The sequence below is a fragment of the Pimephales promelas genome, chromosome 5 (assembly GCF_988280905.1).
Source record: "Pimephales promelas chromosome 5, fPimPro1.hap1.1, whole genome shotgun sequence".
Classification (NCBI taxonomy): domain Eukaryota; kingdom Metazoa; phylum Chordata; class Actinopteri; order Cypriniformes; family Leuciscidae; genus Pimephales; species Pimephales promelas.
Genome location: NC_142773.1, coordinates 19,141,036 through 19,285,214, shown reverse-complemented (window position 1 = coordinate 19,285,214; position 144,179 = coordinate 19,141,036). Strand labels below are relative to the sequence as shown.

The window sequence follows — 144,179 nt, the reverse complement described above, 5'->3', positions numbered from 1 at the left end:
TATCTCAGCTCTGGAAGGGGCTAGAGCCTCCATTTTTGCACTCAGGTCTAAGTCTCATGGCCCTCTATCAGAATCCAGAGTTTTGGGAAGACTGGAGGAACTTAATTTTTCGCCCAAAAAAAAAAACATAAGGGGTACCACTGTCGTTTTTTTTTCGGGCCCAATTTTTGAGTTTCGATATCTCAGCTCTGGAAGGGGCTAGAGCCTCCATTTTTGCACTCAGGTCTAAGTCTCATGGCCCTCTATCAGAATCCAGAGTTTTGGGAAGATTGGAGAAACTTAATTTTTCGCCCCCCCAAAAAAAAAACGTAAGGGGTACCACTGTCGTTTTTTTTCTGGCCCAATTTTTGAGTTTCGATATCTCAGCTCTGGAAGGGGCTAGAGCCTCCATTTTTGCACTCAGGTCTAAGTCTCATGGCCCTCTATCAGAATCCAGAGTTTTGGGAAGATTGGAGAAACTTAATTTTTCGCCCAAAAAAAAAAACGTAAGGGGTACCACTGTCGTTTTTTTTTCGGGCCCAATTTTTGAGTTTCGATATCTCAGCTCTGGAAGGGGCTAGAGCCTCCATTTTTGCACTCAGGTCTAAGTCTCATGGCCCTCTATCAGAATCCAGAGTTTTGGGAAGATTGGAGAAACTTAATTTTTCGCCCAAAAAAAAAAAACGTAAGGGGTACCACTGTCGTTTTTTTTTCGGGCCCAATTTTTGAGTTTCGATATCTCAGCTCTGGAAGGGGCTAGAGCCTCCATTTTTGCACTCAGGTCTAAGTCTCATGGCCCTCTATCAGAATCCAGAGTTTTGGGAAGACTGGAGGAACTTAATTTTTCGCCCAAAAAAAAAAAACATAAGGGGTACCACTGTCGTTTTTTTTTCGGGCCCAATTTTTGAGTTTCGATATCTCAGCTCTGGAAGGGGCTAGAGCCTCCATTTTTGCACTCAGGTCTAAGTCTCATGGCCCTCTATCAGAATCCAGAGTTTTGGGAAGATTGGAGAAACTTAATTTTTCGCCCAAAAAAAAAAACGTAAGGGGTACCACTGTCGTTTTTTTTCTGGCCCAATTTTTGAGTTTCGATATCTCAGCTCTGGAAGGGGCTAGAGCCTCCATTTTTGCACTCAGGTCTAAGTCTCATGGCCCTCTATCAGAATCCAGAGTTTTGGGAAGATTGGAGAAACTTAATTTTTCGCCCAAAAAAAAAAACGTAAGGGGTACCACTGTCGTTTTTTTTTCGGGCCCAATTTTTGAGTTTCGATATCTCAGCTCTGGAAGGGGCTAGAGCCTCCATTTTTGCACTCAGGTCTAAGTCTCATGGCCCTCTATCAGAATCCAGAGTTTTGGGAAGATTGGAGAAACTTAATTTTTCGCCCAAAAAAAAAAACGTAAGGGGTACCACTGTCGTTTTTTTTTCGGGCCCAATTTTTGAGTTTCGATATCTCAGCTCTGGAAGGGGCTAGAGCCTCCATTTTTGCACTCAGGTCTAAGTCTCATGGCCCTCTATCAGAATCCAGAGTTTTGGGAAGATTGGAGAAACTTAATTTTTCGGCCAAAAAAAAAAACGTAAGGGGTACCACTGTCGTTTTTTTTTTCGGGCCCAATTTTTGAGTTTCGATATCTCAGCTCTGGAAGGGGCTAGAGCCTCCATTTTTGCACTCAGGTCTAAGTCTCATGGCCCTCTATCAGAATCCAGAGTTTTGGGAAGATTGGAGAAACTTAATTTTTCGCCCAAAAAAAAAAACGTAAGGGGTACCACTGTCGTTTTTTTTTCGGGCCCAATTTTTGAGTTTCGATATCTCAGCTCTGGAAGGGGCTAGAGCCTCCATTTTTGCACTCAGGTCTAAGTCTCATGGCCCTCTATCAGAATCCAGAGTTTTGGGAAGACTGGAGAAACTTAATTTTTCGCCCAAAAAAAAAAAACATAAGGGGTACCACTGTCGTTTTTTTTTTCGGGCCCAATTTTTGAGTTTCGATATCTCAGCTCTGGAAGGGGCTAGAGCCTCCATTTTTGCACTCAGGTCTAAGTCTCATGGCCCTCTATCAGAATCCAGAGTTTTGGGAAGATTGGAGAAACTTAATTTTTCGCCCAAAAAAAAAAAAACCTAAGGGGTACCACTGTCGTTTTTTTTTTCGGGCTGATTTTTTGAGTTTCAATATCTCAGCTCTGGAAGGGGCTAGAGCCTCCATTTTTGCACTCAGGTCTAAGTCTCATGGCCCTCTATCAGAATCCAGAGTTTTGGGAAGATTGGAGAAACTTAATTTTTCGCCCAAAAAAAAAAAAACGTAAGGGGTACCACTGTCGTTTTTTTTTTCGGGCCGAATTTTTGAGTTTCGATATCTCAGCTCTGGAAGGGGCTAGAGCCTCCATTTTTGCACTCAGGTCTAAGTCTCATGGCCCTCTATCAGAATCCAGAGTTTTGGGAAGATTGGAGAAACTTAATTTTTCGCCCAAAAAAAAAAAACGTAAGGGGTACCACTGTCGTTTTTTTTCGGGCCCAATTTTTGAGTTTCGATATCTCAGCTCTGGAAGGGGCTAGAGCCTCCATTTTTGCACTCAGGTCTAAGTCTCATGGCCCTCTATCAGAATCCAGAGTTTTGGGAAGATTGGAGAAACTTAATTTTTCGCCCCCCCAAAAAAAAACGTAAGGGGTACCACTGTCGTTTTTTTTTCGGGCTGATTTTTTGAGTTTCAATATCTCAGCTCTGGAAGGGGCTAGAGCCTCCATTTTTGCACTCAGGTCTAAGTCTCATGGCCCTCTATCAGAATCCAGAGTTTTGGGAAGATTGGAGAAACTTAATTTTTCGCCCAAAAAAAAAAAACCTAAGGGGTACCACTGTCGTTTTTTTTTCGGGCCGAATTTTTGAGTTTCGATATCTCAGCTCTGGAAGGGGCTAGAGCCTCCATTTTTGCACTCAGGTCTAAGTCTCATGGCCCTCTATCAGAATCCAGAGTTTTGGGAAGATTGGAGAAACTTAATTTTTCGCCCAAAAAAAAAAAACGTAAGGGGTACCACTGTCGTTTTTTTTTCGGGCCCAATTTTTGAGTTTCGATATCTCAGCTCTGGAAGGGGCTAGAGCCTCCATTTTTGCACTCAGGTCTAAGTCTCATGGCCCTCTATCAGAATCCAGAGTTTTGGGAAGACTGGAGAAACTTAATTTTTCGCCCAAAAAAAAAAAACATAAGGGGTACCACTGTCGTTTTTTTTTTCGGGCCCAATTTTTGAGTTTCGATATCTCAGCTCTGGAAGGGGCTAGAGCCTCCATTTTTGCACTCAGGTCTAAGTCTCATGGCCCTCTATCAGAATCCAGAGTTTTGGGAAGATTGGAGAAACTTAATTTTTCGCCCAAAAAAAAAAAAACCTAAGGGGTACCACTGTCGTTTTTTTTTCGGGCTGATTTTTTGAGTTTCAATATCTCAGCTCTGGAAGGGGCTAGAGCCTCCATTTTTGCACTCAGGTCTAAGTCTCATGGCCCTATCAGAATCCAGAGTTTTGGGAAGATTGGAGAAACTTAATTTTTCGCCCAAAAAAAAAAAACCTAAGGGGTACCACTGTCGTTTTTTTTTCGGGCCGAATTTTTGAGTTTCGATATCTCAGCTCTGGAAGGGTCTAAAGCCTCAATTTTTGCACTCAGGTCCAAGTCTCATGGCCCTCTATCAGAATCCAGAGTTTTGGGAAGATTGGAGAAACTTAATTTTTCGCCCAAAAAAAAAAAAACCTAAGGGGTACCACTGTCGTTTTTTTTTCGGGCTGATTTTTTGAGTTTCAATATCTCAGCTCTGGAAGGGGCTAGAGCCTCCATTTTTGCACTCAGGTCTAAGTCTCATGGCCCTCTATCAGAATCCAGAGTTTTGGGAAGATTGGAGAAACTTAATTTTTCGCCCAAAAAAAAAAAACCTAAGGGGTACCACTGTCGTTTTTTTTTCGGGCCGAATTTTTGAGTTTCGATATCTCAGCTCTGGAAGGGGCTAGAGCCTCCATTTTTGCACTCAGGTCTAAGTCTCATGGCCCTCTATCAGAATCCAGAGTTTTGGGAAGATTGGAGAAACTTAATTTTTCGCCCAAAAAAAAAAAACGTAAGGGGTACCACTGTCGTTTTTTTTTCGGGCCCAATTTTTGAGTTTCGATATCTCAGCTCTGGAAGGGGCTAGAGCCTCCATTTTTGCACTCAGGTCTAAGTCTCATGGCCCTCTATCAGAATCCAGAGTTTTGGGAAGACTGGAGAAACTTAATTTTTCGCCCAAAAAAAAAAAACATAAGGGGTACCACTGTCGTTTTTTTTTTCGGGCTCAATTTTTGAGTTTCGATATCTCAGCTCTGGAAGGGGCTAGAGCCTCCATTTTTGCACTCAGGTCTAAGTCTCATGGCCCTCTATCAGAATCCAGAGTTTTGGGAAGATTGGAGAAACTTAATTTTTCGCCCAAAAAAAAAAAAACCTAAGGGGTACCACTGTCGTTTTTTTTTTCGGGCTGATTTTTTGAGTTTCAATATCTCAGCTCTGGAAGGGGCTAGAGCCTCCATTTTTGCACTCAGGTCTAAGTCTCATGGCCCTCTATCAGAATCCAGAGTTTTGGGAAGATTGGAGAAACTTAATTTTTCGCCCAAAAAAAAAAAAACGTAAGGGGTACCACTGTCGTTTTTTTTTTCGGGCCGAATTTTTGAGTTTCGATATCTCAGCTCTGGAAGGGGCTAGAGCCTCCATTTTTGCACTCAGGTCTAAGTCTCATGGCCCTCTATCAGAATCCAGAGTTTTGGGAAGATTGGAGAAACTTAATTTTTCGCCCAAAAAAAAAAAACGTAAGGGGTACCACTGTCGTTTTTTTTCGGGCCCAATTTTTGAGTTTCGATATCTCAGCTCTGGAAGGGGCTAGAGCCTCCATTTTTGCACTCAGGTCTAAGTCTCATGGCCCTCTATCAGAATCCAGAGTTTTGGGAAGATTGGAGAAACTTAATTTTTCGCCCCCCCCAAAAAAAACGTAAGGGGTACCACTGTCGTTTTTTTTTCGGGCTCAATTTTTGAGTTTCGATATCTCAGCTCTGGAAGGGGCTAGAGCCTACATTTTTGCACTCAGGTCTAAGTCTCATGGCCCTATCAGAATCCAGAGTTTTGGGAAGATTGGAGAAACTTAATTTTTCGCCCAAAAAAAAAAAACCTAAGGGGTACCACTGTCGTTTTTTTTTCGGGCCGAATTTTTGAGTTTCGATATCTCAGCTCTGGAAGGGTCTAAAGCCTCAATTTTTGCACTCAGGTCCAAGTCTCATGGCCCTCTATCAGAATCCAGAGTTTTGGGAAGATTGGAGAAACTTAATTTTTCGCCCAAAAAAAAAAAAAACCTAAGGGGTACCACTGTCGTTTTTTTTTCGGGCTGATTTTTTGAGTTTCAATATCTCAGCTCTGGAAGGGGCTAGAGCCTCCATTTTTGCACTCAGGTCTAAGTCTCATGGCCCTCTATCAGAATCCAGAGTTTTGGGAAGATTGGAGAAACTTAATTTTTCGCCCAAAAAAAAAAAAACGTAAGGGGTACCACTGTCGTTTTTTTTTCGGGCCGAATTTTTGAGTTTCGATATCTCAGCTCTGGAAGGGGCTAGAGCCTCCATTTTTGCACTCAGGTCTAAGTCTCATGGCCCTCTATCAGAATCCAGAGTTTTGGGAAGATTGGAGAAACTTAATTTTTCGCCCAAAAAAAAAAAACGTAAGGGGTACCACTGTCGTTTTTTTTCGGGCCCAATTTTTGAGTTTCGATATCTCAGCTCTGGAAGGGGCTAGAGCCTCCATTTTTGCACTCAGGTCTAAGTCTCATGGCCCTCTATCAGAATCCAGAGTTTTGGGAAGATTGGAGAAACTTAATTTTTCGCCCCCCCAAAAAAAAACGTAAGGGGTACCACTGTCGTTTTTTTTTCGGGCTCACTGTCGTTTTTTTTTCGGGCTCAATTTTTGAGTTTCGATATCTCAGCTCTGGAAGGGGCTAGAGCCTACATTTTTGCACTCAGGTCTAAGTCTCATGGCCCTATCAGAATCCAGAGTTTTGGGAAGATTGGAGAAACTTAATTTTTCGCCCAAAAAAAAAAAACCTAAGGGGTACCACTGTCGTTTTTTTTTCGGGCCGAATTTTTGAGTTTCGATATCTCAGCTCTGGAAGGGGCTAGAACCTCCATTTTTGCACTCAGGTCTAAGTCTCATGGCCCTCTATCAGAATCCAGAGTTTTGGGAAGATTGGAGAAACTTAATTTTTCGCCCAAAAAAAAAAAACGTAAGGGGTACCACTGTCGTTTTTTTTTCGGGCCCAATTTTTGAGTTTCGATATCTCAGCTCTGTAAGGGGCTAGAGCCTCCATTTTTGCACTCAGGTCTAAGTGTCATGGCCCTCTTTCAGAATCCAGAGTTTTGGGAAGATTGGAGAAACTTAATTTTTCGGCCAAAAAAAAAAACGTAAGGGGTACCACTGTCGTTTTTTTTTTCGGGCCCAATTTTTGAGTTTCGATATCTCAGCTCTGGAAGGGGCTAGAGCCTCCATTTTTGCACTCAGGTCTAAGTCTCAAGGCCCTCTATCAGAATCCAGAGTTTTGGGAAGATTGGAGAAACTTAATTTTTCGCCCCCCAAAAAAAAAACGTAAGGGGTACCACTGTCGTTTTTTTTTTCGGGCACAATTTTTGAGTTTCGATATCTCAGCTCTGGAAGGGGCTAGAGCCTCCATTTTTGCACTCAGGTCTAAGTCTCATGGCCCTCTATCAGAATCCAGAGTTTTGGGAAGATTGGAGAAACTTAATTTTTCGCCCAAAAAAAAAAAAACGTAAGGGGTACCACTGTCGTTTTTTTTTCAGGCCGAATTTTTGAGTTTCGATATCTCAGCTCTGGAAGGGGCTAGAGCCTCCATTTTTGCACTCAGGTCTAAGTCTCATGGCCCTCTATCAGAATCCAGAGTTTTGGGAAGACTGGAGAAACTTAATTTTTCGCCCAAAAAAAAAAAAACGTAAGGGGTACCACTGTCGTTTTTTTTTCGGGCCCAATTTTTGAGTTTCAATATCTCAGCTCTGGAAGGGGCTAGAGCCTCCATTTTTGCACTCAGGTCTAAGTCTCATGGTCCTCTATCAGAATCCAGAGTTTTGGGAAGATTGGAGAAACTTAATTTTTCGCCCAAAAAAAAAAACGTAAGGGGTACCACTGTCGTTTTTTTTTTCGGGCCCAATTTTTGAGTTTCGATATCTCAGCTCTGGAAGGGGCTAGAGCCTCCATTTTTGCACTCAGGTCTAAGTATCACGGCCCTCTATCAGAATCCAGAGTTTTGGGAAGACTGGAGAAACTTAATTTTTCGCCCAAAAAAAAAAAACATAAGGGGTACCACTGTCGTTTTTTTTTTCGGGCCCAATTTTTGAGTTTCGATATCTCAGCTCTAGAAGGGGCTAGAGCCTCCATTTTTGCACTCAGGTCTAAGTCTCATGACCCTCTATCAGAATCCAGAGTTTTGGGAAGATTGGAGAAACTTAATTTTTCACCCAAAAAAAAAAAAATTCTAAGGGGTACCACTGTCGTTTTTTTTTCGGGCCGATTTTTTGAGTTTCGATATCTCAGCTCTGGAAGGGGCTAGAGCCTCCATTTTTGCACTCAGGTCTAAGTCTCATGGCCCTCTATCAGAATCCAGAGTTTTGGGAAGATTGGAGAAACTTAATTTTTCGCCCCCCCAAAAAAAAACGTAAGGGGTACCACTGTCGTTTTTTTTTTCGGGCCCAATTTTTGAGTTTCGATATCTCAGCTCTGGAAGGGGCTAGAGCCTCCATTTTTGCACTCAGGTCTAAGTCTCATGGCCCTATCAGAATCCAGAGTTTTGGGAAGATTGGAGAAACTTAATTTTTCGCCCCAAAAAAAAAAAACCTAAGGGGTACCACTGTCGTTTTTTTTTCGGGCACAATTTTTGAGTTTCGATATCTCAGCTCTGGAAGGGGCTAGAGCCTCCATTTTTGCACTCAGGTCTAAATCTCATGGCCCTCTATCAGAATCCAGAGTTTTGGGAAGATTGGAGAAACTTAATTTTTCGCCCAAAAAAAAAAACGTAAGGGGTACCACTGTCGTTTTTTTTTCGGGCCCAATTTTTGAGTTTCGATATCTCAGCTCTGGAAGGGGCTAGAGCCTCCATTTTTGCACTCAGGTCTAAGTCTCATAGCCCTCTATCAGAATTCAGCGTTTTGGGAAGATTGGAGAAACTTAATTTTTCGCCCAAAAAAAAAAAAACGTAAGGGGTACCACTGTCGTTTTTTTTTCGGGCCCAATTTTTGAGTTTCGATATCTCAGCTCTGGAAGGGGCTAGAGCCTCCATTTTTGCACTCAGGTCTAAGTCTCATGGCCCTCTATCAGAATCCAGAGTTTTGGGAAGATTGGAGAAACTTAATTTTTCGCCCAAAAAAAAAAAACGTAAGGGGTACCACTGTCGTTTTTTTTTCAGGCCGAATTTTTGAGTTTCGATATCTCAGCTCTGGAAGGGGCTAGAGCCTCCATTTTTGCACTCAGGTCTAAGTCTCATGGCCCTCTATCCGAATCCAGAGTTTTGGGAAGACTGGAGAAACTTAATTTTTCGCCCAAAAAAAAAAACCGTAAGGGGTACCACTGTCGTTTTTTTTTCGGGCCCAATTTTTGAGTTTCAATATCTCAGCTCTGGAAGGGGCTAGAGCCTCCATTTTTGCACTCAGGTCTAAGTCTCACGGTCCTCTATCAGAATCCAGAGTTTTGGGAAGATTGGAGAAACTTAATTTTTCGCCCAAAAAAAAAAACGTAAGGGGTACCACTGTCGTTTTTTTTTTCGGGCCCAATTTTTGAGTTTCGATATCTCAGCTCTGGAAGGGGCTAGAGCCTCCATTTTTGCACTCAGGTCTAAGTATCACGGCCCTCTATCAGAATCCAGAGTTTTGGGAAGACTGGAGAAACTTAATTTTTCGCCCAAAAAAAAAAAACATAAGGGGTACCACTGTCGTTTTTTTTTTCGGGCCCAATTTTTGAGTTTCGATATCTCAGCTCTAGAAGGGGCTAGAGCCTCCATTTTTGCACTCAGGTCTAAGTCTCATGACCCTCTATCAGAATCCAGAGTTTTGGGAAGATTGGAGAAACTTAATTTTTCACCCAAAAAAAAAAAAATTCTAAGGGGTACCACTGTCGTTTTTTTTTCGGGCCGATTTTTTGAGTTTCGATATCTCAGCTCTGGAAGGGGCTAGAGCCTCCATTTTTGCACTCAGGTCTAAGTCTCATGGCCCTCTATCAGAATCCAGAGTTTTGGGAAGATTGGAGAAACTTAATTTTTCGCCCCCCCAAAAAAAAAACGTAAGGGGTACCACTGTCGTTTTTTTTTTCGGGCCCAATTTTTGAGTTTCGATATCTCAGCTCTGGAAGGGGCTAGAGCCTCCATTTTTGCACTCAGGTCTAAGTCTCATGGCCCTATCAGAATCCAGAGTTTTGGGAAGATTGGAGAAACTTAATTTTTCGCCCCAAAAAAAAAAAACCTAAGGGGTACCACTGTCGTTTTTTTTTCGGGCCGAATTTTTGAGTTTCGATATCTCAGCTCTGGAAGGGGCTAGAGCATCCATTTTTGCACTCAGGTCTAAGTCTCATGGCCCTCTATCAGAATCCAGAGTTTTGGGAAGATTGGAGAAACTTAATTTTTTCGTCCAAAAAAAAAACGTAAGGGGTACCACTGTCGTTTTTTTTTTCGGGCCCAATTTTTGAGTTTCGATATCTCAGCTCTGGAAGGGGCTAGAGCCTCTATTTTTGCACTCAGGTCCAAGTCTCATGGCCCTCTATCAGAATCCAGAGTTTTGGGAAGATTGGAGAAACGTAATTTTTCGCCCAAAAAAAAAAAACGTAAGGGGTACCACTGACGTTTTTTTTTTCGGGCCCAATTTTTGAGTTTCGATATCTCAGCTCTGGAAGGGGCTAGAGCCTCCATTTTTGCACTCAGGTCTAAGTCTCATGGCCCTCTATCAGAATCCAGAGTTTTGGGAAGATTGGAGAAACTTAATTTTTCGCCCCAAAAAAAAAAAACGTAAGGGGTACCACTGTCGTTTTTTTTTCGGGCCCAATTTTTGAGTTTCGATATCTCAGCTCTGGAAGGGGCTAGAGCCTCCATTTTTGCACTCAGGTCTAAGTGTCATGGCCCTCTTTCAGAATCCAGAGTTTTGGGAAGATTGGAGAAACTTAATTTTTCGGCCAAAAAAAAAAACGTAAGGGGTACCACTGTCGTTTTTTTTTCGGGCCCAATTTTTGAGTTTCGATATCTCAGCTCTGGAAGGGGCTAGAGCCTCCATTTTTGCACTCAGGTCTAAGTCTCATGGCCCTCTATCAGAATCCAGAGTTTTGGGAAGATTGGAGAAACTTAATTTTTCGCCCCCCAAAAAAAAAAACGTAAGTGGTACCACTGTCGTTTTTTTTTCGGGCCCAATTTTTTAGTTTCGATATCTCAGCTTTGTAAGGGGCTAGAGCCTCCATTTTTGCACTCAGGTCTAAGTCTCATGGCCCTCTATCAGAATCCAGAGTTTTGGGAAGATTGGAGAAACTTAATTTTTCGCCCCCCCAAAAAAAAAACGTAAGTGGTACCACTGTCGTTTTTTTTTCGGGCCCAATTTTTTAGTTTCGATATCTCAGCTTTGTAAGGGGCTAGAGCCTCCATTTTTGCACTCAGGTCTAAGTCTCATGGCCCTCTATCAGAATCCAGAGTTTTGGGAAGATTGGAGAAACTTAATTTTTCGCCCAAAAAAAAAAAAACGTAAGGGGTACCACTGTCGTTTTTTTTTCGGGCCCAATTTTTGAGTTTCGATATCTCAGCTCTGGAAGGGGCTAGAGCCTCCATTTTTGCACTCAGGTCTAAGTCTCATGGCCCTATCAGAATCCAGAGTTTTGGGAAGATTGGAGAAACTTAATTTTTCGCCCCCAAAAAAAAAAACCTAAGGGGTACCACTGTCTTTTTTTTTCCGGTCTAATTTTTGAGTTTCGATATCTCAGCTCTGGAAGGGTCTAGAGCCTCCATTTTTGCACTCAGGTCTAAGTCTCATGGCCCTCTATCAGAATCCAGAGTTTTGGGAAGATTGGAGAAACTTAATTTTTCGCCCAAAAAAAAAAAACGTAAGGGGTACCACTGTCGTTTTTTTTCGGGCCCAATTTTTGAGTTTCGATATCTCAGCTCTGGAAGGGGCTAGAGCCTCCATTTTTGCACTCAGGTCTAAGTCTCATGGCCCTCTATCAGAATCCAGAGTTTTGGGAAGATTGGAGAAACTTAATTTTTCGCCCCCCCAAAAAAAACCGTAAGGGGTACCACTGTCGTTTTTTTTTCGGGCTCAATTTTTGAGTTTCGATATCTCAGCTCTGGAAGGGGCTAGAGCCTACATTTTTGCACTCAGGTCTAAGTCTCATGGCCCTATCAGAATCCAGAGTTTTGGGAAGATTGGAGAAACTTAATTTTTCGCCCAAAAAAAAAAAACCTAAGGGGTACCACTGTCGTTTTTTTTTCGGGCCGAATTTTTGAGTTTCGATATCTCAGCTCTGGAAGGGGCTAGAGCCTCCATTTTTGCACTCAGGTCTAAGTCTCATGGCCCTCTTTCAGAATCCAGAGTTTTGGGAAGATTGGAGAAACTTAATTTTTCGCCCAAAAAAAAAAAACGTAAGGGGTACCACTGTCGTTTTTTTTTCGGGCCCAATTTTTGAGTTTCGACATCTCAGCTCTGTAAGGGGCTAGAGCCTCCATTTTTGCACTCAGGTCTAAGTGTCATGGCCCTCTTTCAGAATCCAGAGTTTTGGGAAGATTGGAGAAACTTAATTTTTCGGCCAAAAAAAAAAACGTAAGGGGTACCACTGTCGTTTTTTTTTTCGGGCCCAATTTTTGAGTTTCGATATCTCAGCTCTGGAAGGGGCTAGAGCCTCCATTTTTGCACTCAGGTCTAAGTCTCAAGGCCCTCTATCAGAATCCAGAGTTTTGGGAAGATTGGAGAAACTTAATTTTTCGCCCCCCAAAAAAAAAACGTAAGGGGTACCACTGTCGTTTTTTTTTCGGGCACAATTTTTGAGTTTCGATATCTCAGCTCTGGAAGGGGCTAGAGCCTCCATTTTTGCACTCAGGTCTAAATCTCATGGCCCTCTATCAGAATCCAGAGTTTTGGGAAGATTGGAGAAACTTAATTTTTCGCCCAAAAAAAAAAAACCTAAGGGGTACCACTGTCGTTTTTTTTTCGGGCTGATTTTTTGAGTTTCGATATCTCAGCTCTGGAAGGGGCTAGAGCCTCCATTTTTGCACTCAGGTCTAAGTCTCATGGCCCTCTATCAGAATCCAGAGTTGGGAAGATTGGAGAAACTTAATTTTTCGCCCAAAAAAAAAAACCGTAAGGGGTACCACTGTCGTTTTTTTTTCGGGCCCAATTTTTGAGTTTCGATATCTCAGCTCTGGAAGGGGCTAGAGCCTCCATTTTTGCACTCAGGTCTAAGTCTCATGGCCCTCTATCAGAATCCAGAGTTTTGGGAAGACTGGAGAAACTTAATTTTTCGCCCAAAAAAAAAAAACATAAGGGGTACCACTGTCGTTTTTTTTTTCGGGCCCAATTTTTGAGTTTCGATATCTCAGCTCTGGAAGGGGCTAGAGCCTCCATTTTTGCACTCAGGTCTAAGTCTCATGGCCCTCTATCAGAATCCAGAGTTTTGGGGAGATTGGAGAAACTTAATTTTTCGCCCAAAAAAAAAAAAACCTAAGGGGTACCACTGTCGTTTTTTTTTCGGGCTGATTTTTTGAGTTTCGATATCTCAGCTCTGGAAGGGGCTAGAGCCTCCATTTTTGCACTCAGGTCTAAGTCTCATGGCCCTCTATCAGAATCCAGAGTTGGGAAGATTGGAGAAACTTAATTTTTCGCACAAAAAAAAAAACCGTAAGGGGTACCACTGTCGTTTTTTTTTTCGGGCCGAATTTTTGAGTTTCGATATCTCAGCTCTGGAAGGGGCTAGAGCCTCCATTTTTGCACTCAGGTCTAAGTCTCATGGCCCTCTATCAGAATCCAGAGTTTTGGGAAGATTGGAGAAACTTAATTTTTCGCCCAAAAAAAAAAAACGTAAGGGGTACCACTGTCGTTTTTTTTCGGGCCCAATTTTTGAGTTTCGATATCTCAGCTCTGGAAGGGGCTAGAGCCTCCATTTTTGCACTCAGGTCTAAGTCTCATGGCCCTCTATCAGAATCCAGAGTTTTGGGAAGATTGGAGAAACTTAATTTTTCGCCCCCCCAAAAAAAAACGTAAGGGGTACCACTGTCGTTTTTTTTTCGGGCTCAATTTTTGAGTTTCGATATCTCAGCTCTGGAAGGGGCTAGAGCCTACATTTTTGCACTCAGGTCTAAGTCTCATGGCCCTATCAGAATCCAGAGTTTTGGGAAGATTGGAGAAACTTAATTTTTCGCCCCAAAAAAAAAAACCTAAGGGGTACCACTGTCGTTTTTTTTCGGGCCGAATTTTTGAGTTTCGATATCTCAGCTCTGGAAGGGGCTAGAGCCTCCATTTTTGCACTCAGGTCTAAGTCTCATGGCCCTCTATCAGAATCCAGAGTTTTGGGAAGATTGGAGAAACTTAATTTTTCGCCCAAAAAAAAAAACGTAAGGGGTACCACTGTCGTTTTTTTTTCGGGCCCAATTTTTGAGTTTCGATATCTCAGCTCTGGAAGGGGCTAGAGCCTCCATTTTTGCACTCAGGTCCAAGTCTCATGGCCCTCTATCAGAATCCAGAGTCTTGGGAAGATTGGAGAAACGTAATTTTTCGCCCAAAAAAAAAAAACGTAAGGGGTACCACTGTCGTTTTTTTTCGGGCCCAATTTTTGAGTTTCGATATCTCAGCTCTGGAAGGGGCTAGAGCCTCCATTTTTTCACTCAGGTCTAAGTCTCATGGCTCTCTATCAGAATCCAGAGTTTTGGGAAGATTGGAGAAACTTAATTTTTCGCCCAAAAAAAAAAAACGTAAGGGGTACCACTGTCGTTTTTTTTTCGGGCCCAATTTTTGAGTTTCGATATCTCAGCTCTGGAAGGGGCTAGAGCCTCCATTTTTGCACTCAGGTCTAAGTGTCATGGCCCTCTTTCAGAATCCAGAGTTTTGGGAAGATTGGAGAAACTTAATTTTTCGGCCAAAAAAAAAAACGTAAGGGGTACCACTGTCGTTTTTTTTTTCGGGCCCAATTTTTGAGTTTCGATATCTCAGCTCTGGAAGAGGCTAGAGCCTCCATTTTTGCACTCAGGTCTAAGTCTCAAGGCCCTCTATCAGAATCCAGAGTTTTGGGAAGATTGGAGAAACTTAATTTTTCGCCCCCCAAAAAAAAAACGTAAGGGGTACCACTGTCGTTTTTTTTTCGGGCCCAATTTTTGAGTTTCGATATCTCAGCTCTGGAAGGGGCTAGAGCCTCCATTTTTGCACTCAGGTCTAAATCTCATGGCCCTCTATCAGAATCCAGAGTTTTGGGAAGATTGGAGAAACTTAATTTTTCGCCCAAAAAAAAAAACGTAAGGGGTACCACTGTCGTTTTTTTTTTCGGGCCCAATTTTTGAGTTTCGATATCTCAGCTCTGGAAGGGGCTAGAGCCTCCATTTTTGCACTCAGGTCTAAGTCTCAAAGCCCTCTATCAGAATCCAGAGTTTTGGGAAGATTGGAGAAACTTAATTTTTCGCCCAAAAAAAAAAAAACGTAAGGGGTACCACTGTCGTTTTTTTTTCGGGCCCAATTTTTGAGTTTCGATATCTCAGCTCTGGAAGGGGCTAGAGCCTCCATTTTTGCACTCAGGTCTAAGTCTCATGGCCCTCTATCAGAATCCAGAGTTTTGGGAAGATTGGAGAAACTTAATTTTTCGCCCCAAAAAAAAACGTAAGGGGTACCACTGTCGTTTTTTTTTCAGGCCGAATTTTTGAGTTTCGATATCTCAGCTCTGGAAGGGGCTAGAGCCTCCATTTTTGCACTCAGGTCTAAGTCTCATGGCCCTCTATCAGAATCCAGAGTTTTGGGAAGACTGGAGAAACTTAATTTTTCGCCCAAAAAAAAAAAAACGTAAGGGGTACCACTGTCGTTTTTTTTTCGGGCCCAATTTTTGAGTTTCAATATCTCAGCTCTGGAAGGGGCTAGAGCCTCCATTTTTGCACTCAGGTCTAAGTCTCATGGTCCTCTATCAGAATCCAGAGTTTTGGGAAGATTGGAGAAACTTAATTTTTCGCCCAAAAAAAAAAACGTAAGGGGTACCACTGTCGTTTTTTTTTTCGGGCCCAATTTTTGAGTTTCGATATCTCAGCTCTGGAAGGGGCTAGAGCCTCCATTTTTGCACTCAGGTCTAAGTATCACGGCCCTCTATCAGAATCCATAGTTTTGGGAAGACTGGAGAAACTTAATTTTTCGCCCAAAAAAAAAAAACATAAGGGGTACCACTGTCGTTTTTTTTTTTTCGGGCCCAATTTTTGAGTTTCGATATCTCAGCTCTGGAAGGGGCTAGAGCCTCCATTTTTGCACTCAGGTCTAAGTCTCATGACCCTCTATCAGAATCCAGAGTTTTGGGAAGATTGGAGAAACTTAATTTTTCACCCAAAAAAAAAAAAAATTCTAAGGGGTACCACTGTCGTTTTTTTTTCGGGCCGATTTTTTGAGTTTCGATATCTCAGCTCTGGAAGGGGCTAGAGCCTCCATTTTTGCACTCAGGTCTAAGTCTCATGGCCCTCTATCAGAATCCAGAGTTTTGGGAAGATTGGAGAAACTTAATTTTTCGCCCCCCCAAAAAAAAACGTAAGGGGTACCACTGTCGTTTTTTTTTTCGGGCCCAATTTTTGAGTTTCGATATCTCAGCTCTGGAAGGGGCTAGAGCCTCCATTTTTGCACTCAGGTCTAAGTCTCATGGCCCTATCAGAATCCAGAGTTTTGGGAAGATTGGAGAAACTTAATTTTTCGCCAAAAAAAAAAACGTAAGGGGTACCACTGTCGTTTTTTTTTTTCGGGCCCAATTTTTGAGTTTCGATATCTCAGCTCTGGAAGGGGCTAGAGCCTCCATTTTTGCACTCAGGTCTAAGTCTCATGGCCCTCTATCAGAATCCAGAGTTTTGGGAAGATTGGAGAAACTTAATTTTTCGCCCAAAAAAAAAAAACGTAAGGGGTACCACTGTCGTTTTTTTTTCGGGCCCAATTTTTGAGTTTCGATATCTCAGCTCTGGAAGGGGCTAGAGCCTCCATTTTTGCACTCAGGTCTAAGTCTCATGGCCCTCTATCAGAATCCAGAGTTTTGGGAAGATTGGAGAAACTTAATTTTTCGGCCAAAAAAAAAAACGTAAGGGGTACCACTGTCGTTTTTTTTTCGGGCCCAATTTTTGAGTTTCGATATCTCAGCTCTGGAAGGGGCTAGAGCCTCCATTTTTGCACTCAGGTCTAAGTCTCATGGCCCTCTATCAGAATCCAGAGTTTTGGGAAGATTGGAGAAACTTAATTTTTCGCCCCCCCCAAAAAAAAACGTAAGTGGTACCACTGTCGTTTTTTTTTCGGGCCCAATTTTTTAGTTTCGATATCTCAGCTTTGTAAGGGGCTAGAGCCTCCATTTTTGCACTCAGGTCTAAGTCTCATGGCCCTCTATCAGAATCCAGAGTTTTGGGAAGATTGGAGAAACTTAATTTTTCGCCCAAAAAAAAAAAAAATGTAAGGGGTACCACTGTCGTTTTTTTTTTTCGGGCCCAATTTTTGAGTTTCGATATCTCAGCTCTGGAAGGGGCTAGAGCCTCCATTTTTGCACTCAGGTCTAAGTCTCATGGCCCTCTATCAGAATCCAGAGTTTTGGGAAGATTGGAGAAACTTAATTTTTCGCCAAAAAAAAAAAACGTAAGGGGTACCACTGTCGTTTTTTTTTCGGGCCCAATTTTTGAGTTTCGATATCTCAGCTCTGGAAGGGGCTAGAGCCTCCATTTTTGCACTCAGGTCTAAGTCTCATGGCCCTCTATCAGAATCCAGAGTTTTGGGAAGATTGGAGAAACTTAATTTTTCGCCAAAAAAAAAAAAACGTAAGGGGTACCACTGTCGTTTTTTTTTTTCGGGCCCAATTTTTGAGTTTCGATATCTCAGCTCTGGAAGGGGCTAGAGCCTCCATTTTTGCACTCAGGTCTAAGTCTCATGGCCCTCTATCAGAATCCAGAGTTTTGGGAAGATTGGAGAAACTTAATTTTTCGCCCAAAAAAAAAAAAACGTAAGGGGTACCACTGTCGTTTTTTTTTTCGGGCCCAATTTTTGAGTTTCGATATCTCAGCTCTGGAAGGGGCTAGAGCCTCCATTTTTGCACTCAGGTCTAAGTCTCATGGCCCTCTATCAGAATCCAGAGTTTTGGGAAGAGTGGAGAAACTTAATTTTTCGCCCAAAAAAAAAAAACGTAAGGGGTACCACTGTCGTTTTTTTTTCGGGCCGAATTTTTGAATCTCTGGATTCTGATAGAGGGCCATGAGACTTAGACCTGAGTGCAAAAATGGAGGGTCTAGCCCCTTCCAGAGCTGAGATATCGAAACTCAAAAATTCGGCCCGAAAAAAAAAACGACAGTGGTACCCCTTACGTTTTTTTTTTTTTGGGCGAAAAATTAAGTTTCTCCAATCTTCCCAAAACTCTGGATTCTGATAGAGGGCCATGAGACTTAGACCTGAGTGCAAAAATTGAGGCTCTAGCCCCTTCCAGAGCTGAGATATCGAAACTCAAAAATTGGGCCCGAAAAAAAAACGACAGTGGTACCCCTTACGTTTTTTTTTTTTGGGCGAAAAATTAAGTTTCTCCAATCTTCCCAAATCTCTGGATTCTGATAGAGGGCCATGAGACTTAGACCTGAGTGCAAAAATGGAGGCTCTAGCCCATTCCAGAGCTGAGATATCGAAACTCAAAAATTGGGCCCGAAAAAAAAACGACAATGGTACCCCTTACGTTTTTTTTTTTTTGGGCGAAAAATTTAGTTTCTCCAATCTTCCCAAAACTCTGGATTCTGATAGAGGGCCATGAGATTTAGACCTGAGTGCAAAAATTGAGGCTCTAGCCCCTTCCAGAGCTGAGATATCGAAACTCAAAAATTGGGCCCGAAAAAAAAACGACAGTGGTACCCCTTACGTTTTTTTTGGGGGGGGGCGAAAAATTAAGTTTCTCCAATCTTCCCAAAAACTCTGGATTCTGATAGAGGGCCATGAGACTTAGACCTGAGTGCAAAAATGGAGGCTCTAGCCTCTTCCAGAGCTGAGATATCGAAACTCAAAAATTCGGCCCGAAAAAAAAAACGACAGTGGTACCCCTTACGTTTTTTTTTTTTGGGCGAAAAATTAAGTTTCTCCAATCTTCCCAAAACTCTGGATTCTGATAGAGGGCCATGCGACTTAGACCTGAGTGCAAAAATGGAGGCTCTAGCCCCTTCCAGAGCTGAGATATCGAAACTCAAAAATTGGGCCCGAAAAAAAACGACAGTGGTACCCCTTACGTTTTTTTTTTGGGCGAAAAATTAAGTTTCTCCAATCTTCCCAAAACTCTGGATTCTGATAGAGGGCCATGAGACTTGGACCTGAGTGCAAAAATGGAGGCTCTAGCCCCTTCCAGAGCTGAGATATCGAAACTCAAAAATTGGGCCCGGAAAAAAAACGACAGTGGTACCCCTTACGTTTTTTTTTTTTGGCCGAAAAATTAAGTTTCTCCAATCTTCCCAAAACTCTGGATTCTGAAAAAGGGCCATGACACTTAGACCTGAGTGCAAAAATTGAGGCTCTAACCCCTTCCAGAGCTGAGATATCGAAACTCAAAAATTGGGCCCGAAAAAAAAACGACAGTGGTACCCCTTACGTTTTTTGGGGGGGGGGGGGGCGAAAAATTAAGTTTCTCCAATCTTCCCAAAAACTCTGGATTCTGATAGAGGGCCATGAGACTTAGACCTGAGTGCAAAAATGGAGGCTCTAGCCTCTTCCAGAGCTGAGATATCGAAACTCAAAAATTCGGCCCGAAAAAAAAAACGACAGTGGTACCCCTTACGTTTTTTTTTTTTGGGCGAAAAATTAAGTTTCTCCAATCTTCCCAAAACTCTGGATTCTGATAGAGGGCCATGCGACTTAGACCTGAGTGCAAAAATGGAGGCTCTAGCCCCTTCCAGAGCTGAGATATCGAAACTCAAAAATTGGGCCCGAAAAAAAACGACAGTGGTACCCCTTACGTTTTTTTTTTTGGGCGAAAAATTAAGTTTCTCCAATCTTCCCAAAACTCTGGATTCTGATAGAGGGCCATGAGACTTGGACCTGAGTGCAAAAATGGAGGCTCTAGCCCCTTCCAGAGCTGAGATATCGAAACTCAAAAATTGGGCCCGGAAAAAAAACGACAGTGGTACCCCTTACGTTTTTTTTTTTTGGCCGAAAAATTAAGTTTCTCCAATCTTCCCAAAACTCTGGATTCTGAAAAAGGGCCATGACACTTAGACCTGAGTGCAAAAATGGAGGCTCTAGCCCCTTCCAGAGCTGAGATATCGAAACTCAAAAATTGGGCCAGAAAAAAAACGACAGTGGTACCCCTTACGTTTTTTTTTTGGGGCGAAAAATTAAGTTTCTCCAATCTTCCCAAAACTCTGGATTCTGATAGAGGGCCATGAGACTTGGACCTGAGTGCAAAAATGGAGGCTCTAGCCCCTTCCAGAGCTGAGATATCGAAACTCAAAAATTGGGCCCGAAAAAAAAAAACGACAGTGGTACCCCTTACGTTTTTTTTTTTGGGCGAAAAATTAAGTTTCTCCAATCTTCCCAAAACTCTGGATTCTGATAGAGGGCCATGAGACTTAGACCTGAGTGCAAAAATGGAGGCTCTAGCCCCTTCCAGAGCTGAGATATCAAAACTCAAAAATTGGGCCCGAAAAAAAAACGACAGTGGTACCCCTTACGTTTTTTTTTTTGGGCGAAAAATTAAGTTTCTCCAATCTTCCCAAAACTCTGGATTCTGATAGAGGGCCATGAGACTTAGACCTGAGTGCAAAAATGGAGGCTCTAGCCCCTTCCAGAGCTGAGATATCGAAACTCAAAAATTGGGCCCGAAAAAAAAAACGACAGTGGTACCCCTTACGTTTTTTTTTTTGGGCGAAAAATTAAGTTTCTCCAATCTTCCCAAAACTCTGGATTCTGATAGAGGGCCATGAGACTTAGACCTGAGTGCAAAAATGGAGGCTCTAGCCCCTTCCAGAGCTGAGATATCGAAACTCAAAAATTGGGCCCGAAAAAAAAACGACAGTGGTACCCCTTACGTTTTTTTTTTTGGGCGAAAAATTAAGTTTCTCCAATCTTCCCAAAACTCTGGATTCTGATAGAGGGCCATGAGACTTAGACCTGAGTGCAAAAATGGAGGCTCTAGCCCCTTCCAGAGCTGAGATATCGAAACTCAAAAATTGGGCCCGAAAAAAAAACGACAGTGGTACCCCTTACGTTTTTTTTTTTGGGCGAAAAATTAAGTTTCTCCAATCTTCCCAAAACTCTGGATTCTGATAGAGGGCCATGAGACTTAGACCCGAGTGCAAAAATGGAGGCTCTAGCCCCTTGTAGAGCTGAGATATCGAAACTCAAAAATTGGGCCCGAAAAAAAAAACGACAGTGGTACCCCTTACGTTTTTTTTTTTGGGCGAAAAATTAAGTTTCTCCAATCTTCCCAAAACTCTGGATTCTGATAGAGGGCCATGAGACTTAGACCTGAGTGCAAAAATGGAGGCTCTAGCCCCTTCCAGAGCTGAGATATCGAAACTCAAAAATTGGGCCCGAAAAAAAAACGACAGTGGTACCCCTTAGGTTTTTTTTTTTTTTGGGCGAAAAATTAAGTTTCTCCAATCTTCCCAAAACTCTGGATTCTGATAGAGGGCCATGAGACTTGGACCTGAGTGCGAAAATGGAGGCTCTAGCCCCTTCCAGAGCTGAGATATCGAAACTCAAAAATTGGGCCCGAAAAAAAAAACGACAGTGGTACCCCTTACGTTTTTTTTTTTTGGGCGAAAAATTAAGTTTCTCCAATCTTCCCAAAACTCTGGATTCTGATAGAGGGCCATGAGACTTAGACCTGAGTGCAAAAATGGAGGCTCTAGCCCCTTCCAGAGCTGAGATATCGAAACTCAAAAATTCGGCCCGAAAAAAAAACGACAGTGGTACCCCTTACGTTTTTTTTTTGGGCGAAAAATTAAGTTTCTCCAATCTTCCCAAAACTCTGGATTCTGATAGAGGGTCATGAGACTTAGACCTGAGTGCAAAAATGGAGGCTCTAGCCCCTTCCAGAGCTGAGATATCGAAACTCAAAAATTCGGCCCGAAATAAAAACGACAGTGGTACCCCTTACGTTTTTTTTTGGGGGGGCGAAAAATTAAGTTTCTCCAGTCTTCCCAAAACTCTGGATTCTGATAGAGGGCCATGAGACTTAGACCTGAGTGCAAAAATGGAGGCTCTAGCCCCTTCCAGAGCTGAGATATCGAAACTCAAAAATTCAGCCCGAAAAAAAAACGACAGTGGTACCCCTTACGTTTTTTTTTTTTGGGCGAAAAATTAAGTTTCTCCAATCTTCCCAAAACTCTGGATTCTGATAGAGGGCCATGAGACTTAGACCTGAGTGCAAAAATGGAGGCTCTAGCCCCTTCCAGAGCTGAGATATCGAAACTCAAAAATTGGGCCCGAAAAAAAAAACGACAGTGGTACCCCTTACGTTTTTTTTTTTGGGCGAAAAATTAAGTTTCTCCAATCTTCCCAAAACTCTGGATTCTGATAGAGGACCATAAGACTTAGACCTGAGTGCAAAAATGGAGGCTCTAGCCCCTTCCAGAGCTGAGATATCGAAACTCAAAAATTGGGCCCGAAAAAAAAAACGACAGTGGTACCCCTTACGTTTTTTTTTTTGGGCGAAAAATTAAGTTTCTCCAATCTTCCCAAAACTCTGGATTCTGATAGAGGGCCATGAGACTTAGACCTGAGTGCAAAAATGGAGGCTCTAGCCCCTTCCAGAGCTGAGATATCGAAACTCAAAAATTGGGCCCGAAAAAAAAAACGACAGTGGTACCCCTTACGTTTTTTTTTTTGGGCGAAAAATTAAGTTTCTCCAATCTTCCCAAAACTCTGGATTCTGATAGAGGGCCATGAGACTTAGACCTGAGTGCAAAAATGGAGGCTCTAGCCCCTTCCAGAGCTGAGATATCGAAACTCAAAAATTGGGCCCGAAAAAAAAAACGACAGTGGTACCCCTTACGTTTTTTTTTTTGGGCGAAAAATTAAGTTTCTCCAATCTTCCCAAAACTCTGGATTCTGATAGAGGGCCATGAGACTTAGACCTGAGTGCAAAAATGGAGGCTCTAGCCCCTTCCAGAGCTGAGATATCGAAACTCAAAAATTTGGCCCGAAAAAAAAACGACAGTGGTACCCCTTAGGTTTTTTTTTTTTTTTGGGCGAAAAATTAAGTTTCTCCAATCTTCCCAAAACTCTGGATTCTGATAGAGGGCCATGAGACTTGGACCTGAGTGCGAAAATGGAGGCTCTAGCCCCTTCCAGAGCTGAGATATCGAAACTCAAAAATTGGGCCCGAAAAAAAAAACGACAGTGGTACCCCTTACGTTTTTTTTTTTTGGGCGAAAAATTAAGTTTCTCCAATCTTCCCAAAACTCTGGATTCTGATAGAGGGCCATGAGACTTAGACCTGAGTGCAAAAATGGAGGCTCTAGCCCCTTCCAGAGCTGAGATATCGAAACTCAAAAATTCGGCCCGAAAAAAAAACGACAGTGGTACCCCTTACGTTTTTTTTTTGGGCGAAAAATTAAGTTTCTCCAATCTTCCCAAAACTCTGGATTCTGATAGAGGGTCATGAGACTTAGACCTGAGTGCAAAAATGGAGGCTCTAGCCCCTTCCAGAGCTGAGATATCGAAACTCAAAAATTCGGCCCGAAATAAAAACGACAGTGGTACCCCTTACGTTTTTTTTGGGGGGGTGAAAAATTAAGTTTCTCCAATCTTCCCAAAACTCTGGATTCTGAAAAAGGGCCATGACACTTAGACCTGAGTGCAAAAATTGAGGCTCTAACCCCTTCCAGAGCTGAGATATCGAAACTCAAAAATTGGGCCCGAAAAAAAAACGACAGTGGTACCCCTTACGTTTTTTGGGGGGGGGGGGGGCGAAAAATTAAGTTTCTCCAATCTTCCCAAAAACTCTGGATTCTGATAGAGGGCCATGAGACTTAGACCTGAGTGCAAAAATGGAGGCTCTAGCCTCTTCCAGAGCTGAGATATCGAAACTCAAAAATTCGGCCCGAAAAAAAAAACGACAGTGGTACCCCTTACGTTTTTTTTTTTTGGGCGAAAAATTAAGTTTCTCCAATCTTCCCAAAACTCTGGATTCTGATAGAGGGCCATGCGACTTAGACCTGAGTGCAAAAATGGAGGCTCTAGCCCCTTCCAGAGCTGAGATATCGAAACTCAAAAATTGGGCCCGAAAAAAAACGACAGTGGTACCCCTTACGTTTTTTTTTTTGGGCGAAAAATTAAGTTTCTCCAATCTTCCCAAAACTCTGGATTCTGATAGAGGGCCATGAGACTTGGACCTGAGTGCAAAAATGGAGGCTCTAGCCCCTTCCAGAGCTGAGATATCGAAACTCAAAAATTGGGCCCGGAAAAAAAACGACAGTGGTACCCCTTACGTTTTTTTTTTTTGGCCGAAAAATTAAGTTTCTCCAATCTTCCCAAAACTCTGGATTCTGAAAAAGGGCCATGACACTTAGACCTGAGTGCAAAAATGGAGGCTCTAGCCCCTTCCAGAGCTGAGATATCGAAACTCAAAAATTGGGCCAGAAAAAAAACGACAGTGGTACCCCTTACGTTTTTTTTTTGGGGCGAAAAATTAAGTTTCTCCAATCTTCCCAAAACTCTGGATTCTGATAGAGGGCCATGAGACTTGGACCTGAGTGCAAAAATGGAGGCTCTAGCCCCTTCCAGAGCTGAGATATCGAAACTCAAAAATTGGGCCCGAAAAAAAAAAACGACAGTGGTACCCCTTACGTTTTTTTTTTTGGGCGAAAAATTAAGTTTCTCCAATCTTCCCAAAACTCTGGATTCTGATAGAGGGCCATGAGACTTAGACCTGAGTGCAAAAATGGAGGCTCTAGCCCCTTCCAGAGCTGAGATATCAAAACTCAAAAATTGGGCCCGAAAAAAAAACGACAGTGGTACCCCTTACGTTTTTTTTTTTGGGCGAAAAATTAAGTTTCTCCAATCTTCCCAAAACTCTGGATTCTGATAGAGGGCCATGAGACTTAGACCTGAGTGCAAAAATGGAGGCTCTAGCCCCTTCCAGAGCTGAGATATCGAAACTCAAAAATTGGGCCCGAAAAAAAAAACGACAGTGGTACCCCTTACGTTTTTTTTTTTGGGCGAAAAATTAAGTTTCTCCAATCTTCCCAAAACTCTGGATTCTGATAGAGGGCCATGAGACTTAGACCTGAGTGCAAAAATGGAGGCTCTAGCCCCTTCCAGAGCTGAGATATCGAAACTCAAAAATTGGGCCCGAAAAAAAAACGACAGTGGTACCCCTTACGTTTTTTTTTTTGGGCGAAAAATTAAGTTTCTCCAATCTTCCCAAAACTCTGGATTCTGATAGAGGGCCATGAGACTTAGACCTGAGTGCAAAAATGGAGGCTCTAGCCCCTTCCAGAGCTGAGATATCGAAACTCAAAAATTGGGCCCGAAAAAAAAACGACAGTGGTACCCCTTACGTTTTTTTTTTTGGGCGAAAAATTAAGTTTCTCCAATCTTCCCAAAACTCTGGATTCTGATAGAGGGCCATGAGACTTAGACCCGAGTGCAAAAATGGAGGCTCTAGCCCCTTGTAGAGCTGAGATATCGAAACTCAAAAATTGGGCCCGAAAAAAAAAACGACAGTGGTACCCCTTACGTTTTTTTTTTTGGGCGAAAAATTAAGTTTCTCCAATCTTCCCAAAACTCTGGATTCTGATAGAGGGCCATGAGACTTAGACCTGAGTGCAAAAATGGAGGCTCTAGCCCCTTCCAGAGCTGAGATATCGAAACTCAAAAATTGGGCCCGAAAAAAAAACGACAGTGGTACCCCTTAGGTTTTTTTTTTTTTGGGCGAAAAATTAAGTTTCTCCAATCTTCCCAAAACTCTGGATTCTGATAGAGGGCCATGAGACTTGGACCTGAGTGCGAAAATGGAGGCTCTAGCCCCTTCCAGAGCTGAGATATCGAAACTCAAAAATTGGGCCCGAAAAAAAAAACGACAGTGGTACCCCTTACGTTTTTTTTTTTTGGGCGAAAAATTAAGTTTCTCCAATCTTCCCAAAACTCTGGATTCTGATAGAGGGCCATGAGACTTAGACCTGAGTGCAAAAATGGAGGCTCTAGCCCCTTCCAGAGCTGAGATATCGAAACTCAAAAATTCGGCCCGAAAAAAAAACGACAGTGGTACCCCTTACGTTTTTTTTTTGGGCGAAAAATTAAGTTTCTCCAATCTTCCCAAAACTCTGGATTCTGATAGAGGGTCATGAGACTTAGACCTGAGTGCAAAAATGGAGGCTCTAGCCCCTTCCAGAGCTGAGATATCGAAACTCAAAAATTCGGCCCGAAATAAAAACGACAGTGGTACCCCTTACGTTTTTTTTTGGGGGGGCGAAAAATTAAGTTTCTCCAGTCTTCCCAAAACTCTGGATTCTGATAGAGGGCCATGAGACTTAGACCTGAGTGCAAAAATGGAGGCTCTAGCCCCTTCCAGAGCTGAGATATCGAAACTCAAAAATTCAGCCCGAAAAAAAAACGACAGTGGTACCCCTTACGTTTTTTTTTTTTGGGCGAAAAATTAAGTTTCTCCAATCTTCCCAAAACTCTGGATTCTGATAGAGGGCCATGAGACTTAGACCTGAGTGCAAAAATGGAGGCTCTAGCCCCTTCCAGAGCTGAGATATCGAAACTCAAAAATTGGGCCCGAAAAAAAAAACGACAGTGGTACCCCTTACGTTTTTTTTTTTGGGCGAAAAATTAAGTTTCTCCAATCTTCCCAAAACTCTGGATTCTGATAGAGGACCATAAGACTTAGACCTGAGTGCAAAAATGGAGGCTCTAGCCCCTTCCAGAGCTGAGATATCGAAACTCAAAAATTGGGCCCGAAAAAAAAAACGACAGTGGTACCCCTTACGTTTTTTTTTTTGGGCGAAAAATTAAGTTTCTCCAATCTTCCCAAAACTCTGGATTCTGATAGAGGGCCATGAGACTTAGACCTGAGTGCAAAAATGGAGGCTCTAGCCCCTTCCAGAGCTGAGATATCGAAACTCAAAAATTGGGCCCGAAAAAAAAAACGACAGTGGTACCCCTTACGTTTTTTTTTTTGGGCGAAAAATTAAGTTTCTCCAATCTTCCCAAAACTCTGGATTCTGATAGAGGGCCATGAGACTTAGACCTGAGTGCAAAAATGGAGGCTCTAGCCCCTTCCAGAGCTGAGATATCGAAACTCAAAAATTGGGCCCGAAAAAAAAAACGACAGTGGTACCCCTTACGTTTTTTTTTTTGGGCGAAAAATTAAGTTTCTCCAATCTTCCCAAAACTCTGGATTCTGATAGAGGGCCATGAGACTTAGACCTGAGTGCAAAAATGGAGGCTCTAGCCCCTTCCAGAGCTGAGATATCGAAACTCAAAAATTTGGCCCGAAAAAAAAACGACAGTGGTACCCCTTAGGTTTTTTTTTTTTTTTGGGCGAAAAATTAAGTTTCTCCAATCTTCCCAAAACTCTGGATTCTGATAGAGGGCCATGAGACTTGGACCTGAGTGCGAAAATGGAGGCTCTAGCCCCTTCCAGAGCTGAGATATCGAAACTCAAAAATTGGGCCCGAAAAAAAAAACGACAGTGGTACCCCTTACGTTTTTTTTTTTTGGGCGAAAAATTAAGTTTCTCCAATCTTCCCAAAACTCTGGATTCTGATAGAGGGCCATGAGACTTAGACCTGAGTGCAAAAATGGAGGCTCTAGCCCCTTCCAGAGCTGAGATATCGAAACTCAAAAATTCGGCCCGAAAAAAAAACGACAGTGGTACCCCTTACGTTTTTTTTTTGGGCGAAAAATTAAGTTTCTCCAATCTTCCCAAAACTCTGGATTCTGATAGAGGGTCATGAGACTTAGACCTGAGTGCAAAAATGGAGGCTCTAGCCCCTTCCAGAGCTGAGATATCGAAACTCAAAAATTCGGCCCGAAATAAAAACGACAGTGGTACCCCTTACGTTTTTTTTGGGGGGGTGAAAAATTAAGTTTCTCCAGTCTTCCCAAAACTCTGGATTCTGATAGAGGGCCATGAGACTTAGACCTGAGTGCAAAAATGGAGGCTCTAGCCCCTTCCAGAGCTGAGATATCGAAACTCAAAAATTCAGCCCGAAAAAAAAACGACAGTGGTACCCCTTACGTTTTTTTTTTTGGGCGAAAAATTAAGTTTCTCCAATCTTCCCAAAACTCTGGATTCTGATAGAGGGCCATGAGACTTAGACCTGAGTGCAAAAATGGAGGCTCTAGCCCCTTCCAGAGCTGAGATATCGAAACTCAAAAATTGGGCCCGAAAAAAAAAACGACAGTGGTACCCCTTACGTTTTTTTTTTTTTGGGCGAAAAATTAAGTTTCTCCAATCTTCCCAAAACTCTGGATTCTGATAGAGGACCACAAGACTTAGACCTGAGTGCAAAAATGGAGGCTCTAGCCCCTTCCAGAGCTGAGATATCGAAACTCATAAATTGGGCCCGAAAAAAAAACGACAGTGGTACCCCTTACGTTTTTTTTTTGGGCGAAAAATTAAGTTTCTCCAATCTTCCCAAAACTCTGGATTCTGATAGAGGGCCATGAGACTTAGACCTGAGTGCAAAAATGGAGGCTCTAGCCCCTTCCAGAGCTGAGATATCGAAACTCAAAAATTGGGCCCGAAAAAAAAACGACAGTGGTACCCCTTACGTTTTTTTTTTTTGGGCGAAAAATTAAGTTTCTCCAATCTTCCCAAAACTCTGGATTCTGATAGAGGGCCATGAGACTTAGACCTGAGTGCAAAAATGGAGGCTCTAGCCCCTTCCAGAGCTGAGATATCGAAACTCAAAAATTGGGCCCGAAAAAAAAACGACAGTGGTACCCCTTACTTTTTTTTTTGGGCGAAAAATTAAGTTTCTCCAATCTTCCCAAAACTCTGGATTCTGATAGAGGGCCATGAGACTTAGACCTGAGTGCAAAAATGGAGGCTCTAGCCCCTTCCAGAGCTGAGATATCGAAACTCAAAAATTGGGCCCGAAAAAAAAACCGACAGTGGTACCCCTTACGTTTTTTTTTTTTTGGGCGAAAAATTAAGTTTCTCCAATCTTCCCAAAACTCTGGATTCTGATAGAGGGCCATGAGACTTGGACCTGAGTGCGAAAATGGAGGCTCTAGCCCCTTCCAGAGCTGAGATATCGAAACTCAAAAATTGGGCCCGAAAAAAAAAACGACAGTGGTACCCCTTACGTTTTTTTTGGGGGGGGCGAAAAATTAAGTTTCTCCAATCTTCCCAAAACTCTGGATTCTGATAGAGGGCCATGAGACTTAGACCTGAGTGCAAAAATGGAGGCTCTAGCCCCTTCCAGAGCTGAGATATCGAAACTCAAAAATTCGGCCCGAAATAAAAACGACAGTGGTACCCCTTACGTTTTTTTTGGGGGGGCGAAAAATTAAGTTTCTCCAGTCTTCCCAAAACTCTGGATTCTGATAGAGGGCCATGAGACTTAGACCTGAGTGCAAAAATGGAGGCTCTAGCCCCTTCCAGAGCTGAGATATCGAAACTCAAAAATTCAGCCCGAAAAATTAAGTTTCTCCAATCTTCCCAAAACTCTGGATTCTGATAGAGGGCCATGAGACTTAGACCTGAGTGCAAAAATGGAGGCTCTAGCCCCTTCCAGAGCTGAGATATCGAAACTCAAAAATTGGGCCCGAAAAAAAAAAACGACAGTGGTACCCCTTACGTTTTTTTTTTTTTTGGGCGAAAAATTAAGTTTCTCCAATCTTCCCAAAACTCTGGATTCTGATAGAGGGCCATGAGACTTGGACCTGAGTGCGAAAATGGAGGCTCTAGCCCCTTCCAGAGCTGAGATATCGAAACTCAAAAATTGGGCCCGAAAAAAAAAACGACAGTGGTACCCCTTACGTTTTTTTTGGGGGGGGCGAAAAATTAAGTTTCTCCAATCTTCCCAAAACTCTGGATTCTGATAGAGGGCCATGAGACTTGGACCTGAGTGCGAAAATGGAGGCTCTAGCCCCTTCCAGAGCTGAGATATCGAAACTCAAAAATTGGGCCCGAAAAAAAAAACGACAGTGGTACCCCTTACGTTTTTTTTTTTTGGGCGAAAAATTAAGTTTCTCCAATCTTCCCAAAACTCTGGATTCTGATAGAGGGCCATGAGACTTAGACCTGAGTGCAAAAATGGAGGCTCTAGCCCCTTCCAGAGCTGAGATATCGAAACTCAAAAATTCGGCCCGAAAAAAAAACGACAGTGGTACCCCTTACGTTTTTTTTTTTGGGCGAAAAATTAAGTTTCTCCAATCTTCCCAAAACTCTGGATTCTGATAGAGGGTCATGAGACTTAGACCTGAGTGCAAAAATGGAGGCTCTAGCCCCTTCCAGAGCTGAGATATCGAAACTCAAAAATTCGGCCCGAAATAAAAACGACAGTGGTACCCCTTACGTTTTTTTTGGGGGGGCGAAAAATTAAGTTTCTCCAGTCTTCCCAAAACTCTGGATTCTGATAGAGGGCCATGAGACTTAGACCTGAGTGCAAAAATGGAGGCTCTAGCCCCTTCCAGAGCTGAGATATAGAAACTCAAAAATTCAGCCCGAAAAAAAAACGACAGTGGTACCCCTTACGTTTTTTTTTTTTGGGCGAAAAATTAAGTTTCTCCAATCTTCCCAAAACTCTGGATTCTGATAGAGGGCCATGAGACTTAGACCTGAGTGCAAAAATGGAGGCTCTAGCCCCTTCCAGAGCTGAGATATCGAAACTCAAAAATTGGGCCCGAAAAAAAAAACGACAGTGGTACCCCTTACGTTTTTTTTTTTGGGCGAAAAATTAAGTTTCTCCAATCTTCCCAAAACTCTGGATTCTGATAGAGGACCATAAGACTTAGACCTGAGTGCAAAAATGGAGGCTCTAGCCCCTTCCAGAGCTGAGATATCGAAACTCATAAATTGGGCCCGAAAAAAAAACGACAGTGGTACCCCTTACGTTTTTTTTTTGGGCGAAAAATTAAGTTTCTCCAATCTTCCCAAAACTCTGGATTCTGATAGAGGGCCATGAGACTTAGACCTGAGTGCAAAAATGGAGGCTCTAGCCCCTTCCAGAGCTGAGATATCGAAACTCAAAAATTGGGCCCGAAAAAAAAACGACAGTGGTACCCCTTACGTTTTTTTTTTTTGGGTGAAAAATTAAGTTTCTCCAATCTTCCCAAAACTCTGGATTCTGATAGAGGGCCATGAGACTTAGACCTGAGTGCAAAAATGGAGGCTCTAGCCCCTTCCAGAGCTGAGATATCGAAACTCAAAAATTGGGCCCGAAAAAAAAACGACAGTGGTACCCCTTACTTTTTTTTTTGGGCGAAAAATTAAGTTTCTCCAATCTTCCCAAAACTCTGGATTCTGATAGAGGGCCATGAGACTTAGACCTGAGTGCAAAAATGGAGGCTCTAGCCCCTTCCAGAGCTGAGATATCGAAACTCAAAAATTGGGCCCGAAAAAAAAAACGACAGTGGTACCCCTTACGTTTTTTTTTTTTTTGGGCGAAAAATTAAGTTTCTCCAATCTTCCCAAAACTCTGGATTCTGATAGAGGGCCATGAGACTTGGACCTGAGTGCGAAAATGGAGGCTCTAGCCCCTTCCAGAGCTGAGATATCGAAACTCAAAAATTGGGCCCGAAAAAAAAAACGACAGTGGTACCCCTTACGTTTTTTTTGGGGGGGGCGAAAAATTAAGTTTCTCCAATCTTCCCAAAACTCTGGATTCTGATAGAGGGCCATGAGACTTAGACCTGAGTGCAAAAATGGAGGCTCTAGCCCCTTCCAGAGCTGAGATATCGAAACTCAAAAAATCGGCCCGAAAAAAAAACGACAGTGGTACCCCTTACGTTTTTTTTTTTGGGCGAAAAATTAAGTTTCTCCAATCTTCCGAAAACTCTGGATTCTGATAGAGGGTCATGAGACTTAGACCTGAGTGCAAAAATGGAGGCTCTAGCCCCTTCCAGAGCTGAGATATCGAAACTCAAAAATTCGGCCCGAAAAAAAAACGACAGTGGTACCCCTTACGTTTTTTTTTTGGGCGAAAAATTAAGTTTCTCCAATCTTCCCAAAACTCTGGATTCTGATAGAGGGTCATGAGACTTAGACCTGAGTGCAAAAATGGAGGCTCTAGCCCCTTCCAGAGCTGAGATATCGAAACTCAAAAATTCGGCCCGAAATAAAAACGACAGTGGTACCCCTTACGTTTTTTTTGGGGGGGCGAAAAATTAAGTTTCTCCAATCTTCCCAAATCTCTGGATTCTGATAGAGGGCCATGAGACTTAGACCTGAGTGCAAAAATGGAGGCTCTAGCCCCTTCCAGAGCTGAGATATCGAAACTCAAAAATTCAGCCCGAAAAAAAAACGACAGTGGTACCCCTTACGTTTTTTTTTTTGGGCGAAAAATTAAGTTTCTCCAATCTTCCCAAAACTCTGGATTCTGATAGAGGACCATAAGACTTAGACCTGAGTGCAAAAATGGAGGCTCTAGCCCCTTCCAGAGCTGAGATATCGAAACTCAAAAATTGTGCCCGAAAAAAAAACGACAGTGGTACCCCTTACGTTTTTTTTTTTTGGGCGAAAAATTAAGTTTCTCCAATATTCCCAAAACTCTGGATTCTGATAGAGGGCCATGAGACTTAGACCTGAGTGCAAAAATGGAGGCTCTAGCCCCTTCCAGAGCTGAGATATCGAAACTCAAAAATTGGGCCCGAAAAAAAAACGACAGTGGTACCCCTTACGTTTTTTTTTTTGGGCGAAAAATTAAGTTTCTCCAATCTTCCCAAAACTCTGGATTCTGATAGAGGGCCATGAGACTTAGACCTGAGTGCAAAAATGGAGGCTCTAGCCCCTTCCAGAGCTGAGATATCGAAACTCAAAAATTGGGCCCGAAAAAAAAACGACAGTGGTACCCCTTACGTTTTTTTTTTTTTGGGCGAAAAATTAAGTTTCTCCAATCTTCCCAAAACTCTGGATTCTGATAGAGGGCCATGAGACTTAGACCTGAGTGCAAAAATGGAGGCTCTAGCCCCTTCCAGAGCTGAGATATCGAAACTCAAAAATTGGGCCCGAAAAAAAAAACGACAGTGGTACCCCTTACGTTTTTTTGGGGGGGGGCGAAAAATTAAGTTTCTCCAATCTTCCCAAAACTCTGGATTCTGATAGAGGGCCATGAGACTTAGACCTGAGTGCAAAAATGGAGGCTCTAGCCCGTTCCAGAGCTGAGATATCGAAACTCAAAAATTGGGCCCGAAAAAAAAACGACAGTGGTACCCCTTACGTTTTTTTTTTTTTTTGGGCGAAAAATTAAGTTTCTCCAATCTTCCCAAAACTCTGGATTCTGATAGAGGGCCATGAGACTTAGACCTGAGTGCAAAATGGAGGCTCTAGCCCCTTCCAGAGCTGAGATATCGAAACTCAAAAATTGGGCCCGAAAAAAAACGACAGTGGTACCCCTTACGTTTTTTTTTTTGAGCGAAAAATTAAGTTTCTCCAATCTTCCCAAAACTCTGGATTCTGATAGAGGGTCATGAGACTTAGACCTGAGTGCAAAAATGGAGGCTCTAGCCCCTTCCAGAGCTGAGATATCGAAACTCAAAAATTCGGCCCGAAATAAAAACGACAGTGGTACCCCTTACGTTTTTTTTTTTGGGCGAAAAATTAAGTTTCTCCAGTCTTCCCAAAACTCTGGATTCTGATAGAGGGCCATGAGACTTAGACCTGAGTGCAAAAATGGAGGCTCTAGCCCCTTCCAGAGCTGAGATATCGAAACTCAAAAATTGGGCCCGAAAAAAAAACGACAGTGGTACCCCTTAGGTTTTTTTTTTTTGGGCGAAAAATTAAGTTTCTCCAATCTTCCCAAAACTCTGGATTCTGATAGAGGGCCATGAGACTTGGACCTGAGTGCGAAAATGGAGGCTCTAGCCCCTTCCAGAGCTGAGATATCGAAACTCAAAAATTGGGCCCGAAAAAAAAAACGACAGTGGTACCCCTTACGTTTTTTTTTTTTGGGCGAAAAATTAAGTTTCTCCAATCTTCCCAAAACTCTGGATTCTGATAGAGGGCCATGAGACTTAGACCTGAGTGCAAAAATGGAGGCTCTAGCCCCTTCCAGAGCTGAGATATCGAAACTCAAAAATTCGGCCCGAAAAAAAAACGACAGTGGTACCCCTTACGTTTTTTTTTTTGGGCGAAAAATTAAGTTTCTCCAATCTTCCCAAAACTCTGGATTCTGATAGAGGGCCATGAGACTTAGACCTGAGTGCAAAAATGGAGGCTCTAGCCCCTTCCAGAGCTGAGATATCGAAACTCAAAAATTGGGCCCGAAAAAAAAACGACAGTGGTACCCCTTACGTTTTTTTTTTTTTGGGCGAAAAATTAAGTTTCTCCAATCTTCCCAAAACTCTGGATTCTGATAGAGGGCCATGAGACTTAGACCTGAGTGCAAAAATGGAGGCTCTAGCCCCTTCCAGAGCTGAGATATCGAAACTCAAAAATTGGGCCCGAAAAAAAAAACGACAGTGGTACCCCTTACGTTTTTTTGGGGGGGGGGCGAAAAATTAAGTTTCTCCAATCTTCCCAAAACTCTGGATTCTGATAGAGGGCCATGAGACTTAGACCTGAGTGCAAAAATGGAGGCTCTAGCCCGTTCCAGAGCTGAGATATCGAAACTCAAAAATTGGGCCCGAAAAAAAAACGACAGTGGTACCCCTTACGTTTTTTTTTTTTTTTGGGCGAAAAATTAAGTTTCTCCAATCTTCCCAAAACTCTGGATTCTGATAGAGGGCCATGAGACTTAGACCTGAGTGCAAAATGGAGGCTCTAGCCCCTTCCAGAGCTGAGATATCGAAACTCAAAAATTGGGCCCGAAAAAAAACGACAGTGGTACCCCTTACGTTTTTTTTTTTGAGCGAAAAATTAAGTTTCTCCAATCTTCCCAAAACTCTGGATTCTGATAGAGGGTCATGAGACTTAGACCTGAGTGCAAAAATGGAGGCTCTAGCCCCTTCCAGAGCTGAGATATCGAAACTCAAAAATTCGGCCCGAAATAAAAACGACAGTGGTACCCCTTACGTTTTTTTTTTTGGGCGAAAAATTAAGTTTCTCCAGTCTTCCCAAAACTCTGGATTCTGATAGAGGGCCATGAGACTTAGACCTGAGTGCAAAAATGGGGGCTCTAGCCCCTTCCAGAGCTGAGATAACGAAACTCAAAAATTCGGCCCGAAAAAAAAACGACAGTGGTACCCCTTAGGTTTTTTTTTGGGGGGCGAAAAATTAAGTTTCTCCAATCTTCCCAAAACTCTGGATTCTGATAGAGGGCCATGAGACTTGGACCTGAGTGCGAAAATGGAGGCTCTAGCCCCTTCCAGAGCTGAGATATCGAAACTCAAAAATTGGGCCCGAAAAAAAAACGACAGTGGTACCCCTTACGTTTTTTTTTTTTGGGCGAAAAATTAAGTTTCTCCAGTCTTCCCAAAACTCTGGATTCTGATAGAGGGCCATGAGACTTAGACCTGAGTGCAAAAATGGAGGCTCTAGCCCCTTCCAGAGCTGAGATAACGAAACTCAAAAATTCGGCCCGAAAAAAAAAACGACAGTGGTACCCCTTACGTTTTTTTTTTTGGGCGAAAAATTAAGTTTCTCCAATCTTCCCAAAACTCTGGATTCTGATAGAGGGCCATGAGACTTAGACCTGAGTGCAAAAATGGAGGCTCTAGCCCCTTCCAGAGCTGAGATATCGAAACTCAAAAATTGGGCCCGAAAAAAAAAACGACAGTGGTACCCCTTACGTTTTTGTTTTTTTTGGGCGAAAAATTAAGTTTCTCCAATCTTCCCAAAACTCTGGATTCTGATAAAGGACCATAAGACTTAGACCTGAATGCAAAAATGGAGGCTCTAGCCCCTTCCAGAGCTGAGATATCGAAACTCAAAAATTGGGCCCGAAAAAAAAAACGACAGTGGTACCCCTTACGTTTTTTTTTTTTGGGCGAAAAATTAAGTTTCTCCAATCTTCCCAAAACTCTGGATTCTGATAGAGGGCCATGAGACTTAGACCTGAGTGCAAAAATGGAGGCTCTAGCCCCTTCCAGAGCTGAGATATCGAAACTCAAAAATTGGGCCCGAAAAAAAAACGACAGTGGTACCCCTTACGTTTTTTTTTTTTTGGGCGAAAAATTAAGTTTCTCCAATCTTCCCAAAACTCTGGATTCTGATAAAGGACCATAAGACTTAGACCTGAATGCAAAAATGGAGGCTCTAGCCCCTTCCAGAGCTGAGATATCGAAACTCAAAAATTGGGCCCGAAAAAAAAACGACAGTGGTACCCCTTACGTTTTTTTTTTGGGCGAAAAATTAAGTTTCTCCAATCTTCCCAGAACTCTGGATTCTGATAGAGGGCCATGAGACTTAGACCTGAGTGCAAAAATGGAGGCTCTAGCCCCTTCCAGAGCTGAGATATCGAAACTCAAAAATTGGGCCCGAAAAAAAAAACGACAGTGGTACCCCTTACATTTTTTTTTTGGGGCGAAAAATTAAGTTTCTCCAATCTTCCCAAAACTCTGGATTCTGATAGAGGGCCATGAGACTTAGACCTGAGTGCAAAAATGGAGGCTCTAGCCCCTTCCAGAGCTGAGATATCGAAACTCAAAAATTCGGCCCGAAATAAAAACGACAGTGGTACCCCTTACGTTTTTTTTTTTTTTTGGGGCGAAAAATTAAGTTTCTCCAATCTTCCCAAAACTCTGGATTCTGATAAAGGACCATAAGACTTAGACCTGAATGCAAAAATGGAGGCTCTAGCCCCTTCCAGAGCTGAGATATCGAAACTCAAAAATTGGGCCCGAAAAAAAAAACGACAGTGGTACCCCTTACGTTTTTTTTTTGGGCGAAAAATTAAGTTTCTCCAATCTTCCCAAAACTCTGGATTCTGATAGAGGGCCATGAGACTTAGACCTGAGTGCAAAAATGGAGGCTCTAGCCCCTTCCAGAGCTGAGATATCGAAACTCAAAAATTGGGCCCGAAAAAAAAAAACGACAGTGGTACCCCTTACGGTTTTTTTTTTTGGGGCGAAAAATTAAGTTTCTCCAATCTTCCCAAAACTCTGGATTCTGATAAAGGACCATAAGACTTAGACCTGAATGCAAAAATGGAGGCTCTAGCCCCTTCCAGAGCTGAGATATCGAAACTCAAAAATTGGGCCCGAAAAAAAAACGACAGTGGTACCCCTTACGTTTTTTTTTTGGGCGAAAAATTAAGTTTCTCCAATCTTCCCAAAACTCTGGATTCTGATAGAGGGCCATGAGACTTAGACCTGAGTGCAAAAATTGAGGCTCTAGCCCCTTCCAGAGCTGAGATATCGAAACTCAAAAATTGGCCCCGAAAAAAAAAAACGACAGTGGTACCCCTTACGTTTTTTTTTTTTGGGCGAAAAATTAAGTTTCTCCAATCTTCCCAAAACTCTGGATTCTGATAGAGGACCATAAGACTTAGACCTGAGTGCAAAAATGGAGGCTCTAGTCCCTTCCAGAGCTGAGATATCGAAACTCAAAATTTGGGCCCGAAAAAAAAACGACAGTGGTACCCCTTACGTTTTTTTTTTTGGGCGAAAAATTAAGTTTCTCCAATCTTCCCAAACCTCTGGATTCTGATAGAGGGCCATGAGACTTAAACCTGAGTGCAAAAATGGAGGCTCTAGCCCCTTCCAGAGCTGAGATATCGAAACTCAAAAATTCGGCCCGAAAAAAAAAACGACAGTGGTACCCCTTACATTTTTTTTTTTGGGCGAAAAATTAAGTTTCTCCAATCTTCCCAAAATTCTGGATTCTGATAGAGGGCCATGAGACTTAGACCTGAGTGCAAAAATGGAGGCTCTAGCCCCTTCCAGAGCTGAGATATCGAAACTCAAAAATTGGGCCCGAAAAAAAAAACGACAGTGGTACCCCTTACGTTTTTTTTTTGGGCGAAAAATTAAGTTTCTCCAATCTTCCCAAAACTCTGGATTCTGATAGAGGGCCATGAGACTTAGACCTGAGTGCAAAAATGGAGGCTCTAGCCCCTTCCAGAGCTGAGATATCGAAACTCAAAAATTGGGCCCGAAAAAAAACGACAGTGGTACCCCTTACGTTTTTTTTGGGGGGGGCGAAAAATTAAGTTTCTCCAATCTTCCCAAAACTCTGGATTCTGATAGAGGGCCATGAGACTTAGACCTGAGTGCAAAAATGGAGGCTCTAGCCCCTTCCAGAGCTGAGATATCGAAACTCAAAAATTGGGCCCGAAAAAAAAACGACAGTGGTACCCCTTACGATTTTTTTTTTTGGGCGAAAAATTAAGTTTCTCCAATCTTCCCAAAACTCTGGATTCTGATAGAGGGCCATGAGACTTAGACCTGAGTGCAAAAATGGAGGCTCTAGCCCCTTCCAGAGCTGAGATATCGAAACTCAAAAATTGGGCCCGAAAAAAAACGACAGTGGTACCCCTTACGTTTTTTTTGGGGGGGCGAAAAATTAAGTTTCTCCAATCTTCCCAAAACTCTGGATTCTGATAGAGGGCCATGAGACTTAGACCTGAGTGCAAAAATGGAGGCTCTAGCCCCTTCCAGAGCTGAGATATCGAAACTCAAAAATTGGGCCCGAAAAAAAAACGACAGTGGTACCCCTTACGATTTTTTTTTTGGGGCGAAAAATTAAGTTTCTCCAATCTTCCCAAAACTCTGGATTCTGATAGAGGGCCATGAGACTTAGACCTGAGTGCAAAAATGGAGGCTCTAGCCCCTTCCAGAGCTGAGATATCGAAACTCAAAAATTTGGCCCGAAAAAAAAACGACAGTGGTACCCCTTACGTTTTTTTTTTTGGGCGAAAAATTAAGTTTCTCCAATCTTCCCAAATCTCTGGATTCTGATAGAGGGCCATGAGACTTAGACCTGAGTGCAAAAATGGAGGCTCTAGCCCCTTCCAGAGCTGAGATATCGAAAGTCAAAAATTGGGCCCGAAAAAAAACCGACAGTGGTACCCCTTACGTTTTTTTTTTTTGGGCGAAAAATTAAGTTTCTCCAATCTTCCCAAAACTCTGGATTCTGATAGAGGGCCGTGAGACTTAGACCTGAGTGCAAAAATGGAGGCTCTAGCCTCTTCCAGAGCTGAGATATCGAAACTCAAAAATTGGGCCCGAAAAAAAAAAACGACAGTGGTACCCCTTACGTTTTTTTTTTTTGGCCGAAAAATTAAGTTTCTCCAATCTTCCCAAAACTCTGGATTCTGATAGAGGGCCATGACACTTAGACCTGAGTGCAAAAATGGAGGCTTTAGACCCTTCCAGAGCTGAGATTTTGAAACTCAAAAATTCGGTCTGAAAAAAAAAACGACAGTGTTACCCCTTACGTTTTTTTTTTTTTTGGGCGAAAAATGAAGTTTCCCCAATCTTCTCAAAACTCTGGATTCTGATAGAGGCCCATTAGACTTAGACCTGAGTGCAAAAATGGAGGCTCTAGACCCTTCCAGAGCTGAGATATTGAGATATTTATAATGCAGGCTAGTTCCATTGCTTAGCAATGGGAAGAAACTCCTGTAACTTCAGTGCCCAACCCGTATCAAGACAAGACGTGAAATAATCACGTTGGTCCACATTGGAAAATGTGTAGATGTCACGGTTTAGTTTAAACTCAAAACCATAAACAGGCTATACTGCCCTCTTGTGTCAAATTATATTTCTATATTTATTTTTCCAACAAATAAAACCAAACCTGCAATAAAACCCTATCCAATACACCATTGAACTCATCAGTTTCAGTGGCTCAGTTTATAAAGCGTTGGGCTTTAATCAAGAAGACCTGAGTTCAATTCCCATGCTTGTGTTAAATTGTTGTGATTATATCAAACAAAGTGGCCTAAATAATATTTCTTCAACCCGGTGTCGTGACAAGACGTGAAATAATCACTTTGGTGCACTTTTGAAAACGTGAAGATGTCACGGTTTAAACCCCCTCAAACGTGAAACTTACACTTAAACTGAAACGTTTTCATTAAACTGAGAAAAATTGAATTTTGTTTTATTGACGATCACTGAGAAATGGTCTAATATTTAAAAAGCAAAAAATATATATATATTATTTTCAAGGTGAACAGGATTCATTTGCATGGATCCACGCTGAAAAAAAAAACATCTAAATGTCACAATTTTTAATGAAGCAGCCTAATGAGTAAAATGTCTATTTTTCCGGCGTCCCCCCAGCTCCTCGTTTAAGCAAAAGGTAGGCCTACGCTAAAACAATGTATTACATCCACGTTAAACCACGTTAACCGTGTTAACCATAACCTTTTAAATACTCGACCTAGTTCCATTGCTTAGCAACGGGAAGAAACTCCTGTAACTTCAGTGCCCAACCCATATCAAGACAAGACGTGAAATAATCACGTTGGTCCACTTTTGAAAACGTGTCACAGTTTAAACCCCCTCAAACGTGAAACTTACACTTAAACTGAAACTTAGGCTACCTTGGTTTTCATTAAACTGAGAAAAATTGAATTTTGTTTTATTGACGATCACTGAGAAATGGTCTATGCAACAAAACATTTATTATTTTCAAGGTGAACAGGATTCATTTGCCTCGATCCACGCTGAAAAAACGTCTAAATGTCACATTTTTAACGAAGCAGCCTAAATCACTTTGGAAAATGTGTAGATGTCACGGTTTAACCCCCTCAAACGTGAAACTTACACGTTTGCGTTAACACGCTCCATTGGAGAGATATCCGGATGTTTATTCGCCTCTGCCATAAAGACCTATTGTTTTTCATTAAACCGAGAAAATGGAATTTTGTTTTATTTACGATCATCTATTGTACTGGAGTTTAATTAAAATTAGAGTTATTTCTATCTTGAAAACTGTTTTACAGGTGCAAACACACTGAAAAGTAATGATTCAAGTGGACCTTAAAAACAATAACCACTGCAAGCAGCTTTTGGGCCAAATTAGAATAATAATTCACCTCCCGTGTTTGTAGAAAGACGTGGATTCATGAACTTATTCCAAGGTCACAGCTATAGACTGTGCAGACCATTGATTTAGTCTGAATTTATGTATTAATAATGCATATCTTTTTGGAATTATCTTTAAATTGGTATAGCTTATTATACATTAAAATTAATTAAATTTAAATGTATATTTAAACTTTTAAACATTAAAAAATCAAACTATGAACAATTTACAAATTATTTACCTGAGAACAAAAAACATGTGTAATGACTAAGTTTTTTATGCCATACATCACAAAAAAATAACAATTAAATTTGATATAAACAATATTAAGTATTATGATGCTAAAAAAAAAGCCAAGAGTGTGGCTACATCTTTTAATTTATCTTATTTGAAATAGTATATATATATATATATATATATATATGTGTGTGTGTGTGTGTGTGTGTGTGTGTGTGTACGTATATTTATTTAATTGTTTATTTCTGTTTGTTTTCTCAGCCTTTGTACTTCTGGCCAGTATGTCCTCCAAAAATGTAAGTTCAGTACCAATCAAGTTATATGGCTGATATAAGTTTAAGGGAAAAACAGATTAAATCTGAAAATGTACTGAATGTACTGTCATTTATTGAATTATTGGCAGAGACACCAGTACAGTAGATGGATGACATCAATAGCGTAAGAGGCAGTACAATAAAATCTGGGCTAGAGTGTCAAGGGCACAAAAGGCAGCAGCCAACAAGGAAACGATCAGTGAGATGGCCAGCATTGCTTATAGTGACAGTCACAACCTGCTCTTTGAGGGGGAAAATTTTAGCATGTTTATAGATCCAGCCCTGTCAAGTTCTTATAGCGAACAAGATGCAACTACTCTCAAGGAAGAATTTTTTTTTTCTGCCCTTTTTTTAAATACATTTTTTCTATTATGTTCAATGGGGGGAAATTTTGTCATAATTATTGCATTAATACTAATTATATATATATATATTGAAATTTAAAAAAAAAAAAAAAAACACCAAAAAAGAAAAGAAAAAATATTATAAAAAACGAGTAAAAAAAAAAAAATGATTTTTTTTTTTCTAAATATGAATCCCGCCCTTTGGGCGAACACCCCATTTGGACCCGAACACCCCAAGTGTGACTCTGGAACAAACAATCCCAGAGGGTAAAATAATAGAACATTTCTCAGTGATCGTAAATAAAACAAAATTCCATTTTTCTGGGTTTAATGAAAACCAATAGGTCGTTATGGCAGAGGCGATTGCGTGTAGAATAGAATAGTAGAATAGGTATCTCTCCACTGGAGCGTGTTAACGCAAACATGTGAGTTTCACCTAACAACCTAACACCAAAGCAGAAAAAGAAACAACGTGCTTCCCTGTGTGTATGATTTAGATTTACAAAGCTCATTTTGCAAAGTCATATTGTTTGTTTGTTTCTCTGTTGTATATAATTCGAAATAGCTTTGCACAATTTTTTAACAGTAAACGTTAACAGTAAAACTTTCTTGGTTGCCTTTTTTTTTTGTTCATAACTTTTGATTACACATTGGATACTACAGACTATGTAGATATATGTCTCCTACAAGAAGTTGGTTAGTATGGAAGTGGCAACAGCACAACCTACTTTCTTTTTTACAAAGAAAAAACAGCCTAATGACCGGTACAACTCCACAGGCTTTTATGCCACCGGTGTATTTTCAGATTAATTGGTAGAACTAAATCAATATTAAAAACACAATATTGACAGCTTCATGATTGAAAAATGTCTGTCTGTCTCTCTATGCCTGTGCATTATCGATTATCCAATAATTCTGTCAGTGGCTGGGAAAGAGATTAGGAGATTTGAAGTAAATTGTACCAGTGTATACAAAAAAAAAATCACATACTGAAAATGTTTTTCAGTATCAATATTCAAAATCAATATTTTCAAACATTGTGAATTTAGAAGACAATATGTAACACTGTGAAACAAATATTTAATAAGCTACTCAAAACATTTAACACAACTACAAGCCAACTTTGAATACATAATTACGTATTATAAGTATATCTCAAAAGATTTTGTCTTGCATGCAATTTTAATATATTTCTGAGAATTACATGAAGCAGGGGAGAGCATGGTATGTACAACCTAACAGTTTTTGACCTTCTAAGTTTGTTTTACTTCACTTGGGTTTCAGAGTATTTTTTTTTTCAATTTCCCATATGCCTGTCTAGTTTACAATCCAGATTCTTGTGAAGACTTCAAATGCCCATACCTTCATGATAGGCCTTCCTGTGAAGAGAGGACTCCAACTCCTGCGAGGACTTTGATGAAGCAAACTTTGAATCAACATGCACCAATGCTACATTTTCTATATATCCTAATCATTTTATTAACACAATTATAACAAAAATAAAATACTTTTTGTCAAAGTTTAGCATTTGTTTTTGTAAAAAAAAAAAAAAAAAAAAGAAGTAAATTGGGAAGAAAATCGAACAACTAACAATAGTTTGGAACAATAGAACAATAGTTGGTCTCATCTCTTCTATCTTTTTATAGCCTTACAAATGTATTCCTGTGTGTGTGTGGTGTGCACATTTCCAATGTGTCTTAGTGTTACCAATTTATTTTTGCGATGGTTCTGCATTTTAGAGTATTTTATTTTAGAAATGATAAGAGTTTTTATAGTCTGTTTATGTATTCCTGTATATTGTATTCCTCTATATGTGTGCGTTTGTGTGTGTGTGTGCATGTGTGAGCATGATAATTTTGGATTGTGGATATTTTTTGCATTGTTGGAAATGTGCCACTTTATTTCAGTCATTTCTGTCTGTGTTCTGCGTTATTTCTGTTTTTGATGATGAATTTTGTCTATTTTGAGTCCAATGATAAATAAATATGTATTTAATTATTTATAGATATTTAAAAGATATCATAAATCCTCCAAAAACTGCACAAATGTTGAGTAAAAACATTATTAAACATTAATATTATATATAAATATTATATATATATATATATATATATATTGTTCTGTTACAAAATTAAATGTTATTTTTTGGGGTCCGATGGACCCCGAAGACCACGAGTGTGACTATTTTTGTCACGCCTACATAAAAACAGATAACATTCCATTTTTTTTTTTTTTTTTTTTTTTGTAGATCTAGAAAGTGTTGAGAGCCGTAGGAAGTTTCATACCATTTGGAAAAAGAGAACTTTTTTTTTTTTTAATTCAAGCAAAAGTCATTTGGGGTCCAGTGGACCCTGAAGACCATCAGAGGGCTAGAGTCCCTATTTTAGGGTCACCAGTTACTGATTTTGAAATAGTCACCAAATTGGTACAAACCTAACAAAAACAAGATGTTTCCTACAAAAGATTGAAAAGCATAAAGTGATATATTTTGCATATTTTTATTTATTCTGTTTATTCTGGTTTTCTCCATGCTTATAAAGGACAGGTACATGCAGTAAAGATACAGACCAGTGCACAGAACAGTGGAAACACAGCTGGAAGTGTAATACCTAGAGTATTTTCAAATGTTTTGAAAGACCCGAAAGAGTGAGATCAATTTTATTTTCTAAAAAAAAAAAAAAAAAAAAAAAATTGTGTTTATCTTTTATACATACGTAATTTCATTTATGGTTATCATCTCTGTTCTCTAGGCTGTACGTCTCTGTTCCTGAACCTTCTGAAATGAATCTTCACTGTCAGTCTTGTGTTCACATTGTCGACTGTGATCAGTGGGTTCAAGTGGAGCCGTCAGTCTGTACAGATGAAGGAGGGTCAAAGTTCAGCATCAGCACTCCTGCGGGTCGATTCGAGTGCAGCAGGACCAGAATCCGATGGGTCTGTGGGGGTGACGTCACTCTTCAGTATCGTCCAGTGGATGGACGTTTCCTCAATGCAGAGCTGGAGAGGCTTCAGTGTGAGCGAATTGGTCCAGTGATCGATGTGACCGTGATCTCAGGGAAACTGGAGGAGGCCCATCTGCCTCATTACGCCTGTTTGGCTCCTGTTTAGCAGAGTCTGACCCCTCTCTCAAAGATGATGTGAAGCTGCTCAGTGTTGAAAATGAGGGAATAACCTTGGAATCAGTGGAGTTGACACGTTTTCATGCCAGAATACTTCAACCATATTTTTCTTCTAAAACAGTACTTGTGATTGCAGTGTATAATCTATGCAGATGATGCAGTGTAAATATGTATTAAATTAATTTTTTGATAATTTTACTGTGTGCACATGCTCAGGTGACCTGACGAAGCCGCTGCCGTTGACTGTAGCGGGTGAGCATGCGGATAAGGTGATCCAGTGCAGGTGGCACACACACCACCTCTCCTTCTTGTCCTCCTCCTCCTGTCACACTCTGGACACAGGCCACGTAGAGCCAGCTCTGAGGGAAACAACGCGTGCATTTATTAATGTATGACGCTGTGCTTCTGTTTTATTGGTATGATTGTGTATTTATGACAGTTCTGATTCACAGTGTGTGGCTGAGATAAATGCAAACCCTTTTTATAGTAACTGATTGACTGCCAGTGCCATGTGTCTGTGCGTCTCATGATCGTGAGCCATATTGGGATGTGATGATTTGCTGTAGTGTGCTTGGCTACATATGCACTTCCATTCAGTAACCTTTATCAAACACTGAATCACACCACACAGAATTGGAAAAACACAGACTCAGTGGTGTCATGTGATCTATCCTGTGGCCTTCCTGAGATTTTATAGCATCTCTGTGTGTCCGCTTTGCACAATCACAGTGCGTCTGTAGCCTCTGGAAATAGATGCAGTTTTCTTTATTTAAGTCATTTCTGATGTATCATTCATTGCAAACTGCTGAGTGAAACCTGTAAGAGAGGAACTGGAACATGTTGGAGTGAGATGTACATGCAGTCCAATGCTTGGCTGAAATATGGATATTTTTATGGCCTATATAAATACTGTATCAAAATTCAATGTCAATGTAATGTCAATGTACCAAGTCAATGTGCATGGATCAAAGTATTGAGTTTTTAAATGTCGATTTATGAAGGGAATCTAAACATCAGTCTATGTAATACTGAAAGAAACTTTAGATTAAATGTTTTGGGCATTGGCCGGCTTTTTAAAATTCAATTAACAAGTGAAATTGTTTGAAACTATGATCTTGCACTTTTTGTGTTTTAGAATATTTGTCTCCCATATTCTTGAATTGTTCATGTTGTATATTTTCTAATGATATAGATTTTATTATTTAATTATTTATTTATTATTATTATAATTATATTATTATTTTTATTATTACTTATTATGTTTTTGTTATTAATGTTATTAATTTTAAATCAAAGCCAAACTAACATTTTGACACGTTTAAGCAGCCCTCTTGAAGTCATATGAAATATTGTGTTGTTCCTGTGTTCCTTTCTTAAATGATATTTGGACATCAGTGACTACATAAAGGCTCATGGGACAAGTTTGTCGTTCCGACAATTGTCAGAATAAATAACCCTATTCTCAAATATGGCTCCATTCATTTGCATTATACTTCAAGGTCCAAAATTAGTTCCCAACGCCAAATGAGATTTTTTAGCTAAATAATTCCTTATTTAGCTAAGCCTGTATGAATGAAATAGTCTATTTTAACGAAAATGTAGTTTTTTTTATAATGGCTGGAGAGAAATAGTTTTTTGTTGTTGTTGTTGTTGTTTTGTTTATAAACACAGACACCTGAGATACACAACCCAGAAACTCCGCCAATGGCGGGAAAGTAAAAAAAAAAAAAAGTTGTATCCATACCAAACGCAAGTCATCCATTCTCTTATTTGATTGAATAGCATACTGTTGCCTACTATTTTTTATTATTTATTTATTTATTTATTTATTTATTTATTTATTTATTTATTTATTTATTTATTTATTTATTTATGCAGTAGCCTAATAACAAACACAAATCAAGACAGTAACATTACAACAATACAGAGGGTTACATTCCATAAACATAACATTAAACAAGCTTAAATGATTGACACAATTTTAGAGTCTTACATGCAGTAGAGTTTAGAGTTCTTCAATGATTTTAAATAGCCTACATATCAATATCTTTCTCAAAAATAAAAAACAGTTTTCTTTGAAAATTTACAAATTGAGAGGGGCCTAATTTCATAGAGTCACCAAAAACATATATATTTTTTGGCTTATAGCCTACAGAAGTCTAAAGAAATATATAACATTTGAAAAGTCAACCCAAAAGATTTTGCAATAGGCTACACATTCCCAAAACAAATGAATAATTGTCTCATCAAACTGATGACAAAATGAGCATAAGGGGAAATACCATTATTGAATTTAGCCTACTGTAGCCTACTAATATAGGCCTGTAGAGCGATGCATTACGAAGACATTACGTCTTATAGCTACGCCCAGTCCATGTTATTTACATTGAATATAAGGCTACTTTCGTTTTTCACGTCCGGTGCTTGCTGCAGCTGTTTCTTTACGTCAAACTAGTTCAGTTGAAAGTATAGCCTATTGTATTTTACCAACGCGTATACGGCAGATTAAAAACTTTTTTTTTTTTAAATTTGTTTCTTTGTTTTTAATTCAAGAGTTATAGCCTAACTTTAGGCAGACGCGGCGGATCATAGCTCACCATTTCGTGGATCAACGTTATTCAAACACGATGAGCAGCTTTGGTAAGTGAGAGAAACGGCGCGATCTAGTTGGCAAACTCAAATATTTGAAACAAATCTAATCTCTATTTTGTACAAATAAACAATTAACCTATTTATTGTCTTTCTTGAAATATATATATATATTCGAAGACTTTCGAAAACGTTTAATTATATTTGTTTCTATGCTATATATCCTAATTCATTGTTTTATGTCCAGAGGCCCAGTTTGTGAATAGGAACCGTGCAGCTCTTATTCAAAGGGTTACTTCAGTGATGCCAATAGTTGATGAGCTAAATAGTAAAGGCATGATCCATGCTGAAACATATGCAGAGATCAGAGCAGAAAGAACCAACCAGGAAAAAATGAGAAAGCTCTTTGAAGCACTGGAAGCCGGAGGAGACAGAGTGAAATATGAATTTTATCATGCACTTAAAATCCATGAACCATTCCTGTTCAGAGACCTGGGTACGAGAATCTACAGTTGGTATTATGAGATTATAAACTCAAACCTCTATATGACCTGTCCTGTCCTGTGGTTGATGATAACAGGTGGTGGCACTGAAAACACAGCTGGAGACAACAGAGAGCAGAACCTGTCGGAGAGAATGCAGCTACAGTGAACTGAACAGTGAGTGTCAAATGCATGTTATGTACTGTATATTAATATACATGTCAAACACTAATGATCTAGGCTATATAATAACCACAAATCACGATACAAATAATAACCACCTGTGTTAGGAATATTCTCACTGGAGAACAAAGCACAACAAAGTATTTTTATTTTTTTACAGATTGCTGATATTCTGTCCTTGGTGCTCAACAGACAGTACTGTGCAAGACTTTACAGACCTAATGTGAAAAAGAGAGAAGATGCAACTACATGAACATGGAAGAAATTTTGAAATGAAAGAAACAGTTCAACTTTGTCATGTAAAAATAAGACATTTGGAACATTTGACCTATGTGTTGCATATACATATACTGTATATTTTTTAGCTGAACATCTTAAACCCATAAACATTTTTATACTGCTCTTTTAATAATATAAAGATAACATTTTATACATCGCCATCTATAGTTATTCGACATAAATATATTCAAATGAAAGCCTTTATATTAATAAAATGGTTTTTAAAAAGAAATAAGGAATGATTTTACAGTGTTTGCAAAAATCCTCTATTGATCTACATCAGTGATGTCACAATTTAGTGTCATAAACTTGCCTTCATGTCGTGCTGCCTTTATATATTTGATTGCCATAATTCATCACATCAAAAAACACATCGAAATAATTATTGTGCATCTGTTTTTTTACATTCCAGTTGGAAGGATTCTCTTCTCCTTGATAAATTGATAACTTTGTGAATTGGTTTACATTGTTCTTTTTTCATTCCTTAATTTTGTAAATGGAATTATTTTCACCTGACTAATAAATGACTAGATTTGATTATTCTGGACTCTGATTTATCTCTAGAAGATTGAAATGTGTCTGATGTGCAACAGCAGAGGCCCATGATCTGAAATAAGCAGATTTCGGTCTTTCTCCTCACTTGCATGAATGTGCAATATAGATGAGGCATAGACGGAAGTCTGAATTTGGCTAGTTATAAACTCTTAGACTTTGAATGATTAGTGTTTTATTTTTAAAGTTTGTGGGTCGTGTAAAAAAAAAAAAAAAATCCCTTATTTTGGGGATGGATTCCGGGAAAGTCTGGATTGTAGGCTAGACATGTGGGAAATTAATGTGGGAAAAAAAATAATAACCTGAAACCCAAGTGAATTAACACAAACATAGAAAGTCAAAAAGTGTTAGGTTGTACGTGCCCTGCTCTCCCCTGCTTCATGTAATTCTCATAAATATATTAAAATAATTAAATCTATTAAAAAGACAAAATCTTTTGAGATATTTTAAAAGTATAATTAAATATTCAAAGTTGGCTTGTAGTTGTGTTAAATGTTTTGAGTAGCTTATTGAATATTTGTTGCAGTTTTACATTTTGTCTTCTAAATGTTTGAAAATATTGATTTATAAAGAAAACATTTTCTTAATTTTCAGTACGTGATTTTTTTTTTGTATCCACTGGTACAAGTGACTTCAGATCTCCTAATCTCTTTCCCAGCCATTGACAGAATTATTGGATAATCGATACAGGCATAGAGAGACAGACAGACATTTTTCAAAAGCCTGTGGGGTTTAAGTATTGTACTGGTCATAGGCTGTTTAGTAGTTTCAATTGGTTATCTTTGTAAAAAAGGAAGTAGGTTGTACTGTTGCCACTTCCATACTAACCAACTTCCTGTAGGAGACATATATCTACATAGTCTGTATCCAATGTGTAATCAAAAGTTATGAACAAAAAAAGGTAACCAAGAAAGTTTACTGTTAACGTTTACTGTTAAAAAATTGTGCAAAGCTATTTCGAATTATATACAACAGAGAAATTACACCACAATTTAGTAAGTGACACCACAATTTAGATGTAAACAGAAGCACTTCCTGTTTCAGTTTTTTAACACTATATAAAAGCTGGGATAAAATATAACCAACAGAACATATAAAACTGAATCAAAAAGTTGAACAAACATCTTTAAGATGTTTTCTTTACATGTGAAATAAAGAAAACAGTTACAAACTGAAACAGGAAGTGTTTCTGGACCAGTGTTGTTTACATCTTGCAAAATGGTCTATACTAATACTAATACTAATGAGACTTGTAACATCTTTATTTTAAATATAAAAATGTTTGCCAGCTAACTTGAAAAATACTTCATTTAAAAATCCGGGATTAATCTCTATCCATATTTTGCATTACACTGGTAACCTACCATCTACCAACAAGTTTGACCTGCATCATTTCACTCTGCACTTGTGGGTTTGAACCAACTGAACCCTTTAAGTACACAAGAACTGAAAATACAAACAGGCAAATGTGCAATAAGTTATAGGTAAATGCTGTCTGTGCAACATTGTAAAGTTTGTGTCGTAATATATATATATATATATATATATATATATATATGGAAACACTGTTTAAAACTGCACATGCCTAGACTTCAAGAAGCAAGCCGTAATATAAGTGAAAAAAGTTATTCAAGCTTTAGTTTATTTTAATAAAAAAGTACAAAGCTAAATTTAAATGAAAAAAAAAAAAATGCACCAGTACTCCGAGCTTGACGTGCAAAATATTGGAGGACAGTAATACTGTTTTCCTTTTGACATATAAATGCATTCTATTATATATTACAAAAAAACATTGTACTACTTAAGACTAAAATGTTAGTCACAGTTAAATTTTTATTCAGACATTTACCACATTGATAATCAAAGCTTGTTTTAAGATCAAAACCGAGAAAGAAAATGAATCAGAGACAAGAATTCAGCGTAACAGAGACTTTCTTGAGATGCAACAGAATTGTAGTTGTAGCACTTTATGAGAGCTGCTTGTACGTATGCACTCTAAAAAATGCTGGTTTGTTTCAACCCAAATTTGGGTCAAATTTGGACGAACGCAAATGTTGGGTTAAAAATGCAATTAAAAAAATGTACAGTTGAAAGTGAAAGTGAAAGTTGGGTTCAAATTTGAAATTACAGTACATTTTTTAACCCAACATTTGGATTTGTCCATATTCTACCCAAATTTGGGTTAAAACAACCCAGCATTGTTTAGAGTGTGGAAACATTCCCGGCACGTATAAGCACAGCACATAAGCACTGCGACACCTTAACATGTCAGTAATGAGGGAGGTTAGATATGAAATAAAAATCTTTTGTGTGGCAACTATCATGTCACAGCCTATAGCCCTGCCATAACATTATCAAAGTCATTTTATGGCAAGCCAAGTACTCAAATCTGAGTGATCCAACATTGACTGGTTTGTTTGACGTGAGAGAGAGAATCCTGCGAGCTCAGCTCTGATTCAGACTGAATATCATCAAATCCACACTCTTCAAACCACACACAAGGTGCAGGAAAGAAAACAGACCATGTCGTATGCTCATTACACTCTGGAGATCTGCAAGAAACACACTAATAATACAAACACATCACTACAAACCTATATGACCAAAACACTAAGCTGAGCATTTAACTATTGCCTAAAAAGTACATAAAGTAATTATTTTCCACTCAACAGAAGTTTTAAAATGAAATAAATTAATAGTAAAGGGTAGTAAAGGGTGATGTAAAAATTATGTATTTTCCAGTCAGAGCTGCTTGATGCTGATGGTGGACAAGGAAGAGAGATTTTCAAGAGAAATTCAACGCATTCTCACCCCAAGGCGTCACCTTTGACCATGCTTCAATATTTGACGTTTTAGGCGCCCTTTAGCGTCACTTACATGACGCGATCCTATGGCGTCAACTAACTGACGCTAAAGGAAAGCGTCAGTTAGAGGACGCGGTTAGGTTTAGGTGTGGGGTGGGGGTAGGGTACACGCAATCCTAGGGCGTCATCTAACTGACGCTAAAGGGCGCCTAAAGCGTCAGATATTGAAGCATGTCCAAATGCTTCCCAAGGCGTCAGTTAAGTGACGCCTTGGGGGTGAGAATGGGCTGGTATGAGAGAGAAAGAGGCAGTGTGTCATTAAAAAAATAATATCATATAAAATGTTTAAATACTAATATCAGCTTACGAGGGATACGGAGCCGGAGTGGTGCTTCGGGGTGGTGGAGATGATTCGGGAGAGGTCCGTGCACCTATACTGCCCTACAAAGCAAAAAGGCAGTAACTACGCAGAGTGCAGAGCTGAGAAAAATGACTTTTGCTAGGGCTTTTTGCAGTACAAACGACTACCATTTTTCACTAAAACGACATGCGTTTAAGATAAGATGTTTTGTCATATAACAAAGGTTGGCTTGAATGTCATGAAAATTGTAATAATTAATGCTTTACCAAAACTGCAGTTACTGCCTTTTTGCTTTGTAGGGCAGAATACTGATCAGAGCGCGCTCTGACACGGAGTAAAGCCTTTATACTCGACTTGACACCACGAGAGAGGCAAATATGACAAGTTGATCATTTCGCCACAGCTTTTTTGTAACAGCGCGCGCGGCGCCGAGAGGATGAGCGACTTCAAACCGAATATGTCGTCGCAACTCTGTCATCATTATGTTAAGCCCGCCCTCCGACTCTATACACGATGTGATTGGCCCTACCAGAGTTGGGGTTTTCCAGCTCAAACATCCTTGATATCAACAATTAATTTTTTTGATATCAACAATTTAATTATTGATATCAACAATTAAAATTTTGATATCAACAATTACCTTTTTTATATCAATAATTAAATTGTTGATATCAAAAAATGTAAGTCCTGATATCAAGAATTCATATCCCGGAAATGAATAAAAGCTAAACGGCTTGCCGCCATAGCTCATGATATTTATTTTAGCACAACTGGCCTGAATATTGCTTATAAATTCCGACTCAGCCATCTTCGTGATCACGCAAAGAGGTCTGCAGTCCTTTCAGAATTCCAACCAACTTAACGTAGGCTATAAATAGGCCTAATTATGCTGTGCAGTGCATGTAGCTACAAACGGACGCTCTCATAATAACGAGCAACGACTATGCAGCAATGTTCGGTAGGCTAAATATTAACTTCAGAAAATGAAACCAGAGAGATAGTTAATGAGTGAATTAAAGGAACACTCCGACTTTTTGGGACTTTGGCTTATTCAGCATATCCCCCAGAGTTAGATAAGTCCATACATATCTTTTTCATCTCCGTGCGTGCTGTAACTCTGTCAGACGCACCCACCGCTAGCCTAGCTTAGCACAAAGACTGGATGTAAATGGTTGCGGTAGCATACTAATCCCAAATAAGTGACAAAATAATCCAAACATTTTCCTATTTACATGTTGTGATTTGTATAGTCACAGAGTGTACAAATAACAAGGTCAAATGAGACACAGCCATCTTTTACCGTATATATATTGGGAACTTTATTCTCAGAAGGCGAAGCACTGCTACTTGGGCGGAATGATAACCGCAGCACCTGAGACGCATCGTGGTTAGGAGCAGAGAGTTCGTTCAGAGTTGGAGTAATAGAGTCAGCAATTAATACTTTGTAAAAGCATAGTTTACAATCATGTGTGTTAGTTGTATTGTGGCTGCCACAATAAACAGGGGAGAACCCACAATAGCCTACCCGTACTGGACAAGGTCACTGTTTCTCAAAAAAAAAAAAAAAAAAAAATTAAAAAGATTTTTTAGCAAGGCGAAGGCTACAGTTCTGAGTTTACCTCTTGCTCCACTAATTTGTTACTGGGGCGATTGAGCAATAACAATACAATGACAAATGACAAAGACGAAACAATAACATTATAGGGCCTGCTAATGTCGCGTCTTTTGCGCGCCCAAGTTCATAATTTCAAAGGTAGCATGTAAATAGGAAAATGTTTGTCACTTATTTGTTATTTTGTCACTTATTTGGGAGTAGTATGCTACTGCAACCATTTACATCCAGTCTTTGTGCTAAGCTAGGCTAGCGGTGGGTGCGTCAGACAGTTACAGCATGGACAGAGATGAAAAAGATATGTATGGACTTATCTAACACTGGGGAATATAGTGAATAAGCCAAAGTCCCAAAAAGTCAGAGTATTCCTTTAACTGTTAACACGCCCGAATGTACCCCTTTATCCATTCATTGACTATTCATCAGGAAACTCACACAAATACATGTACATGGTACTGTGTACAGTACACGCTTAAATACAATATAATTGTCTATGTATGCATTGATGCATGTATACATATGTACTGTATGCATGTGTGTAGAAATATACATTTTGAAATATATGCATATTAATAATATGCATCCGGTTACCATAAGTTACTTAACTTTAGAGAAGTGTTGGTCACGTAAGATATAGCTGCAATTAACCTATCTTCCAATAAACCTTAACCAAAACCGGCTACAAAATATATAGCTAACTACTGACTAGATGCACAAAAGGTGGGCTAATGTGTGTAAAAGTAAAACATAAAGTGATTTCATTAATTTACCAGCGAGCGTACTTCGGAAACACTGAAAATGAATGGGGTTCAATGCTGGAACTATCAGTGTTTGGAACTATTGGCTGCTCCCTTTCTTTTACTGTCTATGGCCCACGACACGCGTTATTTCCGCATTCCAAATTTCCTATGGCAGTCTATGGGTGTGTCGCAAGTCTTTGAACATTCCTTTTTTGCACACTTCTCTCAAATATAGAACCAGGAAGCTATTTCAATTTCTCAGCAGTGAGAGAAACCGAAACCTGTGTTTTGTACTGTATGCGTATCTCTGTTTTTGAGGCAGATATGTCTTCAGATTCAGTCTGATACAATGGCTGGTAATATCCAGTAACCACTTCCAGAGGACACACTTTTTATGTGGAGTGTCTTACCAGGAGCTTCACTTTCTGTAAAAATGCTGTTGGATGGATTGGTCTTGTTACAATGAAATTTCGCTGGAGATTTGTATGATTTAGGCTGTTCTGCTGGTTGTATTTGTGTTTGCAGGAAAATGGCAGAAGCCAGTTTTTCTGTTGCTGAGGATCAGGTCATCTGTCCAATCTGTCTGGACCTACTGAAGGAACCAGAGACCATTCCCTGTGGACACAGTTACTGTATGAGCTGTATTACAGACTACTGGAATAAAGAAGATCAGAAGAGAATCTACAGCTGCCCTCAGTGCAGACAGACCTTCACTACAAGACCTGTTTTATGGAAAAACGTCAAGGCTATACTGCTGGAGATGGTTGAAAAGACAGAAGTTGCTCAGCCTGATCAGAGTTACGCTGCATCTAATTATGTGAAGTGTGACGTCTGTACTGAGGACAAGTCCGATCTCACGTGTAGAAACCCTCACTGTCAAAATGACCAAGATGCCATAATAAGTAAGGTGCTTAGTGAGATAAGTGATGGTATAGAGGTAAGTTTTGAAAAGAGCTGAACGAACATTTGCTGGCAACTCCAGTCAGTCAGTGAGGAATCCAGTGCTCGGCCAGACGGCCACTTTAGTTGCTTTGAACGCCACTTGTAACAGGTTGTCTACTGGAAAGATCTGATTGAAATGACTAATTAAAAGATTAAATGGAAGACAATACAAGGCCTCAAATTGCACAAGCTTAGACACTCTACACACTGGAGTGGATGTGCTTGACTGGCCAGCCTGCAGTCCAGATTTGTCTCTCATTGAAAATATGTCAACATTTATTTCAGAAAAATTAGTATTTTAAGCAATTGTCTTTGTGATTTTTTTCTTCTTTATGTAGAGTCCACCATCAAGGATCAATATCTATCATCCATTTACTTTCTTAAAAAAATCTGTCTTTCAGCTGAAAGACAAAATATTTAGATGGCTTTCTGAGGATACATATGGAAGAGGTAAAGTTGTTTATTTACTTTCAGAATTTTTTTCTCTGTTTATTAGGTTCAATGCAGTCTCTAGAGTCCCTAATTTAGGGTCACCAGTTGCTGATTTTGATATAGTTACCAAATTTGTACAAATCTAACAAAAACAAGATGTTTCCTACTAAAAAGCATAAAGTGATATATTTTGCATTTTTTTTTTATTTATTCTGGTTTTCTCCATGCTTATAAAGGACAGACCAGTGCACAGAACAGTGGAGACACAGCTGGAAGTATAATATCTACAGTATTTTCAAATGTTTTGAAAGACCCGAAAGAGTGAGATCAATTTTATTTTCTAAAAAAAAAAAAAAAAAAAAAAAATTGTGTTTATCTTTTATACATACGTAATTTCATTTATGGTTATCATCTCTGTTCTCTAGGCTGTACGTCTCTGTTCCTGAACCTTCTGAAATGAATCTTCACTTTCAGTCTTGTGTTCACATTGTCGACTGTGATCAGTGGGTTCAGGTGGAGCCGTCAGTCTGTACAGATGAAGGAGGGTCAAAGTTCAGCATCAGCACTCCGGCGGGTCGATTCGAGTGCAGCAGGACCAGAATGCGATGGGTCAGTGCGGGTGACGTCATTCTCCAGTATTGTCCAGTGGATGGACGTTTCCTCAATGCAGAGCTGGAGAGGCTTCAGTGTGAGCGAATTGGTCCAGTGATCGATGTGACCGTGATCTCAGGGAAACTGGAGGAGGCCCATCTGCCTCATTACGCCTGTTTAGCAGAGTCTGACCCCTCTCTCAAAGATGATGTGAAGCTGCTCAGTGTTGAAAATGAGGGAATAACCTTGGAATCAGTGGAGTTGACTCGTTTTCATGCCAGAATACTCCAACCATATTTTTCTCCTAAAACAGTACTTGTGAAACTAGGGATATCAGTGAAAATGCACTGTGATCTACTTATCTTCATTGCAAAACAGAACCCCATTATTCTCCATGTGTATTTTTTCCCATCAGATTCTGTTGTCGCAAAAAAAATTAAAAAGGAGGAAAAGCCAAATCATCAAATCAAGTGTTCAAGACCTGAAACCCCACTGCAGATGATGAAAAAACACAGTCTTGAGGTTCCTGGTGCTTCTGTCCAACCGAAAGAGATCAAGCTAAGAGGTGACATCGAGCCAAACTTCTTTCAGGTTAAACAAACTGTGGCAGATGACATCAAAATGACTCTCAGCCGAGTGGATGATCAGAAAACAATATGGGCTGCAACAATTTGGAAAGAATTAACCAACATCGATCCAAACAAAGCTGTAAATATACAACAACATAATACACCACCAGTGGCTGTCAACTTTGATAAAGCTCAATATTTTGATAGAAATTGGAGTGGTCTTATCAAAAGCGTTACGAATGTGAATGCCATTGCAGACAAACTTCTTCAGAAGCAAATCATTCATGAGGAAATATATTCTGAAATCACACACCCGACTTCAACCGCAGAAGAAAGCATGAGAAAGATCTGCAGCATTGTGCGGAAAGGTAGTGTTGATGTGAAGGAAAGTTTAATCTCAGTTCTTCTGGAAGAAAATCCCAAACTTTTAAATCATCTGCCTTTATCGGACTCTTAAACTTTTTCTAGAAGACTGTTCCTTTATTTTACATGATTTGTGAAATGACATGAAAACTGCAGGTGATGAACAGGAGAAATGACTCTACTACAGAGTATTTGATTTTAGTCAAAACATGTTCATTGTTGGAATTAAAGAAAAGGCAAATGATCTGCTCGCCTGTAAAAATAACACCAACACAGTCTCATCCCAAATCGTCATATAACTGACGTTTTGGGACGTCTTTTGACCATACGTCAATATCCGCCTTTTTAGGGCCCCCTTAAACGTCGGTAGATGGCGATCCCGGGCCGTCATACAACTGACGCTTTACCTTTAACGTCAGTTAGGTGACGGGTTAGGTTTAGGGTTAAGTTTAGGTATGGGGTAGAGTTAGGATCCCATAACCTCATCTACCGACGTTTAAGGGGGCCCTAAAAAGGCGAATATTGACGTATGGTCAAAAGACGTCCCAAAACGTCAGTTATATGACGATTTGGGATGAAAAATGAGGAAAAAAAAAAAAACCAAATCACTAAAGGCCCGTACACACCGGGACGAATATCAGCGCGCGTTATTCGTCAGCGTTTTTCAACGCGTTTTTTGTGTTCACACCCAAGCGTTTTTCGCTGACGATGATCCGAGTGAACATGCAAATTCATTCCTTGACATTAGATGCCGCTTAATCTAAAACAGAAATAATAATAGAATATACTAGGGTGATCATATTCATGTCTCAATGTTTTATTATGACAGATAGAAAAAAACGAATGAAATAATGATAGAAATAGCCTAATGTCTTCTGTATTAGAAAAATAAATATATAAATAATAATAAATTACTAAAAGAAATGCCTCCAAATGTAACAAAAAATAGCTCTCACAAACTTACAAAAACGAACTAACAAAATCTATTTATATCTTTAGTTTTCATCCTCTTTATCTTGTTTTTCTTCCTCATCCACCTTGTTTGCCCATCTATATTTTGCTGTAGAACTGATCTTTCCCAGCAGTTTTTGTTTGAAAACCAGGACATTTTCATCACTTAAAAACAGTCAGGACAGGACGTGGAAACAGGACATGTGTACCCAGTGGGCATTTGATGTCAATTTAACATCAAAATGACATCAAACATTGATGTCAAAATTACGTCACAAAATAGGTCAAAAATGAAAGTCAATTTGACGTCAAAGTGACAACGTCAATTTGATGTCAAGATTTTGACCTCTGCCGATGTCATTTTGATGTTATTTTGATCATGCTTTGTATGCATTTGATGCCAATTCAACATTTATTTGACGTCAAGATGTCATCATGTTGACGTCATTTTAATGCTATTTTGATATCATACAATATCAAGCTTTGATATCAATTCAACATAAATGTGACATCAAACATTGATGTCAAAATTACATAAAATTATTGACATATTTTGATATCATTTCAATGCTAAGCATCACTCAATTCCAACCTAAATGTACAATGACTGACAACATACACATACTTTGAGATCTGATATGTTTATTTTATTTTTTTGAGCAGTGTAATGCAGTGTGGGGGGGGGGGCTATGGGTTCACTCAAGGGCTCTCAAATGCCTGTAAAAGGGAACAAGAGAACAAGAAAACAAGAAAGCAAACATTAAAATGGGGCCTGTCCATTAACATAATAAATGCTTAGTACCCATCAGTAGTAGGCTACTCTACAGTATATAGAAAACTAAAAGATAATCCACATTATAGCCTAATCACACGCAGTTGTCAGATGTGCACTACTAATTAGGGCTTTCAAATGATTAATCAATCGCATCCAAAATAAAAGCTTTTGTTTTTTGTTTACATAATATGTGATTGCACTGTGTATATTTATATATATATATATATATATATATATATATATACACACACACACACACATGCTTGTATATATTTAAGAAATATTTTCATGTTTATGCTGTATATAGATTTATATATAATTTAAATTATTTATAAATAACATTTTTTTATTAAATATACATGCATGTGTGTGTATATATATATATATATACACAAAATAATTATACACAGTGCACCCACATGTATTATGTAAACAAACTTTTATTTTGGATGTGATTAATCGTGATTAATCATTTGACAGCCCTAGTACTAATATATGATAATGGATCGAGTCAATTTTTGGTTAATTTGTGTTAACAGTGTCATATGTCAGGATCTCATTTCACTGCTAGTCATCAGTCCACATTTTGTACGGAATTTTAGAATGTGAACATTCATTCAAAGCCAGACAGCAGTGATTTCAAAACATCACATTCGTCCAGGCTCTTCCCTATGTATGCGATTGATATCTTTTTTTTTTCCATGGAGAATATTTTTCCCCCTATATCTTTCCAACATGTTTCGAAGGACCAGGTGTAGGGGTAAAATGAAGGGGAAGGGTAAAAAAAGAGAAATTGAATTGGGCCTAATCTACATTGCTTGCAGCAGCTCCTACCTTCCGGCGCCCAGTGCCCCCTCTTCTGTCCGGTGCAGCGAGCAAATGGTTGGCCGTAAGGCTACCAATGGAAGCTTCTGTGATGCCGGGTTGTTACTTCTAGATGGCACCTGAAAAAAATGTAACAGCAATTGCCATTTATCTTGCACATACTGATCAAAATAAAAATCATGTAGAGAATAGAGCTATAGGTGGTGTAGGTGCACAAATAGAAAATATAATTACCTATTGCGACCTTATAAAGTTCAATTCTTCTGAAAGGCAGCTTGTCACCAGTCCCATCCATGTTCAGTATAGACATGAGGCTATTTGTGAGCACTCTGTAAATAAAAATGTGAATAAACAAAGTTATACATGCTGTACAGGAAGAAATGTGAAATAATGTCAGGGCTCACAAAATCGCTAGCCAGACGTCCCGGGCTATATTGTGTTTTCAGTAGGGCTACCAAAATACATAACTGTCCTGCCCAACAGGCTATCTGAAATAGTATAATCAAATTCCCCTAAACTTCTGCCTCGTTCCCCTAAATATTTGTGATTAAGTGTAAACCACACAAATTCGTGTTCGCTTCGGTCTTGTTATAATCAGATTCAGCGTGTTCTTCATCTTCAATCCGCAGATCTGGGCGTATTCATTTAAGAGTATTAAATACATTTTAAGATATTAACCGCACAACTTCAGAGACTGACCTTTTCATCACAATGTTGACATTTTCCCACAGGGTAGCTGCACCAATTTGACATCGGAGCTGTCTGAAGGAATAATTTAGCAAATATGCAGAAATGTATATGAGGAACAAGAATATGTGAATAAGATATTGTATGTCTAATAATTGCATCTGTTAGCAAATGTTTGTTTTACTTTTTCATAGTAACCTACCATGAGTTTTCGTTTTTCCTCGCTGGTTAGCTGTCTGTTAAGCTGTTGAAGCGGAGTCGTTTTTGGAACTCTGAATGTCAGACCAAAGAGAGCAAGACATCATATTCTATACAAACAAAAAATTTGCATTAAAAAAAAAAAATTCAATGCAGCAGCTATTTTTTGTTTAGAAGAACACACTTACTTTTCTCTTACATTGGGAAAGGAATATTTTTAGGACAGTAACGTTATATGGATACTACCATTGCAACTTACCTCTTATTCAAATCAGTGACAGATCTGGGGCTGGTAACGTTAAGTTACGCTGGAAAAAAAATTAAAACATTTCACATGCTTAGGATATCATTTTACTATCATTGTTAATTTGTCATCTCTAACGTTAGCCTTGTAACGGGCTAAAGCTTGAAATGTCCACTTTTAAACCAACAAATTCGAATCGACAGTAAATATCGTCGCCGGTCGGTTTGGCCCCAGAAAACCAGTAAAATCGACATTTTTCCACACACACACACACACGCACACGCACACGCGCGCACACACACACACACACACACACACACACACACACACACACACACACACACTTTTAAAATCATACGATGGCAGACAGGAAGACACTTCTTCCATCATACCAGAATGTCAACGTTACAGTTAAGCTAATCTCCGGTTAAATTAGCAAGCTAACTCGCTCAGGTAAAGGGCAAGGCTGTGGAATTATTCGACATATTTCTGACAATTACACCCAATCAGATTAAGTAGCCTATGTATAAGATGGTGTATTAACATAATAACAACAATAGCATGCTAGCTGGTTACTTACCAAGAGTTGAAAGAGGAGTATTTTTTAAAATTGAAATCGACGATCTCTCTGGCAGTGAGCAGACGTGTGAGTGAGGGCGGTTATGCAAATCTTCTACTTTTCCGCGCGATATGACCAGGATGTGACGTCTTTTTGTAGTCAATTTGTAGTCGATGATGATCATTTTAAAAATCAGCTTCAATGTCAGATTAAATTTACCTTTTATAGTATATGCAATTATAGTGTCTGCTGTCATTTTAATCAAGAACTGAATTAAACTAGCTAGGATTTAAATAAAATAAAAATGCAAAATACATAGACCTACAACTTTCAAGATGGGTCTTTTAGATGTTGAAAATTAGTCGCATTGATTTACAGTGAGTAATAAATATACTTTTTCAGACATCGTTTTGATATACATTTCACATCAAATTGACGTTTTAATTCCTGACATCAAATCAACATCGATTTAATGTCAATGATATTGACCTGAGATGTAGGGACAAGAAAAAACATGTCAGATTGATACCTTTGTTTGGCCTCTTTACAACCACAAGGTAATAATTACAAAATATAATGAAAATATTCATATTCATGCATGTTATACATGGTGGTCAAAATCTTGACTATTTGTTGATGTCAAATTGACGTCAAGGTGCCCGCTGGGTAACGCAAAGTTGAGATGTTGCCCAGAGATAAAAACATAGCGCTAGTTGTCGGATGAACAGATGCACGAGAGACGAGAGTTGTCGGATTTCCCCGCGTTTAATAAAACCACTCAAACGTCACACTCGTCCTCCTCATGATACATGGGGATCGAGCGAGAAAAAAAAGAACACAAACAAACATCTGGTCACAATAGAAAAATAAAATAAAAGAAAGAATACAAAGAGTCGGCAGAGCGGTTCTCCTCTCCTCACTTGTCAAAATCTAACTGACACTACGCACACTATGCGCAGTTCTCATCTCAACTCAGATTTCTATAAAGCACAAAGTGACCGTTTTACAAATGTCCCGGGAAAACAGGACTGTTGGTCACCCTATACTATACTATTATTACAGAAATACTAATATAAATATTATCATACAGCTCTTTATGCTCCGAGACCAGCAGCTCAACATTCATCTTGCCCATAGGTATCTCTTCTTCGCCGTATGTGTGCTCGGCAAGACCGTTTTGTGTTCGCGCGCCCCCAAGTTGTGTTTTACTGTAACTTCAGAAGTACCAGACACGTGAGCAAACCCGCCAATCTCGTTGGTAGGATAGGTTTTGACGCGGCGCGTCAAACAAAAAAAACGAACCCGAGGCGTTTTTTTAAAAATGACGCTTTTACGTGTGGCGTTTTTCGCGTCGGTGTGAACACTCACATTGGCGCCCATTGTTTAGTCACGAGGCGTTAAACGTCGACGAATAACGTGCGCGAAATTCGTCCCGGTGTGAACAGGCCTTAAGACTGATAAGAACATTGAATAAGGTGAATGAATGCAAAAACAAATTCTGTACAGGTTTTATTTCTATATAGTTGTTTAGTAAATTAATCTTACCAAATCATACTTTGACATTTTAGGTAACTTTTTGTTTAACCAATTCTTTAATTTTCTAAATGTAACTACAAAAATAATACAGTAATATTTGTGTCATAATTACACATCTCATACTAACTGGACGGTCACTATAGTAAAAACAATGTTAATTCAAAAAATACAAACAAACCTGCAGTCTTGTATCAAAAGATACATTTGTGTGATTCACTATGGTGATCATAATCAAAGCAATACATCCTAAACTAAAACAAATTAAAATATATAAAGCTTAAATCCAGTAAAAAAATAAATAAAAAGTGTTACAACAAAAGTACTTTTTTTGCTCAGTATAACTGTACAAGAAATGCCATTCATAATCATTTAGCAGATAGGACACAGTTCAGACTGATGGCATGTTACCTGACCATCATTGTGTTTTACCAGCGTGTGGTTTGTAGCACTCATGTGCATGAAAATGAGCTCATTTTAGCATAGTTGTGGGTTAATGATTCTGAAGAACTGGGCTGGGTGGACTCGATAGATGAAGGAAGTGGCGTCTTCTTCCTCAACTCTCAATTTTTCCCATGGGCGTCGGAAGCAATCCTTCAGATTTTTTTTTTTTTTTTTTTTTTTTTTTACTGGAGTAGTTCCTGAAGCCAAAATACCTTATCTAATCTCTATGCAAAAATTAGTGATGTGAATGAGTGAGAGTCCAAAATAAAAAATAAAAACGAGCACAAATCCGTCTATGCGTGTATCTCTCAGAAATCAGAGCTTGGCAAGTAATATCAACTCAAATAGGCTACATCCAAAACTGGCCCGCCAGCAATATCTGGCCTGCGCTGCAGCCTAAAAAAGCTCTGAAAGACATTCAAAAAAAGTATGTAGACACACCTAAAATAACCGTCATGAAATGTCTATTTTTATATTAAATGCGTCTCTATAGCACGCGTTGTGTTTATCGTGCAATTTAAACGCGAAACTTAGTTTTTACGTGCATATGATTGTTTTTCGCGTGCATTTGATACGCACTTTATTGCGTAATAGCTGCACCCGACCCGACACCACAGGCTACAAAACCTATCCCATGCTAATATATGCACATAAAAACTCATTTTCGTATATAAATTGCAGTGCTATAGAGACGCATTAATATGGAGCGAATTATGTGCCGAAACCTCTCACACACACACACACACACACACACACACACACACACACACACACACACACACACACACACACACACACACACACACACACACACACACACACACACACACACACACACACGCACGCACGCACACACACACACACACACACACACACACACACACACGTTTTACTCACACCCGATTCACAAACAAACTCAGTGTGGTTTGTATACAAAACATCACTCACAAACTAATGCGTATTGTTCCTATCAAACAAATACAGTATGTTTTACATAGCCTACATAGAAACGTATTTCTTCAATGACAAAAATATCCTGCAAGTACAAACTAAAATTTTTAAAAGTGCAAAACAAAATTCAACAAGTGCAAAAAAAAAATTCTACAAGTACAAAACAAAATTCTACAAGTACAAAACAAAATTCGGTAACACTTTAGAATACGGTTCCTTCGTTAATGAATAACTACACAAGAACTAATGAGTAACACAATATTAACAATCTAGTAACTATTATTAACTAACAAGAAACTCTGATTAACGAACTAGTAAGTAATAGCACACAGACGAAAGTGGTAGTTCACTATTAAGTAATCAATAACTACTATTTTTTTAATACTTCCCAGAGAACTACTGAAAAAGTTTATTAACAATCTAGTAACTACTATTAACTAAAATAAACTCTTATTAACGAATTAGTAAGTAATAGCTCAAAGATGAAAGTGTTACTAGATACTTCTGTGGGAATTACTAATTATTTGGATTCGTATTATGAAGTGAAGATCATTGGAACTAACTAGTAATTACTCAAGTGTTACTACATGATCTAGTCAAGATTTGTGCAAACGTTTGAGATTTTTGGTGAACTTTAGTAACTTTTAGAAAATGTCTTTAGTAACACATGAGTAATTACTAGTTAGTTCCAATGATCTTCACTTTATAATACGGATCCAAATAATTAGTAATTCCCACAGAATTATCTAGTAACACTTTCATCTGTGAGCTATTACTTACTAATTCGTTAATAAGAGTTTATTTTAGTTAATAGTAGTTACTAGATTGTTAATAAACTTTTTCAGTAGTTCTCTGGGAAGTATTAAAAAAATAGTAGTTATTAATTACTTAATAGTGAACTACCACTTTCGTCTGTGCGCTATTACTTACTAGTTCGTTAATCAGAGTTTCTTGTTAGTTAATAATAGTTACTAGATTGTTAATATTGTGTTACTCATTAGTTCTTGTGTAGTTATTCATTAACGAAGGAACCGTATTCTAAAGTGTTACCCAAAATTCTACATGTACAAAACAGAATTCTACAAGTAGGAAAAACTGTCACGTGACTTTTGGCACTCTTTTTCTGCGTCCAGGCAGAATCAGATTTTCTCACAAATACAGTTGAGCAACTTCCTCTTCTAGAACAGTAGATGGCGCTAAGATAAGGGATCAATTTCACTATTCTCTCGGGAGAGCCACTGATGTGAAACGCGTGCTTGTATTTGCCCATGGGAAAATGAGCGGTGAACAGGTTTCTGTCTAACTTTATCTATAGTTAACCTTATTGAGGTTTTGGTAAATGTTTATTATAGACAGAAATCCACATTAGCACTTAGTAGTAACTTAGTAGCACTCGACTATAAGGGAATCTATAAGCTGAAAACTCTGCCATCCTGTTGCTTTTTACATTTTTGTAAAAATGTTTCATTTACTTAATGAGTCTATTTCTTTCGTTCTCCATAAATTAATGAGAACATTTAATTTAATTGAAAGGGTCCCACTTATTCATTAATTTAGTTGGAATTCAGTCAGCATAACTGTTAATGTAATAAAATAATGAATGAACAAAACAAACAATATACAATTGTTTCTTCCCTGTGATGTATTGTCCAAATTATTATTTTGGACAGACAAATGAAACCCTCCTTTCAATTAAATTAAATGTTCTCATTAGTGTATGGAGAACGAAAGTAGATTCGTTCAGTGAACATAATCACTAATTTAGTCATTTACAGAAATCAGCTGCTTGCTTAAATGGCAATTGCTGATGTTATTGGATTTTCAGGTGACATTCTCAATTCATTCAGTAAACAGATGCTCTGAGGTAAAATTTTCAGACTGCAGACTCAGATTGTATTTAATTGTACAGTACAATCAAAATATAGAACAGACATTAGGCTATCTTCATTTCATAATGTCAATAAAAATAACAATATTGCTTAGTTGCCATTCTGATGAGAAAGTGCGCTTCTGGTGTGCGATACCTGGAGTTGTCCTAGACCTGGCGTGGCACAGCGCCTCTCGTCCGGTGTACGACGCCCTTTATGCTCGCTTTGTCACACGGCCAGTTCAACCTCGAGTCGTACAGATCGTACGAGCGTTCACTCTTAACAGACACACGAACAGACACACTGTCCACGGCGCTGTTGGCGCGTCACAGAATGTTCAGAAAGCGCTCCCCGTTCACAGTAACCGGGTCGTCTCATTCAAAACAGCCAGCTGTTGCTGTCAGCGAGCCGCCGCACATGAATACTATATGAGTCAGGCTGCGAATGTAAGTTACGTGCCCGCCCCAGCGCGCTCACACTCATTAAATAAACGCCTCACCTCCGGCGCCGCGCACTCGCGAGTCGCTACATTCCCTTTAGCCTTTAGGACATCTAGTGGATGCATAACGCAAACCCAGTCAAACGTGTGAATGCAGTATGTTATGCGCCTCATATTCCGGTGCGCCCTATATATGAAAAACGTTCTAAAGGTCATTCGTTGAAGGTGCGCCTTATAATCCGGCTTAGTGTATTATTTTACGATGATGAAAACACACACTTTACTTTATTTTGCCCTACACACACAAATATTTTTAATGAGGCAATGAAATTCCAGATTTCCAGTATAAAAAACCAACGCGTTCTCATCCCAAAGCGCCATATAGGACGCTTTTGCAAAAGCGTAAATATCCAACGCACATGGCACCCTTTAACGTCTAATGAGACGCTTCGGTTAATGGTTAAGTTTAGGTATGGTGTGGGGTAAGGGTTAGACCACTAGGGGGCGCCATCTGCCCAAATATATCTGCGTCTAATTTCACGTTAAAGGGTGCCATGTGCGTTGGATATTTACGCTTTTGCAAAAGCGTCCTATATTGCGCTTTGGGATGAGAACGGGCTCAAAAAACATACTCAAGCACTACGCATCCAGTCTTTGGAATGCATCCTAAATTTTCTTCGAAAGAACTCATCGCTCAAATAACTGTATTTGCATTAACATTGATGTTTAAACTCTGTTTTTTAGGTGAGGCATTGGCAGAAGTCTGAATTTCTCTTGATAATCTCTCTCCCCTGTCCACGTTCAGCGTCCATCATTTCACGAACATGTAACCTTTACTATTACTGTATGTTTTGATGAACTATATGCTTTTCTCCACTGACATTAAGTTGTTCTAATGTTTCTGATTCTGAGTTGTAATTCTAAGTTGTAGGCTATATTCATAAGACAAAAATAACTCAAAGAAACCCTCATAAATGTTGTAATCCCACATTTGGGACCGTTTCAAATATGAGATTACAAAACAAAAAGCTTATAATAACAATAAAAAATGTAAAGCTTTTAAAAATGATGTAGCCTAACTGCCCTAATAGCCTATATAGGCCTTGCACTTTTTTTTATCCCTGTTATTTTTTCTTTGCTGTTATTTTCTGTTTCACATATAGAACTTTTTGCACTGTAGCCTACCTGTCTGATTTGTTTAAAAGAAAAATACATATTAATTGCCTATGGCTAGTTAACGCTAAATTGTGAGTGGAAGAGCAAAATTACACAAATGAAACAATTTCATTTCATTACTCAAATGAAATGAAACAGCTGTTTATCTATCTTTTCCAGGAATCTCCCTCTCAATTTGAGCAAATAAGAAAAACAGTAGCTCAATATTATGAAGCTGCAGACTCGGAGCCTGCATCTACAGTCCCCCACCGAGAGTCCCGCATTCTCAGACCCCTCATTTTTCGAACACAGCGCCTCCTGCTGTTCAAAAGATAGAATAACACCCGCACACAGAGTACAGTTTACGCTTATCCAAATGCAATTAAAAACAATAGGATGCAATATTACGGTCTTCAAATAAATTATCCAATAAATATTTGCGTTCCCTGCTTAATGCAGGTGCCAAAAAACTCATTGTTACTGATGGAAGGGATACAATTACAGATTGAACTATCTTCTGAAAAATAGTCTATGTGATATTTTATTGCTACAATGTTTTGTTTTTTTATATATATTTTTTTATTCAAAATTCAAATTCCACTTTTTCTTTCAGTTCAACCTATAATGGTCTAATTAACATTACCATGCTAACATAACAAAATCTGTTTTTTGATATTTTGAATGCGAAGCAAAATAAATCAGAATAGACAAAACACCAATAATAAACAATTCAGTAGGCTACTTTATTTAATGATCACCTAAACATCATCTTACTGTAAAGAAAAAAGGAAGAACAAACTGTGTTCGTGACTTTACTTTTCGTCTTTAATTGCATTAAAAAAAACTCATTTATAAGTCGCTTTGCATAATCTTAAAATGATATGTTGCTGGAATCGGAAGGGGCAACTCCATCGATGTATGGTGTACTGGATACGATAGCACATGTCTTATGATCTTTCAAAAAGAAAGAAAAAAAAATCAAATTCATGTTGCACTGCTCTGACTGTAGAAGTGTCCCTTGAGATGTTTTTGAACTTTGGACAACTTTGTGGGTTTGAGATATATGGGGGCACAAAATGGGCAGTAAAAATAACTGCAGCATTTATGACATATAAAAAAGTCCGAGGTTAAAGGCTAACGTTAGCTATCAAAATATTTTCGGGGTAAAGAGGGCGAAAAAACATAACGGCTCAAATCTTGTTACAAACTACCTTTACAAATATTAAATGGACTATTCTTATGTTGTATCGATTAGCTAAATTAGTTTTATTAAAAAATAAATCAAACGAGCTATTACGATTCTCTAAATAAAATTGAAGACAGCCTAGTCACGTTTTGGCTTAGGTTCTGTTTATCTGATACAATTTGATAGTAGGCGCTGACTCGAAAAACGAGGGGTCTGAGAATGCGGGACTCTGGGTGCAGGGGGACTGTAGATGCAGGTCTCCGAGTCTGCAGCTTCATACTACTCCAGTAGCTACACTTTTCGACGTTGGAAAACGCCCCAAAATTGGGAAACGCCCTTTTTTGTTCCGCAGAGACATCCGCATACTGCGGCTCAGTTACATTGACCAATCACATTGTCTTTTACCTGAAACACATCACTTTCGTTTTATTCGACTAAACCCCACTTCATTTCCGTGGAACAACGAAACTTTGAAGGTTTACAAATTTAAATATTTCAATAGCCTAGCCCTAGATTATCATCTGAATTCTGTTTTTGAATTCAGGGGTTATCCACAAAAATGAGCGAGAGGAACCTCGAAGAAGAGCAGCAGGAGCCATGCAAAGGTAACATTGGCTCTATCTATTACGTAAAAAACTAAATTTGTAGCCTATATAAATTATTTTTTGAAGACACTGACAACAAACAAACAAAAACTGCATGTTTAGCTACATGTTAGCGAGGTTGCAGTGTAATACATTTTATTCATTTGTCCCCAGAGGCACAGTTTGTGGATGCTAAATCTGCGAAACTTATTCAAAGGGTCACTTCTGTGATGGCAATAGCAGATGAGTTAAAAAGTAATGACATGTTACATAAAGAAAAATATGATGAGATAAAAGCAGAAAAAACCAGCCAGGATAAAATGAGAATGCTGTTTGATTCATTAAAATCTGGAGGCGACAAAGTCAAAAAGGCATTTTATGATTTACTGGAAAAGCATCAACCACAACTCTTTGAAGATCTGGGTAAGAGAACAATTGTCATTTATGAAAGAGATTTATGAGCTCAATATTCAGCTAAATGTGTAATCTATTATCTGTTGTGGTTGATTTTTAACAGGTGGTGTCAGAAGGAAACGCAAACTTGCTGATCCTGAATCACCAGTACCATGTAAAAGTGAGTTTACCTTGTTGTTATTGGTAGAATAGACATTTTCATCCTTCGTTATAATTTGTGAATAACAAATTAAACTGTGCTAGTTGTAATTATTGAGCTGTCATTTAAAAACGTTTATTTTGCTAGTCAGTAAGGCAAACATGCAACATTGTGATAATTTGCGATCCCATGCTGTACTGATAGTGGGACTGTTAACGGGTGAAGTTATCTGCCACAACTGTGAAAATTATATTTTAAGAAAACCTAGTGTATATGCATACATTTAAAAATATTAGAAAGCAATCAAGAGTATAAAATGTGTCTGTATGTAGGTCTAATATTTTATTTTGCACATTAAAAATGAGTGTTACAACCATGACGGGCTGACAGACAAATGCAAAAAGCGATGAACAATAATATATAATATTACATAATATTCCATGTAAACATCTGATTTTTTTATCAGGCAAGAAAGCAAGGCAAACATTTTGACATTCCATTTATGATTTATGATATTTGTGAACATTTTATGATTCGTACTTGACAGTTTTTCATACTTGTCCAACAGTATTCATAATTTTTGTTCACAATACATATGTGTAGCCTAATGTGCTTATATACTTTTAACTGTACTTAACAGTATTTTTTATGTGTAAGGATGCCATTATTAAGAACTGTCTGTGTGTCTTCTTGCCACAGGACCTAATATTGAGAGTAATGAACAAGGCAACCCCATTTTTAATGCCAGTACCTCAGCACAAAGACCAGCACCAACATATGTCTTTGGTAAGTTGGGATTTTGCATCGTTTGCTAGTAAATTTTGTTTTAGTCTTGTGTACCCAGACCTTCAGACTGACGGCATTGGATTCCCTGGCAGTTTTCATGCATGGACCGTCCTAATCTGACTGTCATATAAAGCAGTCACAGTTTGTTCTGTTCAGTGTAATGTTTAGGGGCATGAAAATGTAAATTCAATATCCCTACAATAACAGACATGTAGAATCTTTGCCCAATCTCACCTGATACAAGACAGTTGGTCTACACTCTTTTTCGTGATGGGCCATACATTTTGAATAAGAGACAGAACTGGGCTGCAGGCACGCAAGTCAAGTGTGTAGAGGGTCGGCACCAGATAATTTTTAATGCAGGTTCTGAGGGGGTACTAGATTATTGACAGGGGGAGCTGTGCAACAAAAATTGGAGCTGTTTACTAAATTGAATAAGCACAACATTCAAACATATTTAAAGATTTATTATTTATAATGTTATTTCAACATAATATCTCGTTATTTCGACATGTGTGTGTGCAACATAATCAGTAGCCTATTTCTTTTTGTTTGAAATTGTTCCGTTTAAAGATTTAATTGCAAGCTTTCTATAGATACATTTCTCATTTCTGAGGCATATTTCGGTTAATTTATGATGAGATGTGCTCAAGTTCACATGCAATGCAAGTGACCGCGCTGGCGCCTCCATGTCATGATTATAATGTCAGATATATTTGCTTCTTATTTCTTAAATCCAGGCAATTGGTTGAATTAAAAAAAAAAAAAAGAGAGACAATTTATACAAAACGAAATTCACTTTAAAGAAAGGCATTCTACAAAACACAATGTAGGCTAATGAGTCAAAATCATGTCTGATCCACTTCATGTCTCCCGATTAAAAACATTATAATATTTGAACAAACTGTATGAAACTAAATGCGCTTATTTAATGGCTATAACACCATCTCCATTTGTACAAATTGCTACACATTCATTTAATTCTGAATTTTGCACATACAAAGGCATTTTTTTTGTGCATATAAAACACATCTGCAACATTTATCAAATTCACGGATACCTATGTGTGCATTTATTAATCATTATTATAATACTAAAATCATAATAAAGTAGGTTATACTACAAAAAAAATCAGATGAGCCCACCCAGAATATAAACGCAACACGTTTAATTAGCCATACACATTAAGCATTTTCCTCCCATAGAAAACCATTATAAGAACACTTGGCTTAAAGGGGACATATCATGCAAAATCCACTTTTTTAGCACTTAAATGCATTTTGTTGTCTATTTGGAGTGTTTATAAGTACAGAAAAGATGAAATTATTCTCTTCAGGTGATTCGTTTATATCTTTATATTCTGTTTTGGTCATATTTTTCAACCTGTTCAGATTTTTCTTTTGTCTATGACATTTTTTGAGCAAGTGCGTCACCGTATTTGCAGTGGAACTGCCAAATAAGGACATTGACTACCGGTCCAACACTTCGAGCAATCCGACATTATTATTCCTCGCTCCGATTTTGTAGTCTAAGCTCAGTGATGCAGAAGTTAAAGTACAAGAGGGCAAGTCAAAATGTTCGGTTGTTGGATGTACGTTAGTGACCTGAAGCACTTCAAGGATTCCCACTTCAACAACCTCTGCCAGTATAAAGAAGGGTTTGCCGATTGACTTTCGTCTGAATGAGAGGTAAATTCCTTCTATCTTTGGAGACGACGAACAGAGCATTTCGATAAGCTGTAAATATCGTTAATAAAAATAAAGTAGTTTACTTTCTTAAAACACATGGTGGTCATGGTTTAGCAGTACCTGTGTCTTTCTTTGTTTTTATTTTGAAGTAACGTTACAATAACGTTATTATTGTTCTTGAGTTTCATCAATGGTCATTTAGCTGCGTTGTTTTCTGATGCTTTTCTAAACGTATCATATTATCAACACAGATTTTTTTTTGTGGTAAGATTAGACCGTAGTCATTTATCTTGTCAGTGTGCTTGTTTTAACAAGAGAAATAGTCGACTTTCACTAATAACACAAAACAGTTAACTCACATACCAATACATGAAGAGGTTTTTCTGCAGGTTCGTCGTCGTCTTTATCAACTCGCTCGCTCTGGCTCGAATATGTAAGGCTTGATGGACAAGTCTTCTGTTGTTGACATTTTATTAACGTGTGAATAAAAATGTTCTTTGAAGGTATCGTATATAATCGTATATCTCTAATCAAACTACAATAATGGCCGAACGTGGGGAGTTGAACTGACCGTGAACTCATCGACCTGGAGAGCGGGCGGGGTGTGACGCATCTCCTTTTTATTTAAAGGGGCCGCTTTGAAACGGGTCGCTCAAAGACGCACATCAGAAAAGGGGTAGTAAAGGGGCTTGTGGAGCTATAATAATGAGGAATTCAGACCCAAGCATTGCAGTTATGTTTTATATAGACCACAACGGTATGATTTATATGTAAAAATGAATGATTTAAAAGCATGATATGTACCCTTTAATACAGATTAGAATGTCCCAGCATATGTCGAAATAACGAGATATGGTGTCGAAATAACGAGATATATTGGGGGTGCTATCGGGGTGCTTTGGTCTTTCTTGGGGGTGCTGAAGCACCTGCTAGCCCTTCCCTAGCGCCGCCCATGAGTCTAGTGTAAAAAACAAAAAAACACTGTTATAGCATGTGCAGAATGAGGCCTGGAATTGTCTCTCAATCCCAAAATATGCCTTCACATTAATGATATCTTAAAATGAAAGTCACCCATGTGGAGTTTGCACTGATGCACCCCCATGCTATGACCAACTTTCTCTTTTGCACCTGTCACTGACGAAATTCTGGTTGGTCCCTTATACGTCTTTGGGACTGAGAGCAATTTTTCCCAAAAAACAAGCTGAAATGTGGACTCATCTGACCGCAGCACATTTCCACTGTTTTTGAGCATCTGAGATGAGCTCTGGTTCACTTGGCAGCATCTCTCCTCAGAACAGATATAGCTTTCTCCTTGCATAACAGAGATTCAAGATGCATTTTTTGATGAAGCGGCAAACTGCAAATGGTAATTTGGCACAAAGTGGCAAGCCATGATGGCCCATATTTGTTGTAAAGACTGAGTTTAACGAGGTTCAGATGTTATGAGAAGGAACATTTGAAGCGAACATTTAAATAATTTAATAAATAAATTAAAAAAATAAAAAAAAGTATAAGCCAGCAGCCCCTCGCGGATGGATGACTGCTGGCTACAAAACAAACTAACAAAGATATAGACATAAAATCAGGCCTGTTCCTCTCTCTAGGCTCCTCCGTGAGAGATTCGAGACCAGTGTGTCGTGCAGGTAATCACGCCACCAGCCTCGCACCATCCTCCCATGGCCCTCGACCTCGTCCTGCCCGCCACACTGAGATTTTTATACACTTTTATATATTACAAAATGTGCCAACTTTGTGTGTGTGTGTGTATATACATACAATTGTGATGTAATTTATGTGTGGACACTACTTAAATATCATATTTGTGTTTTGTTACTGATGCTAGAAAGACCTTATTACATGGAAAATAACATCAACATTTTGGAATATAAGCCACCGGCACCCAAGAAAAAGAAGTCCCCTGTACCAAAAGAGAAGAAGCCTCTTGTACCCAAAGTAATGAAGTCCCCTGCTCCCAAAAAAGAGAAGAAGCCCCCTCTACCGAAAGAGCAGAAGCCCCCTGTACCCAAAGTAAAGAAGCCACCTGCACCCAAAATGAAGAAGCCTCCTGCACCCAAGAAAGAGAAGAAGCCCTCTGTACCAAAAGAGAAGAAGCCTCCTGTACCCAAAGTAATGAAGTCCCCTGCTCCCAAGAAAGAGAAGAAGCCCCCTCTACCGAAAGAGCAGAAGCCCCCTGTACCCAAAATAAAGAAGCCCCCTGCACCCAAAGTGAAGAAGCCTCCTGCACCCAAGAAAGAGAAGAAGCCCCCTGTACCCAAAGTAAAGAAGCCCCCTGCACCCAAAATGAAGAAGCCACCTGTACCCAAAGTAAAGAAGCCCCCTGCACCCAAAATGAAGAAGCCACCTGTGCCCAAAGTGAAGAAAGACATGAAGCCACCTGGCCGAAAATGAGGGTATACGAAAAATGCAGAGAAAAAAAACCATTAAGAATTAAAAAAATGTTATGCTCCATTAAAAAAACATTTTACAAAAACCTTAGCATGTGTTTTAAAAGCTTAGATACTACATTTCAAATCCAAAGAATACTGTGCATTATATGTTGCTATGCTCAGAATGGTCATACTGATCTTACTGAACTTTAACTCTTGTTAGTTTTACTGAATCCATGTTACTCAACAAAGTAAACTTCTTTGAATGAAAAAAGTGTGTTTTCAATGTTTTACATTTTTTTGTTTAAGTGACAGAAGAACAAAGTGAATTAATACAATACAGGATGTCCCTTTATGCACACCATAGCTGATATGAGAAAGACAATAATACTCTTACGAGTCTGCAAGGAATGTGTGGTTTTTATATTGATTTAAAAGTAGCTACTTACCAATAACAGATTACACGCGTTAAGCACTAATATAGTGGGTCAAAGACAGTTTCTTGATCTTGATTGATTCAATTTAACAGTGAAAATATTAGATTGTTAGAGATATTATAATATTAGAATATTAGATAAATATTAGACACAACTGAATGGTCATTCATTTTAGAACCATCATTAGTCAATACGGGAGCAGAAGTCAAGGCAATGCAGTAACAATCAACAAGTTACTCTCGTGAGTGACAACAATTTTCCCGCAGCGATGCATTACATGACATGATACGCATTAAAGGGACAATGTGTACTTTTTTGTGTATTTTATTATTTAAAATCAATATTTTTAATCATAAATATATCCTCAATGGTGTACAAATACCTCTGCCAATTATCTGACTTATCCTCGTAAACGAAGAATTTAATATCTTTATAATAAATAAAAATTGAAGCCTGTTAAAAGCTGACAGCCAGGCGTACTGCGCAAGCACAAACTGAGCCTGTCACGTGAGCAACCTGTAAGTCTTCTAGTAGCTGTGCCGAGTGAATTCCCTTCCGAATCTCACGGAGACGGAGAGAGTGAGTATTAGCTGTCCATGAGCTAGCAGCAGGATCAACTTTATGACTCTCTATGGGCTTCTCCCTCGACTTTATTGGACTGTATGCCTCCACGTCCCCCCGATTGCCTGTGAGCTTCTATTCCTGTCTATACGGTAATTTCTGTACTGTGCGACTGAGAGTCTATACGTTATGACGCAATCATTAGCCTATTTTTACAAAATGGCTTTTATGGGGCCATAAGGTAAGATACAAGGTAAGGAGCCTTTTATACATTGTCGCGTTTCTTTAGAAATAAATAATGGACAAATGGAGTCTTTGTACGCCTCAGATGTAAAGTAATTCGCTGTCAAAGTGACGCCAAAATGAATGGGAGTCAATGGAATGCTAACAGCAGGTGAAGTTCTGCTAATAATGGCTCAATAAAAATGGCTCTAATAAAAAACACTAGTTAATGTCGGGATAGATTTTTCCAGGTGGATAGAGCTAATGCAGGAGGACGCTGAAGTCCTGTTTTCTTCTCGACAGGTAAGTCAATGTTACACTCTGAATTGCAAGCTTTTTTTCATTGTTTGGTTGTGTACTTTATTTTAGAGACAGATGAACATTTATATTTCAAAGTTGATGATATCTAACAATGCAAGTACTTCAGAAAATATAACGAATAAAGAAGGCATACCTACTTATTACAATAGTTCATGTTTTTCACAGTCAGTAATTCATACTAATTATAATAGTACTAATTCATAACATTCGTTTGTTCGTTGTGTCAAGTTGCTGTTTGTTTGAATAAAACAAACCCGTTAACCCAAAAGAACACTCAACGAAGTGCTATTAGATTTTTGGTAAATAATGGCTACCGTAGATGCAATGTGCATTTGAAAAAGAGGCGCTGGAGAGCAAAATTAGTTTGAATGCGAAATACATTTTCACCACTAGATGGGAGAAATTCCTACACATTGTCCCTTTAATGACGTATACTCTCAAGATCATAGGCTATTTTCAGCTGAATAATTCCTTATAGTCTGTATGAACGAAATAATGAAAGCATAACGAAAATATGAGCATATTTTATCCATTTTAAGGGCCGGTGAGAATATATATATATATATATATATATATATATATATATATATATATATATATATATATATATATTAGGGCTGTGCAAAAGTTAATTGCGATTAATCGCATCCAAAATAAAAGTCTGTGTTTACATAATATATTTGAGTGGGCTGTATATAATTATTTTGTATATATAAATACCTATGCATGAATGTATATATTTAAGAATTATTTGCGCTTAAATTCTGTATATATATATAAATACATAATCTATATTATATAAATATAAATATTTTATATAGGAATAACACATTTTCTTAAACATATACATGCATGTGTGTGTATTTATATATACAAAATAATTATATACAGCACACACAAATATACTATGTAAACACAGACTTTTATTTTGGATGCGATTAATTGCAATTAACTTTTGCACAGCCCTAATATATATATATATATATATATATATATATATATATATATATATATATTACAACTAACCCCTCTGTCTGTTACAATTAAACCCGCATATGAGGTAAGTTGTAACATTTGCACTTCTGTCACTTTCAGTGCAACTGTACGAAAATGGTGGGTCCTAGAAAAAAACTTTAAAGAGCCCATATCATGGATTTTTGAAAATGACGTATGATGTTCATATGGTGTGGAATATATCTCTTAGGGAATGAAAACATCCTGCAAAGATTTATATCTGAAAGTGCACCGTATATAAAGTTACTGTCTTTTAAAAGTGAGAGTCGACTCTGAGTCTATGAAATGAATTGTTTTTGAAACGAGTCATTAGCTGTTACATCGTGACGTAGAGACATACTGGCCGCGCCCAGTTACTGCGCGCGCAGACGGAAGTGTAAACTTGAAGTCTACACATTCAAATACTTCATAATAGCATCATGTCGAGAAGACGCTGCGTTCTACAATGCAAAGATAGTTCAGCCACTTTGTTTTCATTTACCAGGGACGAGCATGTGAAGAATCGGTGGTTAGAGTTCATATTTGCAACGATACCACAACAGTACAGCCCGATTGTGTTCTCATCATTTTAATTAATCGTTCAAAAACATAAATTAATTCAAATGGGGATTCGCAAGCGGTTGTTCCTGAAGGAGGGCTCAGTAACTTACTTACCCAGTGTATATGGATCAGCTTCCTCCTATGAATCACAACCTGTAAGTATTATTAATAATTGTTGCTTTTATGGGTTTTGAACGGTTTTGTAGCGTCGGGCGAGAGGAGGGAAAGCACAATAAGTATGTGTGTGCGTATGTGTGTGTGTAAGTTACGCTCAGCGCAGCTTCTAGGTCTCCAATGTCAATTTTTTTTTAAATATGTGAAATGTTTGTTGCTGTTTTTGGAGTTGTCATAAAGAATAGAGTGTCTTGTAGTACTGCAGTGCTTTATCAATATGTTTATACGTTATGCTAACAAACAATAACTGACTGGGTCTGTCATCTGATCAATCACCGCCGATTAGCGTCACGCAAAGGAGGGGTTTGGAAAAATGAGTCGTTGTACGAATCATTGGGAGTCAGTGAGCAAATCAGTTAAAAGTAAATGCATATTATAAGACAAATAAAGTGTTTTTTATCCTAGCATGCATGTTAAACTGTTTTTGGGAACTCCTAAAACAAAAATAGGAACATTTCAAATGCTATGATAGGGGCTCTTTAGGAGTTAATTTGTAGCAGAGATGTGCATGTTGCTTGTGTAAAAAACATTAATCTAACCTAATTATTTTTAAATTAATTGATCAAAACCAAAATGCGTTAGGTTGTGCCCCGCTCTCCCCTACTCGGTTTAGAACGTAAGCTCCGCCCCTCACTTCCGGTCCTGGCGCTGGTGTTAGAACCATCTACATAAAGAGATGTCTCACGGCGGAGTATTTATCGTCATCACCGGCGGCCATCTTGTCACAGACAGGCTTTGTGGCGGGCTCTGTGTTATCTGATGTAAAAAATACTCTTATCTTGTTGAAATCTTGACGGATATACAAACGGTTTGGTTTCTTAAACGTTATTAACGTGGCTATAATTCTGGATGATTATTTATTTATACACTAATTATTCATATGCAGTATCATAACTACATCTCTGCCGTTTATAACAAACCAGACCGTTTGAAAATCGGTAGAAAATTATGCAAGTTACGGTGATTTAAAAAGTACATGCACCAATGTTACCAGTGAGCGAGCTACCTGTGACAAGATGGCCGCCAGGTGCTGACGTCGACCTCCATTGGCCAGCAGCGCGGACGAGATATCTAGCCTATGGGTGCTTCTCATTTCTTATTTGTGCATCCTCGTTTCCTTTCCTTGCTTTCCTTGCGTCTCAGCTCCACACCCTGTAGGACGCGAGGGAAGGAAGCGAGGAAAGGAAAGGAGGACAGAGGAATCGAATAAAAGCTTTTTTATATACATTGGAATACTTGATCACTCGAGCGTCACTCCACAGTGTCATCAGCAGCGCTAAAAGGATCTGCCTTTATGTTGTTGAAGTTTGGTTATTTAATAAATTCATAATAAATAATAATAAAGATAGACTATACTGTTGAAATATCTGAGATGTGTGGTTTGTATAAACTGCAAAGGTAAAGTATAAATTAAAATGATTGTGACCGATGTGAAGGGGGCGGAGAATTGACACGTGCGTCACGTATAGTCAGTATAACAGTTCCGCGTAGGATGCACCTGTGTATCCTCGCTTATGACTCCTCAGGAAGCCTCCTCACTCCTCGATCCTCGACTCCTCACGGTGTAATTAGAGAATTGAGATGTCCTTCAAGATGGCTGAGCTTGATCGGTTTCCGGGTCATAGGAGGGAGGACGGAGGAGCGAGGAGACGAGGAGGGATATTGAGAAGCACCCTTTATATCAGAGGTCTCAAACTCGCGGCCATGATATTTTGTGGCCCCCTACTTGACATTAAAGTTTAATGTTAATGCGGCCCGTTGTTTGCCGAGTTTTTTTTTTATCCCTTATGGGCTACCATAGAAAGTCGAGTGACAGCTTGCTTACGGTGTGTTTGTTGTCAATAGTTGTCATAGACAACCATGAAGTACAAACTTATACTGCAATGGAAAAAATTAGCGCGCGCTTGATACGCGCCTACATTTGAAACTTACATGAGCGTGCAAAATATGTGAGCGCCATATGTGAAAAACAGGCCCAATACCACCACCAAATCAGGCCACAGCTACTGTTAGCTCGCGAGCGACGTGTTGGATACCCCTGCTCTAAAACAATGTGAGAATAACTTAATCATTTTGAGCTTGTAATATGTGTTGTGTCTGAACGCTTTCAATGAACAATAGTTCATGAACTCGTTCATATTTTGGGCGAACGTGAACTGAATGTAGCTATTACTGCCTGATGAATGTTACAGTGAACTCGTTCATTCTAGTGTCTGTGAACCGAGGAGCGAGGAGGCGTCGTAAGATCATTTAAAAGGCTTTTATGAGGTCGGTGAGGATGTGAAAATCTTACATGTCTGTGCAAACTTTGCCCGTCGATAAAATAATTGTTATCTGTGGTTGTATATGGGCTTTGGCAGTAATAAAAAAGAAGCTCGCAGCAACATATGGAAAAAAGAACTATGAAGTTCATTTTTTAAATATGAACTGAACTAGATCATTTTAAAATTTGTGAACTGATCTTTGAACTAGTTCATGTAGCCTAATGAATTGGTCCAATCGGTTGATAAGAAGGTTTGCTTATGTGCAAAGTCAGTAATTTGCCTGAGACACTATACATGTGTAGAAAGAATTATTTGTATTTCAAAAGCATTAATTGTTTTTCTAAGTATAATAAAAGGAAATGTGCCTTCCGAAAAAAAACACATTCAATATAATAGTGTTGTATAAAGCAAATAAAAAGCAAATATGACTATCACAAAGATGTTGTGTATAAGAAAAAGACAAAGCAAGTTTTAAAATTAACTTCAACTGTCAGAAGGAACAGTTCAGAAGGAAAACATTAATAATAAAGATTGAGAAGATTGGATCAGGGCTGCGTTCAGCCCGGACAAAACATTGCACAACGTTTTTTAAACAGAAACGGTGATGCGTTGAACACCCCGTTCTGATGACGCAAGAGTTGCAACTATAGGCGCTTTTCCACTGCATAGTACGGTACGGCTTACTTGTGGTGCTTTTCCACTGCATGGTACTACAGTACGGTTCGCTTCAGGTCGCTTTAAATGGTACCTGGTCTGTTGAGGTTCCAAGCGTACCGTACCGGTACTAAAATGTGACGTGAAACACTGCAGATCACTGATTGGTCAGACAGAATCGTCACTACCAGCGTCACTACTAGCGTCATTGGATTTGCGACACGAGACACGAGACACTTTTTTTGCAGTATTTTTGTTTTGCTGCCATCAGCCTCATTTTAAACACATTTTTCCGTCTAGCAGTTAAAAACAACCACATACCGAGAATCAGGAACACCATCCCCTCGATAGTCTCCATTGTTCCTGTGTTGTGGGTTTGAAAATGTGGCGCTTTTAAGATGATGTCATGGCAGTAGAGGCGCGCGCAAATAACGATCAGTCCCACACACTGCTTGTTTGAGATGAGCAAATTCTGCGCAGAATCGATCACCGGTGATCAGCGCGAGATGCATGCCGGTTAGAAATGTGTCCGAGAACGGTCCGCCTGGCTCTGATGTCATGCCGACGTATGTCAAAAAACTCTCGCGAGCGCAAGGCGGAAGGGTCGGATTCTGCAGTCGCCCGCAGTTGCTCTCCGCCGACTGCGCTGATCAAAAGCATGATGGGAAACGACTTGCTGACGACACAGCTTAATGCTCATTGGTTTAAACAACAGTGATGAAGGTAAATTCCATATTCATAACGCTAAATTCTCCAAATCAAGGCCATGTTTGAATTTTTTTCAAATTGAAACTGATTGTATGTTTGTAACTTGCATTCTAATAAAAAATAAAATAAATAAAAATAAAAAAAACAACAGTGATGAATTGTTCTCTTTTAAAATGTTTGATTTTAAAACTGATATCGTGTTTTATGTGTATACATATGGGTGAATAAACTCTCTGACAGTGCCATATGGGATATTATGTGAAGTAATTTTTATAATAAAAAAAAATATAAAAACACGTCTGTATTAAATAAAAAATGATTGATAAACACATATTTCGAATGTAGGCTAATTAAATAACAAGTGCTTTTGGTGTCTTGTTCATTATATTTATTTTTATATAAAAGCAACAGAATTTAAATCACATCCAGTTTATTAGCAACACCAGATATCTGAGCAACACGTGCACGAGCGTGAATCCTGTGAATCCCGCGATATCAGACTTTGATCTCACAGGTGTCTGATCCACTGCGAGAACTGAGATCTGTCCGGCTTGATTGCGATTTTTTCACTCCTCCTCTTACTGCAGCCGCCTACTCTCGACTACATTGCAGGCGAGGCGAGGCGCATCTCGAACAAGCCTACTTTGAAGGGGTACTACTGCAGTGGAAACGCAAAGCGAACCGAACTGTTCCGCGCCGAACGATAAGGCCATTCTCTGTGTTCTTTGAGAAGAATTTTCGGAGCCTGATGAAGTCGGTATTTGTGTTTAATATTACAAAATATACCCGATGTTACAGTAACTGCACTTGCCGCACAGAACACAAGAGAACATCCCAATCAAGTGAAGGGATTTGGAGATTTGTGGAAACTGAAAGCACACATCTTACCTAATTCAGACTAAAACACATTCTGTTTAGCCTCACACACTAACTTTATTTGTATTTCATAATGTTTTAATAACCTATTTTCTTTCTCATTTTTAGGAAAAGCACTTACCATTTTTTATTTCTAAATGTCATAGGCTACACTTAATTGCAATGAAGCTAAAAATATATAATAAACTACATCATGTTGATATCCTATATTTTTTACAATAAACGACAAACATAATATCCTCAGTTGTTGCATATATCGATCTGCATTGAACACATTTGTAAATTATTTTCCTTAACCCATTTTGCGAGTTCACTTTAATACCGTGTGCTTTATAAACATGTTGCTGCTGATTGGATTGCAGTTCTGACACACCCACCAAACTAGAGCACACCGGTGCACACCGTTTCCTGGAAACATGACGTTCAACTAGGAAACTGTAGCAAAACGTTGCGCACCGTTGTTTTGAACAACTTGAACGTGCCCCTGGTTGCGCAGTGCTGCCGGGTGCCGGCGGTCTGCAGCTGGATACTGTTGTTAAAAGAGGTGTTATTTGTGTAACAACGTTGAACTCAAGAGTTATTAATCCGGGAAGTTCGAATCTGTGAATTTATTGCCAACTTTACCAGTTAAAATGAGTGCACAAAACCTAGATGATGAAGAAGAGCAAAAGCCATCAAAAGGTATGCTACAAATGATACGAAAGTTTATAACACAATGGCAATGACTGACATTGAAACAGGATTTGCAAATCATTTTAAAGGTTCACTTAAATATATTTGAATAGTCTGTGCTGTAGACGGTAGGCTATATCAAAAAACACATGATTTCTCATTCAAGTTGGCTATAAGTGCGAATGTGTTGTGGGTGCAGCTTACTGTCCTCCTGTCTATGTCTATTTCCAATAGTGTTGTAAAATGTGTTTGCAGGAAACGTGTCTATTGAGAAAAAACATAGCTTTCAAATAAACCTGTACATGGGTGTAACTGTGATCCGTAGGCTATGCTAGATTTCCGGGTGTAGTCTATAGTCCAGTCATTTTATGAAAAAAGGTCGAACAAATTGCAACAGAAGCAAACTAAACTGATTTTGTATCCTCAATATGTCTTGAGTATTTGGAAAAAAAAGCCCAGAAGAATTCCATTAGGGGGAAGTTTCAAAAAGACCCAAATATAGCCTATTGATACATTCATTCATTCTTTTTCTCACGTGAATAGGGTAACATTTTAACCTTTAGATATTACCATGACAATTACTGAGTTGATTACTTACACCAAGAAAAAGTATTACAAGTTTTTTTTTTTAATTGTTGGTTAACATGGACACCTATGTGCTAATTTGCATATATACCACAACAGGATCTAAACATAGGGTACAGACTGTAAGATTCTACAAGACATTTTCACCTGCTTTACCCAATGATTAGATACGTTGTATTATTTATGCAAATCAGCACATATGTAATTAGATTGTGCACCGTTTACCCATGTTAACAAACAATTTAAAAAAACTTGTAATACATTTTTTGTTTGTCTTGATGTTAGTAATCAACTCAGTAATTTTCATGATGATATCTAAAGGTTAACATTTTTACCCAATTCATGTGAGAAAAATAATGAATGGGCTATATTAGGGTATTTTTCTAAACTTTGCCTTAATGGGATTCTTCAGGGCTTTTTTTTTTCTTTACTCAGGACATATTGAGGATAAAAAATCAGTTGAGTTTGCTTCTGTTGCAATTTGTTCTAGGTTGACCCCGATTTTGGCTTAAAATGACTGGAATATAAAGCCCCGATCACACCAAACGCGTTTTTCAGGTTCGAAAACTCGAGGCGCATAGCACTTCCCCGATCACACAGAATAAGCAGGCAACTATGCAAAATGTTACTAGGCAACCATGCAAAATTTTGCTAGGCAGGCAACCATGGAAAATGTTGTTTGTTTTTGCACCTTGCCTTGCCTGAAATGTTAGCGAGAGTGGCTGCATTGAAGGGAGGAGTGAGAAAAGTGCAGACAAGATGGACAGTTCTCTCTTCTCACAGTGGATCAGACACCTGCAAGATCAAGATATCGCGGGATTTACGCTTGTGCACGGTGTTAACTGGTAAATAAACTGGATGTCATTTAAGTACTGTTGCTTTTAAATGAAAATGAATATAATAAACAAGACAGCCAAATTACTTGTTATTTAATTACATACCAAACACATGTTATTCAATATTTTTTTTCTTTAATTACTGACATGTTTTAGGCTATATGTATTTTTTATAATTATGATGACAACAATCAAATAACTCATAGGGATCACTGTCAGAGAGTTTGGGAATACACACACATGATTTATGCACTTAAAAACATGATATCATGTTAAATTCAAACTTAAAAGACAACAATAGCCTACATTACGGTTATTGAGCATTAACCTGTGTCGTCAGCAAGTCATTTCTCATTTCCCATCATGCTTTTGATCAGCGCAGTTGGTGGAGAGCATCTGTGCCTGACTGCAGAATCCGACACCCACCTTACGATCCTGAGAGTTTTTTGACATACGTCAGCATGACATCAGAGCAAGTTGGACGGTTGGACTGCACTCAGACACATTTCTAACTGGCATGCATCTCGTGGTGATCGTTTCTGTGCAGATTTTGCTAATCTCAAACAAGCCTATTTTGTGCCTCACGTTTTTGCCAAGGGGGTAATCCATCAGCCGGAAACTGAAGCTTCCCTTGGGGGCTGCCATTGTAGCTGACCATCACCTGCTGTTAGCATTCCATTGACTCCCATTCATTTTGGCATCACTTTGACAGCGAATAACTTTGCATCTGAGGCGTACAAAGACTTCATTTGTCCATTATTTAATTCTAAAGAAACACGACAATGTATAAAAGGCTCCATTATTTTGTATCTTATGTTATGGCCCTGTAGTAGCAGTTTTTGTAAAAATAGGCTAACGATTGCGTCATAACCATGGGACAAAATAGAGAAATTACCGGTTAGACAGGAGGAGAAGCTCACAGGCATTCAGGGGGACGTGGAGACATTACTGTCTATGGTTTTTGCAGTTGAAAAAAAGCAACTCAGATGATGAGTTGCCATAAGAACAACTGACATCTCTATCTTGAAAAAAGTTCACGGATATACTCGCTGCAGTGGTTTTGACGGAACAAGTTGTTTTTATACTAAGGGGCTGAGCCTATGCCTAGGGTGTGGTGAGCATAGACAATAAAAGAAATGGACACCGCTACCCCATAGATTTCAGCGGAGAAAAGTGAAGCCAATTAGAAGCACTCACTTCCTGATGGCTGAGCGAACTGCGCAGCCTCAGCTTGACGACGGAGATGTGACATGACATGAGCAACCTGTCTGACAGTTGTAAGTTTTCTAGTAGCTGTGACAAGACAAATCTGAATTGAAATCTGGAACAAATCCGTTGTTTTGTCCCTTTGCTTTTATGGACTCTATATCTATGGGCTTCTCTCTTGACTTTATGCCTTCATGTCCCCCCAATTCCCCTAATAGAGAGTAAAAGATGTGAGAAGCTTCTCCTGTCTATATGGTCATTTCTCGACTGTGTGACAGAGAGTAGTGTGGTTATGACGCAATCGTTAGTCTATTTTTACAAAAACGGCTTCTACGATGAATATTTATTGTACAATTTCTCAAATTCAAATCTATGTGCTCTGGAGTTTTGCTAACTCTTACTTTCTTTATGAGCGCTTTCCTGGGCGTATGTAGTTCAGTGCATGTGCACTACTATGGTCAAAACCTTTTGTTTTTGAGCACACATTCAGTATTAAATGCACGCTTTCATTCACTGTTGCCCTACTTAGTGTCACAAAATATAGCCTATGCCTTTTATTTGTTTGTTCAGTTCTAGTTCTAAGGTGACTCCATTTGTCAACTCTGATCTTTATCGGAACTGGTTTAGCTTGTTTGAGTACTAGACTGAGTAATTTGCATTTAAGTGATGTGGTTATTGTCTATTGTACGTATGTCCTGTATGTGCCCCAGGTGTTTTTGTTACACTCTATAACAGTCTGTTTTTTACTTAGTACAATAATACTCTTTACTCATTTTATTACTTGTCATATAATGTGGATTGATATATAGCCTTGTTTGTTTACACATAAAAGTTCCAATGGCTATTATACAAACCCAATTCCATAAAAGTTGGGACACTGTACAAATTGTGAATAAAAACAGAATGCAATGATGTGGAAGTTTCAAATTTCAATATTATATTTAGAATACAACATAGATGACATATCAAATGTTTAAACTGAGAAAATGCATAATTTTAAGGGAAAAATAAGTTGATTTTAAATTTCATGGCATCAACACATCTCAAAAAAGTTGGGACAAGGCCATTTTTACCACTGTGTGGCATCCCCTCTTCTTTTAATAACAGTCTGCAAACGTCTGGGGACTGAGGAGACAAGTTGCTCAAGTTTAGGAATAGGAATGTTGTCCCATTCTTGTCTAATAAAGGCTTCTAGCTGCTCAACTGTCTTAGGTCTTCTTTGTTGCATCTCCTCTTTATGATGCGCCAAATGTTTTTTATGGGTGAAAGATCTGGACTGCAGGCTGGCCATTTCAGTACCCGGATCCTTCTTCTACGCAGCCATGATGTTGTAATTGATGCAGTATGTGGTTTGGCATTGTCTTGTTGGAAAATACAAGGTCTTCCCTGAAAGAGACGATGTCTGGATGGGAGCATATGTTGTTCTAGAACTTGGATATACCTTTCAGCATTGATGGTGCCTTTCCAGATGTGTAAGCTGCCCATGCCACACGCACTCATGCAACCCCATACCATCAGAGATGCAGGCTTCTGAACTGAGCGCTGATAACAACTTGGGTTGTCCTTGTCCTCTTTAGTCCGGATGACATGGCGTCCATGTTTTCCAAAAAGAACTTCAAATTTTGATTCGTCTGACCACAGAACAGTTTTTCACTTTGCTAGAGTCCACTTTAAATGAGCCTTGGCCCAGAGAAAACGCCTGCGCTTCTGGTTCCCGTTTAGATATGGCTTCTTTTTTGACCTATAGAGTTTTAGCCAGCAGCGGTGAATGGCACGGTGGATTGTGTTCACTGACAATGTTTTCTGGAAGTATTCTTGAGCCCATGTTGTGATTTCCATTACAGTAGCATTCCTGTGTGTGATGCAGTGCCGTCTAAGGGCCCGAAGATCACGGGCATTCAGTATGGTTTTCCGGCCTTGACCCTTATGCACAGAGATTGTTCCAGATTCTCTGAATCTTTGGATGATATTATGCACTGTTGATGATGATAACTTCAAACTCTTTGCAATTTTTCTCTGAGAAACTCCTTTCTGATATTGCTCCACTATTTTTTGCCTCAGCATTGGGGGAATTGGTGATCCTCTGCCCATCTTGACTTCTGAGAGACACTGCCACTCTGAGAGGCTCTTTTTATACCCAATCATGTTGCCAATTGACCTAATAAGTTGCAAATTGGTCCTCCAGCTGTTCCTTATATGTACATTTAACTTTTCTGGCCTCTTATTGCTACCTGTCCCAACTTTTTTGGAATTTGTAGCTCTCATGAAATCCAAAAGGAGCCAATATTTGGCATGGCAATTCAAAATGTCTCACTTTCAACATTTGATATGTCATTTATATTCTATTGTGAATAAAATATAAGTTTATGAGATTTCTAAATTATTCCATTCTTTTTTTACTCACAATTTGTACAGTGTCCCAACTTTTTTGGAATCGGGTGTATTTGATTCATTGATTTTATTTATTGAATACAGAGCTTATTCAAAGGGTTACTTAAGTGATGACAATTTCAGATAATAAAAAGAAATAAGGATATGATATTACACAATCAGAGCAGAACAAACCAGCAAGGGTAAAATGACAAATCTATTTGCACTACATTTTTTGAAGAGACAGGGAAAATTGTATTTTATTATTTGCTTAAAGATCATGAACCATACCTTTTAAAGAAAAGAGAATAAGTATTCATGAAAGATAATTATGAGCTCAATACTACAGCTACTACTGTCATGTGGTTATGTTAACAGGTGCTATCAGCAGGAAACGCAAGGTTTCTGATCCTGAAGACTCGATACCAGTGAAGCAGGGTAAACTCATTTACACATTATCATTACCATCAATGAAATATGCAAGTCACATGTTTACACACTGAAATCAACCACTAGTGGGAGGGATATTGTATATAAACATCTGAATTTTATCATAAGGCTACCTTTTTTTATCGTAGGAACATGTTTTCTGTTTTATCAAAAATGGAATGCGTTGCAAAATGCAGAAGTATTATTCTGTGTTTTTGTGTGTCTACATTATGAAATACCTGCTGACAGAGGGCTGTTATTCCATTAAACTGAATTATGGAACTTGTCGTCATGCCGAAGGATCTAATGTTTATGGATGAATACATTGATGTTTTTTAACATGTCTGTGGTATGAAGCAGGGCGCGAATGCTAATGAGAGACAGATATCAGCGTCCCTCGTGACTCCCTGGGATATAAGGGACATAGAAAAGGCAGTATCCTCACAACCATGTTCCTTTTTAGAAAGAAATGGTATCTGCAAGGATTTTCAGTCAGGATTTAGACCCTACCATTGTAATGAGATGGCTCGTCACAAATGATTTGCTCTTATCATCTGATCGTGGTTGTATCTTAATGTTACTCTATCTTAGTGCTGCATTTGATAACATTGACATCAACATTATTTAAAAAAATGATGTTGGCATTAGTGGAATTGCATTAGCATGGTTTAAATCGTACTTATCTGATTATTTATTTACTACTATATTTATTTACACCCTGATGAAACTTGCCACTTCACAAAATGAACGGAATGCATAATATAAAAAAACTGGATAACTAGTAATTTCCTACTATTTAATTCTGAAAAAACAGAGATTCTAATTATTGGACCATTGTGACAGAAGTGAATCAATCAAAACTAACTTGGAGAATAAGCTGGAAAATAACTTTATTCTAAAGCTGCTATAAAGCCAAAACAATCTCTGTTGCTTTAATTTCCTATTATCACTGTAAAAAGACCTGACGTGCATCTTGAAATTAGCATTTTTTTTAACCATGCGAGTATCCAAGCTGATGTGTAAAGACTATAAATGGAAATGAAAAGCAATACATATAAATATTGTACCCCTAACAACACTGAAACACCTGTGCTTGTGAAGCTATACTTTAAAGAGCTGAAATACTGTAGGCTAGCCTATATACAGACATTCAATAGTCTTAATTTGACCAATTTAATAATTTTAACTAGTTTTTGTTAGAGGTCGACCGATAGTGGATTTTACCGAAACCGACATATTTAGGTTTGACAGCACATAACCGATTATTAACTGATATTTTTTTAAAATGGATACTGGGATTAAAAACAAACAAATAACACTCCAAGTAGAACAGTGCTGAACTGAAATGTGCTACAGTAAATGAAATGTATATATAAATATGAATATATTAAAATGAGAAGATCTACAGAAAATAATTTAAACATTAAAATATTACAGGTCAAATGTGTTTCTTTAGCTATAACCTAGATAGCCTATGTAAATTTAGATAACACTTTGCAAGTCCCATTTGTTGACAAGGATTTATTAGCTATCTTTCATGAACTATATGCATTATGTTTTATATACTGCAGTTCTTCTGGTCTTAGTCTGTTTTTTCTGTTTCTTCATATCAGATGCACTTGATGATGGTGAGATCCGACCTCCGTGTGGAGCATTGGCTGTTGTCAGAATCCTTGTGCATTCAAAATTTTCACTGGATCATTACAATTAATGGCACAATTAATGTCTGGAAATGTAAACTGATATTTCCTACTGAGACACGACAACAAAATATATAAATAACTGGCGCTAAAAACCATTTCTTTGAGGCGAAAATACTAATGTGCCTAAGACTTCTGCACAGTACTGTATGTAGTCGAAATGTAAAATAATTAAATTTGGTGCCCTCTTGACCGAGAAAAGAGAGAAAATAACTGAAGGGGGCATTTGAATGTAAAACAACTCCCACAATGCAGCACGATGGACAGCTCCGCAAGCCAAACCCACTATTCCGGAACTGCGCGCACATCAGAGAAATCATTCTTTCGTCAACAAGGCTAACGTTAGCTGTCACCAGAGTTTGAAATTCATTTCACACAAAATTTCTAGTTAGTTGGCTGTGGCGAGCAGGGCGAGGGCGACTGGGCGAGGGATGTGAGAGCATGGTTTGAGTGATAATGAAAGACATCAGTGAGACACTCACGCACCGGTGTCGCATCTCATGTTGCACGGAGGAGCGGATCATAAACATAGTTATCATAAATGAGGAGTGACGACGGCAGATCAAGAGAGAAACAGGCCTGATTTTATAATGTATTTTGTTTCTGTTGTGTGTAACATTACAGCAGTCATCAATGAGGGGCTGCTAGCTGGCTTATACTTTCGTTTTGTATTTGTTCATATTACTATTAAAATGTTTTAATGTTCGCCGGTTCCCACCTCCTTCTTCCCACAACAACAAACCCTGTTAACGTTACATTGGCAAACTCATTAGTGAATTACTCCTCGTTTGTATTTCTTTCTATATGGTGAATTACTGCATGACGTTACCTGGATGTTCAGTCAGGCGAAACTAGGATTCACATCACAACACAAACGTTTGTGTGCTCGTCTGATTCAGAGATTTCGTCCAGGAGAAATTGCCATTGTTGAAAGTCTCTGCAGCAGACTCTATCTGTCTCCGTAGAACGCAGCGAGAGCACATGCACAGCAGTCCGCCTCAGCTCGAGCCAGCCCGGGCTCCTCCTCCATTGGATCTTCTTCCATATCATGTTTAGTTTCTTCCGTCATTGTCATAACTATCTCCACAGCGCTTGTTAGCTTAGCTCCCAAACAAGATGGCTGATATTGATTCAGTATCTGCAAGTTAAGTCCCACCCACTGATCTGTAATAGGTCTATAGCGTGAGTGGGTCCCACACCCTGGAAAAGTGAGGAGCTAAAGTTAGTAGTCTCTAGATATCTCAATGAAATGTGACTTCCTGCTTATTATGACGCAAAATGACGAATTTTACGTCATAATAAGCAGGAAGTAAAACATTTAAATCCTTATTTCTCCCATCTCAGGGGAAAATAAGGGAATAAACCATGACCATTCAAAAATATGATTGGATTTCTAAAGATACAAAGCTTAATGCAAATGGGTGAAGTGTTCCTTTAAATTATAAATTTAATTAATTAATTTAAATATAAAATTATTTATTTATTGAAAATGTAAAAATGCAATTTTCTGTGATTGTCGTGTTTAGGTGTATAGGAAAGGTGTACGGGAAAGAAATACAATATGAAGACATACTATAGTATAGGCCTAATGTGAGATAGAAATTAATATTTAAGTCATTAAATTCAAGATCGCGTAAACTTTTCTCTCCACTGGAGCTGTGAGTAATTCCATTCAGCATTCAAACTAACAGCGCGTCGTCAGTCATTCAGCATTCAAATAGCACAGCGCGCCGCGTTCGGCAACGATGAAACTCTCTCCAAGATGTTAATATTATAAGATTAGTTAATATTACAAGATGTTAATATTAAATGTTAATATTATACTTAATCTGTACTGTAGATAAAGCTCTATGGTTTCGCATAAATTGACTATCTTGCTGTAGTACCTCAATCATGTTCCTATCATTGTTCTTCACGCGCACAGTCGCTGAAATTTAAAACTGTAAAAAGAAAAGGCTCAATAAACTATTGCATTTATAGATACTGTATAAAACACTATGCATTGATATGTATTTCCTTTAGTAACTTAGTCTAAACAGAGCTGCGCGCTGTGACTCATGTTGCCTCAAGCGCATCATTCAGAGTTTGGGATGCGCATAAGCGCTGTGTGCAGCACTCTATTGGGGTCTGTTTCATAATCATATCACAATACTTTTGCGCAATGAAAGATTATTAATAATATTTTTTGTTCTATCCTATCTATCGTATGTTGCTGCCTCATTAAACAGCTGTGCTATACATTTGTGCTATATATATATTTTGTTAATTTTATAGTAGTCTATAAAATAATTGATCTTGTTATTCATGAATGTATTTTACAATAATACAGAGAGCAATTTGTAACATTTTACCAGGTTTAGTGCTACACTTATTGTCTCTTATTTGTTCCCCACTAATTTTTTTTCCACTAAATGTTCTGATTTTATAAAATTATGAAATTTAAAATTAGTTACCCACTAATCTAGTTTATAATATAATTTTTGGCATAGGTTATGATATTTTTTTTTTCTTTATAAGGAAGTTGTCTGTATTAAGTAGATTGTGTTTAACACACAAAAGATTGATTATCTGTTCAACAAACAGTTATAGAAATTCTACTTGATTTTTTTTTTAAACTATGTTGGTAACGGATAGGTATCTCTTTTTTATTATTATTATTATTAGCTAACGCTACGGAGGCCATAATATTTTTGACTCATGGCTGAAGTCAAGTTTCTCCAGCTCTCTCCAGGTTGGCAAAAAATGCATCTCAAACGCATCAGATTGAAAATTTTCTTACGGGGGAGCATGCCCCCGAACCCCCCTAGAGGGGTAATATCCTTTTCACCTTTTTAACCCCTGACCTGTTTTCATGCCTGATTTGGTGCCCTCTTGATCAAGAAAAGACAAAAAATAACCGAAGGGTGCATTTGTATGAAAGACTACACCACATTGCACAGCTCCGCAAGCCTGTAGTTGCAGCTGTCGTGTGAGGTGACGTGCCTACGCTATCTCACGACCAATTCGTACGAATTCGTACAAGTGATTCAAAAGTGGCTAATTCGTACTAATTCATACAACCTCACTCGTACGAATTTGTACGATTTGTCTAAACCCACGTGATGGTTATGTTTAGGGGCGGGGTCAGGGGTATGTCATTCGTACGAATTCATACGAATTGGCTAATTCGTAAAATATGTACGATTTAGCAAAATCGTACTAATTCGTACGAGTGAGGTCGTACGAATTGTTACGAAGCAGCACACATACCACACACACACCACAGGGGTGCGAGCTTCAAACAAGTCACTATATCTACTGAGAGCCCTCTCCAAAATGCACTCCCCCCAAAACAGACATTCCTTCATTGAAACTTGGAACTTGACTAATTCTGAAAAGAATACGTTATATTCCCGTGTTACCATGCGATGACTGTATTAACGTTTACCTAATGTTCCAGCTAAATGATTTTATTTGATGCGTTACAAGATACATCACATTCTAACCAAGGAGGAGAAAGAAATCCTGTGATATTTTATATATATACTAAATAGTACTGCATTATATTGTACAGGTATTTTAAAGTAAAGTAGTAGGTGAGTTATAATCAGTCAGATTTAACCCTCATGAATATTATGTACTAATTTTAGGGCAGAAATAACCTTTAATTAATAAGTAGAGGCTTTACCTAATCACTTTTTGGCAGGTGAAATACATGCATTATAAAGGTTGTATTGGCCCTTTACAGGTATTTTAATAGGTAAAAAGTACTGTGTGAATGATGTTTATTTGCACGTTATGTCTGTTTGATCCACATAAAAGCAACTGCATTTGTAAAAAGAATGGGCGATAGGCTACATCTTTAACACACTGCGCGCGCTCCCGCGGCCGGCCATCAGTTTTCGGCGGACCATCACTTTTCGGCATGAGACCGGCACTTTAGTGAATCTAATTTACCAGGGATGGCGTATAAATAAACCTAGTGTAGTCCGTCATCAGTTTGCCAGAGTGATCGGTGATTCAATGGAAGTGGTAGTGCGCAAAGATCACTGAATGCGGAAGTACTACGGGTGACATCACACGACTTTAACGCGCCCACAAAGCATCCTGGGAAGGTGGCGCTTCATTTGGGAAAAATGCTGCGTGTCAAAAAACTGGCCGATGCCCAAATTAATTCTGTTGAACGTGACGCGACTGTCCAATAGTAGTAGAGCATATGGAGACGGGGGGAAGTCTCTCATAGGTCCTCTGTTCTAGACTGGTTGCTGGCTCAAAACCACGCCCATAGTGGTAAACTTGAGGAACACCCATCAAAGTACAAATGTGGGGAGACATCGCGACTGTCGTATCGCAAAGGTGGATCTCTACCAAATGAAGCGCTGCCTTCCCGGGATGCTTTGCTGGCACGTTAAAGTATCGCATAGACAAGTGGATCTGCACCCTAACGGTAGAGATCCACTTTTGTGACACGACAGTCACGTGTTGTCGCGACGCCTCCCCACATTTGTACTTTGATGGGCGTTCCTCAAGTTTAAAGTCGCTTGACGCCATCCATAGGAATAAAGTGGAGTGCGGCACGACTGAAGTGTCACACGGACAAGTGGATCCGCACCGTAACACCTGGATCCGCAAGTGGATCTGCACCTTTTTACTTTAAAATACCGTGAGAGATGAGAGACCAGTTCGTCTCACAGGTGTCGTTCATTATCACTCACGCCACCGGTCTCGCGGCGCTCTCATGTCCCTGTCCCTGTCCCTCGGCCTCGTTTTGCTCGCCACAATATTATTTCAGCAACATGACAAGCCAGTGAATTAGCATGTTTCAATAGGTGCTTTGCACAGTGCGTGACATTTTATCTACATGTCACATGGCTAGAGTTTCGACACCAAGTCAATGGGCTCTGTCTAATTCTTTCTTTTTCGTTTGTTTATGGTTATCTAGTTTTATTTCCTTTTGTTTTATGAGCAGGTGCCACTTGAGAAATTGGCAGTTTAGGTTGTTTCTCGGCCATTAGAACAGCTGCAGCACACCGGCAATCTTGAGTTTGGTTTGAATGACTGTGCCAGAGAGGGGTGTAATTAGCGCTTACACGAGCGTGATTGACACTGCTAAGACACTCCTCCTGGCTCTGATTGGTTGTTTCTGACAGGGAGCGTTGTATTTCTGCAAATGGCAATAGGACCACTGAGAGGAGCCAGAGGAGCTTGATTTTTTTTTCACAGATTATCTGTCTCATATCCTACTGTCAGAACATAATGACAGTTTTAACAAATGTGTAAAGAAATATTTGTTTACAAAAGTTACCTACTGCAGCTTTAATAGTGAAAATATGCAGAAATAAGGTTAACATTACTCTTAATTGCAGCTGATACAATAAGAAAGCTGTTCAGTTTATAGCATAGGACACATCATTTGTTGTTGGAAATAGTAATGTACCAGATGCCGTTATCATGCTAAGAAACTTTAGAGCTTTCTTTGCTGAAATGCACATTACATGGCTTACGACTCAATCTTTGACTAATGTGATTATTGATAGGTTATATGATAGAAATGTTTGAGTACGCATTGGGACATTTGACTTGGTATATACTTTGCAAAGTTGTTCAGATCACTTCTAAAATTTAGAGGAGACAAATGTGAGAGCAGCAGTGTCTCTAGCTGAGGAGAAAAGACTGAGCACAGAGTGTGATGTTGTTCAGATCTCTTCTTAAGTTAAGATGAGACAAATGTGAAAGCTTTGCAGTCTTTAATTTAGGAGAAAAGTCTGAGCACAGTGTGTGATGTTATCAATATCTCTTTTAAACTTTAGAGGAAACAAATGTGAGAGATCCAGATTCTTTAGTTTATGAAAAAAGTCTGATCTTTTCTGAATCATTAGAGGAGATACATGTGAGTGATTCAGTCTCTTGCTAAAGAGAAAATTTTGAGCACAGTGTGATGTGATTTCTTCTAAAACTTTACAAGAGACCATTGAGTGTTGTACAAGTTTTTTTCTCAGAAGACAAGTGTGAGAAGCAGGAGACCAAAGCAAAAGTCTCCATTTGATGTAACAGTAAGCCCATTTTTGTCCAGGAGAAACATTTGAGATGTTAAAGGGATTTTTAATCATTTTTCATTTTTCTTTTCTTTTCTTTCCTATGGGTGTCCCTGCATGAAAGACCAATCCTTTGAGTTAGGGAATATTGTGAGAGCAGAAGTGGCATAAGGTTAGATAGAGTAAGATGATAGCAAATTTGGACTCTCGAACTCTATCCCTTTAGTGCCACTTTCACTTACACTTATGATAACTTTTGAAATGTAAGGGCTAGCAACAAACAATTTTTTCCTCTGATTCCTTGATACTGTACCTGAAACCTATCCAACAAAATTGGCTCAGATCATCTTCTTTATGCTTTCCTCTCCAGGGGCTAAGTTTGTGGACAAATACAGGTCTGAGCTCATCCAGAAGGTTCACATGGTGATGCCAGTGATGGAGGAGCTGCTGTTACAGGGCTTGCTTGATGAGGAGACACGCTTAAAGATAATCACATCAAAATCTGATGAGGAAAAGATGATAGAGCTATATAAAGCAATGGATGCAGGAGGAGACAAAGTTAAATATGCATTTTACTCTGAACTGAAGGACTACGAACCACACCTGGTCAATGATCTGGGTAAAGACAGATATTTTTCTCAGAAGTTCTTACACTCAAAGTTTCTCACACATAAAAAAAAAACATACTTAACAAAAAGAAGCCAAAAGAAACTTGCTAAGGCTATGGTTGGCAATGAGTTAAATGCATGGTTTAGAGTTGTTGGGAAGGGGTCATTCCTATGTTTATATAGCACATATGGTAACTTGGAAAAAAATGGGTTATTGTGGAAGCACATCAAGGGGGTTTTCTGTTGTAGAAAACCCAGCAATGCCAGTTCACCTTAGGGTTAGGGTTAGAAGTTTCTAAAATTTTTAGGGCACTGGGAAAATGAGTCCAAACCTTTTAAAAGTTTACTTAATGTGTGTTAACAGACCATTGACCATGGGAACATAGGTATGCTCCCTTTGGGAAACATCAAAGCGAATGTCTTAATTCATGTGTGGTGCTGTTAACGCATTAACGCATGCCATTTTATTTTTTTCCAGTTTAATGCGTTCAAAATATGTATCACAATACATACAGCATCCATTTTTTCTGTCGTCCTTTGGCTAGCATTACATTATATGATCATGCTTTTAAACCATTTTAGCATGACAAAAAGGAGTGTGATGTCTGTAGTTGTCCTGTGTATGTGACACACAGAATCAATCCCTTCAGCGTCAGCACTCTTGAAGCACGTGTGCAACTTTGTCCAATCTTGATTTGTACATATATATATATATATATATATATATATATATATATATATATATATATATATATATATTTTTTTTTTTTTTTTGATTTTTTTCTTCTTCTATGGGAAAGACAGCACCAAATAAGACTTAAACAGACATAGAACACTTGCTGAAGATCTGAAAGCTGACAACAACTGTGATGCCGGCTCCTTTATAGCATCCGCAGCCGGCACGCGTCACGGGACGACGCTACACTAATCAAGATTGGACTAAGTTGCACACGTGCATCAGGAGAACTGACGCTGAAGGGATACCCCAGTATAGTCAGCTATGCAGCGCGAAAGGGAACACACACAATCACGCCACAATGTGATTTCAATTGGAATTTTAAAAATATCTTTCTCTCCTAGATGCTGGTTTGAGAGAGGAATTTGAGGGTAAGTAACAGTTCCTTGACTGACCTTGACTGTTTTCACTCATCAAAGCATATTAAGTTATATTACACAATATCCAGTCTGATGTGAAAGAACAAAATAAGCACAGATAATAATATAACTTATTTTATATTATTAAGTATAGACCATTTCACAAGATGTAAACAAGACTGATCCAGAAACACTTCCCGTTTCAGTTTGTAACTGTTTTCTTTATTTCACATGTAAAGAAAACATCTTAAAGATGTTTGTTTAACTTTTTGATTCAGTTTTAAATGTTCTGTTGGTTGTATTTTATCCCATCTTTTATGTAGTATTAAAAAACTGAAACAGGAAGTGCTTCTGGACCAGTGTTGTTTACATCTTGTGAAATGGTCTATAGTAGTATTAAAAATTATTTAGTAATAGAGTATTTGACACTTTAGTGTAAATACTACCGAAACATGTTTGCTGTTTTCACAGCTACGCCTAATTGTGATACACCAGCAATACTCATATTAGTTTTTATTGAAATAGACAACACGTTTTATTTTACTCATAAAAGTGGCTGTTTTGGGGTTTCTTGTAGATCAGAGTCCTGTGATTTTTTTTTTTTTTTTTTTCAGTGTAAAATATATACCAATATCAGTTGCTATTGTTTTTCTGTAGATGATGTGATTCATCAGTACAAGTTTTCCATCATTGAAAATTGTAAGTTTGTGACTTATGAACGTGTGGAACTGGCCGCCTGTTACACTGAACCAGTGATAATTCAGAGGAGCAAGCAGCAAATTGAGAAATACTCTCAATATGCAGGGTCTTCTCACACTTCTGGAACAAAAACATCATCTCAACTGTTATCAAATGACAAGAATTCCAGTGTCAGTATAGACCAGCTGTTCAGTCCTAACAGTGATGGAAACACACCGAAAACTGTGATTCTCAGTGGTGATTCTGGAAGAGGTAAATCCTTCTTATTACAGAAGATCATGTTGGACTGGGCATCTGGAGAACTTTACTCTAAAATCTTTGATGTCATTTTTATATTGAATTGTGAAGAGCTGAAGTTTATTTCTGAGGAGATGAGCTTGAATGAGCTCTTGAGCTGGAGTTGCAGTTTAAAATCAGATCAAATCTCACAGATACTAGAGTTTACACCAGAGAAGGTCCTCTTCCTCATTGATGGAATGAATGAGAATGTATTTCATCTACCTACTACATCCAGTACAGTCCGACCTATGGGCATTCTTAGGAACCTGTTGAAGGGAGTCTTGCTGCCTGAATCATTTGTGCTTGTATCTACAAGATCTGTAGCTGATGATGCAGTGATGAATCTCGTCAAAGGTCCTCAGCGTCTCACTGAGATTGTGGGCTTCTCTGAGAGAGGGGTGCAGGAGTACTTCCACAAGTTCTTTCAGGATGAGCAACTCTCCATGCAAATATATAAGTGTCTGAAGACAAATGAAAGCCTCCTGACTACCTGCTCTCTGCCTTTAATGTGTTGGATGGTCTGTTTTTGTCTGAAAAAGCATTTTACAGATTATGAACGTGTGTTGACAAAACTAGAGACAACCACTTCCATATATGTGCACTTTGTGTCCACTCTACTGGAGCATCATGGCCAGAGTCAGTCTGTCCTGACCATGCTGAGGAGTCTGGGTCAGCTGGCAGAGAGAGGAATACAAAATCAGCAAGTCCTTTTTAAAGAAAAGAGTGTGACTGAGACTGGCTTAGATGCCGCTAGGTGTTTGTCTTTGCTTATATCTCTAAACAAGAACAAACAGGAGCCAGTGTTCAGGTTTATGAATTCCAACTTTCAGGAGTTCTTCACTGCTCTTTATTATGTTTTACTGGATAAAAAAAAGTTATGCTGTAAAGTCAGAGAGCTGTTTAACTTGACAAAATCAGAGAATAGAATCAGCAGGCCATCTCAAGAAATAAGATCAAATCCCATCCCTTCAGTCATGATGTTTCTCTCTGGTCTCTTAAATAAGAAGGTGAGCAGCTCACTCTTTAGAAAGATCAAGTGGACTTTTCCTCACATCATAAAACTGAAGAAAGACATGCAGGAGATTATCTTTACAATGAAAAAACAGCATGGATGTGAACTGTTTGCTCTACACTGTCTGTATGAGCTCCATGATGAGGTTTTCACGACGAGAGCTTTAGCAGATTGGAAATCGAAAGATCTGTCAAACATTTCCCTGAGGAGCACAGACTGTTGGGTTCTGCTGTACTGTCTTCAACTCTGTCCACACATCAGAGAACTGAACCTCATGAACTGTGATTTAACAGCTGATAAACTCAGGATTCTTCAGCAAAGACTCTGTATGTGTGTGACTCTGAGGTCAGTGTTTCCGTGGAGAGCTGTTTGTTTATTGTAATGTAATTTATAGTTTGTATATTTATGATTTAATAAAGCTAACATACATTTAAGCGGTAACACTTTAAAATAATGGTCAGTAGTTAACAAGTAGCTATGCAGGAAGTAATAGGTAGTACTGCATTAACACCGAAGTTAATACTATTAACTAATATGGAAGCAATATTAACTAAGCATTAAGTAATAATTTAGTACAAAGGTAGTTCCTTGGTAGGTATTTGATTATTACTAAAGAAATATATCCTCATTGAGAACTACTTGTGAACTAAGAAATAATAACCAATTAATTACTAATCACAAAAGTAACATGTCTAAATGTGGGGGTTTTACTCTTAACATGGTCATAACATTTCAGAAGCATGTGCCTCAAATGGGTTCTTTGTGGAAACCAGTTTATGAAGTTTATACATCCCCCCAAATACATTAGCTAGGTTGAGATTGTGACCACTACTCTTGCCAGGATGGATGCATGTTCTCTGTTTATTTAAAACTTAAACATAAAATAATACTAATAATGACAGTTTTTAAAAATAAATCTTAAATAATTAGGAAGTGATGCTGACACTCTCATGATTGGATTAGTTCACTATTATGAGCTCTATTGAATGTCAGTCACATACAGTATATCTCAGACTCCAAAGACCTATAACTTTTATTTACAGTAGCTGCCTGAGGAGGACTTCTCTTTAGGACATGAAAATAAACATTGATGTTCACTTGTCAAAAACAATATGCATCTTTAATGAAGAAATTGGCTGCATTTATGTTACGATAAGCGCAAAACCACATCTTCCAGATTACAGTGTTTGTTAGAATATTAGTGCCTCACAGAACCTGTACAGTATGTGTCAAATATAAAATTAAATAACTTGTATCATTTGTGAAAAACATGTTAACTCCTCAATAACTACTTAAGCGTTACCTTGTCATCCCGCAGGAACTACTAGTGATGTGGTCCATTATTTTAAAGTGAAAAACATGTTAACTCGGACGATGTGGTCCATTATTTTAAAGTGAAAAACATGTTAACTTTAACATGTTTTTCACTTTAAAATAATGGACCACATCACTAGTAGTTCCTACGGGATGACAAGGTAACGCTTTAGTTATTGAGGAGTTAACATGTTTTTCACAAATGATACAAGTTATTTAATTTTATATTTGACACATACTGTACAGGTTCTGTGAGGCACTAATATTCTAACAAACACTGTTTGCGCTTATCGTAACATAAATGCAGCCAATTTCTTCATTAAAGATACATATTGTTTTTGACAAGTGAACATCAATGTTTATATTCATGTCCTAAAGAGAAGTCCTCCTCAGGCAGCTACTGTAATATAAAGTTATAGGTCTTTGGAGTCTGAGATATATGTGACTGACATTCAATAGAGCTGTAAAGACACAAGGCGGGTCTGATCAGGGGGGGAATTTGCATATCATAATTAATAATTGATAATTAATAATTATTCATACAGATTTGGATCAGACCGGTCTTACATGTTAATTTATTAATTTTACCCATATGCATACATGTGCATCCCCGCAATCAACCACAAATTAATTGTTATTGATTGCAAGGACCACGTTTTACAAGACAGGTACAATCAATTAGCTCAATTAAGTTATATAGCTTGTGAAAACAAATTCTGTGGCCACTAGAATCTGCCTTCCCTGCTCTATAACCAAATACCCTCTTAGGTATTTATAGTTCTGTAAAGCGTGTAGCTTTAAATTGACATTTCATTGACCCGTATCATGAGCAAGACAATCAGTCAAGGTAAGCATATTTTGTATTTAATAAAGTTCCTACTTAAGCATTCACTACGTTACAATGATACATATATTTACAAACATTAAACACAAACTAAGACGACGCAGAGCGTTTAGACAATGGATACGCGCAAGTTAAGTGAGTTGGAGAGAGAGAGAGAGTGAGAGAGAGAGTGAGTTGTGAGAGAGAGAGTTACGTTCATCAAAACAGTCAGTTAACCTTTCTGAACACCACGAAAACACTTTCTTAACGCTTCTTAGAAGCTCTAAAAGAAGGTATACTTGCAGGGCACATTCGGTCTGTGTGAGTCGCGGGCTCGTTGCTCGGCCCGTTCGGGCCACGTGTCGGCTGGGGGCGCGCCTGTGTTGCGCGCGTGCCTCACGTGAAGCGCGGCCGCGGCGTGTTTGCGCGGCCCGTCCTGGCTCGTTCATGGCTGCTTTGTTCCGTGGGGAGTCACGTGGCGTTCGTCAGCATTTAGCGCGAGTGTTTGAAAGGCTGAAAGTCTTTGAGGTGGCGTTACCCGAGGAAATAGTTCGGCAAAGTCCACTTCCTTTCCTGTGAGACGAACTTTGTAGTCCATTTGAAGGAAAGACGAGGCTTTTAGACGAACAAAAGAAAAGATCCCTGGTCGGATCGGATCTCCGTGAGGAGATCTACAAAAGCATTACATGTTGTTTCTCTGAGGGGGTCAGACGAAGAAGGGCAGAGGCGGAGCCTGCGCACTCCTTTATCCCCTTGGCGGAATCCATCCCTTTCCTGTTGGCTTGAGCCAATCGGGGAGATGGTCCTAGCTCGCGGGAACTCTTGGTTTATGGTCCTTGGTTCCTCAGCGCGCGCTCCTCGTGGAAGGGGGTGTGTTCACGAGGGTTTTATAGTGAACAATTTGATCTTCATTGGCAGTAAAACGAATTAAAAATACACTTTACTTTACATCTCTATGCATATTCGAGTGTTTCATTCAATAAGCATTCTAGAGATAGCAAGGAACATTATGTTATATCAAGAAGGGAAGAGTTTGTGTGTGCGTGTGTGTGTTTCAGAAAACGGTTTGATTCGCCTGGCCAAAATCCTTACAGAGCTCATAATAGTGAACTAATCCAGCGTGTCAGCATCACTTCCTAATTATTTAAGATTTATTTTTAAAAACTGTCTTTATTAGGATTATTTTATGTTTAAGTTTTAAATAAACAGAGAACATGCATCCATCCTGGCAAGAGTAGTGGTCACAATCTCAACCTAGCTAATGTATTTGGGGGGATGTATAAACTTCATAAACTGGTTTCCACAAAGAATCCATTTGAGGCACATGCTTCTGAAATGTTATGACCATGTTAAGAGTATAAAACCCCCACAATTGTTCACTTTTTATACATGTTACTTTTGTGATTAGTAATTAATTGGTTATTAATTCTTAGTTCACAAGTAGTTCTCAATGAGGATATATTTCTTTAGTAATAATCAAATACCTACCAAGGAACTACCTTTGTACTAAATTACCTATTACTTAATGATTAGTTAATATTGCTTCCATATTAGTTAATAGTATTAAGTTCGGTGTTAATGCAGTACTACCTATTACTTCCTGCATAGCTACTTGTTAACTACTGACCATTATTTTAAAGTGTTACCATTTAAGCTTTTAACATACATTTATGCTGTGCAAAGTATCATGTTAATGATAATTTGTATGAACCCTCTGCAAGTATTTATTTTGTTTCTATAAATGTTTATATCTGTGTTAGCTCTATTTTTTTAAATAATTTTTGTTTTGACTTAAGGTTGACGGTGGATCACCTGTCTGAAGTGGGAGATTCGATCAAGATGTTTGCTGAATCCAAAATCTTAAGAAAACTGGAGTAATTTTTTTTTCAATCAATATTGTAAATCTTATATAGTTATAGGAAATATCTACAGTAACCGTTTATGGCTAATGTGAGGTGACTGAATATTGTGTGGTTGATGTATTTTGCCATAACTGTCATTTATTAATTGTTTAAAAAAGTTATCATGTTGGTTATCTGGTATAGTTACAGTATACTTCTATGATTATGATGGTGTTTTGTATCTTTGTTCTGAATGGTAGAGTTCAGGAGGATAAATACAGTGGTGAGAGTCCCAGATGGTCACTTGACCTGTCAGTCACATATGAATGTTTACTGTAAGAAACTTTTTTATTACACATACGCTGTCATTTGGTCTATTTAAAGTAGCATGTTTTTCCAAATGCAGCAGATGCCATTAACAAATGTTTGTCTGTTCCAGGTTATCTGTGAAAAACTTGGAGAACAATTCATCATTTTTAGAAATCAGTCTTACCTGTCCACACTCAGAGATATCCAACTTTGACTGGACAATCTTTTTACAGAGAGTTGAGAAATCAGGAATGTTTTCGAAAGAGTAAGAAAAAGTTTAAACTACTTTTGCTGTATTTGTATGACCATCAGCAATACATACAGATTCTGTGTGTGCAAAGTTTTGGCTATACTGTGAGTGCCAAAATATTTGAAAATGAAGAGGTCCTCAGTAATAAAAAAAATCCCATAAATCTGACATGTCCTCTTTTGCTTTATATGATCTTTGATATCCATAAGGATAATGGTAATTTAGATAATCACTAAATAGAGTGAAACAAACCTGTGTTTGTGTTTGTAATGCAGCTCTTCTGGGTTTGATCATGTCACTTTGCTGCTGTCTTCCTTTCACTCCGTGGGTATAAAGAATCTTGATCTGAAGGTGTTCAGTCTGAACGAGAGCTGGGCTTCTGGGATCATTTTCCTCGCCCAGACCTGCACCAGTCTACAGCAGCTCAGGTAAGAGTACAGATGGTGTGCGTGTGACATCACCGACTGCCGGAATCGCTGCGGTTACACTCACTGAGTGGCAAAAAAACTGAGTGGCTCGATTTGTTTGTAAATTCATACCCTATATTGTATTGTTTTATATTGTATTGACAACTCAATTAAATATTTACCATCTTATGCATAATTGGAGGTTTTAAAATAAAAAAAATTTTTATGGCTGGATGATATGATGATATATAGCCTAGATAGAAATGATTACTTGGATTTAGACCTACCTATATTGTAATTATATACATTTGTTCACTGGCCAATTTTCTTTATGTATTTCCCTGGCGTCAAAATCAGGCACATATAAATGTCAGGAAACACAATTCCTGGCTGCATGTCAATATCAATGGATAACTGGATCTTTGGTAAGTGGAGCTTTGGTAATCCCAGGATGTCTCTCGAAAGAGTAGGGGTGTAACCCCGGCATCCTGGCCAAATTTGCCCAGTGGCCTCTGTCCATAATGGCCTCCTAATCATCCCCATATTGGCTTCATCATTGTCTCTTCTCCTCCAGTAAACTGGTGTGTGGTGGGGGGCGTTCTGGTGCAATATGGCTGTGCATCCAGCTGGATGCTGCACATTGATGGTGGTTGAGGAGACTCCCACTTCTATGTAAATCGCTTTGAATGCCAGGAAAATGCTATATAAATGTAATGAATTATTATTATTATTATTATTATTATTAGGTTTTAAGGAACACTAAATGGAGTCCAACCTTTTGTTTAAACTGAAGTTTCCCCTATTAAATCCAGTCACGCAGCAGCTCTTTTGCCACTTAGTCCGGCGTGGGAAAGTGACATTAATGCTTACGTAACATTCTTTATATTTTCATAGTGGAAGTTTAATAGTCACCTTAGCATCAAAGCTGGCTTTTATTTGGGTGTAAGATCAAAATCTTGTGGATCAACACAAACAGGACAATTGTAGCCAGACTCTCTATTTGATATATGAGTTTGATATCAATCATATGTTGAAGACTTTTTGCTTATTGGTGTTTGACTCACATTGCTAAAATGTTGTATTGTAGTGTCAGTGTCACTGGTTTGCTGCTGGAAGAGGGACTCGAGTTACTGTACAATTCACTGACGTATACACGCTGCACTGTAACCATTGAAGGGTATGTATGCTCTCAGCAGCTGTTTTCTATAATGATTAATAGTTTTACGAAGGACCTTTTATTTGAATCAGATTACCATAAACAAGTTACTTGTATGCTGTGAACAAATGGTGTGTTCAAGTCCTCCTATGTTGTTTGTATTTAGAAGTAGGGAAGTTGTTCAAGTAACTTTTGTCGGAGGCGTTGTACCTTCTTTTAATTAACTACACAAAAATACAGCAAGGTTTTTAACCTTGTTTTATACTTATGTATACGAAGAACAATAAATGTGCATCAGGCGTGTTTCGCTCATTGTTTTGTTTAAATTGATGAAAATTTACTGTGAACTAGAGACTTTGTATCCATTGATTCCACTGTTTCTCACTGACAAGGAAACTCTGAACTCAGAGAAAATCCAGTTTCCTAACTCATATTTATGACTTTGTGGTGTTGTTCAAGTGAATTCAACCTGTAAATACATTCTTTCTGACATATCTTGAATGCACCTAAATATTGTGGTGCATTCAAAAATTATTTAACTGTACATGAAACATTATGCAAAACCTTAGTTTCCTGTTCATATCATGATTTTTTGTGGAGGGTGACTGAATACTACCTACATATTTCCAGAACATATTGGGTATATACTGTAGATTCTGCATCTCTGATTTCTTTATTCTTGTTTCACCATTTATACATCTGTATAAAGGAGGAAGTGCAGTAAATCCACTGACCAGTGCAAAGAAGAGGACTGGAGTCACAGCTGTAATGAGAAAAAGACATTTAACTTCAAACCAAAAGTTCTGGAAGAGTGAGATAACTTTATTATTTTATCTGTTTCTCTTTCATACTTCTGGAGTGCAGCTACAGCCAGGGACAGTTTGGCTATATCTAATTACTAAGAAGCTTATTTCCTCAATGTTTATGTTGGCTACAACCACCCTGTATTTTAGGGGGCTATGAACTTTATGGGTCCACTGTGCATATTAAGGTCAATTCACACTGCTCCAAAAGACGGTATCACACTTGTTCTTCGGGTTTTCTCGGATCAGTGTACTACTGTACATGTCAGCTCTCATTATGATGTTTTATTAACAAAGTTCGGGAAGAGCACGTTCAGATAATCAACACCACTGGAGAGCACTCAGCAGTCAACGATAATAGGTGTATATATTCAGCAGGCTCACCTCAATTTGTTAACAGTTTAGCAGCATCCCTCCACCGCCCCTTTTCCATGCGTCTAGTCTTAACCATTTACATACGGGGGGAGTACTCTGGGTTCGGGCCAAACTCCGAGCTCAGAGCCCTCCCCCCGGACAGCACGCCAAATATGCATTAAACTTTACTCCCTCTAATTGTGAACTCGTGAATTCGCCAATTAAACATGTCGAATCAGCATTTGTCGGGTCTTGTAGTGTCTGAGAAGTAAGATACTGCATCTGTCTGGACAGTGTAAATTGGCCTTTAAGCTGTCATATTGAGAGTGAGGAGTCATGTGCTGATTTGGGTGGGGTCTGAGACAGTTGGCCATGATGGTAGGAGACGCTATCGGTTGCCAGGGGCAACGCCTTCAGAATTTCACAGAGGCGCGACTAAACATTCCAGAAATATTGAAAGAAAGACAGCGTAGCGCAGTGTTTGTTTACATTTTAGCGATACGCCACAGTTTCTTTGGAAGATATGGAGAAGAAGGAAGAGAAATGAAAGGGGTTCTATTGGGAGATACTAAATAACAATGCTAGCCTGCATTATTTAGAGAAACTGCTTGTCAAAAAACTGGCAACAGCGAGCAAAGCATGATTTCAAAAGTATTACATGTATTACACATTTCAGTACAGTTCGCCTTTTATTTAACAAACAAACAAAATTAATACTCTGTTATTCAACTAGAGTTGTTTACAGTTTTTTTTTCCAATTGCTAACACACAATTTTGCAAACTAGTCTGGTTTTATCAAAATACTTAACACAATTCACAAAACCACACACCCAAACTGCAAAATACCTCATATATCCTGCAAAATGAAGCACTGCAACCAAAACTATACATAGCATTATCAAAATCAAACTTTTGCATGAACTGGCACACACTTCATTCATATTAACAGATTTTTGCCTAAACAACTACACACTGTTGGGCATAATGAAAAGCACTCATATCTTTAGTATGCTTTGCCATAATACTAAAATATGTAGCAGATTGTTCAGATGCACAGAAATATTTGCAGACACACTGTTGAAACTTCATTTTACAGTAATGTATTTTTTCACTACAGTAAACAAGTCAGTGCAACGTATGCACAGCAGAAATATTTACATGAGACTGAAAAAAAAATTACTTACAAAAAACAGTAAACTGAAAAAGAAACTTCAAGAAAATATATTACAGTAAAAAAAAGTGGCAAGAAAAATATATTTTTTATATTTTTATAGTTTTTATAGTGCTTACATCCTGATTGAAGTGTTAACAATTAACCATTGAGGTGTTTGGCCAGATGGCACATGTAATTGGCCAATTAGCTCATGTAGTGTCATTTTGAATGGTAGTGTTTTGAAATGGCAAACATGTGACTTTATGTCAGATTGTTGTGTCTTATGCAGAGAACTGTGCTCAGTGCATTTAAAAAGTGGCATTTTGAAATGCAAAATGTGTGTAAAGCAGAAAATGTGTTTAGACTTTTGGAAACTTGAGAAGAAGTTTTGCTCTCTGTGTGTCCGTTTAAAGAATTGTGCTGTGCATGTCATTTTAGTGTATTAGCAATTGGAAAAAAAAATAATTTGTTATAGATATATTTGTACCGCGATATGTTTTAAAAAGACACTTTATTTTAATGACTTACGACTCGCACAAACAGGGGAATGTCCAATCTGTCCGCTTGCACGGCAGGTGCAAATCCACGTATCTGATTCACATCAGATTTATTTCCACATATGAATGAGGCCTGAAACATCAAGTATGACTGAACTCTCGCAGTTTAACTTTACAAGTTTGGGGATTTCTAGTCTTGCACCCAGCCACAGCAGAATTGTTCATAAGCTTCTAATGACTTAAAGCTTCTGAACTCTTGCATTGTGTAAGCAGTAACATTAGTTAGTTACTGATACCATAAACCAGGTAATGGACTATGCCAGGGTATGTGAAAGGTGGTAGCGCGGGTCTTTCGTCCATTCTGTAGCAGGTCTTACGGGGCCATGTTGTTGATGTCAAGTAGTTTCTCTAAATAACGCTGCTTGGTTTTGTTATTTAGTCTCTCCCGATAGAGCCACTTTCCTTTTTCTTCCCCCTTCTTCATTTATTCTCAAGAAACTGTTCCTTATCGTAAAAATGCAAACAGATATCAAGCTGCTCTCTTTCTCTGTCACTATTTCTCTCGGTCTCACGGTTGAAGTAACCATGACAACGGATAGCGTATCCTTCCAAGATGGCGAATCCTTCCCACAATGCAAAGCGAAGTGATACGCGTGACATCACATTCTCATTCTCAATACGGTGGCCGAGAAGGGTCACAACACATACAAACGCCACAACAACTACATATTCAGAAAACACCTCCAAATTCAGAAAATACATGTCATAAGAGAAAGTATTTTAATTTAAAGAAAATTAAACACACATCACCTTTAAATACAAACATTTCACTTTCTCATTCTATTTTTCTGTAGGCCAACCATCTCTGAACCTAAACTTTCTGCACTGGATTTTCATCTGTTTCCAGTGTGTCAGTCTTGTGCTCACATTGTCGACTGTGATCAGTGGGTTCAAAAGGAGCCGACAGTCTGTACAGGAAAAGGAGGGTTAAAGTTCATCATCAGCACTCCGGCGGGTCGATTCGAGTGCAGCAGGACCAGAATGCGATGGGTCTGTGTGGGTGACGTCACTCTCCAGTATCGTCCAGTGGATGGATGTTTCCTCAGTGCAGAGCTGGAGAGGCTTCAGTGTGAGCAAATTGGTCCAGTGATCGATGTGACCGTGATCTCAGGGAAACTGGAGGAGGCCCATCTGCCTCATTACGCCTGTTTAGCAGAGTCTGACCCCTCTCTCAAAGATGATGTGAAGCTGCTCAGTGTTGAAAATGAGGGAATAATCTTGGAATCAGTGGAGTTGACTCGTTTTCATGCCAGAATACCCCAACCATATTTTTCTCCTAAAACAGTACTTGTGAAACTAGGGATATCAGTGAAAATGCACTGTGATCTACTTATCTTCATTGCAAAACAGAACCCCATTATTCTCCATGTGTATTTTTTCCCAGCAGATTCTGTTGTCGCAAAAAAAATTAAAAAGGAGGAAAAGCCAAATCATCAAATCAAGTGTTCAAGACCTGAAACCCCACTGCAGATGATGAAAAAACACAGTCTTGAGGTTCCTGGTGCTTCCGTCCAACCGAAAGAGATCAAGCTAAGAGGTGACATCGAGCCAAACTTCTTTCAGGTCAGACAAACTGTGGCAGATGACATCAAAATGACTCTCAGCCGAGTGGATGATCAGAAACCAGTATGGGCTGCAACAATTTGGAAAGAATTTACCAACATCGATCCAAACAAACATAAAACACCACCAGTGGCTGTTAACTTTGATAAAGCTCAATATTTTGATAGAAATTGGAGTGGTCTTATCAAAAGCGTTACAAATGTGAACGCCATTGCAGACAAACTTCTTCAGAAGCAAATCATTCATGAGGAAATATATTCTGAAATCACACACCCGACTTCAACCACAGAAGAAAGCATGAGAAAGATCTGCAGCATTGTGCGGAAAGGTAGTGTTGCTGTGAAGGAAAGTTTCATCTCAGTTCTTCTGGAAGAAAATCCCAAACTTTTAAATCATCTGCCTTTATCGGACTCTTAAACTTTTTCTAGATGACTGTACATTATTTTACATGATTTGTGAAATGACATGAAAACTGCAGGTGATAAACTGGAGAAATGACTACTATTAGGGCTGCAACAACTAATCGATAAAATCGATTATAATCGATTATGAAAATCGTTGTCAACGAATGCCATTATCGATTAGTTGGTCTGATTACTTCACGGGGATTGTTTACATGTTACATGCTTCTTACATGCGCTTCATGAGGCACACATGCAAGGTCTCTCTCCCTCGCCACTCCACCCTGCCTCGCGCGCACAACACAGACTGTTTGGAGCACATTATCTTCTGTCCCTCATGCCCGCTCTTGATTCCGTGAGTTGTTTGAACTAATTTGCGGGCATCAGCGAACCGCTATCAATATGCCGCATACACGAAAATCACTCACCTTTCAGCACAATTCGCCGTTTTGAAATCAAAATCAAATTGATTAATTCAGGTGTGTCTGATTATTGTTGCCATGACTACTGAGGTCAAGCACACCTGAATTAATCAATTTGACCAATAATGGCAGACAGGAAACAAGGAGCTGGCTGAAGTTCAGGAAGTAGTGCAGCTGGGCATAAAGCCCATTGATAGGTAGATAGATAGTATGGAAGGCATTTTCTGCCAAAATTAAATAAATAAATTAAACGATAAAAATTTAAAATAAAACAAGTTTAACCATTTCATTACAGAAAATGGTACGCAGAATATGTGACAAAATTGATAATGAAATTAAATGATTTCATTTTCATTTTCACGGTGATAGTGCATCATCCCTGTCAAATTGAAAAATAAAATGCAATTGGTGATTTCACGTTTCATTTTCACTACAATCTCGAGGCAAGACTGCCAATATTAAAATGAAAAGGCAAAAGTGAAAAGAAACTGCAAATACAGTTTTCACAAAGCTTTTTATTAACATTCACGCTATAATAGTGACAGAAATCAAATTCAAATGTAAAGTTTAGTTTTAAATTTTAATCATTTTATTTCCTCTTTTATTTCACAGTTTTGATTTTCGTTTTCATTTTCAAAGACAACCTGTATGCAAATTATATGTTAATGAGTGGGTGTGGTTCGCAACGCCGTTGCGTGGAGGATGGAGGAGGGAAAATGTCGGTTATGACCAGTATAGCAGCAGAGTTAAACCAGCTTGCAAATATTTCGGATGATGATGACTTCATTTTGCTTCGAGTTCAAAGATTTACGTTACCGTCACATAATCAGCAGCAGTTGTACTAGAAACAGCCACGCAGCAGCTATTTTTTGATCATTTAATGCAGTTAATATCACACGCGGTGTGTTACAAATGTAGGCCTACATTAAATTACAAATAAAGTGCACAATATATATTTTACATGAAAAACGCTTTGCTGACTTTTACGATGTTACTACTAAACGTGGAAATGTAACTTAACCAGTCCGTGAAAACTGAAAAGGGTCCATTTTAAATATAATGTTACGTGCAACAAGGTGAAAGCTGTTCGCTTCAGTTCCGTACCTCATATGATGCTCTTTCATCCTCCGTCTGATGGTTCTCTCGCTCGCTCCGAATAAGTTTGCTACCTCTTGAGCAGTAAAACCATTTAGAAGATACATCCTTAGCGTTTCTAATGGGATGTCATACCTTGGACGACCCGGGCCGACGAGACTCCCCGGACAATTTACTGCCTGAAGGCACTGCACAACCTCACCTAGATTATTAACAACTAGATGATCAACATCGGAGTTTGTGACGGCTGCAAAGTGCCCAAGTGTGTCTAAGATAGATTCAACTCGAAGCAAAATGAAGTCATCATCATCCGAAATATTTGCAAGCTGGTTTAACTCTGCTGCTATACTGGTCATAACCGACATTTTCCCTCCTCCATCCTCCACGCAACGGCGTTGCGAACCACACCCACTCATTAACATATAATTTGCATACAGGTTGTCTTTGAAAATGAAAACGAAAATCAAAACTGTGAAATAAAAGAGGAAATAAAATGATTAAAATTTAAAACTAAACTTTACATTTGAATTTGATTTCTGTCACTATTATAGCGTGAATGTTAATAAAAAGCTTTGTGAAAACTGTATTTGCACCCAGATAGCAAACTGACATTGAATCAACGTGGAAATATGACATCGAAACAACGTTGATCTGACATTGTTTTGCTCATCGAATTAACGTTGAACCAACGTCAGATGCGTCATTCTTTCAAAACTAACGGAAAATCAACTTGAAATCAACGCGTTGTTTCAACGTTATGAAAGCAAACCAATTTTCGATTTCATTTAGCTTTGAAGAATGCCGCGTCTGACGTTGGTTCAACGTTAATTCGATGAGCAAATCAACGTTGTTTCAATGTCATGAGAGACGTCGTTTCCACGTTGATTCAATGTCAGTTTGCTGTCTGGGCAGTTTCTTTTCACTTTTGCCTTTTCATTTTAATATTGGCAGTCTTGCCTCGAGATTGTAGTGAAAATGAAACGTGAAATCACCAATTGCATTTTATTTTTCAATTTGACAGGGATGATGCACTATCACCGTGAAAATGAAAATGAAATCATTTAATTTCATTATCAATTTTGTCACATATTCTGCGTACCATTTTCTGTAATGAAATGGTTAAACTTGTTTTATTTTTAATTTTTATCGTTTAATTTATTTATTTAATTTTGGCAGAAAATGCCTTCCATAAGATAGGTCTATGGTTTCATAAAATGACTATCTTGCTAGTCTTTTATTGCTGTAACTTAATCACTTTCAACTGAGTCTGAGTGTCTGTTAGATCACAATACTAGAGTAGAGTCAGCGCACTATAATTGTTCTTCATGCGCACAGTAGCCTAACTGAAATTTAAAACTGTTAAAAGAAAAGGCTGAATAAACTATTGCATAGATACTGAATATTACACTTTGCATCGATATGTCTTTGTCTTTCCTTGGTGCTTTTAACTTTTCAATGCGGCGGACTCGAAGAGCTGCGCGCCGCCCTGTGACTCCGTGTTGCTTCAAGCGCATCATTCAGCGCTTGCGGTGCGCATAAGTTCATAAGTTCATAAGTGTTCAGCACTGTTTTGGAGTCTTTCACAATCATGTCATAATACTTTTGCGCAATGAAAGCTTATTAATAGCCTTTCTTGTTCTGTCCTAGCTATTATATGTTACTGCCTCACTAAACAGCCGTGCTGTACATTTAAAACAGCTGTGCATCTTATTTTTACGTTGTTATTTTACAACAATACAAAGAGCAATGTGTAACGTTTTACCAAATTTAGTGCTACACTTCTTGTCTCTTATTTGTTCCCCACTAAGGAATGTTTTTTTTTTTTTCACTAAATGTTTAGATTTTATAGAATTATTGTGCACTTGTGATTTTTCTAGGCTAAGTTTTGCTGAGTTATCCACTAATCTAGTTTACAATAGCATTTTTGTCATAGGTTATGGTCATATATATTTTTTATTTGTTGTTTTTCTTTATAATGAAGTTGTTTGTATTAAGTAGATTTTAACAAAATAGTCAATATCAAATCAATGAGGCCTCACCCTGCTCGCCACAACCCTGATTTAGGGTTTTATTTAGTTATAATAAACAAAAAAAATAAACATAATATTTATCCGATTAATCGGAAAAATAATCGTCCGATTAATCGATTATCAAAATAATTGTTAGTTGCAACCCTATCTACTATCGAGTATTTGACTATTTTAGTCAAAACATGATCATTGTTGGAATTAAAGAAAAGGCAAATGATCTGCTTGCCTGTAAAAATGAGATAAAAAAAAACAAATAAATAAGACTGATAAGAACATTGAATAAGGTGAATGAATGCAAAAACAAATTCTGTACAGGTTTTATTTCTATATAGTTGTGTAGTAAATTAATCTTACCGAATCATACTTTGACATTTTAGGTACATTTTTTGTTTAACCACTTCTTTAAAAAAATCTAAATGTAACTACAAAAATAATGCATTAATATTTGTGTCATAATTACACATCTCATACTAACTGGAAGGTCACTATAGTAGAAACAATGTTAATTCAATAAATACAAACAAACCTGCAGTCTTGTATCAAAAGATACATTTGTGTGATTCACTCTGGTGATCATAATCAAAGCAATACATCCTAAACTAAAACAAATGAAAATGTACAAAGCTTAAATCCAGTAAAAAAATTAAAATGTGTTATTTACAACAAAAGTACTTTTTTGCTCAGTATAGCTGTACAAGAAATGCCATTCATAATCATTTAGCAGATAGGACACAGTTCAGACTGATGCATGTTACCTGACCATCATTGTGTTTGACCAGCGTGTGGTTTGTAGCTCTCATGTGCATGAAAATGAGCTCATTTCTGCATAAGAAGTTCAGAAGAGGGACTGCATGTTTGATCAACGGCAGGAGGGCAGCGTGACTCTCTGCTCGTCCATCCTCTTGGCCTGTGAGCGCATGATGAGGCTGAAGAAGTCTTCATCTGGGACGGTGGGACCACGGGCGGAGGGCAGAGGAGCGGCACACCGCTGATCATCCAGACGGGACCCCTGAGGGAGACAGAATGAGATGAATGGATTATTTAACCAATGGACTTCAGCCATTTTTCCCCATTTATTTTCCTACAAGACGCCCATCTCTGGTTAACACAAACACATCGTCTCACCTGACACTTGACGAGCATGTCAAAGAACTGGTCGTCGGGTTCGGTGGCGTCTGTGCTGGCCATGACCTGGCTGAGGATCATCCGTCTGCTGCTAGTGCTGCTGTGTTCGGATAGGGTGTGCAGGCCGGGCAAACTGTTTCCTGTTCCTGCCCTCTGCTCGTCCAGCCTCCTGCCCTGAGCATTCGCCAACAGTCTGAGAAACGGCTCCTGACCCGGAGTTGCAGCCGACTCTGAGACTGCTAGAGAGAGACAGAGAAAATGACATTTTTATTGCCACTTGATTGTCAAATTAAAGAAAGTAATGTGAAAAGAGAGTGCCTAACATTTCCTGATGGTTGCGGGAGAGGTGGTGGGTGGGGAGGAGCTAGAATTGACAGACAGATGGCTCCTCCCATCCTGTACGGCACACCGCTGGTCATCCATCCTGTTGCTCTGGAAACGACTCAGTAAGTCAAAGAAACCCTCATCTCCTAACATGTCTGTACTTCCAGTCTGTGGGCAGAAAGGTCAAAGGTTAAAGAAAAAAAAACAACAACAACAACAACAACCTCTCAGTCCTCTTTGAAGAACTGAGAACACATGAAGTGCAATTAACTGTTCTCAAGAACAAACGGTTACCTCATTTTAACAATTTAACACAAAGAAATATTATTAGAGCAAGTTACTCTCCACATGATGCATTTCTTTCTTTATACTGTACATATAAAAAAGTTACAAAACTCTGTTTAAAGAGTAACTAAACCCTAAACCAACTTTTTTTAGTTAATGATCTGTAAGAATGGATCTTTATTAATACCAGTCATTGATTCGTGTAACTTTTTTGACATTTGTGTATAAAGTGTTCTGTTTCTACAAAATATGGTGTAAAAACGTCTTAGTGCTGCCCTCTTCAGGTTGAACAGTGGCTACTGCAGTTGAATTTTCCTATTGGATGTTCCGCACTTCGGTTTCAGCTCACCACGCTCTTGGTACGAGCGCCAGTATAAAAACCAGCTAGTTTCGTCAAAACCACTGTAGCGATTCAGGAGTTGGAATTGCGAGTATTGAAAACGATCAGGATAGAGTGTTTTAGCGTCTATTTTGTCCCCTCTATCTCCGCTGGGGTCTGCCCACTTTTTCAGCATTTGCCAGTGGGGGGAGTCAGGCTCTGACCTGGGGTTTAGTTACCCTTTAATTAAAATAAATCTGAAATAAAATATATATATTAAACTAACACTTGAATGAAACTTGAATACACTTGACTTACACTTTAATATACAGTAAATGTTGTATTGGCAACTAACTGAAATAAAACAAAAACTAATAAAAAAATGAAACAAAAACAAAAAGTTAAATATATATTTATATACAATAATAGTAAATAAATAATACTAAAATAACACTACTACCCAACAATGCAATAGATCTGACCAGCAAAAAATGTCTGTAGTTGATTGTGTTGTGAAAAATGGGCGTTACAAACCAGAAGGAGACCTTAACTTGAATGTGAGATTGTGGTTTACTGTGATCTACTTTGGTTATTAGTTAACGTGGTTATGTAGTCTGTGATGGTAATGTCAATTACGAAATTAGTAATTTTGGTAATACTTTACAGTAAGATCTCATTTTAGTTATTGCATTTTAGGGATAGTTCACCCAAATATGAAAATGCTGTCATTATTTACTCACTCTCGTGTTGTTCCAAACCTGTATGAGCACAAAGATGATATTTTCAATAATGTTGGTAACTAGACAGATGATGGTAGCCATTGACTTCAATAGTATTTTTCTTTCCTTCAATGGCCACAGTCAACTGTCTGGTTACCGATATCATTCAAAATATCTTTTGTATTCTACAGAATAAAGAAACTCACACAGGTTTGGACGAATTAAGCGTGAATAAATTATGACAAAAGTTTCATTTTTAGGTGAACTATGCCTTTAACTAACATGAACAAACTGTTTTTACAGCATTAGTTAACTTTTGTTAATGTTCAGTGCATTAACCGTTAACAGATGGAATGTAAAAAATGTATCAGTTAATTCTGAGATTAACATTTACAATGATTAATAAATGCAGTACAAGTATCGTTACCGTAATTTGAGTATTCTATTTGTTTTAGTAAATGTGCTGAAAGTACTTTGTTCTGTGGAGCTTCCCGTGTGTTGCTGGTATCCTGCAGGATTTTACTGGAGCTGCTCTGCAGCTTGTGCTTTTTTCCTCGGAAACGATTAACAAAAGAGAGCTTTGAGGACGACTTGGCCATTGTGGATTTGGACTGCTTGAAGAGGATGTCACTTGTCCACTTCTGACCCTGAAGGACAGAGATTCAATCAGAATACATGGATTTATGCTTGATGATGACTATACATATAGATTATGAATCAAATAAATACACTACTGACTGAATTAAGGGTACAGCGCAAGAAGGATTTTAACAATCAGCTGCACTCACATTCATGTTGATCTTGTCAGGTGTGAGTTTCAGCAGCTCTAGGTTCTCCATACTGTGCCGTCGGCTCATCCTGGGTCTGGCTCCTGGAAAAAAACAACAACAATACTGACTCAAGACAATGGCCAAAAACTTTCTTCATTACAACTTCATTATACAGAAGAGGCTGAGATGCTACTTCTGAAAGAAGTGCTGTACCGTGCAGGTTGTAGTCGATCTCTTTGTTCTCCGACAGGACTGAATTGTTTGTGCTGTAACTGAGGCCAAGGACCATCTGAAGATCAGAGACGTTCATGCGAGCAGTGAGCTCACCGCTACGATCTCCAGTCTGTATAAAAGACAATAAGGACATTTCTATAAAAAACAATCCATTTAACTATTGTTGTGTTTGCTTGCATTCAAAATGGCTAAAATCCTAATGTCTAGTCTATAGCTGTACGTACCTCTTTTGAGATAACTAAGTGCTTCTCTGCAAAGTGCATGGCCTGGTCATGATTCCCTAGTGCTGTATGTGCGTTTCCCAAACTCCAGCAGGCCCTTCCTTCACCGATCCTGCAAAAAAAAAAAAAAAAAAAAAACACATTCCCCATGATGTATGCAAATAATTATGCACAAATTTTGTGTGCAATTATGAATTCTTAGGTGGTCTTCTACTAATAATGCATGAAAGCACCTGTCGTTGAGGTCCTGAGCGATAATGAGATGTTTGAGATGGTAGTCGATAGCTCTCTCATAGTCCTGCAGCAGTGTGTATGTGTTACCCAGACTGTAGCAGGCCTGAGCCTCCACCGCCAGATCCTTCAGCTGCCGAGCCAACTGCAGAGCCTTCCTGCACTCACAACACTATCACTGTCAGAGCTCAGCCACAACCACAGCACAGGGTTTTTAAAATCAAATGTAAGACTTTAAGACCTGCACAAATAAAATAATATCGTATGATCAAACAAAAACCATGTCTTAAACTTAAATAAACAGGTTAGGGCACACATTCAACAACAAAACCGTGCAACCACAAGTTTAAAATACTCAAGACATGTTTTATTTCAATACAGCATATGCATATGTATTGAACTTGGTATATCAATTGGTATATCATATAACATGTATTGGTATCTCAATATCTATGAATGCGAGGTGGAATATTGGATTTTGCTAATATGATAAAGTGTTCAAAAAAAAAAAAATCAATACAAAGATTATTGTTCTGACGCTAATACAATCTACGCATCCACCTTATTCTGCGCCCGTTCTATTTCCCATGATTTCAACTGACTAAACGGTTTTCCACTTCCTGTTGAAGTATTGTTTACATAGAATGCTAGCACTCTAGTCCAGACCACTCATCTATATACAATGATATATTATATAGATCAGTGGTCCAAACATTAGAAAAATATCAGTTGACACATGCGTTTTATATTCACGGACATGACCGTTATGAAAGCGACTTTAAAACTTTCACTGAGATTTTAAAGAGAAACCACAAAGAAACCTTTCTTTAAAGTGAATTTCGTTTTTTATTATTTGAATCTTAATTTAAATCAATGTTTCATCAACCAATTGACTGGTTTTAATAAATAAGAGGTATATAAACAATAGATGATCACGACGGAGGCGACAGCGCGCAAACTGGACTTTGGTCTGAAACTTGGCGTAACGTTATGCCTAACCTCACAGAGGCCTGAGAAATATATAGACTATATGCATCTTTGAAAGGAAAGGTAGACAGGAGTCAAAGGGCTAATCAGCCTAACCTTTTAGTACTGTTCTGCAGTCGGGGTGATAGAAACTGTCGGATGTTTGCTGGATTAGGGAGATCGTGCAGTCATGCATCAGCTATCCTTTGGAAGTTACGAAGAAAAGAAAAACGTTCATTTTGTTTTTATCTGTGATTTAATAAAAAAATAACGTGATCAGATCACATTTGATGAATGTTTTTTTTTTTCGATTTAGTTTAGCGATGTGAGGATGACACAATCTAAAACACGGCAAAAAAAGCATAGACTAGATTCGAACCGGAAGTTGACAACCGGAGTCGTTGTCATGGCGGCACCCATTGTTTAGAGCAGAATAAGGTGGATATCAAACGTGTTAATACAATGGCCGTGGGAGTGATGGTAAAATTAAAATCTTTCTCTCTTCTGATGGCATTATCAATTTTTCTGTATTTTTAATGTAGTCTCGTATTAACCACTATAGAAGGTTACCCCACTATGATGACTTTCGCTAATGAGAAACATTTACTTTTCACATTTCGGGGTTTCTCAGAAGCGAAAGTCATTGTAGCGCAAAGACTTGGAGTATGTCTTTTCAGAAATAGAATGGGGAATCAGTTTACTGTCGGGGAATTTTTCTTGTCGCACCGCATCACGTGTAGACACTGATTATAATGGCATGTAACCTATAATGGCCGCTCTCTCTCTCTCTCTCAAAAAAAAAAAAAGTTTAAAAATATCACCCTCACCTGTAATGTTCTGCAGCCCTCTCAAACTCCCCAAGGAATATGCAAGCATTTCCAAGGTTGCAGTAAGCTCTCCTCTCTGCAGACCGGTCACCAAACTCTTTAGCGATAAGTAGACGCTGGAAGACAAACGGTTCACACACAGTGCAGTGTGAGTGCTTTTGCACTGCCTTACAGTTTCATTTATGACACAGAACACTTACCTGTTCATGAGAGGCCACTGCATCCCTGAAGTTTCCTAGCAGGTAGTATGTGTTCCCCAGGTTTCCGTAAGTTCTCCCCTGTGCTGCTCGGTCTCCAAGCTCCTTCACAATACGCAGGTCCGCCCTAAACAATTGATGAGAGGAAAGAGGATGTAAATACTCTGTACCACTCTTGCTAACAGTGTCCACTTATGTGAGTGTTGGTGGGAGATTTACTCGTAGTATTCAGAGGCTTTTTGAAGTGCTGTCGTGACCTCCTCAGGTAAGTCTCCAGGTTCTGCTCCGCTCCAGCAGACACTCTTTCCCTTGGCGTGGAACACATTTCCAAAATTATAAAGTGCTCTGGCCTGCCCCACCTGTAGTAAAAAAGCCAATTAAATAAGAGAAACAAACAAACAAAAACACTACGTAATACTAAGCATGTGAACCTTAGATGTTAATCTCCAAGTACCTTCACAGAACTTGCTCTAATTAAGCTCTTTTGGGTAAACCACAAGTCATTTATTCATGAGATTCACACAATTGTATAACAAAGAGTTTTATATAATTAAAGCATTAAAGGGTTAGTTCACCCAAAAATGAAAATTAAGTCATTAATTACTCACCCCCATGCTGTACCAACCCCGTAAGACCTTCGTTCGTCTTCGGAACACAAATGAAGATATTTTTGATTAAATTTGAGAGCTGTATAACTACCACATTGGCTCCTAAAGGACTGCCTCTTGACGGCCCAAAAAGTCAATGAAGAAAATGTTTAAATATCCCAAGTGACTACCGTGGCTCAACTATATGTTTATCAAGCGACGCGAATACTTTTTGTGCGAAAAAACAAACAAAAATAACGAGTTTATTCGACTATTTCTTTTCTTCCTTGTAGGCCAGAACGAGACTTCCTTAGATTTCCACGACGCATGCGCGAGAATTGCGATCTGAAGTAGTGTAAGCTGGTGTGAGCAGATCGCAATTCTCGCGCATGCGTCATGGAAATCTAAGGAAGTCTCGTTCTGGCCTACAAGGAAGAAAAGAAATAGTCGAATAAACTCGTTATTTTTGTTTGTTTTTTCGCACAAAAAGTATTCGTGTCGCTTGATAAACATATAGTTGAGCCACGGTAGTCACTTGGGATATTTAAACATTTTCTTCATTGACTTTCTGGGCCGTCAAGAGGCAGTCCCTTAGGAGCCAATGTGGTAGTTATACAGCTCTCAAATTTAATCAAAAATATCTTCATTTGTGTTCCGAAGACGAACGAAGGTCTTACGGGGTTGGTACAGCATGGGGGTGAGTAATTAATGACTTAATTTTCATTTTTGGGTGAACTAACCCTTTAAAGGGATAGTTCATCCTTTCATTTATTACTCACCCACATGTCGTTCCAAACCCATAAGGCTTTTATTAATCTTTAAAACCCAAAATGAAGACCTTTTGATGATATCTGAGAGCTTTGTGTCCTTCCATTGACACAACTACCACTTTGACGCTTTAAAAAGTTCATAAAGAAGAGACTCGATCGCTTATATGATGAACAGATACAATTTAGGTTTTTATTCACATTGGGGTGAACTATCCCTTTAACCAGATCCTGTCTGCATCTATTAATTTACTGATTGTTAACGCATTTGATTTGTTTTTGTCAGTTTACAAGCTCATTTTTCCAAACAATTTCGGGACTAATATTATTGCCTCATCAGGAGGAATTGCTAGTCAGTGTTTTTCATTTGCAGTCGCTTTAGATGAAAGCATCATTGAATAACGCTAAATGAATAAATGTAAAATGTAATATATTCCATTATGATAAGTTATGGTCTATTGTGTTGATTAAATAGATCACTCACCTTGTCACCCAATTCCCTGGTAATATCTAAATGTCTCTGGCAGCAGACCACTGCCTCATCAAAGCGTCCCAAAACCTTTAATGTGTTCCCCAGGTTACCGCTGGCTTTGGCCTCACCAAGCCGATCCCCGGTGGACCTGAGAGAACAAAGCAGTACTTAGTGCTGTCAATAACATTCAATACAGTTATTTATACAATTATCATTAAAAACAATCATTTAGGGGTTGATTCAGAATTCGTGATGTCTGGGCATGCGCACACACAAAACTTCACACAAAGTGAGTGTACCAAATTGAGTTCTCTTTCGCACTTTCTTGCACTTTAATATTTAAATTGGCGAGGCTTAAAAACACATGCAAAAGACTGTTGTGACGATACAGGACTGGCCTGATCGGGACAGTGACAGTTCTGTCAATTGTACTAAGCGTCATACACGCTGGAACCGTGCATTCGAGTATTGTGGAGCCCTGCTATATTTTGTACAGGTTTCATTTTGTTTTAGCAAGTATTTAATTATTTTACCCAGAGAAAAACATTGGTGTATGCAGCAGACATACAACTCAGTGCCTTGCCTTCACACAGTTAAACAAAACAATTGGTAATCTTACTAGCCCCAAATGGTTACTGGCATACATCATTGCTAAAAAGTAGTTTGAGCATACCTAGTTAGTGTAAGATCATGGTGGTGGAACTCCAGAGCTTTACTGTAGTCTTGCAAGTGGAAGTAGGCATTGCCCAGCTGACTGTAGATGGCGCTTAGAACCTGCAGGTCTTCTGTGCCAACCTGCATGGCGGCCTCGAAGAAAGAAACGCCAGCGCCGTAATCCCCGACCTTGCACAGACGCTCCCCCTCCAGAGCCAGGTCCAAACAGGATGCCTCCATCCTGCAGAGGGCAGCACAATTGTTTATTGTAGACAAGCTTATTAATGTCTCAGCATGAACATCAGTAGAAATAAAACAAGGTAGGATGCGGCCATTTTGGACAAAAAACCCACATAGTGCAAAGGACAACGCTCCATTGAGAAATCTGACATATTCATTTACAATCACTGGGAAAATTCAACTAAATGATATGAAATGGCTGCCATGACAAGCTATTGATTCCTTTGTGGTAGGAATATGTGCACATCATGCAAGATCAATTTCTAGATATAATTTTTTATATTTTTAAAAAGTTGGAACCTCAAATGAGAGAGTAATTAATTTTCTCTCTATTTCTTATGTAAACCAAGAAAATATAAAAAGTAAAACGTATTATTGTGGCCTTGTAATTGGATACAATTTATAAATCAAAGAATAACAATGGTATGGGTTTTTTTTTTTGCACACATTTTCAGGTTGATTTTAGGCTTTTCATATTTCATTAGTGGCACTGATATGTTATGTACATATACGTCAATCACACATCCATGGATTATTCTCCTGTTAGTATTATCAATCTAATACTGGTCAGCATATGATCCTTAAAACTGCTTGCAGCTTAATTTAATCTAACAAGTTGAATGGTAAAAAGACTCAAAAGAAATTATACAACAATCAACGTGATACTGCATGATACATGTGGCGTTGCAAATATTTAACCACTATTTCATGGTAGATTATTCCCTACACATAATAACAACTAGTATGTTAGAGTAGTTTATAGAGGCCCTACCTGGTGCCTCCCCGTCTCACACAACCAAAGAAAACTGGACATGTGAAAGGCATCTACAATGCTTTGTTCTTTAAAAAGTCTTCTGATGGGGCTGTAATCTCCAAAACCAACCGTCCCAAACATACAAACATCACGATGAGGCTGCCAGTCAACTCAATTCTTCAGCAAGAATTACACTAGACTCAAATGATTTTTAAAAGAATATTCTACACAGCAGTTGTCCATCATACAACGTCACATTGGACGTCTTTGAGGGCAGAGGTTGAAGATGGCTTTGGCAAAAACTGTCATGCTCAGCACTTAAACGGCTAATCTGATTGTGTTTCTGCTTTCCACTGTCGAGTGTGATTAGCGCACACCGAGAGAGGAATACAAGTGAGATTAGACCCGCTGCGTTTGCTTCTGATGTCATGAAACTTGCAACGCAAAGATTATTTCATCAGACAGGACTGATCAACACACTACACCATAAAAAATGTAATCATTTGGTATAAAAGATGCTCAGAAATAGCAAATGTAGTTATAAACTTATCTCTGAAAATTAATGTAAATTAGTTTGATTATTATAAACCTCACGTAACTCAAATCCATTTAGTTTGTACCACGGATTCACAAACTAATAATACGTCTATGCTTAGAGATGGCCTAGGCTATAATTGGCTTTGAGTGACAGATGTTTGCCGAGGACTGACGAAAAGATAAAAACCAACACAACTCAAGGGTTGCAGAACAGAATATAGGCAATCATCATAAATTATTTAAACGTTATTAAATATTGAGCAAATTACTTGCTTTCTCTCATACACACACACAATAAAATTTCACATTTATACCACTTTTAAGTTAAAATGAAGACCTTATTTCAGATGCAAAATTTGTTTTTTATTTTGCCACTAGATCTCTTTCACAATATCAGATCATTCAAATTCAATCAAACACATTCCCAATTAAAACTTAATTTTCAAAAACAAAGGGAGATGAAGTAATGGCAATAATTAGCAATGATTTATTGAATTAATGAAAGGTTTAATTTACTTGTATCCTTATTTTGGTGGAAACAAAGGACATATTTGTAACCTGTTACAGTGCTACAATACAGTGCTATATAAAAACTCTATGATTAAGTGATATGCAAAAACTATTTTGGTCCACTTTTGATACTACGCATGAAAAAGTGTCTTAAATGAGTTAATACTGGACCTTAAAAGGCGCATTTCAACTACAAGAAAAAGTAATTCAAGTGTCACATGCCTACCTGTAGTGGACAAAGGTTCGGTTCTCATTCTGCATGCTAACCACTGCACTGCTCACAGCCATTGAAGAGCATTATGAAGTAGGCCTACTGATCCCAGCCAAGTCCAGAAAGTAATCCATCAGAGAAGAATAGTGAATTGAATTCCAGACAAAACACTTGGAACTTTAGTTTTTGCATACACTTCCAAAGTCTTTGATGTTTTCCAGTGGCAGAGTCCAGTGCGCTACAGATGAGCTTATCCAGACTTATATTCACCACAGCAGTGGGTCTGGGAAGTGTGTGTTTGTGTGTGTTGTTGTGTGTTTTGTCCAGGATGTTCTTCCGGAGCTCTGTGTGAAGAGAACACAAGATGTCGAGTGTGAACCCTCATTCTATGCGTAATGCCATGGTAACACCCACTGAGCGGCAGACACATGCAAGGGAGGCAGATATTAAGTGTGTGTGTGTGAGCAGCGATGTGTATGTGAAAGCTAAACCAAGGGATCCCAACAGCAAGAGAGAAAGCAAGAGCAATCAGCCCATAAACACAGCTGATTATCTGCCATGCATGCGGGCCAGTACCAAAGCATGAAAAAACATGTTCTTGTTTGCAACAAGAAAATAGTTTTATTCACCTTTCTCTTACAAATCCACACAGATGTAAAAGAAATAGGAAAAAGACCATTTTAAACTCTGATGATGAGTGTCGGTTACTTTCAAAAATATTACACCTCTGTGACATTTGGAAAGCTGGTTTGTCATTGCCAAACTAATCCAGAAACAAGATAATCAGCTTGAGGAACCATAGAGACATGTTCACTAAAACATTAAATCTATATAATTATATTTGTGCAAATACACAAATGCACAATGTGTTGATGTGGTCTGTCATATTTTCTACTACTAGTCAAGCGCATAAAGTCACAATGAAATGGAACTCGCAACAGATCTTTCTTCAGTAAGCTGACATACTTTTTTTGAGTGTAACAGATTACTGTAAATGAAAACAATTGAACCACAAGGACATAGTTCAATCCATTGGCTGTTGATTAGATATTGAAATGTGGGTGTTGAACTCAATTTAATGTGCACTTTGCAGTAGATTGTGGAGAGGCATGATATAAGCAGATTAAAAGATTGGAGAAGTCCAGCATACGTGAAATATTGAAACAAAATTAAACATTTGAATCATTCACAATGAGATTGATAACATGCCTAACAAATATAGAATAACAAAATAGGCTGAATTTACATTACAAGGTGACTTTAATGTGTTTTAAATTTAAAATCAACATGAAACATTTGCTTTATTACTTATACTGGAAACAGGATATTAAATGGGCGGGTGGCAGGACTTCTAAAGTAAAAATCCCATTAATTTTCTTAAAAGGGAAATGGACTGTTAAAGACAGATCTACTACTACAAGCTACAAGGTTGTACTTGTTAGTCAATGTATTTGGTTTTGCTGAAGCCATCTGCCCACATTATTTCAACTTATTTTAACATAATTGTGTTTACAGAATGCTGACAAGAAAGTAAATTACCCATGATTCTACAGAGAAATCTCCACCAATCAGAGAATTGAGAACACTGACTCACCTATTCCCATTTTCTATGAATAATTGCAAATGATGTAGCTAATAATAGAGTAATCTCCCTATTTTCTCAAACTACTTCAAAATGTATGGAATGCTTTTTGGAATTGTAGTTCTTTCCTTCATTAAAACAATTGTATACAGTCATATTTTCAAATATATTTAAGATTGTAAAGATGAGATTCATCTCATTGTTGGTTGTTTTGGTTCATGCTTATAACTTTTAATGGAACACAATTCTTGTGGAACCAAAGCTGCCAAAAAAAGAGAGCTCAGTTGAAACTCCCTGACTTAGGCCTAAGTTTAAACAACAAGACCGAAACCCTTGGTAAAATGGTAAATGGGAAAGAGCAATATTTTCTGACGACGACAACAACATACACTCTCAGTCTCACACAGCATTTGAGCCAAAGACCTTCAAATCCAATGTTTTTTCTTTTTTTTTTCCATTCTGAAGAACAAAATGAACACCAAAACATCAGAGTCAGTTACAAAACTGGTTTGTGTGTCATAATTCTAACAGAAAAAAACAGCTGTGTGCTTCTCATAGTACCTCACACACAGTATCTTGACAAGATGAGGCATGAATAGAGGTTAGAAAGACAAAGCTTGTAGAAAAACACAAGCTGCACCTTCCATGACACACAGGAAGCTATGATGACTTCACTGTCATCATATTATGCATGACTGTCACTTGACAGCTGTTACTGGTGTGTACAAGGGGTCTTTAAAACCTTTTTAAGCAGTAAACATTCCTCAAATTCAACAAATTTTTCCATTGCATTGTGCCAGGAGGATAGGTATGTTGGCCATGTTAGCATTTTGAATACGAATATTGTATAAAGATAACTTAGATAGCTAGACAGGTAGATGTTTGAAAGTTAATAAAGAATAGAAACTGTACTGCCCAACCAAAACCCATAATTCTGAAAAAGTAACAATAGCACGGGGTCAGTCGTTATTCATAAAGCAGTAACGTTAGTCTCACCCATGTCTCACTCCCAAAGCAAATAGTAAAAGAAAGCCCAGGATTAAGCACAATATTTATTCTATCGAAACTGGAGGTATAGAGCACGCAAAAACACCAAGCTTGAACATGCGTAACACCGACTTCTGTAACTTAATGTAGCTACAAACCCAAACAAAACCAGAGAGGAAAAGCACAAAAATTGCAATATTGCTTGTAGTATAATCCAAACGTATTACCATACATTACCTCTAGGGCACAGGAGAATTTTGTTTTTCAATAGATAAAACAACCAGTGTTCCATTTTTTATGAAATCGTAATATGCAAGATCTCCGAGCGCGCTGAAGTTTAAAATTCGGCTTTTCAGTTGATACAGTATGATCAGTTTGTAATGACGTGCTAGTCTGTCTTAACGGCCGTTACGGGCCAAACTTCAGTCATACTCACTTAAACTTCGATTCCCACCACCAATCCTTCTCTCGGTTCCTCGTTTTACAACCAACAGAATCAATAAAACAAATCAGTTAAATCCGAACATGTTGTAAGAACCGATGAACTAAAACTGTTCGCGTTTAAATTTCTTTTGACTTCAAAGCAGTTTAGACTTTAGAGACCTTTTTTACACAAACCCGGACAAAGGGGGCGTGCCGATTCGTGGTTGTAACTCGAGTGACCAATCAGAGCCCATAATTCAAATATAACCACTCCCCGTATGAATCACCAATGAAATTTGAATGTTTTATCGTTCTACTTTTTGTCGAAAAACACATTTATTCAGCTTTAATGGTCGAGTAAGACAACTGATGTCATTCAAATTAAACGGCAAAATAAAACATCTAATCTAGCTATTTTAGCTCTTCAAAAGAATGAAACAGTTTTTCACTGACAGCTGATATTGAGTCTTCACGTTCCCATATCAACCACTGTTCATCCCACCCCCGTGCGCGTGTAGCACCTGCCCAAAGAATCAGCATCAGATACGGCATTTATTATTTAAAATGCTCAAGATGACCCTGCACTATAGGCTTGAGAAACTAGACAGAGCCTTCATTGTAGCCTACCTTCCCAATAGGCTGAAATGTCATCCATAAGACAGCCGAGAGGAGTGCGCAAAGGAGAACTGAAACTAATGGGACAAGAATAAAAAGTAAGTGCAATGTAATATTATTCGACTTACAAACAGCGGTTTACTGTTATTTTTCTAGTTTCTTGTAATTTATTTAGCTAGCATCATAATAGTTGCAAATAATTCAGTCAACCTACCATTTATTTTAATATAAATATAATTACACTATATTGAAAAAAAAAAAACAGTTGTAACAGTTTTGTGTATTCTTGTTGCTAAGAAATGAATAGAGAAGCGCGGAGCAGGTTTGATGGAGCGTCAGGTGGGGACGCAGAGGATATGGACGGAGAAGATGACGCTCACAGTAGACATTCATCAGTGCTGTGGGAAAGACACATTGAGCAAAGTATATTTGTGGATATCAGTGATGATGACAGCTTGCATTTTAGCGACATGGAGGGCGCCTTCACTGTTCACCTCTCACAGAACACTGGCGCAGGTGCACCCGACAGCCCGAGACTCACTGGTAAGAAATACTTCTTTATGACATTCGCCACAGTTTTATTTTTTAACAACAATGGAACTGCCATGGTATTTGCACATATCAACCTAATTACAACCCTTTTGGACCTGTACTATGGCAATGATATAGTTTTTTTTTGGTCACTGATAAAAAAAGTATCAACAATAGGCCAAGTTTTAAGTACCATGGGTTGTATAAATACCACAGCCATTTCACTTAAATGACATTAAGCTGACTGTAAACAATCAGTTGAATACAACTTTAGAGAAATTGAAAATTGGTTAAGTTAGAGTTAAAACAATGTAAAAACATATTCTTATAACTTATTAATCACACACTTATATATATATATATAATCAATGCACAACAGTAATATTGTGAACTATTTTTACAATAAAATAGCCTAGTAAAATAAGTGTTTTCTATTTTAATATATTTTTACTCCAGACCAGCATTTAATATCACACGATTCTTCAGAAATCATTATTAATGCCTTAAGAAACATGTATTATTATAATCAATGTTGACAACATGTGCGCAGCTTAAATCCCCATGAAATCATAATAGATGTTTTTTGGCTTTTATGAATATGTTATACTGTTATCTATAGTGTTCTCCAAAACAACGACAAAATATGCATTTAGAAGATATAAGGATTCAAAACGTATGGTCTATCATTTCCGCCAATATTTATCAATGATTTTTATCACATCCCTCTGCAATTCAGCATCTCATCAAATTTTCTGTCCAATCAAATGGCGTCTAGAATCTAAAGCATCCCGCCCACAAGACACTGAAGCTGCAGCTAAAATCTGTCACTTGTCCACACATTTGCAATTTTCATGGTGAATCACCTTATAGAGAACGATTCAGTGATTTGGCTATTTTAAAAAAGAGGATATGTCCTGCCCATATCTTCCTGTATGTGGAAATTACGTCAAAACATTGAATAACAATCGATGTTTCGATTAAGGCAAGATATCTTAGCAAATGCCTTTACTGTAACTTTTGACCAAAAATGCATCTTTGATGAGTAAAAAAAAAAAAAAAACGTACCCCAAACTTCTGAATGGTATTAGTATGGTAATCACTCAGAATTTATGATTTAAGTTATAAAAACTCCCACTGACTTTGACTGAATGCGTTTAAAACCGGATTGCCATGATGTCATAATGAGCCAATATGCCAGGCCGACTAAAGATTTTGAGGAACCGTTGAGTTCAGTTGAGTTTTTGGCAAAACGTTATACAGTTTTGCCAAAAACACTTTAACTCTTTTACTTGAAAAGTGAAATCCTGTTTTCTCCTAATGGCTTTCAATTATGACAAAATGTAACAAAACCACTGTCTTTATGTGTACAGATAATGCAGAGCTGTCAGAGTCTTGTGAGACTGAAGAGGGCTCAACAGAGAGTGTCGAATCAGTCAATAGTGAACGCACAGAGCCTTCAAACACCAGAAACAGGATTGGAAAAGTAAACATGGCGTCAATGCAGAAACTCAAAACTGCAGTAAAGCCAATCATTGGAACACATGAGGATGATGCTGTCAACACCAGTGACGAAGAACACGAAGAGCTCCCATATGATGGTACGCACACCAACAACAAAACAGAGACGAATTTAAAATCATCTCCATGTGAAATGGTTTCTGTGATGTCCAGTCAGGCTTTCACTACACTTGATAAGTTTAGTAGGCAAATTGGTAATGCAAAAGAAACAGAGGCTTGCCAGTCTAATCTTACTCATGCTCTTCTATCTAATCATAAAGCAATAGAGGACATGGCTCCTCTCTTAGCCACACCTATTCAACCTGCAAACCACATCACTGACTTCCTTCTCAGACACTTCTCCCAGGAGGAGCTGCTTAACTCAAGCAGGATCATTGAAGCAGAGACCCTACCTGAGATGTCTTTGATGGACAGCATTGATGAAACCGTGTTGAGTAGAGCTTCTCGGGCTCCACAGGTCGGCATAGGAGAGAGAGAGAAGATTCATGATGTAATGGAGGAACCTGATCCCAGCACTTCTGGAAGTCAGGGACTGGTTGAAATAAACATTCCAGATGAGTCGAGCTCATCTAAGAAACCTGGAACGACTTGTATGATTGACGATGATGATAAAGAATGTCCTAAGCAGAACAGCAGTGCTAACTCTCCAGATCTATCTAAAGCAGATGCACAGAATCCTAAGTGCTCCTTCAGCAGGACCAGGTCCTACAATGAGCTGAAATACGGACAGGGAAAGGTGCATTACCCTCTACCAGACTTCTCTAAAGTGGCACCTAAAGTCAAAATACCAAAAGGTAATGGAAGCGTTAAACCCGTCAACCAGTCACCAGCAATGACCCGAGCCCAGTCTTCCCCAGGCATTCTGGGTAAATCCAGCTCCTCTTGTAAAGCTACAGCAGATATCATCAGCAGGGTTTTAGAGGACTCCAGGCCACCGGAGAAGCACAATGTGTTTACAGACAAGGAAGTAGCGCATCAGTTACAGGTGACTACACTTACAACACTAGTTACACTGCTTAAGATGAATAGAAGATCTTGATCACATGATTCGAGTCAGGCATCAAGCTGTTTTGACCTTAATATAGAAATTGAAGCGCTGAAGAGGGACAGAAAGGCGATCTTACAAGAACGTGAGAAGCGTATAAAGTAAACTGTGTATATAGCAGTTTTGGGGGTAATGCATTACAAGTAACTTGAGTTTTATGTAATCTGCTTACTTTTTTAATGTAACAAGTAAAGTAACACATCAATGTGATTTTTGTTCATACAATGAAAGTCATTGGGGTCTAATGTTGTTTTGGACCCAATTGACTTTCATTGCATGAACAAAAAATCATCAAAAAGTGACCCTTTCATTTGTTTACAGGCTGAATATGACAGATTGCTCGCTAAATACACAGGAGCTGAAAACCTAATTGGTCAGGTGAGACTTCCATTAATGTTGAAACATTTAGATGTTTATACGTATGTCTATTATCTCACAAAAGGCAGAATACCAGACTTAAGTAGGCATTTCAACATTATTATACACTATATTCCTGTATAATATCTGCTCTTATTCAGATATGATCAGCATTTTAACAATCGGATTTGCAGCCCAATTGAGCGGATTCTATTGTTGCTTTCTTTTAAGCAGCAGATTCATGCTTCCAGTGAGCCGTCTGTGTCCATCGACTGGAACGATGCAACTAGCAACAATGACAAAACCAAATTGACAGCAAATATCCCACAAGCACCAGCCGCAGGCAAGAAGCCATTGTATTTCTTTCTCCAGCTGAATCCTGTAGTACAGTGTAACCCTGGCAGCAGAGAAACCCTGCCAGGGAAATTTGAGCTGCATTAAACAGACCTCCTCCTAAGAGAGTGAATCAAGAAACATTAAGAGATCATCAGGTGGTTTATACTTAAAGGAGTAGTTCACTTTTGAAAAAAAACTTTTGCTGAAAATTGACTCACTCTCATATCATCCAAGATGTCCATGTCTTTTCTTTCTTCAGTCGAAAAGAAATTAAGCTTTTAAACAAATCTTTTTCCGAGTCATTTGGTTCATTCAACAAACGAAACGAACAAATTGACTCGGAAAAAGATTCATTCATTTTGATGAACGAGTTCGAACAGGAGAGTCACGGACGTGGAATCGTTTTAAAGCCCTTTGAACAGTTTGCACTGAAAGTGTCTTTTGGACCTTGAACCGTTTGGTTCCCACTGAAGTGCATAATATGGAGAAAAATCCTGGAATGTTTTTATCAAAAGCCTTAATTTCTTTTCGACTAAGGAAAGAATGAAATGGACATCTTGGATGACATGGGGGTGAGTAAATTATCAGCAAGAGTTTTTTGAAAAGTGAACTACTCCTTTAAGTACAAAATGATCAAAAGTGCTATAAGCTAAAAGATGACTTGTGTTTATGTCTTGAGTATATGTTCAATAGGTCCAAGTGAGAAGGAGTTTCTTCACAACTCTGTCCCTGTGCTGACTGAATCAGAGAGCCCGACAGATGGAGAAAGACTAACCTCTGAGCTCAGAGACATCATCAGATCATTTACGCAGAAGGTATAGAAGTTAGCAAGACCCGTCTACAAAGATTTGTCCTGTGCCTTATGTTTTTAGTTCTCTTTAACATGCATTTAGCTTTTGCATTGATGCACCTGTATTTTTCTTCTTTTCCAGGTGGATGAATTCAAAAGATGTGTCACCACCATGTCAATGAATGTGGAGGAGCAACAGATGGTAACTGTACATACTTAATCATGAATTTAACAAAACCTTTTTTATAATACTCTGTTTTATCTTAAGATACTAAATTAAATCAAGCAGTTGGAGGTTTATAGCCCCCAAATGGGAAAAAGTAAATGTTTCATCTTGTTTGTTGGATATCTCACAGTTGCTGAAGAGCATGATGGAGGCCCAGGATCAGCTGGAGAGGAATTACCTCACAAAGAGGGAGGAGCATCGTGCTCTGGAGATGCAGAACTACAGGGGTCTAGCCAGAAACACAGGAGACTTTGACCCTGAAAGGTAGACATGTCATGTGTTTGGACAGCATGATCTAGAAACCTCACAAAACTAGAATACTCTTGTTATAACCAAGAAAACTGTTCAAATTATAAGCAAGTGGTGGTTAATTCTATTAAATTTAAGTCATGGATATTGTTCGGAGGCGGAGAGAGTTCAATTGAAGAAAACACATGCAAATAGAAATGCACCCAAATATAGAAACGAGCTACAAAAACTCACAACGCACATACGATCAGGATACTAAAATAAACATAAAAACATGTCTCAGCCAAGTTTGTCGCTTGTTGGGTTTCCCTTGTGGTTGTGAGTTTTTGCAGCTCGTTTCTGTATTAGGTTGCATTGTGAGTATTTGCAGCACATGTGTTTTCAAACTGGTGAAGATGCTTTCTAAATTTGTTGGCGTTTCAGTTGCTTTCTTCGGCTCTCTTGGCCACCGTAATATTGGCATGAAATGAAAATTCACCCTATTTTGTAAACGGATGTGAAGGATCTGTGTACGTTTTAATTAAAAAATGTAATCGTTTAATCATTCAAATTGTAATTACTTGTTGTTCTGCTGAATGTATTTAGTCCGCTTAAACCCTACCCTCCACAATCGACCACAAGCTCATTTTCATCGAGTGCAACATTTTAAAAATCCAATCGATAACCGGTGGATTGAAACAATTCCCTGCCCTAACTTTTTTTTTTGGGCAATTCGTTACGCTTGGAGTTGGACGTACGCAACAATATGAAAGAAAACATCAGTCGTAGCGACAGTTTCAACACGACTTTAAATGTAATGGTTTTATCTTTTTGCTTTTGTAAATATAATTCATAGTGTCTACATGTTGGAGCACTGCCTACAAAGAAAAAAAAAAATCATACTGTACATAGGCACAGAATTTGTGCCGTAATTGTAAAAAATCTAAATTGTACCGCACACAATTTATATTTGTTCATAAAACTATTTTCAGTCATATACTGTCTCGATTTGCCTTTACATTAAAAGTGTAAACTTGTTTAAGTGTGTCCAATCATTTGACAGGTAGTTGTGTTTAGACTGATTCCTGCAAGTCTAAAATCGTTCAAAGCAAGGAAATGAAACTGTCATGGGTCAAAGGGTCAACCTGCAAGTGTTGTGTATTCACGTTTGTGTTTAAGGGAGGTCGAGGGGCAGATTTTCAGGATTGGCATGCACCTGGAGGACATAAAAGAGCAGATCGACAGAAACGTCTGCCATGTTTACAATCCTCCTTCGTCATCCTCCACTCCATCTCCTCCTCCTTGTGAAAATATCCCTCTCTCATCATCCCATCCATCACTACATGAGGTAACACACACAGTGATCTACTTTTTAGGGGACAAAAATTCATGCCATTAGACAGTACTTGATTGTCAATGACACTCTCTGACCACATCACTATCATTCACTTTTCCCTCCTTCATTCATAGACAAACTCTCAAAGATAGCTTATGCAATTTCTGTTTAAACAATTTCTTCTTTTAAGAGTCAGCAATTATTAATGCTCATGTGGACACGCACAGCGAAGCTGATATTGTTGTGTGCCTCATATCCATTTGCATGTGTTTGTTTGCTGTAACGTGAGAACTAAATGACTGGGCTGCGGAAGGTTTTGTGGATGCTGGGTCTGAATGAAAAAAACATGTCATGTTACAGGAGTTGGTCTTCAGCATCTCCTCAGTCAGACACAACATGGAGGACAATAATGATGATGAAGAAGAGGCCAATGAAGATCACAGAGCTGACGAGCTCTTTCCTGGCTGCACAGAAAACAGCTTCTATCTACAGTACTGCCGCATTTTCTTCTCTATCTGTTATTTCCAACATAATGCTTCACATAGGCCGCATTCACACTTAGGCATGTGACAGTATCTAATTTTCATATCACGATAATTGCTTTAGCTTTTATCAAGGTATTGAATTACATAGATGATATGTAAGTTACAAAAAGGGTCGAACTCTTAATAATAAGTGTCTACTCTTCTCAACGCTAAACATTTAAATAAATTAAAAAAAAATACTCAAAATGTATAGAGTAAACAAATGTTTTAAAAAGATTAAAGTGCAAAAGAGCAATAAAAAAAATCTGAAAACGTTTGACCAATATCTAAATATCTTTTATGCAATGTTTTAGTCCAGATTAAAATGTAAAAATGTTTAGGTGTAAACAAATATTGTGAAACTAAATAGCATATTAGGTCAAATTCTTTAGTGCTGTGATAAACCACTACAAATACAAAATTCACAATGGCTGTTTAAAACATTTAAGTATGGTTTGACTTTCTTTTTTGAATTATTCAAAGTATTTTGAAGTGCTCACACTGTAAACCCTAATGCTCAAAATAGTTAATTGGTTTGAGTTGGGTAAACTTAAATTAAACAAATTTGTTTTCTTTTTCTTTTGAGTTCACAAAACTGACATATTTTAAGTAATCAGAATTGTTTAATCGTTTTGAGTTTTATGGAGGTACTAATATATCATGTATGTTCATTACCGCAATATATTGTGTTATACCAGCACATGTTCAGCTATTTTTTAAACAAAGGTAAACAAAGACTAAGAAATGCATGTGGAATGTATTTGGGGTGGTAATCAAAAGTTTGCCGGTTCAAACTCCACAATCAAATGACATTAATATTGCAATTAACATAACGCATTAAACAAGTCACAATCCAACAATTAAGATTGCTTAAAGAAGATGTTCCTGTACATTAACTTCAAATTAGGCCATTATATGGCAAGGTAGCACAAACAAATTCAGCTGTAGAGAGAAAAATATTCTATTTTAATGCTAATGGGTAACGTTAATTAGAAATGTTGTGATCCAGTCCCTTGTTTAGTTCTCTTAAAAGATCACTGATGTAGGTTGTAAGAGGAGGGAGCGTATCGTGATATTTAGCACAGCTCACCCGAGGATGATCGGGTTACAGGTAGAGAGGAGGGACAAGGGAATATCAGTTTCATTATGGAAACACTTCGTTCCCTCTGTCAGTTTTTCTGTATCTTCCTCTGAGGTATTCCACCTTCTCCACTGAAACGCCCGGAACTGCCAACGAGGAAGAGGAGGACAGACTAACAACAAGAGAGGAAGACAACATCCTGGCACAACTGTCCAACTCAACTCCATTAAAGAAGCTGACATACGATAGGTCAGTATTTACAGACAGATTTGTATTTTTGTGGCTGTGCATGCACTGCAATCTGGTGTATTCTTAACTGGGATGTTATGTTGTCATTTTAGAAGTTAAATTTGTACAGGAACAGATGGTGCATGATTCAGGGTTATTATAGTTAACTGAAACTAAAATCATCAAACTTTTTTTGTTACTTGAAATAAAATAAGCACTAATGGAAATAGTATAGTATAGGCATGCTATAGTTGCAAACATCTCTCATTTTCAGTTAGGTTACCTTAATGTACAAAAAAAAAAAAAAAAAAAAAAAAACAACTATATAAACATAAAAAAAAACATAGAAAAGACAAAAACAAAATAACTAAATGAAAACAGAAAATTTTAAAATAAAAAAATAATTCAACATATTAACAAAACCAATAATAGTAACACAATTCTACTGAAATAACTAATGGTTTTAAATAGCTCTCAGATAAATTTAACTACTTTATACAACTTTTGATGGAAGTAAAATGTTTGTCTAGTTTTGTTAGCCCAGAAAATTAGATATATCTAGTGATTTATGTTGCATGCTTGTGGATATATTATTGCTTTATTGCATTACACTAACATTACTTTATTACATTACACTAGTTCTAAACACGGTACTATGTTAATACTATGGTATTTTTGAAGTACTGTACTTTGAAGTATTAAAAATTATCATTGTACTATAAGCAGATGTTTTTGTAAGGATAAAGTGAGTCCTTTGTTGCATTAAAGGAGTAGTTAACTTTTTTTTTTTTTAAACTTTTGCTGATTATTTACTCACCCCCATGTCATCCAAGATGTCCATGTCTTTCTTTCTTCAGTCGAAAAGAAATTAAGGTTTTTGATGAAAACATTCCAGGATTTTTTCTCCATATAATGCACTTTACTGGGAACCAACCGGTTCAAGGTCCAAAAGACAGTTTCAGTGCAAACTGCAAACTGTTCAAAGGGCTTTAAACGATTTCAGACGATGAATAAGGGTCTTATCAAGCGAAACGATCGCTCATTTAAAAAAAAAAAAAAACAAAGTTTAAGTTTTATAAGCTCAAATGGTCGTCTTGCTCTGTTCTGTGATTCGTGACTCTCCTGTTCAAACTCCTTCATCAAAATGAACGAATATGTTTGTGTCATTTGGTTCATTCAATGAACGAAATGAAAGAGTTGACTCAGGAAAAGATTCGTTCATTTTGATGAACGAGTTCGAATAGGAGAGTCACGGACGTGCGTCACAGAACAGAACAAGGCAACTATTTGAGCTTATAAAACTTAAAATTTATTTATTTATTTTTTGTTATATTTATTTTTTCAGTTTGTACTGAAACTGTCTTTTGGACATTGAACCGTTTGGTTCCCATTAAAGTGCATTATATGAAGAAAAATGCTGGAATGTTTTCATCAAAAACCTTAATTTCTTTTCGACTGAAGACAGAATGACATGGACATCTTGGTTGACATGGGGGTGAGTAAATTATCAGCAAAAGTATTTTTTTTAAAAAGTGAACCACTCCTTTAACACTAAAAATTCAGTTACTATGGTGCAAACATTATCAGTCTTAAAAATCTGAAACTACTGTAAACGTAAAAAGAACCTTGTTTTTTTATGACCGCTGTGATCGTCATTCCTCTCTCAGGTACGAAGAGAAGATTAGACCCACTGAAGCCTCGTCTGCTGGACACTCTCCTCAGCCAACCACAGACAAAACACAGGTAACAAACACTAACATTGAGAGAAAGAGATTAGGTTTGTCTGTGAGAAAACAACATTTATTTTACATGGACAAGATAATATTCTGCAAGAATGTCAACATTGTTAATAAGCCTGTTGAAATGATCGATTAATCATCTGATTGTAGTTATGCTGTAAAGTAGAAAAAGATAGTCACACGTTTACTTTCATATGAAATAACGGCTTTTAGGTTTATTGTAGACTGCATTGTATTATATAATATAATTATTAATCATAAATAATTATATAAATATTATTAACTTTCACATCAAGTAAATCATATGGGCCTATTTTATTAAATGATTCCAAGTAAAATATATGGGAAAAAAAATATGTATTAAGATTACACTGGTAAGTGACACCAATAAACAGAATTATTTATGAAAAAACAGAACAAAATTCAGGATCTTGACAGGCCTAGTTGATGTCAATGTTGATTGTTAAGGGGAAATTATAATTATTTTTGTTGGAAAAATGTTTCCTTTAGGAGTACAACAGCCCTAGGACAGCATGCCTAAAATAACAACTTATTGCACCTTATCTCATTAAGCAGATATTAGTAAGGAAGGTACTATATTATGTACACTTTAGGGTAGGATACAAAGTTGTCCCTGCTTAGTGACAAGCTGTTGTGCCCCTAAAGGAACAATTTAATGACAGTGTAAAATTACCAGGGTAAACATTACATTTACATTTTGTGAGATAAAACAGCGTAAATGAGATGTCATTTTTTTGTGATAGATCCCCAAATTCCGCTAGAGATACTGTGATTTTTTTGTTAGAAGTGTTATTGTTTGTAGGTATTTGTTGTGTCACTTGCAGAATATTTGGGCTGTTTCTGCAAAGGACAAAACAACAGAGAAAGTGTTTTTGTTCTTTTAGAGATTTTTAAGTCCAGAAACTGACAGCGGCTTTGGCAGTTTTGACCTGAGCCGACCAAACACAGGACTGTCCAGAACACCTCCTGGTGCTGTGAAGTAAATATCTCTCTCTCTCAAACACACACACACACTGGGTTTCCATGTTTTATGGTGACATAATGATTTTTTTTTTTTTTTTTTTTTACTGTATATTCTATTCCCTAAACCCCACCCATCACAGAAAACTTTCTGCATTTTTACATTTTTCAAAAAGCATCACTTTATATGATGTATAAGCTGTTTTCATCATAGGAACTGAAAAATGTCCCCATTACCTTAATTGTGGGGACATTAAGCTTAATGGTGTATATTTACAAAACTGAAATGCCAAACTACACGATTACAAATGCTAAATATGTTTTTGTTTTCAGATAAACTGTATATTTTAAATGAAAAATGCTCTAGAAGAACTGACATTTGAAAATCAAATGACTTTATCTGATGTGGTCTTTAGTTCTGCTCTCTCAGATGATGTCATAAGCATGGCGAGTATGAGCGGTCCGGACAGTGAAGCCTCACACTCCAATGTACGAACAACTATATCAATGGCACCAAGACCCGTGCAACCCACAGTGACTCACCTGGAATTTGTACAGCTGGTTCCTCCAGGCATGGAAGCAAAACCCATTACCCAGAACACAACTGTTGCAGTTTCAAAAGAGGATGTCGCATCAGTAGGTGTCGCCACTCCCACGCATAACCAGGCCACTGAAGGAAGAAAAGACATTCAGCTGGGAAAGAGCCATTCTGCAAATGAGATGCACTCAGCATCACACTGTTCATGTCACAAGTTAGTATTAAAGGAAGTAGTTTTTACCTGCAATTTGTGAAACCCTCTTACCGTAATTCCATTGTGCTCTTCACAGTAGTGAGGTTATCCTCGCACTGCAGTACGAGGTCTCTCGCCTGAAGAGGGCGCTAGAGGAGAGTCTTGGTCACCTGCCTCATGCGAGCAAGAGGACTGATCATCTGAATGGCAGGTGTCCATTGGAGAAGAAGCACAAGGGACAGACCCGTGGCCAGAACAGAGCCGGTTCCAGCAGGTATACTCCAAATTGGGGTTGAAGAATGGCTACCATCCTATTAATGTAGAAGTAAACTAGATTTTCACGCCTAAAAATAAAGATTCCAAAAGATTTTTTTTAATGCAGTAATGCCATACAAGGGCCATTTTAGGTTCCCCAAAAAACAGTTCTTAAAAGATTTTTTTCTTCTTAAGTGTAAAGAACATTTTAATAAACATTTTAGAGCAATGGAAAGATTCAATTGATGCCAATAAAGAACTTATTTTGAGTGCTGGTTCTTCGAAGTTTGCCAAACTAATGTGAATTCTCACTACATCATCAGACGTGCAAAGACAGACTCAAACCCTCAGAAGATTGAGGACTGGATCTCTTCTGATATGGAGCTCAGCAAGAGCAAAGGTGACAGCTTCACAACCTGGTTCAGGCTTTCTTCTTTAGCAATACATTTGTTCTAAATGTGGTTTAATACAGTTAAATATTGGTGTTTGCTAAAGTTGTGTTTTCTATATAGTTTTAGTTAAGTGAAACTGAAGAGAAATTCAAAGGGAATTAGTGTATTGTCAGTTACAGATGGTAAAGATTCAGACCACATCACAAGTTTCCAGAGCACCTTCAGTCCACCTTATGGACAAATACGCACCCGCTTTGGTGCTCCCGCTGAGAGGAGGTCACATGACTCCAAAACAACATCCAGGGGTATGATACCTTTTAGTAAATAGCTTGTTTGCTCCAGTCTAGCATGTAGTAAGATAAAAGTACTCAAAATGCTCTTCTCACGATGGTCACAGCCTCAGCAGAGAGCTTTCCTTTGGACACATCTCAGTTCAGCCTGTCTGGAAGCCATCGGAGAGCAAGCGTTGGGCCAACGATCCACAGCATCAACAATGAGACAACAAACAAAAGTGCCAGTTACAGACCTACAGGTGAGGAATCACTTTAATAATCTAATGTGTATTATTACAGACACACACACATAAACCATCAAAATGTATTTTAAACCATCAAAATGTATTTTTTTACAAATATTATAAATTTGAGGGAAGAACAGAACATTAAATGTATACTGTATATAGTGCTGTCAAATCGAAGAATTGCATCTAACATAAAGGTTTGTCTATATATTATAAATACTATATGTCTATATAGTATAAATAAACACACTTTTATGTTAGATGCTATTAATCGTGATTAACCGATTTGTTTATTCTGTATGTCAAAAAAAGAGTATGTTTACAAAAGCCAAGTGAAGAAAAACTGTCCTTTGTTGTTTCAGTGGGAAACTTTAGGAATATCTTCTTAAATAGCTCACATCCTGCCCCTTCTTTTCCTGCTCATCTATCCCATAAGCCTCTGCTGCAGGTCAACTATGGCTCATCCTGTAGTCTACCTGCCGGGTAAGCAAATAATCAGTTAAAAGGCAAACAATCAATCTACTTATTATGTAACCCAACAATGGGTCATTACTCATTATATATCAAACACCTTAACCATTGTACACAGATAAACTTAGTGATATACTACGTGATTATATATATATATATATATATTAGGGCTGTGCAAAAATTAATTGCGATTAATCGCATCCAAAATAAAAGTCTGTGTTTACATAATATATTTGTGTGTGCTGTATATAATTATTTTGTATATATAAATAAACACACATGCATGTATATATTTAAGAAAATGTGTTATTCATATATAAAATATTTATATTTATATAATATAGATCATTTATTTATAAATATATACAGAATTTAAGCGCAAATAATTCTTAAATATATACATGCATGCATAGGTACTTACATATACAAAATAATTATATACAGCACACACAAATATATTATGTAAACACAGACTTTTATTTTGGATGCGATTAATCGCAATTAACTTTTGCACAGCCCTAATATATATATATATATATATATATATATATATATAATTAATAATAGTAGGTGGCTGTTTTCCCAGGTACAAAGTGCGAGATGAAGCATCTGAACCAGTGTCCAGTAGGAGGCGCTCTACTCAATCTGACACGGCACTGCTTCCCAGTAATGTCTTCTTTCAACGGACCTCGCCTCGGACTACTGGAAGACGACACCACACCAGCAGAGTCAGTTTAGACTGTCAAACAGCTTCCATTCACACAACAGAATGATAGCAGCACACAATTGAATAATGCTAACATTTTAGATTTAAAAAGGAAAATGTTAAGAACTTTATATTGTTGATTATTATTTAGAATATAATCCCAACCTATTAACATACAGTAACATACCATTCAAAAGTTGAGGTCAGCAAGATTTTTCTTTTTAAAGAAATTATTTTATTGAGCAAGGATGCATTACACTAATCAAAAGTGACAGTAAAGACTTCTATTTTAACAAAAGATTATTGGGTTATTGGAAATAAATACAATGAAATTGAAATAAATGCTAAGAAATAAAGAAATTTGAGAAATAAACTCAAAGAATCACATTTTCCAAAAAAATAAGCAGCACAACTTTTTTCTATGGGGGCTTGTTTCTGCCATGGAATAAATCAATAAAAAAGGTCATTGAGACTTTTTATTTCACAATTATGAGTTTATATCTCACATTTATGACTTTTTAAAATCACAATTCTGAAGGGAAAAAGTTTGCAATGAACTTTTTCATTTTTATTCCATGGCAGAAACTAGCTTCCACAGTTTTCAGCATTGATTACAATTGATAACTGTTATTGTAATAATATTTCACAATATTACTGTTTTACTGTATCAATAAAGCAGCCTTGCTGAGCATAAGAGACTTCTTTCAAAAACATTACAAAATCGTATTGACCTCAAACTTTTGAAGTGTAGTGTATTATACAGTATATAAACATACAATTTGTGTTTATCAGGAGGAATCAATACATAAGACGCTGGACAAGGCCCTGCAGGCAGCTTTTGTAATGAAGCAGACCACGGACAGGATGGCGGACGCTCTCTCTGCTGACCTGGCCAAGGCTCAACTCCAGAGGAAGTTACAGGGCCTGCGTCCTCTCAGCAGTAGAGCGGGCAGCTAACTGTGCTGGAATTCACTCTTTACAGACAACAACCATGACATTAAATTACAGTATTTCATACATCTGCTTTTACACTTCGGTTTAATAGTGTCCTGGGTTTTGCATTATCATCAAAAATAAAAATAAAAATTGCTGTAAAAACTGTATTTTTCTATTTGTAATAGTGATCAATAGTGGGCAGAATAGTACTTCTCAATGTAGTCAATACGTGTGATGCAACCATAACAACACAATACTAGAATACCTGTCTCCAGTATAACATATCCTAAAACACCTAAAGATTTCCTCCCTGACTTCCGTTATCACATACCATCATGTTATTAAGGAGAAGGTTTTGTTGAAACTAGG

General features: G+C 38.3%; 6 protein-coding genes and 1 long non-coding RNA gene across 11 annotated transcripts; 5 read left to right on the top strand and 2 right to left on the bottom strand.

Annotated features, from left to right (window-relative positions):
• The first annotated feature begins 46,634 nt into the window (after window positions 1-46,634).
• Window positions 46,635-48,329, top strand: LOC120468952 (apoptosis-associated speck-like protein containing a CARD). 2 transcript variants are annotated; one of them, XM_089131723.1, is made up of 4 exons: window positions 46,635-46,896; window positions 47,093-47,341; window positions 47,426-47,504; window positions 47,703-48,329. In XM_089131723.1, exons 1-3 carry the CDS (start codon window positions 46,884-46,886, stop codon window positions 47,494-47,496), a joined length of 333 nt encoding a protein of 110 aa, XP_088987849.1. In that variant the 5' UTR covers window positions 46,635-46,883; the 3' UTR covers window positions 47,497-47,504; window positions 47,703-48,329. The 2 variants fall into 2 exon arrangements, with proteins under 2 accessions (XP_088987849.1, XP_088987848.1); XM_089131722.1 differs by having other exon boundaries at window positions 46,636-46,896; window positions 47,671-48,329.
• A 6,434-nt stretch (window positions 48,330-54,763) lies between these two features.
• On the top strand, window positions 54,764-56,882 carry LOC120468948 (NACHT, LRR and PYD domains-containing protein 1 homolog). The gene is made up of 3 exons (XM_089131073.1): window positions 54,764-55,250; window positions 55,469-55,553; window positions 55,658-56,882. Exon 3 carries the CDS (start codon window positions 55,689-55,691, stop codon window positions 56,847-56,849), a length of 1,161 nt encoding a protein of 386 aa, XP_088987199.1. The 5' UTR covers window positions 54,764-55,250; window positions 55,469-55,553; window positions 55,658-55,688; the 3' UTR covers window positions 56,850-56,882.
• Window positions 56,883-58,061: 1,179 nt separating this feature from the next.
• Window positions 58,062-61,653, bottom strand: LOC148981414 (uncharacterized). 2 transcript variants are annotated; one of them, XR_016168513.1, is made up of 7 exons: window positions 61,016-61,653; window positions 60,451-60,499; window positions 60,196-60,265; window positions 60,006-60,068; window positions 59,541-59,635; window positions 59,316-59,425; window positions 58,062-58,423 (listed from the first exon to the last, which is right to left on the bottom strand). It is a non-coding gene; the product is annotated as an uncharacterized LOC148981414 (long non-coding RNA). The 2 variants fall into 2 exon arrangements; XR_016168512.1 differs by having other exon boundaries at window positions 58,318-58,423; window positions 60,196-60,301.
• Window positions 61,654-69,129: 7,476 nt separating this feature from the next.
• LOC148981413 (uncharacterized) lies at window positions 69,130-74,590 on the top strand. Its single transcript, XM_089131687.1, has 5 exons — window positions 69,130-69,175; window positions 69,329-69,577; window positions 69,672-69,728; window positions 70,407-70,493; window positions 74,025-74,590. Exons 1-5 carry the CDS (start codon window positions 69,130-69,132, stop codon window positions 74,588-74,590), a joined length of 1,005 nt encoding a protein of 334 aa, XP_088987813.1.
• Window positions 74,591-82,971: 8,381 nt separating this feature from the next.
• nlrp1 (NLR family pyrin domain containing 1) lies at window positions 82,972-110,867 on the top strand. The gene is made up of 12 exons (XM_089131686.1): window positions 82,972-83,020; window positions 88,387-88,446; window positions 96,522-96,770; window positions 97,840-97,866; window positions 98,512-100,189; window positions 103,778-103,855; window positions 104,083-104,157; window positions 104,262-104,396; window positions 104,657-104,809; window positions 105,876-105,965; window positions 106,654-106,755; window positions 109,606-110,867. Exons 1-12 carry the CDS (start codon window positions 82,972-82,974, stop codon window positions 110,789-110,791), a joined length of 3,882 nt encoding a protein of 1,293 aa, XP_088987812.1. The 3' UTR covers window positions 110,792-110,867.
• A 3,757-nt stretch (window positions 110,868-114,624) lies between these two features.
• On the bottom strand, window positions 114,625-128,490 carry gpsm2 (G protein signaling modulator 2). Of its 3 annotated transcripts, none has more exons than XM_039657602.2 (15): window positions 128,278-128,490; window positions 125,288-125,616; window positions 123,040-123,261; window positions 122,379-122,514; window positions 120,760-120,899; window positions 120,544-120,667; window positions 120,344-120,459; window positions 118,553-118,708; window positions 118,323-118,431; window positions 118,078-118,207; window positions 117,883-117,965; window positions 117,568-117,741; window positions 115,771-115,939; window positions 115,448-115,686; window positions 114,625-115,331 (listed from the first exon to the last, which is right to left on the bottom strand). In XM_039657602.2, exons 2-15 carry the CDS (start codon window positions 125,347-125,349, stop codon window positions 115,182-115,184), a joined length of 2,010 nt encoding a protein of 669 aa, XP_039513536.2. In that variant the 5' UTR covers window positions 125,350-125,616; window positions 128,278-128,490; the 3' UTR covers window positions 114,625-115,181. The 3 variants fall into 3 exon arrangements, with proteins under 3 accessions (XP_039513536.2, XP_039513537.2, XP_088987198.1); XM_039657603.2 differs by having other exon boundaries at window positions 115,448-115,683; XM_089131072.1 differs by lacking the exon at window positions 125,288-125,616 and having other exon boundaries at window positions 128,278-128,434.
• A 127-nt stretch (window positions 128,491-128,617) lies between these two features.
• Window positions 128,618-143,967, top strand: aknad1 (AKNA domain containing 1). The gene is made up of 21 exons (XM_039657528.2): window positions 128,618-128,977; window positions 129,177-129,422; window positions 130,781-131,913; window positions 132,295-132,351; window positions 132,565-132,673; window positions 133,360-133,481; window positions 133,599-133,658; window positions 133,813-133,946; window positions 135,090-135,258; window positions 135,607-135,737; window positions 136,966-137,100; window positions 138,747-138,822; window positions 139,724-139,818; window positions 140,216-140,551; window positions 140,628-140,804; window positions 141,109-141,185; window positions 141,357-141,482; window positions 141,575-141,709; window positions 142,060-142,180; window positions 142,755-142,896; window positions 143,667-143,967. Exons 2-21 carry the CDS (start codon window positions 129,179-129,181, stop codon window positions 143,829-143,831), a joined length of 3,744 nt encoding a protein of 1,247 aa, XP_039513462.2. The 5' UTR covers window positions 128,618-128,977; window positions 129,177-129,178; the 3' UTR covers window positions 143,832-143,967.
• The last annotated feature ends 212 nt before the right edge of the window (window positions 143,968-144,179 follow it).

Excerpts from the sequence above, each read along its gene's own strand:
- LOC120468948 (XM_089131073.1), top strand. The coding sequence starts at position 55,689 with ATGAATCTTCACTTTCAGTCTTGTGTTCACATTGTCGACTGTGATCAG.
- nlrp1 (XM_089131686.1), top strand. The coding sequence starts at position 82,972 with ATGAGTGCACAAAACCTAGATGATGAAGAAGAGCAAAAGCCATCAAAA. Across the intron at positions 100,190-103,777 it reads TGTATGTGTGTGACTCTGAG|GTTGACGGTGGATCACCTGT; the intron begins GTCAGTGTTTCC and ends TTTTGACTTAAG. Across the intron at positions 104,158-104,261 it reads GTCACATATGAATGTTTACT|GTTATCTGTGAAAAACTTGG; the intron begins GTAAGAAACTTT and ends TGTCTGTTCCAG.
- gpsm2 (XM_039657602.2), bottom strand. The coding sequence starts at position 125,349 with ATGGCTGTGAGCAGTGCAGTGGTTAGCATGCAGAATGAGAACCGAACC. Across the intron at positions 122,515-123,039 it reads CATGATCTTACACTAACTAG|GTCCACCGGGGATCGGCTTG; the intron begins GTATGCTCAAAC and ends TTGTTCTCTCAG. Across the intron at positions 117,966-118,077 it reads GATCGACTACAACCTGCACG|GAGCCAGACCCAGGATGAGC; the intron begins GTACAGCACTTC and ends GTTTTTTTCCAG.
- LOC120468952 (XM_089131723.1), top strand. Across the intron at positions 47,342-47,425 it reads ATTCCTGTTCAGAGACCTGG|GTGGTGGCACTGAAAACACA; the intron begins GTACGAGAATCT and ends TGATGATAACAG.
- aknad1 (XM_039657528.2), top strand. The coding sequence starts at position 129,179 with ATGAATAGAGAAGCGCGGAGCAGGTTTGATGGAGCGTCAGGTGGGGAC. Across the intron at positions 132,674-133,359 it reads CCCACAAGCACCAGCCGCAG|GTCCAAGTGAGAAGGAGTTT; the intron begins GCAAGAAGCCAT and ends TATGTTCAATAG. Across the intron at positions 141,483-141,574 it reads CTCCAAAACAACATCCAGGG|CCTCAGCAGAGAGCTTTCCT; the intron begins GTATGATACCTT and ends CGATGGTCACAG.
- LOC148981413 (XM_089131687.1), top strand. The coding sequence starts at position 69,130 with ATGAGCGAGAGGAACCTCGAAGAAGAGCAGCAGGAGCCATGCAAAG. Across the intron at positions 69,176-69,328 it reads GCAGCAGGAGCCATGCAAAG|AGGCACAGTTTGTGGATGCT; the intron begins GTAACATTGGCT and ends ATTTGTCCCCAG. Across the intron at positions 69,729-70,406 it reads ATCACCAGTACCATGTAAAA|GACCTAATATTGAGAGTAAT; the intron begins GTGAGTTTACCT and ends TTCTTGCCACAG.